We start from the raw sequence: 144,179 nt of genomic DNA on the forward strand, positions 1-144,179 counted from the left end.
GCCTGGACCACCGAACAACCTATGTGACCACTCTTGCACCTGTGCTGATCCCTGGTAAGCTGAATTCGGACTGGAAGACGGACCCCCATTTGGCACTTTTTTCCCCCTATTTTCCTTTTGAAAATTTGGGGTGCATCTTATGGTCCAAAAAATACAGTAATAATTTTTTCTTCACTGCCCAATGGTATAATTTTCTATGGAACAGCTGTGGTGTCAGTATGCTCACTGCACCACTAGAATTCATTCAGGGAAGTATTTGGTAAAATGCAGTCACTTTTGGGGGCTTATGCTGTTCTGGCGCCTCAGGGGCTCTGACAATGTGACATGTCACCAACAAACAATTCCAGCAAAATCTGCTCTCCAATACGGCGCTCCTTCCTTTCCAAGCTCTGCCATGCGCCCAAACAGTGGTTTCCCTTTTTATTTCCACGGCTCTACATTATGAACTTCTGTGAAGCACCTGTGGGTTCAAAATGCTCAATACACATCTGGATAAGATCTCTAAGGGGTCTAGTTTCCAAATTGGGGTCACTTGTTGGGAGTTTCCACTGTTTAGGCACATCAGGGGCTCTGCAAATGCGACATGGCAATCGCTAATTATTCCAGCATATTTTACATTACAAAAAATGAGAATTTGCAAAACAAAATGTATCGTCCATTTTCTCCTGTTACCCCTGCGAAAGTAAAAAAAAAAATTAGGTGTAAAGGAAAATTTTTGTGAAAGAAAAGTAAATGATTATTTTTTCCTTCCACTTCCATTCATTCCTGTGAAGCACCTGAAGGGTTAATAAACTTCTTGAATGTGGTTTTGAGCACCTGGAGGGGTGCAGTTTTTAGAATGGTGTCACTTTTGGGTATTTTCTATCATATAGACCCCTCAAAGTGACTTCAAATGTGATGTGGTCAGTAAAAATAAAATGGTGTTGTGAAAATGAGAAATTGCTGATCAACTTTTAACCCTTATAACTTCCTAACAAAAAAAATTGATATAGTTGATATAGAGGCTACTGTGCAGGCGCCGCCATCACCGGTGACATTTTAATGGATGTAATTTTTTTCTAAGCCTCCCAATAGCCACAATATTATAGGCATTATCACCAATAATATCAATGCTATTATATGCATTATGTAATAATGGGGGCAGGTCAGTGAGGGATCAGCGACCTGTCATGAGCCAATACAGAGGAATATGTAATCAGAGCACCACATAAAGCCCCGCCCACAGCCCCGCCCCAGAGCACGAGAATCTCATTAACTGAAAACTACAAATACAGATTACACAACAGTAAACCAGAGTTGCCCTCATTTATGGTGGATCATTGGAGCTACTATGGATCCTGAGCAGAAGATCAGAGAAAATAATATTGCTCCCCATTTCAGGAGAGATTGTGCAGTAATCTGAATTCCTTAGGATCAAAAACAATGTAATTGGTTGTAAGTTCTATAGAAAAGGGATTTCACTGCCCAAAGTTATTTGAACAGTTTAGGGTGGAGGAGAATGTTTTGGTCTAGAGGCAAAATGGTGATCATGGTAATACGGCCGGACTACACCACCGATAAAGCAGCCACAGCCGGTGACTGAGAGGAATCTGTGACTTCTCTGCTTTCAGTGGTTACTACTCACCTGGGTAGTCATATGTGGGAATCTCCTCTTTACACCGCTCATCATCTCTCACATATGTCTCTGTAGTATTAATATGGGTCAGATCTTCACCCTGAAACAAATATTGTAAAAGTCACCGACAGATGGAGAAGTCCCATCTATGATCAGCTCTAATCCTGCCATCTCCACCGCTCTCATTACACAAGTACAAAACATATAATACTGGTGGATAAAACAAGACTGAGCACAAGACCTTCACAGCCGTCTACACATCACAGGGGAGATCTCCTGACACCTTCTCTCCATCTACCTGATGATCCTGAGGAGCACTGGGATCTTCTTGCTTACAGTCCTGTGGAAGAAGAGGACGGGGACATCTCTCTGGTGTTGTCCTCTTAGTGGATAGATCTGGAGGAAACACATACAGGGACTGAATTCATTCTCTACATACAGATAATTATAGGCCGTGTGTATTTAGTCCTGTCTATTACCTGGAGATGTGAGGGGCTGGGGAACCTCCATTATGACGTCCTTGTACAGATCTCTGTGTCCTTCTAAATACTCCCACTCCTCCATGGAGAAATAGACAGCGACATCCTGACACCTTATAGGAACCTGACACATACAATGATACAGTCATCCCCCCGATCCCTTCATAGTGTTACTGTATAATGTCCCAGCATTCCCAGCAGTGTCACCTCTCCAGTCAGCAGCTCAATCATCTTGTAGGTGACTTCTAGGATCTTCTGGTCATTGATGTCCTCATGGATCAGGGGGTGAGGTGGAGGCCCCGTGATCGGGCTCAGGGGTCTTCCACATCCCTGAGACATAGGGTCCTGACAGCGATCACTAGAGGTCTTCTTTACCACTGTGTAATCCTGGTTATGGAGAGACACATTAATAAATCTCACTACAGACATTTCCAGAGTCCTCACCTCTCCAGTTCTGTCCATCTGTTATTCCCATAGATAAGAATGATGGAATGTGACGTCATCAGAATCTCTCACCTCTCCAGTGAGACGGAAGAGGATCTCTAGGGTGAGGTGTAATATCCTCTCCGCCATCTTGTCTCTGTCCATATCCATCCTTGATGGGTAAATCAGGAAAATTCTCTTCTGTAGAAGATCTTCACTGAGAGGATCCGATATTGTAGAGACCTGAATGAGAAGATGATCCGATGTAACATCATAAGAATCCTGTGTAATAATACAATTACTGGAGATAATAAGGGAAACATATGAGATTTATTATCTTACAGGGTTTAGTTTTCTCCCCTGACATCTACTAATAAAACCTATATATTTAGGCCACAGACAACAAGCAGTTTCCTCCTCGGAGTCGGCAGCTGAACACGTTCCTCATAGACTCATCTTCCATAACGCTAATTCTCGTCTCATTACCGACACTGGAATCGGCATTAGCAATACTGCAGGAGATATTCATTACACGCGACAGGAGAAATAACTCCTTCATGATGAGAACGACATCTTCATCTCCTACTGCGGCTCTAGAGACAGATTTGGCCAGAGTCGGTCACTGACTCCATCCCCACCGGCCGTCTATATGAAGGTTTCCTGTCTTCCCCGCACTGGAATCTTCTATCACGTTAGATCTCAGCTCTGAGTCACACACAGTTTGAGGCTTTTAGAAAAGATTTTTAGTTTCCACAATCACAACGGACAGAAATGATCTGATCCCAAAGTCTCCATGTACAGTGATTTATGGGGTTTATTTCTGGCCTTAGGCTTTCCTATATTACAAGAAAAACTCCAGAAAAAGTCGATATTAAAATGTTTCTAAAGAAAATTGGCGCCAACAATTCTTGTAAAAATAAAAAATAAACAAAAGCAAAAAAGCAGAAGACACCAGGGCTGTGGAGTCGGAGTCGTGGAGTCGGAGTTAGTTTTGGTTGGAGTCGGAGTCGGTAGAAATGTACCGACTCCAGCTTTAAAAAAAATGTATTAATATTTCATAATTGAACTTTCATATGAATTTTATAAATGTTACTCAAATATATATGTTCTATCAAACTATGAACAACAGTGATAAGCAGTTCTGCTGGAGATAGAGACATTTCTTACTTCTTGTGTGTCACTGTTCTCCACTGCCCTTATCTAATCTTATACTTGGTTAACCTCATGCTGCCCCAACCCCCCTACTTACAATGTATGAAACTGAAAGTGAAAATGTGTTGCAAATTCTTAGTAGTAAAGCTCCTCCTCTAGACTAGATCATACTAGGTGTGCGTCTTCCAAGCATCTCACAGCTGCCTGCTACTCAGAAGAGGAAGACTGTAAGAAGTATTATCCTTTCAACAAACTTTGCATCAGTTAACTGTGAGTACATGAGGAATAATAACAGTATTACTGACCACTATATCAGTTGTACGACCTGGCAATAATTTTGTACAATTGTTTTTAGGAAAAACAATTGTCATTTGGATTGTGAATGCAGAATTAAAAACCTGAGAATGTCAAAGAAGCATCACATTAAATCAGCTGTATTTGAACATTTCACCATCACTCAAGATAGAAAACATTATGTCTGTCAGTGTATGACAAATGATCCAGACGAAAACAAATGCTGTGAAGCCAAGATGAGTGCATATTCAGGCAAAGCTAAAAATGCTCCTACCAGAGCTTCTAATCTAAAAAGACATTTACAGCGCTTTCATCCAGAAGTACTGAAAGCAGTGGATGAGAAAGACTGCATCCAAACCAATGCACCAGTGCCCAGCTCTTCCAGCCAAACAAAGGAGCAGAGAACTTTACAGCCATCAGTTGCAAGATATTTTGTCAGTGACAAAGTTACTGTGACAATGACAGTAGATACATTTAAAAAACAGATCATAGAGCTTGTTGTAAAGGATAGTGTGCCTATTTCATTATTTTCACGACCAGCTTTTATTTGTCTGAATGGGGAAATGGCCCGCAAGCTTGGTGTTTCTCTGGAGAGAGAGACTATTAGAAAATTAGTAATCGAAGAAGCTTTTAAACAAAAGGAAGAACTTAAAAAAACTCTCAAGGGACGCTTTCTGTTTCTTAAAATGGATGCCTGCACATGTCACAGAGTGAACTATTTTGCCATCAATGTCCGATTTGTTTGTGACAAAAATGAAATAGTTACCAAGACATTGGCAGTAAAAGACACCAAAGCTCATCACACCAGTGAGTTTCTCCAGGTCTTGGTGGAAAAGGTTCTGCAAGACTATGAGCTTAAAAAAGAGCAAGTTCTTTCTGTCGTAACTGACAATGCTTCAAATATGATAAGTACTATTAAGCTATTGAATGAGTGTAATGATGGTGACCAGCAGCTAGAAGAACATTCTGGGTCCACAGACACAGAAATGTTTGAAATAGAGGAACACAGTATTGTAACTGAGGAGCAAACTGAAGTTGCTTCAGATGAACAGCAACATGATAGTTTAGATGATCTTGTTGAAACTGTGTCAATACGTTCTTTCATTCATCTCATGCGCTGTGTTGTGCATACTCTACAGATGGCTATAAGAGACAGTCTGCAAGAAGGACATGCTGCTGCACTGATTGGCAAGGTGAGAAAATTGGATACTGTTGCCAGAACCCCTAAAGTTGACTCAATTTTGAAGAGACGTGCTGGAAAAGGGGCAATTATTGATCAAGCCACACGATGGGGCAGTACTTACTTAATGATTCAGCGCTTGGTTGAACTGAAAACCTTTCTTGTAGACATGGCTAACCCTCAACTGACGCTAAATGAAAGTCAGTGGAATCAGGTGACTGAGCTGGAAAAATTGCTACAGCACCCATTTACAGTGACTAAAAAATTACAAGCAGAGGACTTAACTCCAGGTATTTTCTTAATGGAGTGGAAGAACCTGATGTTTCGCCTGCCCCAAAGAGGAGGGTTAATTGCAAGTGGCATTGCTACATCAATGAAACGGAGAGAGGAGCTACTATTACAAAATAACATTCTTTTGGCAGCTGTTTATGTAGACCCAATGCATCGGATTCTTCTAGATGATCAACAGCTAAGCAAAGGAAAAGAAGCTCTGTTTGAAATAGCAGTAAGGATGAAAGGGTTGCAGAACAGTCAGGAGGAACAAGAAGAATTTGGTCGTCCTGCCACATCTTCACCCTCATCATCAACTGATGAAGAATTTAATTTCGAAAAATATTTGGATCACAAGGACCGTGCAAAGCGTTCCTGCATAGAAGAAGAGTCATCCCCATCAAGGAACACAGCCAGTACATTTCAGCAGAATTTTTCATGTGCACTAAAAGAAATTGAGAAATTTGACCGTTCATCAAAAATAACAGTGCAACAAGCGATTCCTCTGTATCCTGACATTGTCAGAGATGTTGCCCGAGTGGTTACTGCTTTGCCACCAACACAAGTTAGTGTAGAGAGGTTGTTCTCTGCTCTCAAAATAATTAGATCAGATTTGAGGGCATCCATGAAGGAGGATCTGACAGAGGCAATACTTTTTCTGAGGACAAATTTATAGATTTCTTCTTATTAACTGCATAAAAGTGTTTATTGCATATTTACTTACAGTTTAGAAAAGTTTATAAAAGTTATTTGCTATATTCTAATTGTATTCTAATAAATGTAGTTTTTGCTCTAAGTGGTCTGATTACTTATATGATGGTGAGAAACTGAATAAGCACGATGTTTAATATTTTACAACAGTAAATTTGTTGTTATGAATTGGCCATTTATGAAGGAGTCGGAGTCGGAGCCGGAGTCGGAGTCGGAGCCTGATAAAATCCAGGAGTCTGAGTCGGAGTCGCAACTGTGGCTTACCGACTCCACAGCCCTGGTAAAGGTACAAAAAACACAACACTTGGTAAAGTACACAGGTGGTATAAAGGTAAAAAAACACAACACTGTTATTACCCTCAATTGGTGTAAAGGTATCAAAACTAAAAGAGGAAAAATTGCTAAAGTTTTTCAAAGGAACCTTGGTAAAAAAAAAAAAAAAATTATACCTTGTCATCTTGCCAGTCGACTCTTCCTTCTGGTGACAGAAAATAATCCACAAATGTGTCCCTCATTCTTGCCACTGAGCCAGTACTCCGAACACTTGTCTGCTGATAATCCCACAAGGTGGTTTGGCAAACATTTTCTTCCATGGAAACAGGTTCCTTTGAATGTACAAATTTGTGCAGGATGACACACGCCTTCACCACCTCATCCACAGTCTCAGTTTTAATTTTTATGGCCGTAAACAGCACTCTCCATTTTGCAGTTAAAATCCCAAAAGCGCACTCCACCACTCTGCGCGCTCTTGTCAATCGATAGTGAAATATTTTTTTGCGGTGTGTCAATCCACGACTACCATATGGCTTGAGAAGATGTTTGGAGAGTTGAAATGCGTCATCACCAACACACACAAATGGCATTGGTGGGCCTGTTGTTCCAGGGAGTGGTCTTGGAGGTGGGAAATCAAAATTGTCTCCATACAAACGACGGCCCATTGCGGACATCTTGAATCAAATCAAATCAATCAAATCAAATTTATTATCGCCAAGTACATATTACATATATACAAGGAATTCTTTGTGGCAAAGAGGCAACATAATATATAACAACAGATACAACAAGTAACATCTAACAAGACAGATACAGTATATAGTCTACACATGACGATTTAATTGTTGAACAGAGAGTGGATAGAAGCTGTTCATATGGCGGTTGGTGCTGCATTTGGGGACTCTGAAGCGACCTCCTGAAGGGAGTAGTTGGAATGAGGAGTGTCCCGGGTGAGAGGGATCGGATGAAATTTTCAATGCGTGGGATCGAATACTCTTATGATAAAAATCCTGGATTTTAGGCAGGGGGGAACCTATAATTCTCTCTGCTGTTCTGAAAGTCCTTTGTAAGCGGAGTTTGTCATGCGCAGTGGCTCCCCCATACCAGACTATCAGAGAGGAACAAATCACAGATCTGATGACAGCATTAAAGAATAAGATCAGCAGATTCTTAGACAAACCATATCTTTTCAGCTGACGCAGGAAGAACATCCTCTGTTGTGCTTTTCTTATAACAGCATCCACGTTTTTCCCCCATTTAAGATCATGAGAGATGATAACACCAAGGAATTTGGTCTCTGTGACCCTAAGAACCACTTCGTCATGGATGTAGATTGGAAGTATCTCATGTTGATCTTTCCTAAAATCCACAACCATCTCAGCAGTTTTTTTAGTGTTGAGTACAAGATTATTGGCTTTACACCAGTCACATATTCTTTCCACCTCACTCCGATACAAGTCTTCAGCATTTCCCCTGATGAGACCAATCAGTGTCATATCATCGGAAAATTTCAAGACTTTTACCGAGTCTGCTGAAGAGATGCAATCATTCGTATAGAGAGAAAACAGTAACGGGGACAAAACACACCCCTGAGGTGCCCCGATGTTTGTGACCAAGGTGTCCGAAGTGAATGGTCCAACTTTTACACTCTGTATCCTGGCTGTCAGGAAGTTATAAATTCACAAGCATAAGTTAAGAGGGACTCCAAGAGCTACCATTTTCTTATGAAGTAAATTCGGATCAATGGTATTGAACGCTGAGCTAAAGTCCATGAAAAGAATCCGGACATATGAGTGCCGTTCATCTGTATGATCCAAAATGTACTTCAGTGCCAGATTGACAGTGTCGTTTGCTGAACGATTCTCCTTATAGGCAAACTGAAGCGGGTCCCATGGCTTCTGCGTGAATTTTATCAGGTGGGACATCATAATTCTTTCGAAGACTTTCATAGCTACAGATGTGAGTGCTACTGGTCTATAGTCGTTCAACTCAGAGGATCCCACTTTCTTGGGGACAGGGATAATTGTGGAATTTTTCCAACACTGAGGTACAACGCACTCTTTCAGTGACATATTGTATATATTTGTCAGTATAGGGGCAAGCTGGGTAGCACATACTTTCAGACACATTGGAGATACACCATCAGGGCCAGGTGCCTTTTTGACCTTAAGTCCCTTCAGGATGCGTATCACCTCTGCCTCGGAGATCACTACTTGGGTGTTGCACAATGAATGATCACCTGAGAATCATTTGATCGACCATACGCACCAATGTCCACAGCAATAAATTTGCATTTGGAGTCTGCAATGGCCATCAGTACAATGGAGAAGAATTTCTTGTAGTTGAAAAATTCTGATCCAGATCCAATGGGTTTCACAATCCTGATATGCTTCCCATCCACGGCACCAACGCAAATTGGAAACTGGCAGATTTCTTGAAAGCTGTCCGCAATCTCCAGCCACCTCTCCTGTGTTGGCTCTGGGATGTACTCCTGGTGTAGACAATCCCACAAAGCCCGGCAGGTCTGTTGGGTAATTCCAGATATTGGTGAAATCCCAAGGCGGAACTGGTAATGGAGGGAGGTGAAGGATTCTCCAGTTGCCAGGAATCTGGTAAAAAAAGGGAAAAAAGTAAAATTAATACAAACTACAAGCCATAACATAACAATAAAAGCCTGCAGAATCTGAAAACATGTAAAAAATAGATCACTTACCGAAGGGTCACCATCAAACGCTCCGCTCTGCGTCTCTTTTGCGTTGGAGATGCAGGATTCGCAGTCTTCTTTTCTCCCTCTGGAGAGCAATAATTGCCAACCGATTGCAGTGAAAATCAAATTCCACACAGAAGCTGTTAATATTCGCAATAACTCCTTCCATCGCTGCCACTAGCTCTAAAACCTTTCAAAGATATTGTATTACAACACCATAGATATATTTCTCCCTAGTTTCCAGGAGCCAATCACATTTGGGAGCATTTTCCAAGAGCCAATCATATCTGGGAGCATCCCATTTTGGAGGTGTGGAAAAACGGATCCATCAGAAAACGGATCCAACGGATGCCAGCGGATGGTACGGATCCGTACAAAAATCAGTCTAGTGGATCCGTCAAAAAACGGATGCGTACCATCCGCTTGCATCAGTTTTGACACATTTTTAGCGGATCCGCCATTTTCACTTTTTGGCGGATTTTGACTGATCTGGAAAAACTGATGCGTGAAACAGGCCTTAGGGATCGTGACACTGTGGAAGAGGTGATAAAAATCTTGGAGGATATGCATGGTGACGCCACGGAGCTAAGGCACCTCAGCATGCCTTTTTTCTAGCGGGTCCAAGGGAAAAGTGAGACCATAGCTTAGTATGTTACTTCATGCTATGCACTGACGGTCCATATCACCAAAAATACCCAAGATGGGAACTGAAGGCTGGGTCCCTTGGACGAAGTGATGCGGGACCAACTTGTTGCTGGACTGAAGGATCCCTCTCTGAAGCAGACTGTAATGCAGCTGCTCTGCATGTATGTACAGACTCCACTAGGGGGTGTTGGTGAGAGAAGAGAGGTCGCACCTGCAGCACAGTGCAGCTGCACAGCGCCACCAGGTGGCGATAGAGAGTGGTCAAAACGAGCCAAGTCAGTAAAGGTCAGTAAGGGTGGTGTTTAAAGGGGAAAACAGAACTCATGGTCAAATACAAGCTGAGGGTCTAAACTAGATGGAAGCAGAAGTACCAGAGATGTGAGACAGAGAGCGATGTCAGAGTTCAAGCTGAGTCATACACAGAGGGGAATACACCCCAGAATAACACTAAGTCTGGTATAGAGAACAGTCAGGCACAAGTAAGGGAAGGCAGAGGTAATAAGAACACTGGGGTATAACTGGAAGGCTGCTCAAGCCAAGGATCAAAGCTATCACTGACACGAGCTTCCTGCAAGAACACCACAAAATAGCCACCCCCAAACCAAAGAGAGGCAGAAATAGTTATCCCCGCCATGAAGAGGAAAAGAAGAAAGCAAAACCCGACCTGGGTCAGTACAAAGATCTTAAAGGAGCACCCATGCCTGAATTCCGGTCTGGGCTTTATTGAGGTCGGGGCCAAAGTTAGAGTCTTGGAGAGAAAGGCTCCAGTTCTCACCCTCGTGGTCTGGAGTCATGAAGGGGTCATGTCTGAGTCAACACGTACTGAGTCCGACTGGGTACGGGAGATATGTTAAGAGATTTGGGACATTCGAGGTGAGCTGTGCAGCAACAAGGGGACCCTTGCCGCCAATCCTCTAGCTGATAACCAGACCTCACGTGAGGGGAGGTCAGAGCGGGAAAGTCGCTCCTTTCAGAACACATCATGTCGCGTACGTAGCCCATCGGCGGAACGCAAGCGCGAGTGTTGAACCTGTGGTGGAAGGGGACACATTTCAAGACACTGTCCGAATCAAGAAAGGAGGAGATGGGGTGTCCATTAAACTAATGCAACCCACGGTTGTGGAGAATATTGTGGGGTTTCGAGACTCAGAGGGAGAAAAGAATTCTGAGGATATTGTCTCTGAGAGACCCATTGTCTGGGCTGAATTCAATGGGCAACGCATTCACTGTTTGATGGACACGGAGGCATATTTCTCGAAGTTGCTTGCTCCAGAAAAGAACACGGCATCCGAATGGTGGCATCTAATCAACTGCCTATCCCAGGAGCAGGAGTAGTGTGGATGTCTGTCCGGGTGTGCGGGAAGGATCTGGGCTGAGAAGGAATAGTGTTGACAAAGGGGTCCGGAGGCGGAGGACCCACTATTACCCTGGGCATGAATGTGCTAAAAGAAGTGGGCAATTCTTAGCTGAGGGCCCAGATAAACAATTGGACCCGTGCCACACATGACCTGGCAAGAAAGAAGGTGTTCCAGCAACTAGTGCGAGTCAGCAAAATTCAGAAGTTACCTGTTGCCTCCCATTTTGATACAGGAAAGATCTGAATATTTTTCTGCTGCCTCCTAGTATCTCGGCGAAGTACTGATACCAACAGAATCCACAGTGACACTATCAGTGGGACAGACTGTACTCACTATGCTATTACAGGCCCATGTATCCTTAGAGGATGTGGACATCCATATTGAGCCTATAGAGGGAGCCTATAGAGGGAGAAGAAGCGATCTCTGGATTATTGGTTGCCTGCACCCTGGCCAACGTGCAACAGTGACGAGTACCTGTGCGCTGTAAAAATTTAAGAGGAGCTATTCTACAGTTGGTGCCCTGATAAGAAGTGGCCCAAGTCTGTATAATGCTGGAAGATCTCCCCAGAGCTGAAGCTATAGGTCTGACACCTGTGGGAAGAGACCCATGGACCTTTGCGGTGTCGCATGATAGTCAGGAAAACCGAAGCGAACCACTGGCTGGACTTAACCCCTTGGAACAGATGGAGGCCAGCCTCACAGAGTTAGATAAGTTGTGCAGGCTGAACAGTTATTACAGAGATATTGAGATGTGTTGGCACAGCATCAAGATGCCTTAGGGTGCATCCATGCTATTCCTCATGCGATCCCTACAATTACCACTGCTCCCATTCAAGAGAGGTATCGGCAGGTCCCACCTCAGATGTACCAGGAGGAGAAAGAACTGTTGGCCCACATGCTGTGCAATGGTGTGATCTGTGAGAGTCAGAGTCCCTCCGCGGCCCCCCATTGTGTTCGTTCGGAAAAAGAATGGTAGCCTGCATGAGCCTCTGCATGGACTACTGGAGGCTGAAAGATTGTACTTCTAACCCTTGCCCAGAATTGAGGAGTCCCTATCTGTGTTAGGAAAAGCCAAATATTTTTCCTCACTTTATTTAGCCAGTGGCTACTGGCAAGTCCTGGTGGCTGAGAAGAACTGCCAGAAAACAGCATTTGTCCTCCCTATGGGCCTGTTCGAGTACAACCTGATGCCTTTCGGACTGACGAATGTACTAGGAACCTTTCAGCGGTTTATGGAAAAATGCTCGGCAGGAAATTTGAAGCCACATTGATCTGTCTGGATGACAATCATTTATTCTGCCACGTTTGAAGAGCATCTTCACCGGCTGGAGTAGCTTAGCAAATTGGCCCACGCCTACCGACCTGAGAGAACTGTGAGCATTCCTAGTGCTGGCCGGCTACTACTGCAGGTTCATAAGGGACTTCGCCAAGATTGCGGTACCACTCAATGAATTGTTGCGGGGCATGGCTGGGGGAGCCAAATGTCAATCCATTCAATGGGGACCATGACAAGAGGAATCATTTCAGGCATTAACTTCTCACAGCTCTTCATGCTGTACACCGATGGAAGTCTATAAGGACTGGGGGCACTATTGGCAGAGTTACAATAAGGAAGAGAGCAGGTGATTATGTATGCCAGAAGGTAACAGAGACAAATAAGAATCCGGACAATTACAATTCGTTCAAACTGAAGATGCTGGCGCTGGTATGGACCATGACTGAGAAATTCACAGTATAAATACAGTATTTGTTGTGGTTAGAAATACACGTGTGGATGGACAACAACCCACTGGCCCACCTAGAAAATGAGAAGCTGGGAGCGCTAGAACAGCGTTCGGCCGCTAGGATGTCTAAATACCAGTACAAGATGTCCTAGCAGTCCCAGAATACTCAAGCAGACCACTTGTCCCGAATCACCCAAGCCGGACTGAAGACAGACATAGATGAAGAGCTTGAGGCACATCCTGGATTTTAGGCAGTTTGCTGCGACTGTAGTAACCACTCAGGAGTCTAGAGCAGAGCCCAGACCCATTCAAATTCTTGTCCGTTCAAGGGACTAAAGGATAGTCCGATTCGGAGCTGACAAGGCTGAAGAAGTGGGTCGCTCTGGTGCAAAGGCCTGATCAGGAAGCTAGCGCTGCTTCAGCCTCAAGTACCCTGCAGATCTTGGGCCAGTGGGAAAGGCTCTGCCTGAAAGATGGCCTGCTGTGTGGAAAGATTCAACTCCCTTGAGAATTTGATGTTACCTGGCAAGTAGTGGCCTCCAGAAGCGCTGATAGTACAGCTGGCTAAAGATGCTCATGAGAGGGGTGCCCACTTCAGTGTAGAGAAGACCCTTTAGGGCCCTGCAACAACTGGTCTATGGCCTCAACTGCGGCAGAAGGTCGAAGGAGTTTGACAAATATGTCACTGTTGTAAGCTGAACAAACCCCGGAACAGAGGGCTAATATTCAGGCAATCTGAACCTCTGCACCTTTAGAGGTCCTGATGATCGACTATCTGATGATTGGAACTTCATACAATGGCTACGGGTATTGATTGGTGAGGACTGATCACTTCATCTAGTTCATAGTGGTGACTCCCACCCTGGATCAGACAGCCGAAGTTAGAGCCATAGCCATCTGTCAGAACTTCATTGCATATATGGATGCCAGAAGCGAATTCATTCCAACCAAGGGACCTGCTTCCAGGGGCGAGTGATGGCTGAACTATATTCTAAGGAAATGACAAATCCAGAACCTGGTTGACCAGAAGTTTTGGGAAGTTGAATATTCAAATCGATCCCCAGTGTCAGGAGGACAACTTCAGCCAGGGGACTGTGTATTGGTGGAGGCCAAACGACCTGGGAACAAGTTGGATCATCGTTGGGAGGCGCTACCCTACCGAGTGGTGAGGAAGACTCACCCGAATAACTCAGTCTACAAGATTTTTCCTGAAGGAGATGATGTCGTAGCACCTCAGGTGTTGCACAGGAATAAGCTGCGACCCTGCTCTTCTGAAACAGAAGACAATAACGAGGCATGGCTCCCAACAGAAGTGACTGAGGTCACGCAAAGCGGAGTCTTAGAGGAAGAGAAAGAATGACTTGCATGGCCAATGAGTTCACTAGAGATGTCATTGCTGCTCTCGAGTGGGAGAGAAAACTAACTTGGAGTCAGTTTGCCACCTCCAGCGGCTGAGTCTCCAGGTACCCCAGACGCACCTCTACAGGAAGAGTTCAGGTGGACTGATCTGGCCAATGACGGAATTCCCCGTCTGGTCTCACATACATCAGAATACCAAGGAGTTCAACTGTTGGCCGAACTCGGCCTACCTGTGGGGAAACTCCGAACTCGAAGGAATTAGGCTATGTACACACGTTTCGGAATTGCCACAGAAATTTCCGCGGGAATTCCATTCCACTGGAAATATGCGAGAAAACCGCATTTTAATTCCCGCCTATTTCCCACAGAAAAACTAGCGATTAGCAAGCGTAATTAGCTTGCAAAATGTTTGCGTTTTCCAAGCGATCTGTAGCATCGCTTGGAAAACTGATTGACAGGTTGGTCACACTCTTCAAACATAGTGTTTGACTACTGTGACCAACTTTTTACTATTGAGGCTGCCTATGCGGCATCAGTAGTAGAAAGATCTAATGTTTAAAATAATTTAAAAAAAATCAATCGTGTTTTTCTCACCTTCCGATGTCCCGCGAAGCGTCCCGGTCATCGCGATGCTCCCGGCAGGTCCCGTTCCCAGTGATGCATTGCGCCAATGACCTTTGATGATGTCGCTGTCTCGCAAGACCGCTACGGAATCGTAAGACCGCGACGTCAAAGGTCATTGGCGCAATGCATTACTGGGAACGGGACCTGCCGGGAGCATCACTGAGGCCTGCTGAAGCTGCGAGGGACAGCAGAAGGTGAGCATGTGACGATCTTTTTATTTTAATTCTATTTTTTACAGGGACATGGTATCCAGTGCCTGGAGGAGAATCTCCTCTCCTCCAGACCATGGGTACCATCCGCAAATGTTCTGCTTACTTTTCGCATGGTGGGCACAGCCACATGCAGAACAATGCATTCCTATGTGTGAGGATTTTCCCGCGATTCCGAACAAAGAATGAGCATGCTGCATATTTTTCCACGATGCAATTCCACCGCGGAAAAAACCACAGCATTAGCACAGCATGTGTGGAATGCCATAGGATTGCATGGGATGCTCTTTTTTGCGTTTTAGCGTCAAAATCGCGCTTTTAAAATCACCACAAAAAGGCAAAAAAAACGCTACATGTGAACACAGCCTTACACTCACCCGAGGACTGGCAAGCAAAAAGGGGGAGGAATGTAACAAGAAGCCACAACATATCTGGAGACTCTTGCAGGAGGTGCCATTGATGAGAACAGGCTGCCATCTGCTGGTCATCTGAAATCAAGTGGAACCAAAGTATGCTAGAAGGTTTGCAAGTGGAGTGACCTCATATGCTGGACTGGATCAGGTGACCCACAGGAAAAACTTCTCTGCTATAAAAGCTCTGCGCACCCATACATGAGGAGATTTGGCACCAGGGAAGAGAGTGGGGCAGACATGCTGCAGAAACACCGCTGAGACCAGCGTTGCAGACCTCAGGGGGAGTCTACGCCACCCAGGTGTTGTTCACCACATGGCAAGGTCTGGATTCCCCAGAAGATATCCCCAAGAATGGCTTACACTGGTCAGATACAGAAGCTGCGCCCTGCGCTGGTCAATTCTGAGGCTCGACTATGCCTGTCAAGAGCTGAAGCCCAGTCCTCTTCGCCTTGAGCCTGAGAGACTTCCGCCGATGGTCAAGCCGAGGAGAGCCGTGTGGAGAATGCGACAGGAGAGTCACGGCTGGGATTGAAGAGGAACGGTGCAAGTAAGCAGGGCCATCACTTCCAGTTATCGACAATGGTCAGCTGGGATTAGGAGTACAGGTTGGGAGGGGGACGGTTGGTGCGTGGGAGGCTCAATGGGCTTTAATAGACTGCATCAGGAAGAGACTTGCAACCTAGCGGGAAAACCCGGGGACCCCCACTAGGGCCAGAGCTTTGAGTGAGAACACACGTGGTGACTCCCAAGTCTAGGTGCACCACCTTTGTGAAAAGGACACAAGTGTTAAATAGTAAAAGACTTTCTTGTTTATTCTAATCCTGTTATTCCTTCTACTGAAAAATTGCACAGCTACTAACACTAACTGATAGTTACTGCTGTATATAAATAGCATTATATCACCCCCTGGCTGTTTCCACCTCGTGATCTCTGCTCGTTGCATCCAGACACCTGCATTACAATGTCATTTGACATCATCAGAATCTCTCACCTCTCCAGTGAGACGGAAGAGGATCTCTAGGGTGAGGTGTAACATCCTCTCTGCCATCTTGTCTCTGTCCATATCCATCCTTGATGGGTCAAGGCAGATTGTGTTGTAGATGTCAATGTGAAAGATAATATTTATCAGGGACCTGAATGGAAGGATGGTGAGATTATGTAAAATCATACAAAATACTATGGAAAAAAACCCCAACAACTTACTGCGTTGATGATGCTAGCTGACAGCAATAACCTTATATGTAAAGTTCAGACTGTAACATCATTACAGGCGCCTCTTCATGGTCTTCCCTCTTCTTCCATGCAAGGACACCGGTTTGCTCTCCCTCCATGCAGGGACGCCGGCATATTCACCACCCCAGTCACGCAGAGTGGTCCCCGGCATGTTCCCTGTTTCCTGGCCTGTGTCTGCGCACCGCACCTCTCAGTGCGCGCTCCCCTGTTCTTAAGGGGGCAGCTGTTCCACATAGTAAAATGCCTCCAGACAACAGCTGGGAGGCATTTAGTTTAAGACTACACCTGCAAGAAGGATCCCAACCAATAGCTGGGAGACATCTTGTTTTAAAGGCACCTTCCCCAATAGGGTGATGTCAAGCACTACAGTGAATTATTAGTAAGCGAGGGGGTCTCTGAGGGAAATTGTGAGTTCCCCTGGTACTGATGTGGCCAATGTCCTGAACCCGTAGTCCCTGGTCCTGGTGAGGCCAGTTCCTGAACCTTGTCCTTGGTCCTAGTGCAGCCAGTGCCTGAACCTTGTCCACATCCTGTGAATGGCCAGTTCCTGAATCAGTATCCGAGACCTGTGTGTCTGAATGTGTGATATTAGAGTACCCCGTATACCCAGACTGCTACAACCAGTCTCCGAATTAGGCCGGGGAGTGTGATGTGAGAAACTCGCACGAGGCTCTCGCATCAATACCCGGCACTGCCACTGGCACTTGCGACTGGAGTGTACGGCTGTATGTATTTCTATGCAGCCGCACATTCCGGTTCCGAGTGCCGGCAGCAGTGTCGGGTATTGATGTGAGACTCATGCAAATTTCTCACATCACACTCGCTAGTGTAACTCCAGCCTTAGTCTGTGTCAGTAACCGTTCTATAGAGGATCCAGAACTTACTAGTCTGAAAGGAGCCCTAGTCCTATCCGTGTCTGCACATCTGACCCTTGGGGTAAGCAGCTGCAGTACCGTGGTACCTGGTGGCTACCTGCAGCCAAGACTTACTCCACCATCAGGAGCTCCAGTGAACACCTGGTATACCGCTACACCCCTCCTAGATAAGCCCGGCACAGTGGGCCCACGAACCACGTGCACCATCTGCGTGCATAACACAGACATTAAGTATCTTTCTCATTTCAGTTGGGATCACAAAAAAAGTTAAAAATGATTATAGAGTAAGGGAATATTGAACAATACAATTCAATACACGGCCTATTGGTTTCTGCTGGAAATCCAAAGAGAAAGCGGGACAAACTATGTATAGCCGCCACGGCAAAATTCCTGACATGCCTGTTGTGAGTTCATTTTCCCCTTTACCACTGAGGCCCGATGAACTCCCTCTTCTAGTAAAGAAAGATAGTGAGCCTGATTATCAGGCATCTGGGTCTAATGATGATGATTGGCTGAGTGGAGTTTCTGACTGGATATAAGGCTGTCCACGCCCGTCTGCTCTGCGGGTGATTTCTCTGTGGATCCTTGGATACCAGTCTGAATTCCTGCTCTCCAAGAGCTAAGTTTTCTGCTCTGCCGTTTGCATTTGTACGTTGTTTTTGTTTTGCTGGATTTCTGTCATTCCCTGCTGCGGTGATCTGAATTCCTTTAGCTCTGTCTTCAGAAAATACCTGAGTGCTGATATAGTTTTTGAAGCCTAGCTGCTTCAGGGCCTTTTTCCATATCAGCCTGTTGGCTTATGTCTTTTCAGGGTTTTTGCAGATTGCAGACAGCAGCTGTCCTATCCTGTCCTATTTTAGTGAGTTTGGGCCCCATTGTTTGCTCAGCCTATCTTTCTATCTGTGTGTGTGTTTTTTCATCTTGCTTCACCGTCATTATATGTTGGGGGCTGCCTTTTACTTTGGGGTCTGCTCTGGGGCAGTTTAGTTTTCCTTTTCTGTCTTTAGGCTATTTAGTTTCTCCGGCTGTGATCGAGGGGTCTAGGGCACCGTAGGAACCCCCCACGGCTACTGCTAGTTGTTGTTAGGTTCAGGGGTCTGCAATCTGATAGTTGCTAACTTCTCCGGTTTTCTGGACTTAGCTGCTATTTTTGTGTCTGCCTCCTACGGTGACTCATTCATAACAGAATCACCCGCCGAACCGCAGATCCTAGGGTACTCAATAGCAGGAAAGAATTGTAAAAAAAAAAAAAGTGTGTATATTTTTTCCTCTATATCTCTGAGGCCGTAGGAGGGGGGGGATTTTTTTTTCTCTCAATGGAGATAAAGCAATTGTCTGATCGTGTGGAGCAGCTCGCTGCGGAAGTGCGGGGAATTTCCGCCTACCTTGCTCATTCTCATACTGCTGAACCAAAGATTCCTACACCTGATGTATTTTTTGGGGATCGGTCTAAATTTTTGAATTTCAAAAATAATTGTAAATTATTTTTTGCCTTGAAGCCTAACTCGTCAGGGAGCTCCGCGCAGCAGGTTAAAATTGTCATCTCTTTGCTGCGTGACGATCCCCAGGATTGGGCGTTTTCTTTGAAACCTGATGATCCTATTCTGACTAATGTGAATGCATTTTTTCAAGCCTTGGGGTTGTTGTATGACGAACCTAATGCCATTGATCAGGCTGAAAAGACCCTGCTGGCATTGAACCAGGGTCAAGATTCTGCAGAATCGTACTGTCAAAAATTCCGAAAGTGGGCGGTACTTACTACCTGGAATGATAATGCCTTGGCTGCTCTCTTTCGGAAGGGTTTGTCAGAAGCCGTAAAAGATACTATGGTGGGATTTCCTGTTCCCTCTGGTCTTGACGATTCTATGTCATTAGCCATTCAGATTGATCGGCGTTTGCGCGAACGCAAAACTGCACGAGTGGTGTTGCCACTTGTTGAACGAGTGTCTGAGCCTATGCAATGTGAGTTTTGTCCAGAGAGCAGCGTCAGGAGTTCAGAAGGCGTAATAAGTTGTGTTTTTTATGTGGAGATGCCTCGCATATTATTTCTGTCTGTCCTAAACGAGAGAAACGCTTTGCACACACGTTTTCTGTTGGTGGTGTTCAACCTAAGTTTCTTCTGGCTATTACTCTGATCTGCTCCCTGTCCACATTTTCCGCCAAGGCTTTTGTGGATTCGGGAGCAGCTCTAAACCTAATGGACTTGGATTTTGCTAAACGTTGTGGATTTCCGATGACACCTCTGCAGACGCCTATTCCTTTGAGGGGGATTGATGCTACTCCTTTGGCAAAAAATAAACCTCAGTTTTGGACCCAGGTGGTAATGCGGGTCGCCCCAGACCATCAAGAAAATTGCAGATTTTTGGTGTTGCATAATCTGCATGATACCATTGTTCTGGGGTTTCCCTGGTTGCAAATTCATAATCCAGTTTTGGATTGGAAATATGTGTCTGTGGTGAGTTGGGGTTGTCGGTGTGCCTTTAGTGAGGCTCTGGTGTTTTCCACCTCTCCTCAGTCGCATGATGTTCCTGATTATTTGGTGGACTTTTATGATGTATTTAGTGAGAATGAGTCTGCGTCTCTGCCTCCTCATAGAAGTTATGACTGTGCAATTGAACTGAGCCCGGGGTGTAAATTCCCCAAGGGTCGGCTCTTCAATTTATCTGTACCCGAGCACGAGGCTATGCGATCCTATATTAAGGAGGCGTTGGAGAAGGGTCATATTAGACCATCCTCGTCACCCTTAGGTGCCGGTTATTTTTTTGTAGCCAAAAAAGATGGATCATTAAGACCTTGTATTGATTATCGTGCCCTCAACAAAATTACTGTTAAATATCAGTATCCGTTACCCCTGATTTCGTATCTATTCTCTAGAGTTAAAGGTGCTTGTTGGTTTACCAAGCTTGACCTCAGGGGGGCGTATAATCTTATTCGCATTAAGCATGGGGATGAATGGAAGACGGCGTTTAATACTCCGGAGGGACATTTTGAGTACCTGGTGATGCCTTTTGGGCTCACTAATGCCCCTTCTGTCTTCCAGTGCTTCATGAACGATATTTTCCGAGATTTTGTCGATAAATTTTTGATTATCTAGCTGGATGATATTTTGATCTTCTCCAAGGATTGGGATTCTCATGTGGAACATATTCGGACTGTGTTCCGGATCTTGAGGGAGAATTCCCTGTATGTCAAAGGATCTAAATGCCTTTTTGGAGTACAGAGGATTTCTTTTTTGGGATTTATTTTGTCTCCGTCAACTATTGAAATGGACCCGCGCAAGGTACAGGCCATTCACGATTGGGTTCAGCCCACTTCTTTGAAGGCCCTTCAGAAGTTTTTGGGTTTTGCTAATTTTTATTGGAAATTTATAGCAAAATGTTCTAGTATTGCCAAGCCATTGACTGATTTGACTAAGAAGGGTGCTGATGTGTTAAATTGGTCTCCAGAGGCTGTTTCTTCCTTTCAGGAGCTGAAGCGAAGATTCACCTCCGCCCCGGTTTTGCGGCAACCTGATGTCTCACTTCCGTTCCAGGTAGAGGTGGATGCTTCTGAGATTGGTGCAGGAGCTGTTTTGTCCCAAAAGGATCCTGTAACATCTAAAATGAATCCCTGTGCTTTCTTTTCCCGAAAGTTCTCTCCATCTGAACGTAACTATGATGTGGGGAATCGGGAACTGTTGGCCATGAAATGGGCATTTGAGGAGTGGAGACATTGGTTGGAGGGAGCTAAGCATCAAGTCGTGGTCCTCACTGACCACAAGAATTTGATTTACCTAGAGTCGGCTAAGCGCTTGAACCCTAGACAGGTGGGCCTTGTTTTTTACATGTTTTGATTTTGTGGTTTCTTTTCTTCCTGGAACTAAGAATGTCAAGGCAGACACCCTCTCTAGGAGCTTCTTTGCTGATTCTCCTGTGGTGACCAAACCTGCTACCATCTTAGGCGAAGGGGTAGTTCTTTCTGCCATCTCGCCCGATTTGAGACGTGCTCTAGAAGAGTTCCAGGAGGACAAACCTGAGCGTTGTCCCAGTGGAAAGTTGTATGTTCCTGACCAGTGGAAGAGGAGAGTGATGTCTGAAGTTCATTGCTCTGCTTTGGCTGGTCATCCAGGTATTTTTGGTACTAGAGATTTGGTGAGTCGGTCTTTTTGGTGGCCCTCCTTGTCTCGTGATGTCAGGAATTTTGTGCAGTCCTGTGGGACTTGCTCCCGGTCTAAATCGTCTTCACGCTCTGGTGGGTTGTTGATGCCTTTGCCTGTCCCCAAGAGGCCATGGACCCATATTTCAATGGATTTTATCTCCGATATGCCTGTCTCTCAGAGAATGACTGTTATTTGGGTGATTTGTGATAGATTCTCTAAGATCGTCCATCTTGTACCACTCCCTAAGTTGCCGTCTTCCTCTGAGTTGGTACCCCTGTTTTTGCAACAGGTGGTTCGCTTGCACGGGATTCCTGAGAACATTGTATCTGACAGAGGGGTTCAGTTTGTGTCTAGATTTTGGAGAACTTTCTGTTCCAAGCTGGGAATTCAGTTGTCCTTCTCCTCTGCTTTTCACCCTCAAACCAATGGGCAGACAGAGAGAACAAACCAGACCTTGGAGTCATATTTGAGATGTTTTATTTCCGCTGATCAGGATGATTGGGTTTCATTTTTGCCCTTGGCCGAATTTGCTTTAATTAATAGAGCTAGTTCTGCCACTTTGATGTCACCTTTTTTTTGTAACTTTGGGTTTCATCCTCGATTTTCTTCAGGGCAGGTGGAGCCCTCTGCCTGCCCAGGTGTTGACACTGTGGTGGAGAGAATGCACCAGATCTGGGACCAAGTGGTAGATAAGTTATCTCTCTCCCAGGAAAAGGCCCAGCGGTTTTCCAACCGACATAGGACCATTGGTCCCCAGTTTAAGGTTGGTGATATGGTGTGGTTATCATCAAAAAATATTGCTATGAAGGTGGCTTCTCCTAAGTTTAAGCCTAGATTTATTGGACCTTACAAGATTTTGGAGATTATTAATCCAGTCTCTTTTCGTTTGGCTCTTCCTGTCACATTTAAAATCCATAATGTGTTCCATAAGCCTTTGTTGAAGAGGTTTGTTGAACCTGTTGTTCCTGGGGTGGCACCTCCAGACCTTGTATTGGTTGAAGGTAACATGGAATATGAGGTAGAGAAGGTACTGGATTCCCGTCTGGCTAGACGGAGACTCCAGTATTTGGTTAAGTGGAAGGGTTATGGTCAGGAGGATAATTCCTGGGTCTCTGCCTCTGATATTCATGCCAAAAGATTGGTGCGTGCCTTTCATCGGGCTCACCCTGATCGCCCTGGTGGCGTGGTTGAGGGTTCGGTGACCCCTCCTCAAGGGGGAGGTACTGTTGTGAGTTCATTTTCCCCTTTACCACTGAGGCCCGATGAACTCCCTCTTCTAGTAAAGAAAGATAGTGAGCCTGATTATCAGGCATCTGGGTCTAATGATGATGATTGGCTGAGTGGAGTTTCTGACTGGATATAAGGCTGTCCACGCCCGTCTGCCCTGCGGGTGATTTCTCTGTGGATCCTTGGATACCAGTCTGAATTCCTGCTCTCCAAAAGCTAAGTTTTCTACTCTGCCGTTTGCATTTGTACGTTGTTTTTGTTTTGCTGGATTTCTGTCATTCCCTGCTGGGGTGATCTGAATTCCTTTAGCTCTGTCTTCAGAAAATACCTTAGTGCTGATATAGTTTTTGAAGCCTAGCTGCTTCAGGGCCTTTTTCCATATCAGCCTGTTGGCTTATGTCTTTTCAGGGTTTTTGCAGATTGCAGACAGCAGCTGTCCTATCCTGTCCTGTTTAGTTAGTTTGGGCCCCATTGTTTGCTCAGCCTATCTTTCTATCTGTGTGTGTGTTTTTTCATCTTGCTTCACCGTCATTATATGTTGGGGGCTGCCTTTTACTTTGGGGTCTGCTCTGGGGCAGTTTAGTTTTCCTTTTCCGTCTTTAGGCTATTTAGTTTCTCCGGCTGTGATCGAGGGGTCTAGGGCACCGTAGGAACCCCCCACGGCTACTGCTAGTTGTGTTGTTAGGTTCAGGGGTCTGCAATCTGATAGTTGCCAACTTCTCCGGTTTTCTGGACTTAGCTGCTATTTTTGTGTCTGCCTCCTACGGTGACTCAATCATAACAGTGAGCCTGATTATCAGGCATCTGGGTCTAATGATGATGATTGGCTGAGTGGAGTTTCTGACTGGATATAAGGCTGTCCACGCCCGTCTGCTCTGTGGGTGATTTCTCTGTGGATCCTTGGATACCAGTCTGAATTCCTGCTCTCCAAGAGCTAAGTTTTCTGCTCTGCCGTTTGCATTTGTACGTTGTTTTTGTTTTGCTGGATTTCTGTCATTCCCTGCTGGGGTGATCTGAATTCCTTTAGCTCTGTCTTCAGAAAATACCTGAGTGCTGATATAGTTTTTGAAGCCTAGCTGCTTCAGGGCCTTTTTCCATATCAGCCTGTTGGCTTATGTCTTTTCAGGGTTTTTGCAGATTGCAGACAGCAGCTGTCCTATCCTGTCCTATTTTAGTGAGTTTGGGCCCCATTGTTTGCTCAGCCTATCTTTCTATCTGTGTGTGTTTTTTCATCTTGCTTCACCGTCATTATATGTTGGGGGCTGCCTTTTACTTTGGGGTCTGCTCTGGGGCAGTTTAGTTTTCCTTTTCTGTCTTTAGGCTATTTAGTTTCTCCGGCTGTGATCGAGGGGTCTAGGGCACCGTAGGAACCCCCCATGGCTACTGCTAGTTGTTGTTAGGTTCAGGGGTCTGCAATCTGATAGTTGCTAACTTCTCTGGTTTTCTGGACTTAGCTGCTATTTTTGTGTCTGCCTCCTACGGTGACTCATTCATAACACATGCCCATAACTGCACCCCAGACTCATTTACCATTTTTTCCTACCCTGCCAGGAGCATATGTGAGAAGGAGGCATGAAGGCAGAGACATTCAGCAGACTGCCCAGGATGACAGGACATAGACCTAAATCTGTGACTGTTCTGCTGTATTCGGGATGGTTGGGACTTATGGATTTATTGTTCATTCCTTCATAGTTGGAGCAGCCAGAAATTTTTCATTTTTACATAAGGTTCACTATATGAGGTTTTGCCTTTTGAGTGAGACGAGCTATAGTTTATTTTTTAAAGGCCATTGTGCTAAACACGTCTGTTAGGCTGTGTTCACACATAACCTGCAACGTTTAGGCTTTCACGCACTTCTTCTATATGGATGTAAGAATTCCCTGGACTTTCCTTTGTGCTTGTTTGCCCTGATCCAAGATGGAGTCTTGTATCTCGCCCTGTCATGGTACTTCCTGGTTATTATTAGCGGTCTTACCCCACTCTTCGGTCACTTAGAACATTTCCATATTGTGCTGAATTTTCCTTAATATTGCAGAAAGTGTACTGCCAGTTCTGCTTTACCTGCATTATTCCATATTGTGCTGTGTTACTGTGGCAGGAAGGGCTCTGTCTAGTTTTGTCACTCTTGTGCAATATACTAATTTACATCAACTTTGGTCTCAGTCTCATTGTCCCACGCAATCAGATTCCGTAGTACCCATATAATTATTACAATGGACGTGGGAAGGATGCCTAAGCTAAATGTTATTTTTTTTACTATTTTGTGCTGTGTGACTACCTGGATTAAAAGTATAATTATTCAAAAATTGAAAATTGTTAATTTTTTTTTACATTTTAGTCAAAATGGCTAATTTTTTTTCATAAATAAAAGCAAAACATATTAACCTAAATTTAACGTTAAAAAAATGCAATGATTCATGAAAAAACAATCTTAAAACCACGGAAATCTGTGGAAACGTTTCCGTGTTTTGCCACATTCTGTAAATTGACATGTTAGATTTGAAAATTTTGGCTTGGTCAAAAAGCGGAAAAAGAAACTGCAATAAATCATTATTCTAATTGTTCTTTGTTATTTTATAGAAAGAAAAAAATCTCTGACTTTAATTTCAACTCTAGAATGCAAGTACATAGGAATACACTGGTATATAGAAATGTATCTCTGTGTACCAGTACAAGAAGTTGTGTGTTTGAATCACCAGGGCCCAGACTTGAAGAAAAGTGAAGAATGAGCTAATTACAGCACAGACATACCGGTATCCCCCAGAGTCATAGAAGGAACTACTGAGCACTAACCACAGTGAGCTGGAAGGAGGAGGCGGCAACTTACAGACACAGAGTGAAAGGCGGGACGTTACCCTGAACACCCGGGACAGCGCCCCCAAATTGGGACTGTGCTGATAGATGGTTGGAAGTAACGAATAATGGGGAATCTCCAGCACCGACTTCCACCCGCAGAGCCGCACTCCACATAGAGAATAATGGAGCCTCCAGCACCGGCCTCCACCCGCAGAGCCGCACTCCACATAGAGAATAATGGAGCGTCCAGCACCGACCTCCACCCACAGAGCCACACTCCACATAGAGAATAATGGAGCCTCCGGCACCGACCTCCACCCGCAGAGCCGCACTCCACATAGAGAATAATGGAGCCTCCAACACCGACCTCCACCTGCAGAGCCGCACTCCACATAGAGAATAATGGAGCCTCCAGCACCGACCTCCACCTGCAGAGCCGCACTCCACATACAAAATAATGGAGCCTCCGGCACCGACCTCCACCCGCAGAGCCGCACTCCACATAGAGAATAATGGAGCCTCCAACACCGACCTCCAACCGCAGAGCCACACTCCACATAGAGAATAATGGAGCCTCCAGCACCGACCTCCACCTGCAGAGCCGCACTCCACATAGAGAATAATGGAGCCTCCAGCACCGACCTCCACCCGCAGCCCGCACTACACAGAGAATAATGGAGCCTCCAACACCGACCTCCACCCGCGGAGCCACACTCCACATAGAGAATAATGGAGCCTCCAGCACCGGCCTCCACCTGCAGAGCCGCACTCCACATACAAAATAATGGAGCCTCCAGCACCGACCTCCACCCGCAGAGCCGCACTCCACATAGAGAATAATGGGGTCTCCAGCACTGACCTCCACCCGCAGAGCCGCACTCCACATAGAGAATAATGGGGCCTCCAGCACTGACCTCCACCTGCAGAGCCGCACTCCACATAGAGAATAATGGAGCCTCCGGCACCAACTTCCAGTCGCAGAGCCACACTCCACATAGAGAATAATGGAGCCTCCAGCACCAACCTCCACCCGCAGAGCCGCACTCCACATAGAGAATAATGGAGCCTCCAGCACCGACCTCCACCCGCAGAGCCGCACTCCACATAGAGAATAATGGAGCCTCCAGCACCGACCTCCACACACAGAGCCGCACTCCACATAGAGAATAATGGAGCCTCCAGCACCGACCTCCACCCACAGAGCCGCACTCCACATAGAGAATAATGGAGCTTCCGACACCGACCTCCACCCGCAGAGCCACACTCCACAAAGAGAATAATGGAGCCTCCAGCACCGACCTCCACCCACAGAGCCTCACTCCAGATAGAGAATATTGGAGCCTCCGGCACCGACCTCCACCCGCAGAGCCACACTCCACATAGAGAATAATGGAGCCTCCAGCACCGACCTCCACCCGCAGAGCCGCACTCCACATAGAGAAAGGAGCCTCCAGCACCGGCCTCCACCCGCAGAGCCGCACTCCACATGGAGAATAATGGAGCCTCCAGCACCGACCTCCACCCGCAGAGCCGCACTCCACATGGAGAATAATGGAGCCTCCAGCACCGACCTCCACCCGCAGAGCCACACTCCACATAGAGAATAATGGAGCCTCCAGCACCGACCTCCACCCGCAGAGCCGCACTCCACATAGAGATTAATGGGGCCTCCAGCACCGACCTCCACCCGCAGAGCCGCACTCCACATAGAGAATAATGGAGCCTCCAGCACCGACCTCCACCCGCAGAGCCGCACTCCACATAGAGAATAATGGAGCCTCCAGCACCGACCTCCACCCGCAGAGCCGCACTCCACATAGAGAATAATGGAGCCTCCAGCACCGACCTCCACCCGCAGAGCCGCACTCCACATAGAGAATAATGGAGCCTCCGGCACCGACCTCCACCCGCAGAGCCGCACTCCACATAGAGAATAATGGAGCCTCCGGCACCGACCTCCACCCGCAGAGCCGCACTCCACATAGAGAATAATGGAGCCTCCAGCACCGACCTCCACCCGCAGAGCCGCACTCCACATAGAGAATAATGGAGCCTCCAGCACCGACCTCCACCCGCAGAGCCGCACTCCACATAGAGAATAATGGAGCCTCCAGCACCGACCTCCACCCGCAGAGCCGCACTCCACATAGAGAATAATGGAGCCTCCGGCACCGACCTCCACCCGCAGAGCCGCACTCCACATAGAGAATAATGGAGCCTCCGGCACCGACCTCCACCCGCAGAGCCGCACTCCACATAGAGAATAATGGAGCCTCCGGCACCGACCTCCACCCGCAGAGCCGCACTCCACATAGAGAATAATGGAGCCTCCAGCACCGTCCTCCACCCGCAGAGCCGCACTCCACATAGAGAATAATGGAGCCTCCAGCACCGTCCTCCACCCGCAGAGCCGCACTCCACATAGAGAATAATGGAGCCTCCAGCACCGACCTCCACCCGCAGAGCCGCACTCCACATAGAGAATAATGGAGCCTCCGGCACCGACCTCCACCCGCAGAGCCGCACTCCACATAGAGAATAATGGAGCCTCCGGCACCGACCTCCACCCGCAGAGCCGCACTCCACATAGAGAATAATGGAGCCTCCGGCACCGACCTCCACCCGCAGAGCCGCACTCCACATAGAGAATAATGGAGCCTCCAGCACCGACCTCCACCCGCAGAGCCGCACTCCACATAGAGAATAATGGGGTCTCCAGCACCGACCTCCACCCGCAGAGCCGCACTCCACATAGAGAATAATGGGGCCTCCAGCACCGACCTCCACCCGCAGAGCCGCACTCCACATAGAGAATAATGGAGCCTCCAGCACCGACCTCCACCCGCAGAGCCGCACTCCACATAGAGAATAATGGAGCCTCCGGCACCGACCTCCACCCGCAGAGCCGCACTCCACATAGAGAATAATGGAGCCTCCGGCACCGACCTCCACCCGCAGAGCCGCACTCCACATAGAGAATAATGGAGCCTCCAGCACCGTCCTCTAGCATCCGCCGTCTATCCCAGCCACAATGGCGCCCCTTCCCTCCCGAGCCTGTGGGGTATCGGCACTCAGGAGACACGGCGCACTGTGCGGCCTCAGCGCTCCTGTCACCTTTAGGACAATGATACATTGGGGGGAAAGTCACATTTCTGTGAGGAAAACAGTAAAATTGTCATTTCTTCCTTCCACATTGCTGAAATTCCTGTCACACTGTCCGAATTCAGATATTGTCCTGTCAGAAAGGAGAAGACAGGGAGTGAAAGGGTTAATGGGACTCACAGGAGGAACCGGCCCAGAAAGCAGAAGGTGCAGGAGGGTCCGCCACATATATGACTGCTCTGTGCACACAGGACCTGTGATGAGGTCACAGGAGGGGAGGAGTCAGGGGTCACATGATCAGGGGCCTCAGTGTGTGCAGGACTCTGCTGTGCTGGTTGTCATGGTGCTGGATGAGGGGAAGTTTCTGTGTGGGGTCAGGAGGGGTTTACAGGGTGGATGTAGCAGAGCCGCGTGTGTACGAGGTGTACGGAGCGGAGCTGCGTGTGTACGAGGTGTACGGAGCGGAGCCGCGTGTGTACGAGGTGTACGGAGGGGAGTTGTGTGTGTACGGAGCGGAGCCGCGTGTGTACGAGGTGTACGGAGCGGAGCCGCGTGTGTACAAGGTGTACGGAGCGGAGCCGCGTGTGTACGAGGTGTACGAGGTGTACGGAGCGGAGCCGCGTGTGTACGAGGTGTACGAGGTGTACGGAGCGGAGCCGCGTGTGTACGAGGTGTACGGAGGGGAGTTGTGTGTGTACGGAGCGGAGCCGCGTGTGTACGAGGTGTACGGAGCGGAGCCGCGTGTGTACGAGGTGTACGGAGCGGAGCCGCGTGTGTACGAGGTGTACGGAGCGGAGCCGCATGTGTACAAGGTGTACGGAGCGGAGCCGCGTGTGTACGAGGTGTACGAGGTGTACGGAGCGGAGCCACGTGTGTACGAGGTGTACGGAGCGGAGCCGCGTGTGTACGAGGTGTACGGAGCGGAGCCGCGTGTGTACGAGGTGTACGGAGCGGAGCCGCGTGTGTACGAGGTGTACGGAGCGGAGCCGCGTGTGTACGAGGTGTACGGAGCGGAGCCGCGTGTGTACGAGGTGTACGGAGCGGAGCCGCGTGTGTACGAGGTGTACGGAGCGGAGCCGCGTGTGTACGAGGTGTACGGAGTGGAGCCGCGTGTGTACGAGGTGTACGGAGCGGAGCCATGTGTGTACTGAATGGAGCCACGTGTGCTTTCATATGACAGCATGAGCTAGCAGCTGTGATTGGATGTAATAAGTTTACCTCCGGTCACTGGCGTCAGCTGATGGGACTACTGCTCCCATCAGCCCAAACCTGCTGCCGTTAACAGTATTCTTCCGCTGGCTCCTTTGCTGTAAATAAATATTTTAAAATAAAGAATGGCGTGGGTTCCCCTGTATTTTTGATAACCAGCCAGGCAAAACTGACAGCTGGGGACTGCAACCCTTTAGCAAGGCTGGTTATTGAGAATAGAGGGGTCCCCATGCTGTTTTTTTTAATTATTTAAATAAATAATTGTAAAAAGCTGTGTGGGGTCCCGCCATTTTTGACAAGCAGCCTTGCTAAAGCTCACAGCTAGGAGCTGGTATTCTCAGGCATGTAAGGAGACATGAATATTGCCCCCCTAGACTAAAAATAGCAGCCTGCAGCCACCCAGAAAAGGCACATCTATTACATGCGCCAATTCTAGATGCTTTGCCCAGCTCTTTCCAGCCCTGTAGCGTTGGCTAGAAGGGTAATATTTGTGGGGTTGATGTCCCTTTGCATTGTCCAGTGACATCAAGCCCAGAGGTTAGTAATGGAGATGGTTAGTAATGGACACCCTATCCAGTACTGATCCTGGAAACAAGAAACCAGGTTGCATACTCATTGTGGTTACCGCGGGTCACTGAGGCTGCATTCCCAGCCAGGCCAATGAACTGCGGTGACCTCCCTCCGGTGAGATCACCGCTAGCACAGTGAAAAAAAGTCTCATTGTCAGAGGCGAGTTCACCTCTGCACTTGCGATTGAACAGCGGGCGGGGAGGGGGTGGGTTATGCATGCGCACCAATAGAGAGCTCGTAAGTGCCATCTTGGAAGTTGGCAATATTACAGAAAACCCAATGAAGTTCATGTATTAAGAAATCATTTACATATATCTGTTTATATCTACACCCCTCTATAATGCTATTTGTCCTAGTATTTATGCCTTCTTAAAGTAGAGTGTTATATGCTTCTTATTTGGTTGTAAATCGCCATCTTGTAGATCTGTGCTACAGCCATTATAAGGTATAACAAGTACAGTGCATAATAAACCATCATTTGTGGTCAGGCCCCACAAGAGCCACATGAATAACAGCCCCAGGAATATTAGATAGAAAGGTCTGTGAAGATGGCGGCACAAAGTGACTCCACACTAGCAGATCGCTGAGAGGTTTTGACCTTTTTGGTGTTATGGAAGAATTGGGAGGTAAAATATTACTCAGCGCGGTATCAGAAAGTGAAACTGGCCGGTACCGTGTGAAGATGTCCGTCATTTCTCTGCAGGGTGCAGGGTAAGGTGTAATTAGTCTTACCTGCCTGTTAGTATTTCGCTGGGCTGGTATTAGGAGCCGCTCTCGTGGCTTTTGCCTGTTCAAGGCCTCGCTGATGTCATTTTTGTAGTGACAATCCACAATCTTCAATTCTAATGCTTGATGGTCAAAGAGTTTGTCTGTTGAGCAAATGTGATGTCACCTGTCCCTCGCATGTTGCCCCCTCATTTACAAACATTAACGCACTCCCCCCGCAGTGACATCACTGGAATTAATTATATGCGAACACATGTAGTGGATCAATAAATTAGAATTTCAAAATATTCACAACATTCCAAAATGTAAACATTGTTTCACATAGCAAACAGAAGAATGACATAAAGGCAAGAAGAAAAAATAATATAATATCATAATAAATAATGTAAAACAATAATCTAACATTAACCCCTTCACCACCCCTTGAGTTTTTTGTTTTCCGTCTTCCCAGAGCCATCACTTTTTTACTTTTCCATAAATATCGCCATGTGAGGGCTTGCTTTTTTGTGGGACAAGTTGTACTTTTGAAGGGCACCATTGGTGTTACCATATCATGTACTGGAAAATGGGGAAAAATTCAAAGTGTGACGAAATTGCAAAAAAAAAGTGCAACTTCACAATAGCTTTTTTTTTTACCGTGTTCTCTAAATGACCTGCCAATATGATTCTCCAGGTCATTACGAGTTTGTAGACACCAAACATGGATAAGTTCTTTTTTATTTAAGTGGTGAAAAGAATTCCAAAGTTCGTAAAAAAAATAAATAAATTGTCCCCATTTTCCCAGACCCATAGCGCCTCCATTTCTCGTGACCTTGGGCTGGGTGAGGGCTCAGTGTTTGTGTGCCGAGCTGACGTTTTCATTGATACCATTTTGGTGTAGATCCGATCTTTTTATCGTCAGTTATTGCATTTAATTCAATGTTGTGGAGACTAAAAAAATGTAATTCTGGTATTATGATCTTTCTTCTCACCACACCGTTTACAGATCAGATTCATTCTTTTTATATATTGATGGATCGGGCGATTCTGAATGTGTCGTTACCAAATATGTGTAATTTTTAATTGGTGTATTTTGAATGGATCAAAGGAGCGGGGATTTGAATTATATTTCTTACATTTTTTATATTTGTAAAACCCTTTCTCTTTACTGGCTCAGTAATCTGCGTGAGACACTAGAAGCTGCGATCATCCAATCGCCTCTGCTGCACATAGCGGCGCTCCAGCCTGCCGTGTGTAGCCACAACGCTCATCTGATCGGTTTTGTTTTATTCTTTTGCTTGCTGTGTGAAACAATGTTTACATTTTGGAATATTGTGGATATTTTGATATTCAAATTTATTGATCCACTTCATGTGTTTGCATATAATTAATCCTAGTGATGTCACTGCGGGGGGAGTGAGGTTTTTTTTATTAGATGATTTGACAATAATATGCAATCCAACATACACAGAAACCATACATTCTATGCATATATCCAGACAATACAATGTTACTCTCATCCACTTTCACTTTAACCCTTTGAATGTTAAAATACTTCATTTGAACCATATACAGAACTAGCGATGAAACTATAAACAGATATTAAGACCTCAAGATCCCCAAGTTACAAGCTACCTCCTCAACCTTGTGCCATATTGTACCTTTACATGCCACCATTAATTGCCTGATCTCTGCTTGTGGATAGCTACATTCAATAAAAGTCCTCCATTTTTGAAAAATGTTTCCATATTCTTTTCTTTTTGGGATTCTGTATCTATTTTGTCCATCACCATTAGGGATTTTATAGCATCTATCAGTTCTGAAACACTCGGTGGTGTCTTCTCCAGCCAGTGTCTCAAGATACATTTCATAGCTGCCAGCAGAACAATATGTACGGCATCGGGAGCAGAACAATATGTACGTGTAGAAAAATATATATATATATATCTTCTTGCACGGTTGAGAATCAAAAGTAAAGGCAATGTTGAATTGAGGATAAAATAAATCTTGTTTTTAATTATTCATTTCAAAAAGTGATTACAAAAATGAAGAAAAGTAAGTTCATGACATGCAGTAATTATTTGAAGAGAAAACGAGCATTGTTCTTACATATAGTCTTGAGCAGCTGTCCGGGTGTTCGAGAGTCTCAAGGGATATGAGATCTCCTGAACAAGAGTTAGACTGGCTTTATATACTATTCTGACCTATAAACTACAACCACATATGGTGGCTTGCCACTATGTTCAGAAGTTCTTCCATATTAAGTGAACCCTAGTTATTTTAATAATATGCATACAGTTATTTATGCATTACCTTAGTCTGAGATATTTAAGCCTAAAGTCTGAGATCTTTAGAACCATTCATTATCTCTAAATAGTCACATTTTGACAGCTTTGACTATTTTGACCTATACATTTGACAAGAGAGACAGCTGTGTGAGCCAAGGAATCCAGAATAACTCAGTCACTCTCTAACCAGAGCCTCTGCTAGCTGGACTAGACTCTGTATATTTTTTATTATAGAAATACTGATATTTTACAATCCCCCCTGATTATGATTTGAGAAATATCATAATCAATCCTAACTCATTCTCTCACCATTCGTATCACATTCATTCTTTATTCTGAAAACCTTGTATCACCATCTGCCCTGAATGTCATCTGAATTTTCAAACCTATTGTAAAAACAAAAATTAGATCAGAGAGTTATATTTTTTTCGTTTTAACATCTCTTTTAAAATATCATCTTCCTTTTTCATTTCTATCTTTATATTCTTATAAATACTCCTAATTTTACACATAATAATTATTTGATATATTATACACAGCAAAACTATGATAAATAGAATAACAATCGGATTAGACAATACATTCCCTGCTGCCATTTTCGCTGAAGACTGTGACCAACTAGTTACAGATTTTCCTAAATTCCTCCACCAAGATGAGCCTGACATACTCGTCCATTCATGTTCAATATCATTTAGATTACCTTGTTCATGTCTAAATACAATTTCAGCTTCTTTTAATTGTTTTGTCAGCAGATTTAATAAACCCTTGTCTTTCTTTATTTCATTTGTCCACAAATCCCAAGGGAATTTATTGACTTGTGACAAATTGAACTGGATCGGAAGGATTTTCAGACGTCTTGAGCCTATTGACGTAATATTAATACTTCCTTCCTTCTTTGTGAGAGTTTTAACATTTCCCTCAATACAATATAAACCCATTGTCAGATTTTCGACATGTACACAAGATGAGAAGAATGCAGAAACTGCTTCTCTTCCTGACATGACTTGGAAACAAATCCTGTTAGCGCTTACTGGTGTCACCGGGTCATGTATCGTGTGGACATTCTCAACTCTGGCATGACAAGAAGTATGATTATGGAAACATGAATGATAAATGACTTTATCCTGTCCAGGTAGACACATTACCTTGGAAACAAAATTTAAGCATGACGAAATGTCTAATTGTTCAATGTTTGTACCATCAAATGCAAACTCTGTGTAGTGTAATTGATAATATAACAATTGTGTAGGGCTGACAGGAATTCCCAGAACACCTATAGGAACCAGGGTTTCTTCTCTTCCTGACACTGGAATCAGTGATGTTCCTACACAAATGTTCTGTTCACATCCTAACCACTTATTTACCCACAAATCTGTATGGTTTAACGCAGTTATATTCTATGGGCAAATTTCTTATTAGCCCTAAAGGGGTAATTCCACTTTGTAAGGCTTGTGCAATCATTTTCAGATTGGTGGAATATTCAATCTGAATTTCTAGACATGTTTTGGCCACTTGAGATTCCTGTTCACTTTCCATTAAAGCTAAAGTAGCATCCTGAAGATGTGATACAGAAAATCCCAATACAGTAGCAGTGTTCAAAACCATCTTTTCAAGGACTTGATTCAAGCTTTTCTGAATCTTTACCCCTTTTCCTCCAATATACCCAATATTTTCCAGATCTGATTTAAGTGTATGAATGTCCATAGTGTTAATTAAAACTTCCTACTGTTCCTAATCCCCCCAAAATACCTTCAAACACTCCCCTCTTACTTCTAACCTGTGTTGAAGTTCTTTTCCCAAACCATTGTTCTATTCCCATCTCCATGTTAGTGAGATGTGGTTGACACTGGGGATATCTAGAAGAGATTTTCCAGTTAGACATGTTAAAGGTCCATACCATGGTCAGAAACACTCCATCTCGTAACAGAGGTTTAGTTTGGAACTGATTGATCTGAAAAGGAGTAGATGGTTGAAATCTTGCCTGTGTGCATACATTATCTACTGCTGACCATATATTTACCTTTACATCTCTACATTGTTTGTAGTTATATTTCGTTACAACATTGGTAAAGTCCAGAATCCTTAGGAGATGGATTATCTACAGAAAAAATAAAATCCTTATTTAACCATCTCACGTTACCGGATTGACCTCTGTGTATAACATTTGTTGGACCATTTGAAAAACTTCCCAAAAATGATTTATCTTTGGTCCATATTAACAAAGATTCTGAAGGTAGCTCTAACCTCGTGCTGCATTTTAGTAATAAAGGAGACATATTTTCTTGACTATATACTGCTTGTGGTGTAACCCTTACTTCTGGAGCTATAGTATTTGAAACTGTAAAAACTACAGATACCTGTACTTGTACTGGTTCTCTGGTTATCTGAAAATTCCATGTTTTTACCCAATCCTCGTCTCCTTCTGTAATAGAAAGAAATGAAGGATCTAAAACTTTCCCAAAAAGTTGTGTCCTTAACCAAGCATCTGTTTTGGATGTTTCAACTTTCCCTTTTGCGATCACATCATTTGTAATGTCGCCTGACCACACAGCTCTCTCTTCACCTCTTATCTCTATATTCCAGAATAACACATCTGTAGGACTACATTCCCATGTGCCTGTCTTATTATTGTGTATATAATCTCCTTGTAACTGTGTGAACTTCGTCTTAGGTCCTGTGGCTGCGTGTAATATTATGTTAGTGTCATGTATGAAGTGTAGCTCAATACAGCATTTTGCACCAAAACCCATGCAAATGTTTCCAGTAATATCTACTGAATCGTCCGGTATGTCCTCATCTATTAAGCTTTGTAGATTCGTTCCTCTTGGTTTCCTTGGATGTAAAGTTCCTTTGAAAAGTTCCTTCACTTCACTAGTATTTGTTCCATGGTGTGAAATATCTTCAGCGTAGATCACAGTTGAAACAGTACAAAACAGCAGAAATGTGATTCCCATCAGATAGTAGCTTTTCCTGGGAAATGTCTTTTTCTCCTGAAGGATTGGTGTTGAATCCCTTCCATCAAGGACGTGGAGTTTCGTATTCCAGTTCTTATTGGAATCCATTTCTTCCTAAAAGAAATGCAGTATCATTATTTTGCAATATACAGTTTGCATTGATCAACATGTACCCACAATTTTTGTTGTCTGCGGGTATTTTTAACCACCTTAGATGCTCGTTGCACAAGTATCATCACTTGTCCCATGGTTTCGATAATTTCAAAGGGACCTTCCCAATTACTTTCCCAAGGTCCATTCTTCCTGAAAGTTTTAATCATCACTAGAGCCCCTTTCTTGAATTTGGATACATATGGTGGCTCCATTCTCTGCATTCTTGATGCAGCATGTGGAAGAATCGTTTTCAAATTTTCCTGTAACAATTGCAACCATTTGGACCTTGCAACAGCATCTTTTTGTGGTGTAGACAAAAATGGTTCATGAGGAAAAATCAATGGCATTTTTCTTCCTGTCATCAGTTCAAAAGGAGTAAACTGAGTTGTGGCAGAGGTTGTTCCTCTTACACTCAACAGTACAAAAGGTACTGCATCAACCCAAGTATTGCCTTTGTCCAATAACATCTTGGCAATTCTGGATTTTATTGTTCTATTCATCCTTTCCACAATACCAGCAGACTGTGGATGGTAGGGTACATGAAACTGCTGTCGTACCCCTAGAATAGCACAAACGGCTTGCATGATTTTTCCTGTAAAGTGACTTCCTCGATCAGAGGTGATCATTCTTGGGATCCCCAAGTACAAAAGACATGATTAACTAATGCTCTAGCTGTAGACAAAGCATCATCTTTCCTGACAGGTAAAATTTCAACCCACTTAGAAAAAACATCTACTACAACCAATGCATACCTGAGACCATTTTTACCTGATGGTAACGGTCCAATGTAGTCGATTTGCAACGTAGACCATGGACCATCTGCAGGTGCGATTCGGAGTAGTGGCGGTTTCTGTCCTTTTGGTCTTGGATTAATTTGGGCACAAATGAGACATGATTGAACAACACTTTGCACTGTCTCTTCCATCTTTTCCCAGTAAAATTTCTCTCTGAGAATGCCTAACAATTTTTGTTGGCCCAAATGACCCAAACTTTCATGATTGTATTTTGTGAACTCAACCTGTAGATGTCTTGGGACAACAGGACGCAACTCCCCGTTTAAGTCATGACACAAAACCCCATTTTCACAAACAAAGGGAGGTTTTGGATCAACCCGGGAAGCAACAAGAGATGAGTCTTTTTCTTGTTCTTCCGCAAAAGAAGGGATATGCGTGTCTGTTCTTTGAACTGCTGAAACCTCGAGAGGTTCAGGTTCAAACACCTCTTCTCCTGTCAGGGCTGCCTCTTTGGCTAGCATATCTGCGGTTGCATTTCCAACAGATAATTCATCATCAGATTTTTTATGGGCCGGAACCTTGACAATAGCAAAACCATTAGGGTTTTTTGATGCTATCCTGAAAATTGTCTTCAGTGTGTCACTGTGAACAAGAGTCTTATTAGATGAATCTACATAGCCTCTTTTTTCCCAAACTGACAAGTAATCTGTCAGTGATCTTACAACATAAGAGCTATCACTGTAGATCACAATGGGACACTGATCATCTGCTTCATTCAGCTGTAGTACCATTTTTACTGCTTCTAGCTCTGCTCTTTGAGCTGAAAAATGACTCGGTAATTTGTGCTTCACAACCTGTCCTCTTTTGGGATAAAAAATGGCATATCCTGAATAATAGTGCCCATCTGAATAGAATCTGGAACCATCTACAAAAATTGGTTTGTCTGTTACCTCTGCTTTCCGTCTGAAAAGTGATGGACTTGGATCCTGAAAAGACTGTAAACAATCATGAGTTTGTCCTTCATATTGCATCAGCTGAGGAAGAACATATTTGGCCTTGTAATCTACCTCAATTTGTTTGGGAGACAATGACAATAACCAATGAGCAAATCTCTGATGTGACACACCTGGGATATTATTCTCAAAGAGAAGTTTTAGTGTAGAATGAGGAGTTTGCAAAATGATTTTGTTGAACCCGACAATATGTTCGGTTGCTTTGACTGCAAAGTACACACCTACCAAGTGTCTTGCACAGGTCTCAAAACCTTTTTCAACAGGTGAGAGAAGTTTTGAAAAATAGCCCAAAATTCTCCACTCTTCCCCATGTAATTGCAGCAATACAGCAGAAACAGATGTTCCTGATGTATGCACTTGCAAAGCAAATGGAGCCGAAGGATCTACTGTGGACAAAGCAGGTGCATTTTGTAAATTCATTTTCAATTGTTCAAATGAGGTTTGCTGTTCATCACCCCAAGGACCAAAGTAATCACTGTTTTCACCTTTCAAAAGATCATATAAAGGTCTGGCCTTATCTGCAAAATTCTCAATGAAATCCCTTGAATAATTCATAAGACCTAAAAAATGTCTCAATGCCTTGTGTGATGTCGGAATTGGTAGGGAAGCAATTGCCTCAATTCTTTCCTGCAGTGGCTGCCTTTTTCCTGGACTCAACAGCACCCCTAAAAATCTGACCTCAGTCTGCATTAATTTGACCTTTTTGGTGTTCAATTTCAACCCTGCATCATGCAGCAACTCAAACAATTCTGTCAGAAGAGAAACATGTGTCTCTTTATCCTCTGTAGACAATAAAATATCATCCACATATTGCAGAATGCAATCAGGCCTCGAAAATCTGGATAATACCTTTGCCAATGCCTGATGAAAAACACTAGGTGACAAATGTGCTCCTTGAGGTAACCTGCAAAACAGATATTGCTCGTCCAAGAAAGTAAATGCAAACTTATACTGACAACTCTTTTCAAGAGGTATACTGAAAAAACCATTGCTAATGTCCAGTACAGAGAAGTATTTGGCCTTTGCATTTAACCTTGCCATCATGTCATGAGTATCTGCCACAATTGGTGCGACATTGGGTGTATGCTTATTGAACATCCGTAAATCCAATATCATTCGATAAGAACCATCAGATTTCAAAACACACCACAAAGGATTGTTACTTACAGAATTAGCCTTTCGGATAACACCTTGATCTAACAATTCCTGTATGATCTTTGACATAGAATCAATTGATTCTGGAGGCAATTTATACTGACGCTGTGGCGGGGGATCACGCCCCTCCACATTCACGATAACGTCCTTCATTGTTCCAACCTCATTCCTGAACTGAGCCCAAAGAGAAGGAAAAAGCTGTACAATTTCTGTCAATACCTCGTCATCATTAGTGTCAGGCCACAAATGGTCAGATGACACCACATCATTCAAGCAAATACTTCCAACATGGCTATAATCATTAGGATCAATGACTACCGGTTTACAACCATTGGAATCTTTCCAGATCACTTGATTTCCTAGGTCAACTACCCATCCGAATTTCTGCATAAAATCTGTGCCAAGTATATTTTCAGAATCACGACAATACCAGATGTCAATTTCTGTTTTGAAAGAACTAGGTATTTCCAAAATCACATTGGGAACTAAGGTCGCTTTAGTTCCACCTTTTCCACTGAAACCGACAATTGTACAAACTGGTGAATCTGGGTTTAGCTTCAAATCAAGGTTTGTAACACTTAACTGAGCTCCTGTGTCAATAAGAAATACAACATTCTGGCCTGCTAAACTTACTTTGATAAATGGTCTTCCACAGTCATCCAATGTAACTCGAGTCACAAATTCCAATGGATGTGGCACAGGAATAGTCTGTGATTGTCAGAAAGATGAAGGAGATGGGAGAAGACCAGTGTCCTTTTTAAAAGACCTTGGAATTCTATCCCTTGACTCTGTTTCCTTCACTGTCATTTCTCTGATCTGTCTGATTAATGGTGCATATGGTGACTGTGTTTGTCTGTTGGCAGTATGAGCAGGTGCAGATAATTGTAATGCAGGTGCGGAAGGTGTGGTGTATGATTTTGGCATGAGTCCGTTTTCCCTTCCAAGCTTACCTGTTCCTTGTGTACCCATCTCTGATTCTGCTCTCAAAAATTTCCTGCACTGCCACTTCAAGTGTCCAGGTATACCACAAAAATAACAATGGATATTGTTCCTTTGTGTAGTATTTTTACCTCTATGCTCAATGTGATCCCTGCTCTTGGAGATTACTGTGGCTCTAGGTTTCAGTTGACTGTCTTCCTTCTCATGAACTACCGCTATTTTAGCCTTGACCTGGTTTTGTTTCATGGATCTCCTTATTCTGTCAATAAAAACTGTTGCTTCTTGCAATGATGGCTGAGTGTTAGCCAATTGCACTGGGGCAGGATCTAAGTACTTGAACTTCTTTACAAAAAATTTGATCATGGATGCTGGCTCTTCGTGAGGCCCGAGATCCATTACCATCCTATAGGCCTGTTCAAACTTTACCAAAAAAGAGAATGGGTCTTCAGAAATATTTGTTTGTAAACTCCCTAAAATATCAACTGTAGGCATGTCTTCTCCAGTTGTAAACAATACTAATTGTCTAAGTCTGTCTTCTTTCGTACTATGTGCCATTTCATTCTCATCATTTAATCTGGGTGTGGTCTGTAATCTTTTTCCCATATGTGAAGGTAACCAAACTTTGAATATTTTATTCTTTTGCTCATCATTCAGATTGTATTTGTCTGTGTTTGATTCAAAAGTGTCCGCATTATAAAAGGCATCCATCTTATCATTGTAATTTGGAATGTCTTTTACAATTTTCATTAGCTGATCGTGTATTTTCAAATTAATGCGTGCTGCTCTGTCATGTAATTTTTTCCGTTGTAATTCTACTGCCTCTAATTCCTCTACTGAAGCATCTGGATCTTGCATATTTGGTACAAATGAAGAGGCAACAGCACTGTCCTCCTGTTTACCTGTTGATCTTGTGTTAGCAGAAACCCTTTTTATATCTTGTCGTAATTTAGACAATAACTCTGTCCTGGTATCTATTTGATCCTCCAATTGCTCTATGTGCTCTGACAAAATCAAACAATTTGGACAATCAAAGTAATCCCCGTCAGACTCTTGTGTGTCACCTGGTGTGTCAGTGTGATTAATGTCTTGTGTGACAATGCATGTTTTATAGGTGTTAGGTTCAGTTTTCTCAAAGACTAGGCTATTATACACATGAACTAGCTGCATAACATTCTGAAGTTTCCTTTGTAATTTTCTTACTGAGAAAAACCTTTTGTCAATTTTAACATTTTCTGCCTCACATTGATTATACAAACTAGACCATAATTGGGCATCCGTATGATTATGAACAAACTTGAAATCTATGTTACTTTTCTTAGCATAATCATGTATAAAATCCATTATATATTTTTTTTTCTCACCTATTGAGAGTCTTTCCCGTCAATGGATGGTCCTCTGTGTCCTTATGCAATCCTCAGATCTCCGTCTGGATGAGACGCATGCAGCTCTTTACGATCCTCACCCGTCGTCTCCAGGTTCAGTGTGATCCTTGTGCCGTGAAATAGTGGAATTCCTGAGTAGGCTTGTACAACAGGTGGTTTTTAGCAGAGTTCGTGCTCCCCCCTTGCACAATCGAGGAAGGAATGCCAACCAAAATTAGCACAAAAGATCAGGCTGGCTCAGGCTCGCCAAAATGTAGAAAAATATATATATATATATATATCTTCTTGCACGGTTGAGAATCAAAAGTAAAAGCAATGTTGAATTGAGGATAAAATAAATCTTGTTTTTAATTGTTCATTTCAAAAAGTGATTACAAAAATGAAGAAAAGTAAGTTCATGACATGCAATAATTATTTGAAGAGAAAACGAGCATTGTTCTTACATATAGTCTTGAGCAGCTGTGTTGTCCGGGTGTTCGAGAGTCTCAAGGGATATGAGATCTCCTGAACAAGAGTTAGGCCGGCTTTATATACTATTCTGACCTATAAACTACAACCACATATGGTGGCTTGCCACTATGTTCATAACTTCTTCCATATTAAGTGAACCCTAGTTATTTTAAACAATATGCATACAGTTATTTATGCATTACCTTAGTCTGAGATATTTAAGCCTAAAGTCTGAGATCTTTAGAACCATTCATTATCTCTAAATAGTCACATTTTGACAGCTTTGACTATTTTGACCTATACATTTGACAAGAGAGACAGCTGTGTGAGCCAAGGAATCCAGAATAGCTCAGTCACACTCTAACCAGAGCCTCTTAACTATTCTGTATGAGAGAATTAATACATATTATAGAAATACTGATATTTTACACCCCTAAACTTATAAAGTGCCTCCAATTGTTATATGATAGCCCTATCGCTTATGTAAAACTCCCGTCACCACATCCCCCTCCAATTAATATTCAGAGGGTACCAGGCAGGGCTGTCCTCTATCTCCGGATCTTTTTGCACTTGCAATGGAACCCATTGTTGAAGCAATAAGGAGAGATCAGAATATCCTGGGCCCTGAGAATAAGGGAGACCAATATAAAGTCAGCCTCTTTGCGGATGATCTCCTGCTAACATTAATAAGTCCCCACACTACACTCCCTCACTTGTTTTCCCTCCTTCACGAATTTGAGAAGATCTCAGGGTTAAAGATTAACATTGATAAATCCGAAGCATTATTTGTAAATTTTCCTAAGAGCAAACTAATATAGCCTCCCATTTTGGGTTTATACACAAAGAACATTATCTAACATATCTGGGTATCAACTTAACAGCCAACAGGTCACCTGTTTAGGTGGAATTACACTCCACTGATCCAAAACTTCCAGAGGGACCTGGATAGATGGGCTTCCTCAAAGTTATCCTGGCTCGGCAGAACACATGCACTAAAAATGGTGTCACTGCCTCGCTTCTTATATCTATTTAGGTCCCTCCCAATTATGGTACCAGCCAGAATGTTCACTCATTCACACTCTATGATGTCTAAGTTTCTTTGGCTCGGAAAACAACCCAGAATTGTGCAAAAACTTATGTTCCCTCACAGAAAAGAAGGGGGTTTATCCCTCCCTAATTTTACACTTTATTACAAGTCGGCACAGATTGCTCCATTAATAAGTGCGTGTTCATATCCCAATAGTCCGAGATGGGTTATTCTGGAATCATTTCTCTCCAAACCATTCTCTTTATCAGGCCTAATGTGGACCACAGACCGACTTCCACGGGGGTTAATGAATGTGGCTCTTTTTACTGTCCACTCGTTGCTTCTTTGGAGGAAAGTTTAAATATAACTTACAATCAAGCCCTTCTCCCCTGACTGCTATATTACAAAACCCCATGTTCCCGCCAGGCCTTGAGACACAAATTTTTTCTTGGTGGAAGCTGAAAGGTATTCATATACTTCAACATTTGTGTTCCCCATTTAATATCTTACTTGACAGACAGGAATTTGTTCAAAAATTTGAACCTCCAGCTAGGGAGGTAATACGACTGAACCAGATCTTCCACTTTGCAAAGCAGATCCTCCCGAGCGGTACTACTCTCAGGGCAATGAGTTTTGAAAATAAATGTCTAAATGACCCTTTGGGCAGGGGAACGATCTCATTGATCTACTATGCTAGAAATTCTCCACAAAATGATAAAAAATTGAAGTATATGTTACAGTGGGAGGAGGATTTGGGGTTTGAACAGTCAATTGATGAATGGTATCGTAGCTGTGACACCCTATCAGAAGGTAGTCACCAGACTTCCCTTGTGGAGACCTCCTTAAAACTATTGCACAGAGTCTATTATGTACAGGAAAAAATTCACAGCATTTTTCCTAAAATCTCGGGAGACTGTTTTGGGGCTGTGGAATATCTGGTGACATGAGACATATTTGATGGTCTTGTACGGTGGTTTCTGAGCTTTGGGAGAAGGTGAAGTGTCTGATAGCACAGATGTATGGTGGACCGGTTCTTCTGGAATCTTCTACCCTTTTACTGGGAACCAGGCCTTCCCGGCTTCCAGAAAGCTTTCAGAACCTGGTAAACTACTTATGTAGTAGTTTACTCTGTTCCCTCCTTCCAAATATTATTCTGAATCTGCACCCTACTATTCATTTGTCTCCACATCCTTCATGCACATGATAACTGTACTTGATACTTGTCTATTGCACTTAAACACACGGGCGGATGACCGGATCATGCAGCTTTATATGAAAATCCCTATTATAATTGCCAGACCTGAATTAACAAGCACTTCTCACCTACTGTGTCCCCCCATTTCCTTGTAGATTGTAAGCTTGCGAGCAGGGACCTCACTCCTAATGTCACTGTTTGAATTGTCTTAACTTGTATTGAATTTTTTGTCTGTACATGTCCCCGCTTAATTGTAAAGTGCTGCGTAATATGTTGGTGCTATATAAATAAAAATTATTATTATTATTATTATTATTATATGTATGGCCACTAAAATCCACATTGCGGCAAAGTGGAAGTTGCCCTCACTGTCAATATCTATGGTGAAAGAGAAGATGAACGACATTATGTTATTCTCATTTGTGGCTCCAGCGTTTCTTGTAGAATAAATCCCTTTCTCACACAGTCCTGTAGTAATGACTTTGTTCTCACGTTTTGTAGGAGGGTTCGTCTGACTCCATCTTATGTTATCAGTATAAGTGCGAGAGATGAGAAGACCGACGACCGCAGTTTTACCGTGTGTGTCCGGCGTCAGTTCTACAGGGTGAGATATGTGGGGTCTGTGACCGAAGCTGGGGGTATACGGATGTATACAGCATACACAGAGGGGTCTGTGACAGAAGCTGGGGTTATACGGGTGTATACAGCATACACAGGGGGGTCTGTGACCGAAGCTGGGGGTATACGGGTGTATACAGCATACACAGAGGGGTCTGCGACCAAAGCTGGGAGTACACAGAGGGGTCCACACAAACGCGGCTCCGCTCCGTACACCTCGTACACACACAGCGCTGCTCGGTACATCTCGTACACACACGGCTCCACAACTCCGTACACCTCGCGCACACGCAGCTCCACCACTCCGTACACCTCGCGCACACGCGGCTCCGGTCCGTACACCACGCGCACACGCGGCTCCGCTCCGTACACCTCGCACACACAGAGCTCCGCTCCGTACACCTCGCACACACAGAGCTCCGCTCCATATACCTCGCACACACAGAGCTCCGCTCCGTACACCTCGTACACACAGAGCTCCGCTCCGTTCACCTCGCACACACGCGGCTCCGCTCCGTTCACCTCGTACACACGCGGCTCCGCTCCGTTCACCTCGTACACACGCGGCTCCGCTCGGTACACCTCGTACACACGCGGCTTCGCTCCGTACACCTCGTACACACGCGACTCCGCTCCGTACACCTCGTACACACGCGGCTCCGCTCCGTACACCTCGTACACACGCGGCTCCGCTCCGTACACCTCGTACACACGCGGCTCTGCTCCGTACACCTCGTACACACGCGACTCCGCTCCGTACACCTCGTACACACGCGGCTCTGCTCCGTACACCTCGTACACACGCGACTCCGCTCCGTACACCTCGTACACACGCGGCTCTGCTCCGTACACCTCGTACACACGCGGCTCCGCTCCGTACACCTCGAACACACGCGGCTCCGCTCCGTACACCTCGTACACACGCGGCTCCGCTCCGTACACCTCGTACACACATGGCTCCGCTCCGTACACCTCGTACACACACGGCTCCGCTCCATACACCCTGTAAACCCCTCCTGACCCCACACAGAAACTTCCACTCATCCGGCACCATGACAACCAGCACAGCAGAGTCCTGCACACACTGAGGCCCCTGATCATGTGACCCCTGACTCCTCCCCTCCTGTGACCTCATCACAGGTCCTGTGCGCACAGAGCAGCCATATATGTGGCAGACCCTCCTGGACCTTCTGCTTTCTGGGATGGTTCCTCCTGTGAGTCCTATTAACCCTTTCGCCCCTGTGTTATTCTTTCCTTAGTTTCCCTGTCTCTGTGTTTCGGGTCGTTGTTCTGTTCGAAGACCCAGCCTCAACCCATCTTCAATGCTGTTACTGAGAGAAGGAGGTTGTTGGCCAAAATCTCCCGGTACATGACCCCATCCATCCTTCCTTCAATACGTTGCAGTTGTCCTGTCCCCTTTACAGAAACCCCCCCCCCAAAGTATGATGTTTCCCCCACTGTGTTCTTGGGGTTGTACCCATATATTACATATAGATAGAAGATTCCAGTGCGGGGAAGACGGGAAACCTTCATATAGACGGCCGGTGGGGATGGAGGCAGTGACCGACTCTGGCCACATCTGTCTCTAGAGCCGCAGTAGAAGATGAAGATGTCGTCCTCATCATGAAGGAGTTATTTCTCATGTCGCGTGTAATGAATATCTCCTGCAGTATTGCTAATGCCGATTCCAGTGTCGGTAATGAGACGAGAATTAGCGTTATGGAAGATGAGTCTATGAGGAACGTGTTCAGCTGCCGACTCCGAGGAGGAAACTGCTTGTTGTCTGTGGCCTAAATATATAGGTTTTATTAGTAGATGTCAGGGAAGAAAACTAAACCCTGTAAGATAATAAATCTCCTCATATGTTTCCCTTATTATCTCCAGTAATTGTATTATTACACAGGATTCTTATGATGTTACATCGGATCATCTTCTTCTCATTCAGGTCTCTACAATATCGGATCCTCTCAGTGAAGATCTTCTACAGAAGAGAATTTTCCTGATTTACCAATCAAAGATGGATATGGACAGAGACAAGATGGCGGAGAGGATGTTACACCTCACCCTAGAGATCCTCTTCCGTCTCACTGGAGAGGTGAGAGATTCTGATGACGTCACATTACATCATTCTTATCTATGGGAATAACAGATGGACAGAACTGGAGAGGTGAGGACTCTGGGAATGTCTGGAGTGAGATTTATTAATGTGTCTCTCCATAACCAGGATTACACAGTGGTGAAGAAGACCTCTAGTGATCGCTGTCAGGACCCTGTGTCTGAGGGATGGGGAAGACCCCTGAGCCCAATCACGGGGCCTCCACCTCACCCCCTGATCCATGAGGACATCAATGACCAGAAGATCCTAGAACTCATCTACAAGATGATTGAGCTGCTGACTGGAGAGGTGACACTGCTGGGAATGCTGGGACATTATACAGTAACGCTATGAAGGGATCGGGGGGATGACGGTATCATTGTATGTGTCAGGTTCCTATAAGGTGTCAGGATGTCACTGTCTATTTCTCCATGGAGGAGTGGGAGTATGTAGAAGGACACAGAGAGCTGTACAAGAACGTCATAATGGAGGTTCCCCAGCCCCTCACATCACCAGGTAATAGACAGGACTAAATACACCCGGCCTATAATTATCTGTATGTAGAGAATGAATTCAGTCCCTGTATGTGTTTCCTCCAGATCTATCCAGTAAGAGGACAACACCAGAGAGATGTCCCCGTCCTCTTCTTCTACAGGACTGTAACCAAGAAGATCCCAGTGCTCCTCAGGATCTTCAGGTAGATGGAGAGAAGGTGTCAGGAGATCTCCCCTATGATGTGTAGACGGCTGTGAAGGTCTTGTGCTCAGTCTTGTTTTATCCACCAGTATTCTATGTTTTATACTTGTGTAATGAGAGCGGTGGAGATGTCAGGATTAGAGCTGATCATAGATGGGACTTCTCCATCTGTCTGTGACTTTTACAATATTTGATTCAGGGTGAAGATCTGACCCATATTAATACTACAGAGACATATGTGAGGGGTGATGAGCGGTGTAAAGAGGAGATTCCCACATATGACTACCCAGGTGAGTAGTAACCACTGAATGCAGAGAAGTCACAGATTCCTCTCAGTCACCGGCTGTGGCTGCTTTATCGGTGGTGTAGTCCGGCCGTATTACCATGTTCACCATTTTGCCTCTAGATCACAACATTCTCCTCCACCCAAAACTGTTCAAATGACTTTGGGCATTGAAAGCCCTTTTCTATAGAACTTACAACTTGGAGGATCCACCTACCCCCTGGGATTAGTGTGAGGGTGATCCCTTAAAGCAAGATCTATATGATTGTTTGTACCTGACCCAATATAGGCTAAGTGCACACTTAAAGAGTCACACGGAACACAGAGTTAGATGTCTACTCCTTTCTCAGTAAAGGCTTGCACACAACTGAAGTTTATTCTCAAGACAAAGAGACAGGAAATGGGTGTCACACAATCTTCTGAGTAGCCAGTGTCAGTCTATGATAGGTCCATTTCAGCTTCACTTCCATATATGGTATCCAGTATCTCTGCTTCTGCATTCCAAGGATTCCTTCCAGGGTGTTGCCTGAAGACACGGACGCCATCTTGGTATAGAACTGACTTAGGCTAGTTTCACACTAGCGTTTCACTGACCTGCGTCGGTCTGCGCACGGCCGCCGCTAAGCTCCAACCCAGGCAGCACCTCCTCCCGGCCGCTCCACCTATGGGAGCAAGACGCTGCATGTGACCTGCGTACCCTATCTTTAGCATTGGGTACGCAGGCCGTGCGCAGGTATGCGTTTGCTGGCGCATGCGTCCTTTTAAGGGTGCGCCGCGCGCACCAAAATGCCACATGATCCAGGATAGGGCCAAGTCTGTGATGCCAAGAAATGAGAGAATCTGTAGCAGAAGGGACTGGTCCATGGTGTCGAAGGCAGAGGACAGAGTAGTGTCGCTTGCTCTTGGCAGTTAGTAAGTCGTAAGTGACTTTAGTTAGGGTAGTTTCAGTTGAGTGATGCGGTCGGAAGCCAGATTGTAACCGGTCAAAGAGGGAAAAGGAGGAGAGGTGGGAAGACAGTTCAAGATATACATGCTGTTCCAGTAGTTTTGAGGCGTAAGGGAGGAGAGATGTTGGGCGATAGTTAGACACAGAGGATGGGTCAAGGAGGGGCTTTTTGAGGATGGGTGTGATTGAGGCATGTTTGAAGGATGAGGGAAAGACACCATTTCTGTCCAATAACAGCAGAGTTTCCCTTTATCCTGACTTTTCAATTTGTATTAAAACCAACTAACTTCAAGGAGGATTGTGATAATCTCCAGGACAAACATTCCACCTGTGCCCTGATAGATCTCTAAGCTGTGCGTGGCTGAGGGCTGTAATATACATTTATTCCCGCCTGCAGGAGATGTGTTGGCTCCAGCCCTGGTGTCATGGATTCACGCCACGTCATGAATTACATTGTTTCTGATCCTAAGGAATTCAGATTACTGCACAATCTCTCCTGAAATGGGGAGCAATATTATTATCTCTAATCTTCTGCTCAGGATCCATAGTAGCTCCAATGGTCCACCATAAATGAGGGCAACTCTGGTTTACTGTTGTGTAATCTGTATTTGTAGTTTTCAGTTAATGAGATTCTCGTGCTCTGGGGCGGGGCTGTGGGCGGGGCTTTATGTGGTGCTCTGATTACATATTCATCTGTATTGGCTTATGACAGGTCGCTGACCCCTCACTGACCTACCCCCATTATTACATAATGCATATAATAGCATTGATATTATTGGTGATAATGCCTATAATATTGTGGCTATTGTGAGGCTTAGAAAAAAAATCACATCCAGCAAAATGTCACCAGCGGCCCCTGTGCAGTAGCCTCTGTCTCTTACTTATAGATGCTACTGTGCAGGAGCCGCCATCGCCGGTGACATTTTGCTGGATTTCATTTTTTTCTAAATCTCAAAATAGCCACGAGTCTAAACAGTGGAAATCCCCCAACAAGTGACCCCATTTTGAAATCTAACCCCCCCCAAGGAAATGTGTGGTGGGCACTTTGAACAACCAAGTTCTTCACAGAAGTTAATTACGTAGAGCCATGAAAATAAAAAATCATATTTTTTCCACAAAAAATGATCTTTTTGCCCTCCATTTTTTTTCAAAGTGTATCAGGAGAAATTGGATCCCAAAAGTTGTTGTGAAATTCAGCCTGAGTATGCTGACACCCCATATGTGGGGGTAAACCACTGTTTGGGTGCATGGCAGAGCTCCGAAGGGAATGAGAGCAATATTGGAGGCAGATTTTGCTGGAAGTGTTTGTGACATGTCACATTGTCAGAGCCCCTGAGGAGCCAGAACAGCATAAGCCCCAAAAGTGACTGCATTTTACCAAATACTTCCCTGAATGAATTCTTCTCGTGGTACAGTGAGCATACTGACACCACTGCTGTTCCATAGAAAATTATACCATTGGGCAGTGAAGAAGAAATAATTACATTTTTACCACTAAAATGTTGTTTTACCCCAGATTTTACATTGGAAAATAGGTAGATAGGTAAATGGTCACTACACCCATAGATGAATTCACAGAGGGGGGTCATTTCCCAAATGGGGTCACTTCAGGGGGGATTCTGCTGTTATGGTACTTTGGAGAGCCGCTAAGTGCCAGAACAACAGAATCCCCCCTAAAGTGACCCCGTTTTGGAAATGACACCCCTCTGGGAATTCATCTATGGACAGGGGGCGGCACGGTGGCTCACCAAGGACAACATCTGTAAGGAGTTTGTATGTTCTCCCCGTGTTTGCGTGGGTTTCCTCCTGGTCTCCGGTTTCCTCCCACATTCTAAAGACATACTGATAGGGAATTTAGATTGTGAGCCCCATCGGGGACAGTGATGATAATGTGTGCAAACTGTAAAGCGCTGCGGAATATGTTAGCACTATATAAAAATAAAGATTATTATTATAGTGACCACTTTCACTACATGGATGATTTCCAGAAACACATAGTGGAAGTTTCAGAGCAAAAATTGCAAAAATGTCATTGTAGTGCCCAATATATTGTGCCCAGCTTGTGTCTCTGGAGACCTCCCCCCACCTACCCCCGGAAATTGTTAAGTCAGCTCTACTCAAATGTGTCTGTCACTAAATAATCCAAATGCTTGAATGTCAAAACAGTTCAAAAACGTGGTTCTGTGTGGAAGATTGTAAAGCCGTCATGAAGGCATAATGCTGGCAATGATGGGCATTGTGGGTAATAATAGCGGGTATCATGCCTCATTCCTCTCTAGGAGCATACACGACATCTTCTCTGGGGGTTCTTTCTTGTTTCAGTTACTGGGATGAGTGCAATAAAATGTCGCTCAGTGAGTCTTCTGACATCTTCACATTCTAAAGGATTGGCGGGGACAAAATTATCAAAAACAAGATTTTCAGTGACCTTTTCCTGATAATCAAGGAAAGTATCTGCATTTCCGGCTTTTTTGTATAACACAAAAGAATTATATGTGGCCACCTGAAACAAATACATGACTAACTTGTTATACCAGATATATGATTTTCTTGACACCTGGTATGGCTGTAGAACCTGATCTGCAAGGTCCACACCCCCATATATTTGTTGTAGTCAGTGACAGACACAGGTTTTGGAGTAGTGGATCCCTGTTGGTCTGCAGTGGCCCTTGTGGCATCTGTGGGGATCGAGCTCAGGATAAAAATACTAAAGCCCTCGAAATCCACATCTCCATCTGACCCTGCACTTTCTTCGCTGTCAGAACATAAAAGTGCATAAGGCTACTTTCACACTTGCGTTTTTTTGCTGCGCGTTTTTTGCACACACAAACGCATGAAAAAATGCATCATGCGTTTGAGTGCGTTTTTTTGCAGGTTTTGGTGCATTTTATAGAAAAAAATGCATGAGTTTTTTTGCGCATAAGTGCGCATTGCAATGAGCACATATACGCACCCATAGACTTTAATAGATGTTTTGCTGTAAAAAAGCGCATTGCGTGCGTATGCGTTTTTTGGGGGCAAGTCGGACGCACAAAAAAATGTAACAGGATGCATTTTGTGCGCCCGAGCGCACACTGCAAAAAAACGCGTGCGCATATGTATGCACACCCATGTTAAAGTATAGGGGAAAAAACGCATGCGGTTTTTTTTGGGCTAAAAAGCAACGCAAAAAAATGCAAGTGTGAAACCAGCCTGAGCCTCCTCTGCACTATAATACTGACGGGCCATTTTATTCATTTTTATTTTTTTACCGGAAATAGAAAACTACGACGTGATTGACGTGACCAAATTATTGGGGAAGCAATTGAGAAAAGCCTAATTCTTTAGCCCCAACACTGACCCTAACTATAGCACTAACCCTAACCTGCCTTATCTGTATTGTTACTTTATAGCACAATCGCTGACTGACACAGCTGTTCCCAGCAGCACTTGTAACACTGTTTCTCCTCTAATCTCTCACTGACAGGAGATCTGAGGAGAAGCAGCGGTTTTTATGGGGTAGATCACCCGGGAAAGTTCACTGCTACAACAAACTCTCCAATGATTTGTCTCATTGGCTGGTGTGACGCTGACATCATCAGGACCTGAACCAATCAGGTCTCGATGAGGTCAGGGGTCACAGGAAGCGTTGTGCGCCAGAATCCCCTCTTTATAAGCAGGGCCAGTTTTAGGCAAAGTGGGGCCCTAGGCAAAGTGTAAAATGGGGCCCAAATGCTGACAGATGGCACATCACAGAGAAGCATTTTGGTTGTAGTTACATTCGCTGAGTTCAGGACGCTAAATGAGTGTGATCGTCAATATAGAAATCGTTCCACACTTGTTTCCCAGCCTCTTTCCACCATCTGAGAAAGAATGATGGGGACAGAACAATCACTATTAGATCAATCTGTCCCCAGACAGTATCATGTATGGCATCAGGCCGCACATCTACAGTTTACACCGGCGATTTGCTGCTGAGAACAATGGTTTTTGTTCCGGCTTAAACAATCCAATCACTCGATGAATATGCAGCATTTTGCTTGTTTAGTATAATACACCCCATAGTCCGCCATATATTATAATGTGCACCACAGTCTTCCATATTGTAAAATGCACACCCCATAGTCCTCCATATAGTATAATACACTCCCCATAGTCCTCCATATAGTATAATACACTCCCCATAGTCCTCCATATAGTATAATACACTCCCCATAGTCCTCCATATAGTATAATACACTCCTCATAGTCCTCCATATAGTATAATACACTCCTCATAGTCCTCCATATAGTATAATACACTCCCCATAGTCCTCCATATAGTATAATACACTCCCCATAGTCCTCCATATAGTATAATACACTCCCCATAGTCCTCCATATAGTATAATACACTCCCCATAGTCCTCCATATAGTATAATACACTCCCCATAGTCCTCCATATAGTATAATTCACTCCTCATAGTCCTCCATATAGTATAATACACTCCTCATAGTCCTCCATATAGTATAATACACTCCTCATAGTCCTCCATATAGTATAATACACTGCTCAGTCCTCCTCAGTCCTCATAGTGCCCCATATAGTATAATACACCACCATAGTCATCTATGTAGTACAATTCACTTCCATAGTATAATGCACCCCATAGTTCTTCATATAGCATAATGTATTCCCCATAGTCCTTGATACAGTGTAATGCAGCCCACATATAGTATAATGCAGCCACCCCATAGAGCATAATGCAGCCACCCCACAGAGTATAATGTAACCCCCCATAGAAAAAAAATGCAATCACCCCTCATAGAATATAAATATAATACAGCACCCCATAGAATATAATGTAGCCCCAAATAGAATATAATACAGCCCACCTCCCCATAGAATATAATGTAGGTCCTTCAAAGAGTATGATGCCATCCTCCCTCATAAAATCTAATACAACCCCAATAGAATATAATGTAGCCCCCCATAGAATATAAAACAGCCCTCCTCCATATAGTATATAATGTAGCCCCCCATAGTATATAACACAGCTTCCCCATAGATTAAAATATACCGCCCATAGTATATAACACAGCCTCCCCCCACAGAATATAATATACCCCCAATAATATATAACCCAGCCCACATATATAACCCAGCCCACATATATAACCCAGCCCACATAGTGTATAGCATAGGCCTCATAGTATATAGCACAGCCCGCATAGTATATAGCACAGCCCGCATAGTATATAGCACTGCCCATATAGCACAGCCCTCATAGTATATAGAACAGCCTGCATAGTATATAGCAAAGCCCCCATAGTATATAGCACAGCCAGCATAGTATATAGCACAGCCCGCATAGTATGTAACACAGCACGCACAGTATGTAACACAGCCCGCATAGTATATAGCACAGCCCACATCTTCCCCTCCCGAGAATGGCCCCAAAGTCCAGTAGTCACTGTTATAGTAAAAAAACACTATCCTCACCTCTCATGCCTGCGCTGCTCCTGGCTCTTGTCTCACCAGCTGCCGATGCACTGCCTGGCACACAGTGAGTGCGCGATGACATCATCGCGCACCCGCAGTGTCAGAGGCAGAGCGGGGAATGATGGGAGAGGGAGCATCAGCTAACACTCTCTCCTCCAGCATTGCTTAGAACTGTACCAACAGATGCCGGTATAGTTCAGTGTGGTGGTGGAGGGGGGTCAGTGCTGGCAGCTGGCGGGCTCCCCTGCCTCACAGGCCCCATTGCATCTGTGTGATGTGCTGCTAGCTGGGGGCCCCTGGGGGAACGGGGGCCCTAGGCAGATGCCTGGTCTGCCTGCCCCTAACGCCAGCCCTGGCTATAAGGTGCGTGGGGTTCCCGATCAGCACGATAGGCAACTGTTAGGTGGATTCATAACTGGCTTAGTGATCGGACCCAAAGAGTGGTCCTAAATGACTGCACATCCAGTTGGAAGAATGTCTCAAGTGGGGTACCACAGGGCTCTGTCCTGGGCCCTGTATTGTTCAACATCTTTATCAACTATTTAGATGAAGGAATTGAGGGTAAACTGATTAAATTTGCTGATGACACAAAGCTAGGAGGGATAGCTAATACTAGAGAAGAGAGAGAGAGGATTCAAAAAAATATAAATAAATTGGAGCAGTGGGCAGCAACTAACAGAATGGTTTTTAACAGGGAAAAATGCAAAGTACTACATCTGGGCAATAAAAATAAAAAAAGCATATACAGAATGGGAGGAATAGGGCTAAGCAACAGCTCATGTGAAAAAGTCTTGGGTATACTAATAGATCACAGACTGAATATGAGTCAACAGTGTGATGCAGCAGCAAAAAAGGCAAATGCAATTCTAGGATGTATTAACAGAAGCATACAGTCTAGATCACGTGAAGTCATTATTTCCCTCTACTCCTCTTTGGTCAGACCTCATCTGGAATATTGTGTCCAGTTTTGGGCACCACATTTTAAAAAAGACATCAACAAACTGGAGCAAGTTCAGAAAAGAGCGACCAGAATGGTGACCGGTCTGCAAACCCTGTCTTATGAGGAAAGGTTGCAGGATTTGGGAATGTTTAGCTTGCAAAAGAGAAGACTGAGAGGAGACTTAATAACTCTACAAATATCTCAAGGGCTGTCACATTGTAGAAGGATCAACTTTATTCTCATTTGCACAAGGAAAGACTAAAAGCAATGGGATGAAACTGAATGGGAGGAGACACAGATTAGATATTAGAAAAAACTTTTTGACAGAGTGATCAATGAGTGGAACAGGCTGCCACGAGAGGTGGTGGATCTAATCCTTATAAACAGGGAGGAAATGGTTGAGGAGGTAAAAGTGGCTGGAACCCTAGGAGGTAGCGACCATGCTATTTTAGAATTTTGGATAACTAGAGGAGGAAGACCTGTGAAGACTCAGACGTCAAGGTTAGATTTCAGAAAGGCAGATTTTAAGGGATTCAGAAAGATAATTGGAGGGATCCAATGACTGGATATCCTTAAAGACAAAAATGTCCAGGAAGGATGGGAAATCTTGAAAAATGAAATTCTCAAAGCACAGTTGTTAACAATTCCGAAAAGAGGGAAAAATAGGAAGCATTTAAGGAAACCAGGATGGATGAACACAGAACTTAAGCACATGCTAAAAAGGAAGAAAAAAATGTTTATAAAATGGAAAGAGGGAGGCATATCTAAAGAAGAATATAATGCTGTCTGCAGAACCTGCAGGGCACAAATCAGATTATTTAAAGCTGACAATGAATTGAGGCTTGCAAGAGATGTCAAAAGCAATAATAAAGGATTTTGGGGATATGTCAAAAGTAAAAGAAAAGTCAAAGATGCTATAGGATTTTTACAGGATGAAAATGATGAAATGGTAAGACAGGATGTTGAGAAGGCTGAACTTTTAAATTCCTATTTTGCATCTGTTTTCTCTCAGAAAGGAAATGTAACACCAACTGTTATTCACTGTCCTATTAAGGGAATAGAAGAATCCAGGATATCTATAAACAGAAAGATAGTGAGGAAACACTTAGCTAACCTAAATGAATTCAAGTCTCCAGGTCCAGATGAATTACACCCCAGAGTACTGAAGGAGATAGCACAAGAAATTTTTGAACCCCTCTCCATAATCTTTGAAAATTCTTGGAGAACAGGAGAAGTGCCAGAAGACTGGAGAAGAGCAAATGTTGTTCCTATCTTCAAAAAGGGGAAGAAGGTGAACCCAGGCAACTATAGGCCGGTGAGTCTGACTTCTATACCAGGAAAGATCTTTGAACAAATTATTAAACAACATGTATGTCAATACCTGGATAAGAATGAAGTGATTAAACAGAGTCAGCATGGGTTTGTAACTAATAAGTCATGTCAGACTAACTTAATTTCCTTCTATGATGGTATCACTGATTGGGTGGATCAAGGAAATGCTGTAGATATAGTATATCTTGACTTCAGCAAAGCATTTGACAAAGTCTCTCATACAATCCTTATTGAAAAAATGACTAAGTATGGAATGGACAAGGCAACTGTTAGGTGGATTCATAACTGGCTTAGTGATCGGACCCAAAGAGTGGTCGTAAATGGCTGCACATCCAGTTGGAAGAATGTCTCAAGTGGGGTACCACAGGGCTCTGTCCTGGGCCCTGTATTGTTCAACATCTTTATCAACGATTTAGATGAAGGAATTGAGGGTAAACTGATTAAATTTGCTGATGACACAAAGCTAGGAGGGATAGCTAATACTAGAGAAGAGAGAGAGAGGATTCAAAAAGATTTAAATAAACTGGAGAAGTGGGCAGCAACTAACAGAATGGTTTTTAACAGGGAGAAATGCAAAGTACTACATCTGGGCAATAAAAATGAAAAAAGCATATATAGAATGGGAGGAATAGGGCTAAGTGACAGCACATGTGAAAAAGACTTGGGTATACTAATAGATCACAGACTGAATATGAGTCAACAGTGTGATGCAGCAGCAAAAAAGGCAAATGCAATTCTAGGATGTATTAACAGAAGCATACAGTCTAGATCACGTGAAGTCATTATTTCCCTCTACTCCTCTTTGGTCAGACCTCATCTGGAATATTGTGTCCAGTTTTGGTCACCACATTTTAAAAAAGACATCAACAAACTGGAGCAAGTTCAGAAAAGAGCGACCAGAATGGTGACCGGTCTGCAAACCCTGTCTTATGAGGAAAGGTTGCAGGATTTGGGAATGTTTAGTTTGCAAAAGAGAAGACTGAGAGGAGACTTAATAGCTGTCTACAAATATCTAAAGGGCTGTCACATTGTAGAAGGATCAACTTTATTCTCATTTGCACAAGGAAAGACTAGAAGCAATGGGATGAAACTGAATGGGAGGAGACACAGATTAGATATTAGAAAAAACTTTTTGACAGTTAGAGTGATCAATGAGTGGAACAGGCTGCCACGAGAAGTTGTGAGTTCTCCTTCAATGGAAGTCTTCAAACAGAGGCTGGACAGACATCTGACTGGGATGATTTAGCGAATCCTGCTTTGAGCAGGGGGTTGGACCAGATGGCCCAGGAGGTCCCTTCCAACTCTACGATTCTATGATTCTATGATTCTATGAGTTCTCCTTCAATAGAAGTCTTTAAACAGAGGCTGGACAGACATCTGTCTGGAATGATTTAGCGAATCCTGCTTTGAGCAGGGGGTTGGACCAGATGGCCCAGGAGGTCACTTCCAACTCTACGATTCTATGATTCTATGAAACCTCCGACCATAGGCAAATGTCGGCTCTGCACAAAGCCCTGCTAGTGCTGACGTTTATCTACCGTTGGCAGTCATGAAGCGGTTAAGTTAAGGGTACCATCATTTCTGTCCAGGCCTATTTCATGAGTTTAATTTTTTTCATTCTGTGGAAGCAATGTCTGACTTTCATTTGTTCATTTTCATAGATTTTTGATTTATTATTACTTTTGTAAGATTCAAGTTATTTCTGTGACCATTGTGGGTTTTTCTGTAACTAAATGAGGGGTACCAGCAATTTAGACCACGTGTGTAGGAGGAGTGAATATTTTGACTCCACAGCCACTTCCCGGAAATTAACACGCAGTGGATGTTGGAGAGGGAAAATTACACATTTGCCATTTTATTACCCAGCACATAATGCCCAGATTGTGCTCCAGGAGACACCGCAAATTAAGTGGATTCTTCTCACTATAATATTGCTAAATACAGGGATCCTAAATGTTGTTTGCGCACACTGCAAGACTCCGAAGTGAGAGCGGATTTTGCCGGATTGGGTTATAGAAACCTTGTTGGTTTTCAACAGCCTTTGAGCCACTAATAGTGCGGGAACCTCTGTTTTTCCTTTGATAGATGATGGACCTGAGTGGGGACTTGTTTTTTGTGAGATGAGAATTGGTATTATTTTCGCCTACATAACATTGATTGGATTCTTTTTATTCGATATTTGGGAGGCAGAATGAACCAACAGTTGAACACCGCACACTACTGGTTCATCCAACAAGGTTTTCTATTAGACTGTGAACTGTCATTGTCTTGGTAAATAATTAAAGTTTTTTACATAAACTGTCTGTAAAAATGGCAAGCTAAGTAGAAATGTTCAAAAATATAAAACTCAAGGATATTTTATTAGAAAATAATAATTGTTTTTTATCTTAGCAGATGACTGTACCAGGAGATCAGAGGGACAGCTGACATCTTCAATTTTCAAATCTGATGATCTTGAGATCCTACAAGATACAACTGAAGTGATTGCTGTTACTCCAGATATACCATCATCCATTCACAGGAAAGATCTCTTATCTGATCCTATGAAACAGGTCCCATCTTCTGATTCATTACTGACTACTAAGGAAAATCAAAGTCACAAAAGAGGCATTAAAAAACAAACTGCTCCTAAAGCAAAGAAGTCATTTTCATGTTCAGAATGTGGGAAATGTTTTACATGGAAATCACATTTTGTTAGGCACCAGAGAACTCACACAGGGGAGAAGCCTTTTTACTGTTCAGAATGTGGGAAATGTTTTACACATAAATCATATTTTGTGAACCATCAGAGAGCTCACACAGGAGACAAGCCTTTTTCATGTTCAGAATGTGGGAAATGTTTTACATGGAAATCACATTTTGTTAGGCACCAAAGAACTCACACAGGGGAGAAGCCTTTTTACTGTTCAGAATGTGGGAAATGTTTTACACATAAATCATATTTTGTGAACCATCAGAGAACCCACACAGGGGAAAAGCCTTTTTCATGTTCAGAATGTGGGAAATGTTTTAACTATAAGAGGGATCTTGAGCAACATCAAAGAATTCACACAGGGGAGAAGCCTTTTTTATGTTCAGTATGTGGGAAATGTTTTAGGCGGAAAGTGCTTCTTGTTACACACCAGAGAATTCACACAGGGGAAAAGCCTTTTTCATGTTCAGAATGTGGGAAATGTTTTAACTATAAGAGGGATCTTGAGCAACATCAAAGAATTCACACAGGGGAGAAGCCTTTTTTATGTTCAGTATGTGGGAAATGTTTTAGGCGGAAAGTGCTTCTTGTTACACACCAGAGAATTCACACAGGGGAAAAGCATTTTTCATGTTCAGAATGTGGGAAATGTTTTAACTATAAGAGGGATCTTGAGCAACATCAAAGAAATCACACAGGGGAGAAGCCTTTTTTATGTTCAGTATGTGGGAAATGTTTTAGCCGGAAAGTGCTTCTTGTTACACACCAGAGAATTCACACAGGGGAGAAGCCTTTTTCATGTTCAGAATGTGGGAAATGTTTTAACCAGAAATCACATTTGGTTAAGCACCAGAGAACCCACACAGGGGAAAAGCCTTTTTCATGTTCAGAATGTGGGAAATATTTTAACCGGAAAGCGCTTCTTGTTAGACATCAGAGCAGTCACATAGAGGAGAAGCCTTTTTCATTTTCTTAATGTGGGAAATATTTTACTTGGAAATCAGTTGTTAATAAACATCAGAGACGTCACATAGGGGAGAAGCCTTTTTTATGTTCATAGTGTTGGAATAGTTTTAACCAAAACTGAATCTTCTTAAATGGGTTGTCTCTTGTCATTCCTCATGTTTGCTGACAAAAGGATAAAACTAAACTTTATTAATTCCAAATGTAAAACTACACCCATAATTCACCCCCTGAAAGTTAATCAGTAGGTGACTAAGAGAAAAAATATGTACCCCACAGTTCAGTGTATAGGGTGAGGTGACGTATACACACTCACTCTCCAAGCCTCTCATCTCTGAGGGTTTCATCGTCCTCTCCAAAGGCGACTCATCAGGAGACTCTTTAATATTGACCTATATTCAAGCGAGACTAGACAAAAAACCCCTGAAACTATATACTGTGTAAGTTGATAAGCCCCTCCAGTGTCAGGAATAGATAGTATGTGACAATACAGTATAATTCTTGTGTTTTCTCCTATAGGGACTGCCCTAGTTTGGTAATGTAACTGCTGATAATTAGTAGTGCAGACAAATTGTCCTAGACTAAACTCAGTCTTCAGACGGCCCAATATGGACCACTCAGGGAAAACTTACCTGCTCCAAAGATCATTAGCAGCTTCTAACTAATGGCCATGCTGCGGTCTGTCAGGGAATGAGTGCAATATCGTTATAAAGACTAGGGATATGTGCAATCATAATGTCTGGGAGATCTGTGCCATTATTTAGTGTGAATATGGAAATTATCCCTGACAGTTAAGTGTTCCCTGAGCGGTATATACTGTATTTTCATATACTATCTATTCCTGACACTGGAGGGGCTTATAAACTTACACAGTATATAGTCTGAGGTCTGGGGTCGCCCAATCTGGGGCTAGTTTTCTGACTGTTTCGGATAACATGATTCATGATTTCAGGGCTTTCTTCGTCTAGTCCCGCTTGAATATAGTTCAATATTAAATAGTCTCCTGATGAATGAATGAATCCAGTGAATATTCATGCCAGCAGGAAGCCGGTGGCTGACACTGCGCGCTACTGAAGAGCAATGAATGCTCACTGCTCTCTGTGCGCACAGTCCCGGTGAGTACTCCGGCAGCTGCGCTCTGCTTGAGAACAACGCATGACGTCCCTGCCATGTGCTGCTTACAGGCATAAAGCAGTTGCTGGCATTGGAGCAGACGCTGTGAGGGAGCGCAAGGATAGGTAAGTGTAATGGGTTTTTTTTAATGTCTTCTGATGGGGCCATGCATGCCCGGATGGGGGTGGTGGCCAATTATAAGGATTGGGCCATACATACCAGGACCACAATGGGGGCCAATCATACCATAATAGGGATGGGGCCCTGCATATCAGGATAGGGATGGGGCCATGCATAATAGTATAGGGATGAGGGCGATAATTACTGCCAGGATAGGGATGAGGAGGCATGCATAATAGGATGGGAATGAGGAGTCATGCATACCAGGGTAGGGATGAGGGGGCCATGCATACCAGGATAGGGATGAGGGGGTCATGTATACCAGGATAGGGAAGAGGGGGTCATGCATACCAGGGTAGAGATGAGGGGGCCATGCATACCAGGGTAGGGATGAGGGGGCCATGCATACCAGGATAGGGAAGAGGGGGTCATGCATACCAGGGTAGGGATGAGGGGGCAATGCATACCAGGATAGAGATGAGGGGGCCATGCATACCAGGATAGGGAAGAGGGGGTCATGCATACCAGGGTAGGGATGAGGGGGCAATGCATACCAGGATAGGGATGAGGGGGCCATGCATACCAGGATAGGGATGAGGGGGCCATGCATACCAGGATAGGGATGAGGGGTCCATGCATACCAGGATAGAGATGAGGGGGCCATGCATAGCATACCAGGATAGGGAAGAGGGGGTCATGCATACCAGGGTAGGGATGAGGGGGCAATGCATACCAGGATAGAGATGAGGGGGCCATGCATACCAGGATAGAGATGAGGGGGCCATGCATACCAGGGTAGAGATGAGGGGGCCATGCATACCACAGTAGGGATGAGGGATCCATGCATGCCAGGATAGGGATGAGGGGGCATGCATGCCAGGGTAGGGATGAGGGGGCCATGCATACCACAGTAGGGATGAGGGATCCATGCATGCCAGGATAGGGATGAGGGGGCATGCATGCCAGGGTAGGGATGAGTGAGGGATCCATGCATACCAGGGTAGGGATGAGGGGGCCATGCATGCCAGGATAGGGATGAGGGGGCCACGCATGCCAGGATAGGGATGAGGGGGCATGTATGCCAGGATAGGGATGAGGGGGGATGTATGCCAGGTTAGGGATGAGGGGGCATGCATGCCAGGGTAGGGATGAGTGAGGGATCCATGCATGCCAGGGTAGGGATGAGGGATCCATGCATACCAGGATAGTGATGAGGGGGCATGCATGCCAGGATAGGGATGAGGGATCCATGCATACCAGGGTAGGGATGAAGGGGCCATGCATGCCAGGATAGGGATGAGGGATCCATGCATACCAGGATAGGGATGAGGGGGCATGTATACCAGGGTAGGGAAGAGGGGACCGTATATACCAGGATAGGGGATATTAAGTAAAGAATTTACTACATTTTTTACCTAATTTCCTCCTCTAAAACCTAGGTGCATCCTATAGTCCAAAAAATACAGTATATATATTTTTTTTTTCTCAGTGAGCTCATTCCTCATGTTTGGCCTCAATAAAATAAAAACACACATACTCCACTGGCGTGCCAGTGGCTGACACTGCGTGCTACTGAAGAGCAATGAATACTTACTGCTCTCTGCAATGAACCGTCCCGGTGAGTACTCTGGCAGCTGTGCTCTGCTTGTGAGCAACGCATGACGTCCCTGCCATGTGATGCTTACAAGCATAAAGCAGTTGCTGGCACCGCAGCAGACGCTGTGAGGGAGCGCAGGATAGGTAAGTGTAATATTTTGTTTTTTTTAATGTTTTCTGATGGGGCCATGCATACCAGGATGGGGGTGGTGGCCAATTATAAGGATTAGGCCATGCATGCCAGAACCGAGATGGGTGCCAATCATACCAGAATAGGGATGGGGGCCCTGCGTACCAGGACGAGATGAGGGCCCTGTATACCAGGATAGGGATGGGGCCATGCATACTAGTATAGGATGAGAGTGATAATTCCAGCCAGGATAGGGATGAGGGATCCATGCATACCTGGGTAGGGATGAGGGGGCCATGCATACCAGGGTAGGGATGAGGGGGCCATGAATACCAGGGTAGGGATGAGGGGGCCATGCATACCAGGATACGGGATATTAAGTACAGAATTAACATTTTTTGCTTCAATTTTTTTCCTAATCTCCTCTAAAACCTAGGTGCGTCCTATAGTCCCAAAAATACGGTATATATATCTTTTTTTCTCAGTGAGCTCAGTCCTCATGTTTGGCCTCATTAAAATAAAAACACTCATACTCCGCTGGTATGCCGGCTCCACTTCAGTGATGTTGAGACTCACTGTCCCGGGGCTTATGTGAGGTTGTTACATCACACGAACCCTGCACCCAATCAGCGGCAGTATTCTGACTCTTCCTGCTGGCTGTGAATCCCAAGGGTTCTAACTATCAGCTTCTTAGATAATTGTATAACTCGTACTCACACCACCAGGCGTTTTCAGGTCGTTTTAACTCCACCGGCAATGCAACTGTAGAAAGACCAAGAATACCTCTTTGTGGCGTTTTGACTTTTTTTTCTCATTACGCCGTTTAGCAATCAGGTTAATTTTTTTTTTATATTGATAGATCAAGAAATTCTGAACGTGTTGATACCAAATATGTGCATGTTTTTTTTAATTGTTTTATTTTGAATGGGGCGAAATGGGGGTAATTTGAACTTTTATATTTTTTTATTATTTTTAAAAACATTTTTTACTTTTGGCATTGTGAAGATATACAGCATTGTATCTTAATTAACCAGATGACTATTTTTATCAAACGAAGAATAATAGAATGTTATCTGTATGTTGGCTTTAAATTAAGTGTTGATTTCTGGTTGGTCAAGAAAACAGACTTTTGTTTGTGTAAGCCGGTAATATTGACTTTATTGTGCGCTTATCCTTGATCACTAGTGATGATTGCTGATACGCTAATTATACATTGCATTATGGAGCCAGTTTGATGACTTCTAAAGCAGAGAGGGAAAAACTAAGTAATGCTATAATAATCTCATCTCCATTCTTACCCTTTATGTAAATACTGAATGAGGGACACTTGTTAAGTCTAAAAATAGGTGACATGCCTCTGTATAAAGAGACAGAGAGAGAGACAGCCAGAGAGATTCTGCCAAGACATCTATACATCTCAAAAGGACCAGAGACAGGACAGCAGCCTTTTTAGATCATGGCACCATTACGAGGGACACAGATCTATGATTCTACAGGAAACAACCTAGGGATTTTCAGCCTCGGTTGGAAAAATACAGATCTGCTGCATTGACCATCGCTGAACCATAGATACGTTTGGAGAAGTCAGGTTGTGATTCTCGGATCAACTGGTCTTGCATGGACTGTCGTCTTCTTACGCTTATCATTACCTCCTCTATGTGCATGCCATAGGTGCGGTAGTGACTCTGGAAGATCTGAAGTCACAGCTGCTATTATCCCGGCAGGTCAGTGGAAGGGCGAGACTCTGTAATGTGCCCCATCTTGGGTACTGTGCTGGGACTGTTCTATGTGTTATCTGCCTGTTTTGTGGCTCAGTAAAGCATTACCCACACTGTTTTACCCTCACCCTGTGTTGCCTGAGTAGCATTTTCCCCATGTTAAAAGGAGAGCGGGAGTTTGGCCGGACGATCCCTGGTCCATGCATTTTCGGCTAGCGGGCAGCGCTCATAGAAATAGACTTCTGCTGGAGACCTCTGGTTGTCATGCTAACCCATCAGTGACCCACAATCATGACGGGGTCACTGAAGGGCGGGATTTCTGGCGCACTTGCTGACATGTGCCAGAAAAGATGTGGACTCAGCGCTGGAGCCGACATCAAAAGGAGGGAGCCCGACATCGGCATACATTTACACCTGATGTTGGAAAGGGGTTAAAGGGGGTTGTTTTTACAGAGACAGAAGTGGTAATCAATCATGTATACATACAAATAATTACAGAAATACACAGCTTCTAATGGTAAATAGTATAGAGTTACCACAAGAAAACATAATTTGTGTAAATCATGTGTAGATATAAAAATTCAGGCAAATGTCAAATGTAGCGCCATCTAGTGGCCATGTGCAGAAGTGCCATCATAGAGTAACATGTATCCTAAGAGAGTGTCACTATCGAGGTGGAAATGAGATGAAAGGGAAGGTGCCGTGATTTTTGATAATTTATTGTAAAAATGAAAATGATCTAAGAATATGATTTCATCTAAGCTTGACTCTGTTATGTTTATTTTTTACTCTTTTAGTGCAGCCACTGGGCGCTGCCATTTTACCTTGCAGGTCTGTAATGGCTGCTGAATGACACTTTCCATCCTCAAATACGGCAGTCCCTGGGCATAGGAGACATCAGTCGGACACCGACCCTATCTCTAACATTGCAGCCGCATCAGCTGTGACCTGGGTACGCCTCTGTGGGCTGCTCAATTCACAGCTGTAGTTGTGGCCAGACGCCATTTTATTAGAGACCAGCGCTATCCGCTAAGCTCCATTTACACTCTATCACAAGCCCTATTATTCCGGATGCTGTACTGTTCACTTCCGGCATAACAGGTCTTGGATGGTCACGTTGCGCTTACCGGAAGAGCTGCAGGAGATCAGGACAGGATACTGGACGAGTTCCTGGAATCCTGATGAGCTGCTGCCTGCTGTAGACCCGACGAGCTGCTGCCTGCTGTAGACCCGACAAGCTGCTGCCTGCTGGAGACCAGACGAGCTGCTGCCTGCTGTAGACCCGACGAGCTGCTGCCTGCTGTAGACCCGACGAGCTGCTGCCTGCTGTAGACCCGACGAGCTGCTGCCTGCTGTAGACCCGACGAGCTGCTGCCTACTGAAGACCCGACAAGCTGCTGGAGACAAGATGACCTGCTGTATACCAGGTGTGTTGCAGCAAGGAAGGGAGTGGGGTGGTGACATCATCCATTGGTAACTATCAGGGCTGCAGAGGTGAAGGGCCAGGAAAACTGCTTTTTGTACAGAGGCAAAAATATGAGAGGTGGTTGATGGTATATGTCAGGGGGGAAGTAGCATATGGAGGTTGTGCGTGACATATACAGGGGGAGCTGGCATATGGAGGTTGTGCATGGCATATACAGGGTGATCTGGCATATGGAGGTTGTGTGTGGCATATACAGGGGTGAGCAGGCATATGGAGGTTGTGCGTGGCATGTACAGGGTGAGCTGGCATATGGAGGTTGTGTGTGGCATATACAGGGGGAGCTGGCATATGGAGGTTGTGCGTGGCATATACAGGGGTGAGCTGGCATATGGAGGTTGTCTGTGGCATATACAGGGGTGAGCTGGCGTATGGAGGTTGTGCGTGGCATATACAGGGGTGAGCAGGCATATGGAGGTTGTGCGTGGCATGTACAGGGTGAGCTGGCATATGGAGGTTGTGTGTGGCATATACAGGGGGAGCTGGCATATGGAGGTTGTGTGTGGCATATACAGGGGTGAGCTGGCATATGGAGGTTGTCTGTGGCATATACAGGGGTGAGCTGGCGTATGGAGGTTGTGTGTGGCATATACAGGGGTGAGCAGGCATATGGAGGTTGTGCGTGGCATGTACAGGGTGAGCTGGCATATGGAGGTTGTGTGTGGCATATACAGGGGGAGCTGGCATATGGAGGTTGTCTGTGGCATATACAGGGGTGAGCTGGCGTATGGAGGTTGTGCGTGGCATATACAGGGGTGAGCTGGGATATGGTGGTTGTGTGTGGCATATACAGGGGGGAGCTGGGATATGGTGGATGTGTGTGGCATATACAGGGGGGAGTTGGCTTATGGAGTTTGTGCATGGCATATACAGGGGTGATCTGGCATATGGAGGTTGTGCGTGGCATATACAGGGGGGAGTTGGCTTATGGAGTTTGTGCATGGCATATACAGGGGTGATCTGGCATATGGAGGTTGTGCGTGGCATATACAGGGGTGAGCTGGGATATGGTGGTTGTGTGTGGCATATACAGGGGTGTGCTGGGATATGGTGGTTGTGTGGCATATACAGGGGGGAGCTGGCATATGAAGGTTGTGCGTGGCATATACAGGGGTGAGCTGGCATATGGAGTTTGTGCATGGCATGTAAAGGGGTGATCTGGCATATGGAGGTTGTGTGTGGCATATACAGGGGTGAGCTGGCATATGGAGTTTGTGCATGGCATATACAGGGGTGATCTGGCATATGGAGGCTGTGCATGGCATATACAGGGGGGAGCTGGCATATGGAGGTTGTGTGTGGCATATACTCCTCACACAATGTGCCCATACAATACCCAACACGTGCACAGTAGGATGACTCTACAGTGTCCCTAGCGCGGTATGATGCAGCAACCGTGTCCACACCATAGTATCATGTCCCCACAACCACTAACACAGTATAATGCTGCAACCGTGTCCACAACATAGTATCATGCCCCCACAACCACTAACACAGTATGATGCTGCAACCGTGTCCACAACATAGTATCATGCCCCCACAACCACTAACGCAGTATGATGCTGCAACCGTGTCCACAACATAGTATCATGCCCCCACAACCACTAACGCAGTATGATGCTGCAACCGTGTCCACAACATAGTATCATGCCCCCACAACCACTAACACAGTATGAGGCAGCAACTGTGTCCACAACATAGTGTCATGCCCCCACAACCACTAATGCAGTATGATGCTGCAACCGTGTCCACAACATAGTATCATGCCCCCTCAACCATTAGCGCAGTATGATGCAGCAACCGTGTCCACAACATAGTATCATGCTCCCACAACCACTAATGCAGTATGAGGCAGCAACTGTGTCCACAACATAGTATCATGCCCCCACAACCATTAGCGCAGTATGATGCAGCAACCGTGTCCACAACATAGTATCATGCCCCCTCAACCATTAGCGCAGTATGATGCAGCAACCGTGTCCACAACATAGTATCATGCTCCCACAACCACTAATGCAGTATGAGGCAGCAACTGTGTCCACAACATAGTATCATGCCCCCTCAACCATTAGCGCAGTATGATGCAGCAACCGTGTCCACAACATAGTATCATGCTCCCACAACCACTAATGCAGTATGATGCTGCAACCGTGTCCACAACATCGTATCATGCCCCCACAACCACTAACACAGTATGATGCAGCAACATTGTCCACAACATAGTATCATGCCCCCACAACCATTAGCGCAGTATGATGCTGCAACCGTGTCCACACCATGTTATGATGCCCCCAGAACCATTAGCGCAGTATGATGCAGCAACCGTGTCCACAACATAGTATCATGCTCCCACAACCACTAATGCAGTATGATGCTGCAACCGTGTCCACAACATAGTATCATGCCCCCACTAACACAGTATGATGCAGCAACAATGTCCACAACAGAGTATCATGCCCCCACAACCATTAGCACAGTATGATGCAGCAACAATGTCCATAACATAGTATCATGCTCCCACAACCATTAGCACAGTATGATGCAGCAACTGTGTCCACAGCATAGTATCATGCCCACACAACCATTAGCACAGTATGATGCAGCAACCATGTCCACAACATAGTATCATGCCCCCACAACCACTAACACAGTATGATGCTGCAACAATGTCCATAACATAGTATCATGCCCCCACAACCATTAGCACAGTATGATGCAGCAACAATGTCCACAACATAGTATCATGCCCCACAACCATTAGCACAGTATGATGCTGCAACAATGTCCACAACATAGTATCATGCCCCCACAACCATTAGCACAGTATGATGCAGCAACCGTGTCCACACCATATTATGATGCCCCCAGAACCATTAGCGCAGTACGATGCAGCAACCGTGTCCACAACATAGTATCATGCCCCCACAACCACTAATGCAGTATGATGCTGCAACCGTGTCCACAACATAGTATCATGCCCCCACAACCATTAGCGTAGTATGAGGCAGCAACCGTGTCCACACCATATTATGATGCCCCCAGAACCATTAGCACAGTATGATGCTGCAATCGTGTATACAGCATAGTATCATGCCCCCACAACCACTAACATAGTATGATGTGACCATTGCACACCCCATTCATTATGATACTGCAACAGCCCCCTCCAATGCAGTATGTTGTCCCCACAGTGCCCCCAACACCGTATGATGCCAACAGTCTTCCCCCACATACATTATGAGGCCCCTACACTGTAAGAATCTTCTACATCCCCCCACACAGTATGATGCCTCCACAGCCCCACAAAACAGTATGATGGCCCCACAGTACCCCATACACAATGTGATGGCCCCCAAAGTCTCACACACCGTATGATGGTCCCAGCTGCCTCCAATATAAAGTATGATTTCCCCCACAGTTCCCTACATAGTTTGATTACCCATACAGTCCCCTCACACAAAATTGAAGCCCCCACACATAGCATGATGTCCTCATAACTATGTCCAAGAAGTATCATTTCTCCTTGCGGAGAATGACATGCTAAGCATGTCGAGGTGAGGAGACTTAAAGCCGCAATGCTCCTCTGGGAAATATGCTAATTATGCAAATTGTCTCTTCAGAGAGGAAGAGGACTAGAACTCTAGTGCCACCTATTGGAGGTAGCAATCCTAAAAGTCAATGTTGACCCTTTAACGAGCCTAGTTACATGACTTAGGATAAAAGCCAAGCCAGAATCTCCATTTGCAGACACTGTGTTTCAGGGTACTTCCCCTCATCAGTGCAAAGTGGGAGAAGATCTGGTTTGGCTGTGAGAGAGGCATCTGACCGATATCCAAGAAGTATCATTTCTCCTTGCGGAGAATGACATGCTAAGCATGTACCCCGAAGCACAGTGTCTGCAAATGGAGATTCTGGCTTGGCTTTTATCCTAAGTCATGTAACTAGGCTCGTTAAAGGGTCAACATTGCCTTTTAGGATTGCTACCTCCAATAGGTGGCACTAGAGTTCTAGTCCCATAACTATGTACACAGTATGGTGACCCCCACAATTCCATCCACAGCACACACAGTATGATTGCTCCTACTCAGCATGCTGGCTCCATTCCAAAAGAATTGACTGACAAAATTGTTTAAAAATGTTCTCACGCAGCCCAATTCCTCCAGTGCCCTTCACCCGTCTGTGCAGGCTCGATCTAGTCTCATCATTGTGCCTTCTGGCTGACACTCAGATCTACAGACTGAATATAGTTCTACCATTGAATTCCACTGTATTGGCCTCGGAAGCAGATACTGGTGAAATGTAGCCACCAGCACAGGGAGGGCAATGTTGCTTGACACCACCCCCACACACTCACGGCTCCCATCATGGCTGCATGGTTTGCCGCTGTTAGCTTGAAGCGGGTGGCATACTGCTATCATTTAGACACTTTTGTCTATGAATGATTACTTTGTGATCGGTGGGGGTCCAACTACTAAAAGCAGGGTTCTGCAATGAGCCATCAGAATGGAGCGGTGGCGGCACATGCGTTCCACCGCTTCTTGTATTGTCTATAGGATTGCTAGAGAGAATCAAGTAGAGCTGTACGCATGTGACGGCCATCCAGGCAAAAAATTGAGTGATGGAGGCCACAACTGTTTCATCGTCCTGTTCTCTGGATCTATGGGGATCCAATCTGTCCGACTCCCACCAATCACAATGACCAATCCTGTGGAAAATGTGAAGCTAAAGACTGTTTATAGATGGACGGTAGTTTGCTGCGAGGTCAGGTGGATCTTCTGCATTGTCTCTAATGGGCCATCCAGTTGTTAGCGAAGGTAGAAATGACCATTCTCGACCAATAGAAACTTTACAGCATACTAGACTTCTATTGTAGAAAAATAAAAGTCTAGTTGTTATGCGTCTCCATTGCTTTTCTGTACAAGTTAAAAGAAAGTATACCAATGCGTATACATCAAACGTGATGATAACACAGCCCTAAACCTGAACTCCAATGCAGTTTCACATTGAAGAGCAGTTTTATAGTTACACGTAGCTAGAATTTACAGGAAACATTGGAAATTTATTGAGGCTTTTGTTTCAGTTTTCGCGCATAAAAAAAAATCACAAAGTTTGTACCGTTTCGTGCAGCACTGAAAATTTGGTGCAAAGTACAATAATGCAGCCCGAAAAGCAACTGACTTCAAGCTTCAATTCATCTCATTAATATTATTATTATTATTATTATACATTTTATAGCGCCATTTATTCCATGGCACTTTACATGTGAAATGGGCAAATATGGACAAGTATAATAAACATGAGCAAAACAAGGTGCACACAAGTACAGAAGGAGAGAGGACCCTGCCCGCGAGGGCTCCCCATCTACAGGACACGGGTGAGGGTACAGTAGGAGAGAGTAGAGCTGGTCGTGTGGCGGTTCAGTAGACTGAGGATCACCGCAGGTTGCAGGCTTGTCGGAAGAGGTGGGTCTTCAGGTTCTTTTTGAAGGTTTCCGTCGTAGGGGAAAGTCTGATGTGTTGAGGTAGAAAGTTCCAGAGTATGGGGGAAGCACGGGAGAAGTCTTGTATGCGGTTGTGCGTAGAAGAGATAAGAGGGGAGTAGAGAAGGAGATCTTGAGAGGATCGAAGGTTGTGTGTGGGTAAGTACCGGGAGACCATGTCACAGATGTATAGAGGAGACAGGTTGTGGATGGCTTTGTATGTCATAGTTAGGGTTTTGAACTGGAGCCTCTGGTCTATAGGAAACCAGTGAAAGGCTTGGCATAGAGGAGAGGCTAAAGAATAACAGGGAGATAGGTGGATTAGTTGGGCAGCAGAGTGTAGGATGGATTAGATTGGTGCTAGAGGGGAGGCCAGAGAGTAGGAGGTAGCAGTAGTCGAGGCGGGAGATGGTAAGGGCATGCGCTAGTGGTTTTGTGGCTTCATAGTCAAGGATTGTATGGATCCGGGAAATATTTTTGAGTTTGTGTCAGTAGGAGAAGGCAAGGACTTGGATATGTGGCTTGAAAGAGAGGGCAGAGTCGAGGATCACCCCGAGGCATTGAGCATGCGGGACTGGGGAAAGTTTATCTCATGATAAATTCCCTCTTGTAAGTCACTTTGTAAGGACATTATTTTGTCATGTGCATATCTTATATATACTCTCCTCTCCGTAGCTCAGATTTGCTTGTCTTGTGTCAAAAGCGAGCTCCTTCTGATAAGTTTTATATATGTCCTAGTTTAGTCTTTATCCTGTGACATAATCTCTCCCAGAATGCAGAGCAGAAGACATTAGATTAGCCCACCCAAGGACCAAGGGATGTGTCTGTCTACAGATGGTAAGCTGTTTTAGGGGCAATCAGCAGAAATGTACTACAAGCAGACTTTCTGTAGTTCAGGATCATTAGACCCTTAATTACTGCTGTAGAAACCTTATGGGTTCTTCTAATGAGTGCACCAGTGTTACAGGACGATGCTTCAGAAGAAGACTACAGCGCTGTGTCCTGCACTGTACAGATGCTCAGGCTGATGCTTGCAGCCTTGAGCATTAACAATGATCGGAGTCCAAATTGGTCTAGGATCATGTAACCCCTTAGATGCCAAAATGAATGGTGACTGCCAAAAAGTATAATAAAAAAACACAAGTTCTCATAAAGCTATGTTGAAAGAAAGATGAAAAAATTGTGGATCTTGACATGCAATGATAAAAAATGGAGAAAATGGTTGGTTCTTGGAGACATATTCTTGGTATCAGAAGGCACAGATCCTACTGACAGCTGTCAGTGACGGTAATTCATACATGTCTATGAGGGAGACAGAGAAGCTGCATAATGTGCCGTGTAGAGGACAGGCAGTCACCTGCGTCCTCCAAGTTTGTGAAGTCGACTCATTTGTATTGATGTCAGAGGAGAATGCAACGTTTGTTTTATTTCATTTTGGCAGTGATCCCACCGGCTTTGTCTTTTTGGTGGTAATGGCTATTTTCTGAGGCTTCAAATGCTTTGGCTTCCTATTTAAAAAAAACACTTAAGTGTGAACAGCAATGTATAAATTATGTCATGTCTAAGCTCCAGTAACAGAGGCGTATCTAGGCTTTCTGGCACCCGGGGCAAGAATTTGGTTCGGCGCCCCCCCCAGTACATATGCGACTTGCAAGTACCCACAAGCCGCTCTCCCTAATGCTCTCAATGTTCAGTAAAAAACTGAGAGAAGCAGGAAGAGAAGCTCGTTGTCACAGGACCATAACTATGAAAATCGCATATGAGTGAAGTGTCCATATGATGACTACTGGAACCTGCAGAGCTGAATCCTGACATTTCAGCTTCTGAATTCTCACAACGAATGCACTGCACACTTTTAGGATCCTCCCTTGCCGATGTACAGTCATGTCAGCACAAGTATGCGAGTTATATACTTCTGGCCACATTCCGACTAGACGTGCCCGGCCTCGCTCTGTTCATTTTCATTGAGTGAGGCCACACATGTCTAGTCAGCATGTGACCGTATGTATGTAAATTACCGGCACGAGAGAATCCTGACAGTGTTCAGTGAGCAATGTGAGAATTCAGAAGTCTGCAGTCACATAGAATGACTGCAGACTCAGCACAAACCTGGACAGCCCCTGTAATGCTCCTAACAAATAAAAACACGAGAATAAGTCAGTATCACAGATAATATATACATCCAGGTACCTTATAGATGACGGCGTCTCTGGAGTCGTTCTCCTTCTTTTCTTCTTCTTGTCCAGACCCCATGATGAGTTTTCTCATCCACAGCTGTCTCTGTAGACTTCCATCTTCTCCGTTCTTCTGCACCAATTCTCCACGCGATGCCTTAAAGATTGAAGTGTCATTATAATGCCCCTAAATACAAATATCTGCAATATACTGTCGCCTCACACTATTCCCCTCCCTCCTCATACTGTCTCCTCTATCATCCTCCTGTTCACCATACTGTCTCCTCATATATTTACCCCCTCACTCTCTATACTGTCTGCTCACACATACCCCTGACTCCCCATACTGTGTCTGCACACATCCCATCACCCTCACTCCCCATACTGTGTCCACATACATTTTTCCCATCACTCCCCATACTGTGTCCACATACATTCACCCGTTCACACCCCTTACTGTCTGCACCCATCCCCCATACTGTTTCCTCATACATGCCTCGGCACACAAAATTTATGAAATATAATGCTCAACTTTATAAGACTAAAGCAATTCTGATAAAGTTATTTCAATACATATACTGTATGCTGATACAAAGAAAGTACCTCAGATTACCACCACCGAGATAAGCAATACTGTGGTAATCTGAGGTACTTTCTTTGTATCAGCATATATGTATTGAAATAACTTTATCAGAATTGCTTTAGTCTTATAAACTTGAGCATTATATTTCATAAATTTTGTGTGCCGAAGTTTTTCTACTGTACAATATATGTCTTTTAACTCTGAGCACCTAAATTGGCAGTGAGCACCCCATTCTCTACAGTATTCCTCATAAATACTCTTCATTTTGTGTCCTCAAATCACCCCACACACATTAAATCCCATCCCCACTCCAAATCCCCCCACATTAAGTATTCCCCATCCCCACTCAATAACCCCCGTCCCAACACCCAAATCCCCACACACACTCATTATGTAGCCCCCACTCATTATGTACCCCCACTCATTATGTACCCCCACACATTAACCCCCATCCCCACTCATTAACCCCCCCACACATTAACCCCCATCCCCACTCATTAACCCCCCACACATTAACCCCCATCCCCACTCATTAACCCCCCACACATTAACCCCCATCCCCACTCATTAACCCCCCTCACATATTAACCCTCATCCCCACTCATTAACCCCCCCACACAATAACCCCCATCCCCACTCATTAACGCTCCACACATAAACCCCCATCCCCACTCATTAACCCCCCACACATTAACCCCATCCCCACTCATTAACCCCCCACACATTAACCCCCATCTCCACTCATTAACCCCCACACATTAACCCCCATCTCCACTCATTAACCCCTCAACTCATTTACCCCCATCCCCACTCATTAACCCCCATCTCCACTTATTAACCCCCATCCCCACTCATTAACCCCCATCCCCACTCATTAACCCCCCACTCATTAAACCCCATCCCCACATTAACCCCCATCTCCACTCATTAACCCCAAACATTAACCCCCATCCCCACTCATTAACCCCCCACTCATTAAACCCCATCAAAGGTTAGAAGGGGTACCGTATCCCCGGATAACATGTATGGATAGCGTACACATTCAAAATATATGTCTATACAGCATGAGGCAGGCTCAGACGGTGTTAGGCCCAGTATGGATTGCACGTCATTGCACAAAGGTTAGAAAGGGTACCGTATCCCCGGATAACATGTATGGATAGCGTACACATTCAAAATATATGTCTCAGGAGGCAGGCTCAGACGGTGTCAGGCACAGTATGGATTTGACGGCCCAGATTACACAGTGGAGGAGCAGGGAGAGGTAAAGATTGCAAATGCTGGGGCCCTGGCCAAGCAAGGGGGGCCCACTCGTGGGCGTCGGTACTGGCACTGGGCCCCTCATAGTACAGCGGTGTGTCTGACGGCGGGTGTGCACCACCACCGTCAGAGACACTTGATTGCACTATGAGGGACCCTGTGCCAGTGCCCGCGCCCAAGAGTCGGCCTACCCACCTGTCCAGGGCAACGGCACTCGCACGGTGTCGTGCGCTAGGTGGTGACCCCGGCCATGGGGGGGGAGGCAGCACAGTTAGGGAGTTTTAGAAAGTGGCATATGTTGATGTTGGACATTCAACTGATGCAAAAGGCGAAATAGGTGAAGTACCAGGAAGAGGTGGACCAAAGCAAGCCATTTTTCTGTCACCCTATGTGTCATCAGGGGAAGGTGGGACAAAATCCTTGGAAACCCATGCATGGTTCATTTTAATGAAGGTTAGATCATCCACATTTTGGGTTGACAGACGGGTCCTTTTTTCTGTCAGGATTGATCCAGCTGCACTGAAGACTCTTTCCGATAGCACACTTGCAGCTGGGCAAGCGAGCTCCTGTAAGGCATATTGGGCCAATTCAGGCCAGGTGTCCAGTTTAGCGGCCCAATAGTCAAAGGGGAATGACCTGTGTGGGAGAACATCGATATGGGAGGAAAAGTAGTTTGTAACCATAGTTGACAACTGCTGTCTCCTGTCACTTTCCATCGATGCAGTATTACCAGTTGTGTGAGCGGTATTTGAAAAATCAGTCCACAACATTGTCATGAAACCCCTGTCTCCAACACCACTTCTGCTGTGTGCACCACGAACACCTCTGCCAAGCTGCCCCCGGCCCGTACGGCTCGTGTGAGAACCATCACCGCTGCTGTGTGCTGGGAATGCCTCAAGCAACCGATTTACCAGAGTTGCTTGTTTATTAGCCAATAGTAGGTCAAGGTTCTCCTGTGGCATGATGTTTTGTAATTTGCCTTTATAGCGTGGATCCAGGATGCTGGCCAACCAGTAGTCGTCATCGTTCATCATTTTGGCAATGCGGGGGTCCCTTTTTAGGATCCGCAAGGCATAATCTGACATGTGGGCCAATGTTCCCGGTGTCAATGATGCACTGCGAGTGCTGGGTGGAGGAGCACTTTCTGGCAAATCCACATCCCTCCAGTCACGCACAAACCCTGTACCAGACCTTGCCACGCCAACATTTTCACTTGCCCCACGAGATGCATCCTCCTCCCCTAAGTAATCATCCCCATCATCCTCCTCCTCCTCCTCCTCTTCTTCCTCCACCTCGTCCAGGAGAGGTCCCTGAGCAGACAATGGCTGAATGTCATTAAGGATTCCCTCCTCCTCTTCCTCCTCATCAACATTGGCTGCAGACGCCTGCTCCTTAAGGTGCGTCAAAGTTTGCATGAGCAGACGCATAAGTGGGATGCTCATGCTTAGGATGGCGTCGTCTGCGCTTACCAGCCGTGTGCATTCCTCAAAACACTGAAGGACTTTACAAAGGTCTTTCAGCTTCTACCACTGCACGCCTGTCAACTCCATGTCTGCTCTCAAAGTGCCTGGCCGTGTATCCTCCCACAAATGCATTATGGCCTGCCTCTGCTCGCACAGCCGCTCCACCATGTGCAGGGTGGAGTTCCACCTTGTTGCAATGTCGATAATGAGGCGGTGGTTGGGAAGGTGGAGCAATCGCTGCAGCTTCTGCATACGAACGGAGTGTACAGGCGACCGGCGGATGTGCGCGCACAGTCTTCGCACCTTCTGGAGCAGGGCTGTTAACTCCGGATAATTTTTGAGGAAGCACTGCACCACCAGGTTCAAGGTGTGAGCCAAGCAAGGTATGTGGCTGAGTTTTGAAAGGGCTATGGCTGCCACAAAATTACGGCCGTTATCACTAACTACCTTGCCTGCCTCAAGATGTACACTGCCCAGCCATGACTCAGTTTGTCGCTTCAAGTACTCGGCCAGCACCTCGGCGGTGTGTCTGTCGCCCAAACACATCATCTGCAACACAGCCTGCTGACGCTTTCCACTAGCTGCTCGATAGGGGGACACATCGTGTGCAACAGTGGCAGCTGCAGATGGAGTGCTCGTACGACTGCGCTCTGTGGACGAGCTGTCGCTTCTGGAGGAGGAGGAGGGTCGAACGCCTACAGCCAACTGTTTCCTATACCGTGGGCTAGGCAGCACTGTCCCACCACCGCTGTCCCCTGTGGACCCTGCATCCACCACATTAACCCAGTGCGCAGTGATGGACACGTAACGGCCCTGGCCATGCCGACTGGACCATGCATCAGTTGTGAGGTGCACCTTTCCGCTCACTGACTGTTTGAGTGCATGGACAATGCGGTCTTTCACATGATGGTGGAGGGCTGGGATGGCTTTGCGAGAGAAGTGGCGACTGGGTAGGTCATAGCGTGGTACTGCATAGGCCATGAGTTCGCGGAAAGCTGTGCTTTCCACCAACCGAAAGGGCATCATCTCAAACGAGATTAGTTTGGCAATGTGGGTGTTCAAACCCAGTGTACGCGGATGAGAGACTGAGTACTTTCTTGACCTACTCATAGTGTCTGGGAGGGTGAGCTGGACTTGAGAGCTGCATATGGTGGAAGTAGCGGTGGACAGGGCGGACTGAGAGAGGGTTGATGAAGGTGATGGAGTTGGTGTTCTTTCTGATGGCCTAGAATCAGTCTTTCATTGATATAACAGTGGGATTCCCTGACTGCTGTGGCCTTGCAACGACACCTCAACATTTGCTGCTGTGCTAACCGGTGGGCTTACAGTGGGGGAAACAATGTAGCGTTGCTGACTACCTTCGTTGTGATCAGTTGCACATGTGGCACTTGAGGTTTGGTGTTGTGTCCACGCTTGCAAGTGCATGCTGGTTAAATGTCTAAGCATGCAACTGGTATTCAAATTTTTCAGATTTTTCCCTCGGCTAAAGGTCTTTGCGCACTTCTTACAGATAACCTTGGCCTGATCATGAGGATTTTGTTCAAAAAAGTGCCACACTGCACTCTTCCTACTTTGGCAGACATTTTGCGGCCTAGCACGCTGTGATCTTTTGACCCTCTGGACAAGCTGTCCAGCAACTCTTTTGATGTTTGGAACCTGTCTTTGGAGTGCTCCGGGCCTGCCAGATAACAGCTGTTGCGATGTCGATGTCTGCTGTGGATGCTCCTCATCTGAGCTATTGGAAGCAGCACCCTCTTCCCCCAATGGATGCCAATCTGGGTCAACAACTGGGTCATCCATCACCTCCTCTTCTATGTCATGTGCACCTTTCTCTGTGTCACCGTGTATGGTGGTATAGTGTGCGGGAAGGGGCACCTGAGTCTCATCAGGGTCAAAATCTGGCTCTGTACACTGCGAGGACAATGTAGTGCTCTGAGTGAATGTACCAGCAGAATCATCCATCAGCGGCTGTGCATCAGTGCACTCCATGTCAGATTCATCTTGGCCTGGGTAATTCACCATTTGACTTGATAATCCAGGCATGGTATGTGAAAACAGCTCCATGGAGTAATCAGTAGTATGGCCTGCGTCATCCTTCAATCTTGGTTGGGGTGAAGGACACAAGGAAAGGTGTGGTTCATGAACATGAGCCTCCAATGACGACTCAGTGCTTTTACTTTTTACAACTGAAGAAGAGGAGGCGATAGAGCTGGAGGCTGAGTCAGCAATGTAAGACAAAACTTTTTCCTGATGCTCTGCCTTTAAAAGCGGTTTGCCAACTCCTAGAAAACTAAGCGTTCGAGTCCTTATGTAGCCAGACGATGACGCAGGGTCAGCACCTCCTGCATTCGGTCCTATTTTGCTCTTGCCACTACCATCAGATCCACCACCAACACCATCATTACCAGCTGCCAACCCCCGCCCAATTCCACGGCCTCTTCCACCAGCCTTCCTCATTTTTGGTAGAAATGTAGACAAAATCCAACAAACTATATAGTAATGTAAAACAAGGTACAAGGTGTCTATAGGACAGGGGAGTTTTAGAATTTCTGCACACACTTGTGGACAGTGGACACTTGTGGATTGTGTGCGGCCCACTGATATCTGAGCGCTATGTGACACGCTCGATGGCACAGCTGCCTGTGACCAAAGTGACGAGAGGATAATGGAGATTTTGAATCTCTGCGTACACTTTTGGACAGTGGACACTTGTGGATTGTGTGCGGCCCACTGATATCTGAGCGCTATGTGACACGCTCGATGGCACAGCTGCCTGTGACCAAAGTGACGAGAGGATAATGAAGATTTTGAATCTCTGCGTACACTTGTGGACAGTGGACACTTGTGGATTGTGTGCGGCCCACTGATATCTGAGCGCTATGTGACACGCTCGATGGCACAGCTGCCTGTGACCAAAGTGACGAGAGGATAATGGAGATTTTGAATCTCTGCGTACACTTGTGGACAGTGGACACTTGTGGATTGTGTGCGGCCCACTGATATCTGAGCGCTATGTGACACGCTCGATGGCACAGCTGCCTGTGACCAAAGTGACGAGAGGATAATGGAGATTTTGAATCTCTGCGTACACTTGTGGACAGTGGACACTTGTGGATTGTGTGCGGCCCACTGATATCTGAGCGCTATGTGACACGATCGATGGCACAGCTGCCTGTGACCAAAGTGACGAGAGGATAATGGAGATTTTGAATCTCTGCGTACACTTTTGGACACTGGACACTTGTGGATTGTGTGCGGCCCACTGATATCTGAGCGCTATGTGACACGCTCGATGGCACAGCTGCCTGTGACCAAAGTGACGAGAGGATAACGGAGATTTTGAATCTCTGCGTACACTTTTGGACAGTGGACACTTGTGGATTGTGTGCGGCCCACTGATATCTGAGTGCTATGTGACACGCTCGATGGCACAGCTGCCTGTGACCAAAGTGACGAGAGGATAATGGAGATTTTGAATCTCTGCGTACACTTTTGGACAGTGGACACTTGTGGATTGTGTGCGGCCCACTGCTATCTGAGCGCTATGTGACACGCTCGATGGCACAGCTGCCTGTGACCAAAGTGACGAGAGGATAATGGAGATTTTGAATCTCTGCGTACACTTGTGGACAGTGGACACTTGTGGATTGTGTGAGGCCCACTGATATCTGAGCGCTATGTGACACGCTCGATGGCACAGCTGCCTGTGACCAAAGTGACGAGAGGATAATGGAGATTTTGAATCTCTGCGTACACTTGTGGACAGTGGACACTTGTGGATTGTGTGCGGCCCACTGATATCTGAGCGCTATGTGACACGCTCGATGGCACAGCTGCCTGTGACCAAAGTGACGAGAGGATAATGGAGATTTTGAATCTCTGCGTACACTTGTGGACAGTGGACACTTGTGGATTGTGTGCGGCCCACTGATATCTGAGCGCTATGTGACACGCTCGATGGCACAGCTGCCTGTGACCAAAGTGACGAGAGGATAATGGAGATTTTGAATCTCTGCGTACACTTGTGGACAGTGGACACTTGTGGATTGTGTGCGGCCCACTGATATCTGAGCGCTATGTGACACGCTCGATGGCACAGCTGCCTGTGACCAAAGTGACGAGAGGATAATGGAGATTTTGAATCTCTGCGTACACTTTTGGACACTGGACACTTGTGGATTGTGTGCGGCCCACTGATATCTGAGCGCTATGTGACACGCTCGATGGCACAGCTGCCTGTGACCAAAGTGACGAGAGGATAATGGAGATTTTGAATCTCTGCGTACACTTTTGGACACTGGACACTTGTGGATTGTGTGCGGCCCACTGATATCTGAGCGCTATGTGACACGCTCGATGGCACAGCTGCCTGTGACCAAAGTGACGAGAGGATAATGGAGATTTTGAATCTCTGCGTACACTTGTGGACAGTGGACACTTGTGGATTGTGTGCGGCCCACTGATATCTGAGCGCTATGTGACACGCTCGATGGCACAGCTGCCTGTGACCAAAGTGACGAGAGGATAATGGAGATTTTGAATCTCTGCGTACACTTTTGGACACTGGACACTTGTGGATTGTGTGCGGCCCACTGATATCTGAGCGCTATGTGACACGCTCGATGGCACAGCTGCCTGTGACCAAAGTGACGAGAGGATAATGGAGATTTTGAATCTCTGCGTACACTTGTGGACAGTGGACACTTGTGGATTGTGTGCGGCCCACTGATATCTGAGCGCTATGTGACACGCTCGATGGCACAGCTGCCTGTGACCAAAGTGACGAGAGGATAATGGAGATTTTGAATCTCTGCGTACACTTTTGGACACTGGACACTTGTGGATTGTGTGCGGCCCACTGATATCTGAGCGCTATGTGACACGCTCGATGGCACAGCTGCCTGTGACCAAAGTGACGAGAGGATAATGGAGATTTTGAATCTCTGCGTACACTTGTGGACACTGGACACTTGTGGATTGTGTGTGGCCCACTGATATCTGAGCGCTATGTGACACGCTCGATGGCACAGCTGCCTGTGACCAAAGTGACGAGAGGATAATGGAGATTTTGAATCTCTGCGCACACTTTTGGACACTGGACACTTGTGGATTGTGTGCGGCCCACTGATATCTGAGCGCTATGTGACACGCTCGATGGCACAGCTGCCTGTGACCAAAGTGACGAGAGGATAATGGAGATTTTGAATCTCTGCGTACACTTGTGGACAGTGGACACTTGTGGATTGTGTGCGGCCCACTGATATCTGAGCGCTATGTGACACGCTCGATGGCACAGCTGCCTGTGACCAAAGTGACGAGAGGATAATGGAGATTTTGAATCTCTGCGTACACTTTTGGACACTGGACACTTGTGGATTGTGTGCGGCCCACTGATATCTGAGCGCTATGTGACACGCTCGATGGCACAGCTGCCTGTGACCAAAGTGACGAGAGGATAATGGAGATTTTGAATCTCTGCGTACACTTTTGGACACTGGACACTTGTGGATTGTGTGCGGCCCACTGATATCTGAGCGCTATGTGACACGCTCGATGGCACAGCTGCCTGTGACCAAAGTGACGAGAGGATAATGGAGATTTTGAATCTCTGCGTACACTTGTGGACAGTGGACACTTGTGGATTGTGTGCGGCCCACTGATATCTGAGCGCTATGTGACACGCTCGATGGCACAGCTGCCTGTGACCAAAGTGACGAGAGGATAATGGAGATTTTGAATCTCTGCGTACACTTTTGGACACTGGACACTTGTGGATTGTGTGCGGCCCACTGATATCTGAGCGCTATGTGACATGCTCGATGGCACAGCTGCCTGTGACCAAAGTGACAAGAGGATAATGGAGATTTTGAATCTCTGCGTACACTTGTGGACAGTGGACACTTGTGGATTGTGTGCGGCCCACTGATATCTGAGCGCTATGTGACACGCTCGATGGCACAGCTGCCTGTGACCAAAGTGACGAGAGGATAATGGAGATTTTGAATCTCTGCGCACACTTTTGGACACTGGACACTTGTGGATTGTGTGCGGCCCACTGATATCTGAGCGCTATGTGACACGCTCGATGGCACAGCTGCCTGTGACCAAAGTGACGAGAGGATAATGGAGATTTTGAATCTCTGCGTACACTTGTGGACAGTGGACACTTGTGGATTGTGTGCGGCCCACTGATATCTGAGCGCTATGTGACACGCTCGATGGCACAGCTGCCTGTGACCAAAGTGACGAGAGGATAATGGAGATTTTGAATCTCTGCGTACACTTTTGGACACTGGACACTTGTGGATTGTGTGCGGCCCACTGATATCTGAGCGCTATGTGACACGCTCGATGGCACAGCTGCCTGTGACCAAAGTGACGAGAGGATAATGGAGATTTTGAATCTCTGCGTACACTTTTGGACACTGGACACTTGTGGATTGTGTGCGGCCCACTGATATCTGAGCGCTATGTGACACGCTCGATGGCACAGCTGCCTGTGACCAAAGTGACGAGAGGATAATGGAGATTTTGAATCTCTGCGTACACTTGTGGACAGTGGACACTTGTGGATTGTGTGCGGCCCACTGATATCTGAGCGCTATGTGACACGCTCGATGGCACAGCTGCCTGTGACCAAAGTGACGAGAGGATAATGGAGATTTTGAATCTCTGCGTACACTTGTGGACAGTGGACACTTGTGGATTGTGTGCGGCCCACTGATATCTGAGCGCTATGTGACACGATCGATGGCACAGCTGCCTGTGACCAAAGTGACGAGAGGATAATGGAGATTTTGAATCTCTGCGTACACTTTTGGACACTGGACACTTGTGGATTGTGTGCGGCCCACTGATATCTGAGCGCTATGTGACACGCTCGATGGCACAGCTGCCTGTGACCAAAGTGACGAGAGGATAATGGAGATTTTGAATCTCTGCGTACACTTTTGGACAGTGGACACTTGTGGATTGTGTGCGGCCCACTGATATCTGAGTGCTATGTGACACGCTCGATGGCACAGCTGCCTGTGACCAAAGTGACGAGAGGATAATGGAGATTTTGAATCTCTGCGTACACTTTTGGACAGTGGACACTTGTGGATTGTGTGCGGCCCACTGCTATCTGAGCGCTATGTGACACGCTCGATGGCACAGCTGCCTGTGACCAAAGTGACGAGAGGATAATGGAGATTTTGAATCTCTGCGTACACTTGTGGACAGTGGACACTTGTGGATTGTGTGAGGCCCACTGATATCTGAGCGCTATGTGACACGCTCGATGGCACAGCTGCCTGTGACCAAAGTGACGAGAGGATAATGGAGATTTTGAATCTCTGCGTACACTTGTGGACAGTGGACACTTGTGGATTGTGTGCGGCCCACTGATATCTGAGCGCTATGTGACACGCTCGATGGCACAGCTGCCTGTGACCAAAGTGACGAGAGGATAATGGAGATTTTGAATCTCTGCGTACACTTGTGGACAGTGGACACTTGTGGATTGTGTGCGGCCCACTGATATCTGAGCGCTATGTGACACGCTCGATGGCACAGCTGCCTGTGGCCAAAGTGACGAGAGGATAATGGAGATTTTGAATCTCTGCGTACACTTGTGGACAGTGGACACTTGTGGATTGTGTGCGGCCCACTGATATCTGAGCGCTATGTGACACGCTCGATGGCACAGCTGCCTGTGACCAAAGTGACGAGAGGATAATGGAGATTTTGAATCTCTGCGTACACTTTTGGACACTGGACACTTGTGGATTGTGTGCGGCCCACTGATATCTGAGCGCTATGTGACACGCTCGATGGCACAGCTGCCTGTGACCAAAGTGACGAGAGGATAATGGAGATTTTGAATCTCTGCGTACACTTTTGGACACTGGACACTTGTGGATTGTGTGCGGCCCACTGATATCTGAGCGCTATGTGACACGCTCGATGGCACAGCTGCCTGTGACCAAAGTGACGAGAGGATAATGGAGATTTTGAATCTCTGCGTACACTTGTGGACAGTGGACACTTGTGGATTGTGTGCGGCCCACTGATATCTGAGCGCTATGTGACACGCTCGATGGCACAGCTGCCTGTGACCAAAGTGACGAGAGGATAATGGAGATTTTGAATCTCTGCGTACACTTTTGGACACTGGACACTTGTGGATTGTGTGCGGCCCACTGATATCTGAGCGCTATGTGACACGCTCGATGGCACAGCTGCCTGTGACCAAAGTGACGAGAGGATAATGGAGATTTTGAATCTCTGCGTACACTTGTGGACAGTGGACACTTGTGGATTGTGTGCGGCCCACTGATATCTGAGCGCTATGTGACACGCTCGATGGCACAGCTGCCTGTGACCAAAGTGACGAGAGGATAATGGAGATTTTGAATCTCTGCGTACACTTTTGGACACTGGACACTTGTGGATTGTGTGCGGCCCACTGATATCTGAGCGCTATGTGACACGCTCGATGGCACAGCTGCCTGTGACCAAAGTGACGAGAGGATAATGGAGATTTTGAATCTCTGCGTACACTTGTGGACACTGGACACTTGTGGATTGTGTGTGGCCCACTGATATCTGAGCGCTATGTGACACGCTCGATGGCACAGCTGCCTGTGACCAAAGTGACGAGAGGATAATGGAGATTTTGAATCTCTGCGCACACTTTTGGACACTGGACACTTGTGGATTGTGTGCGGCCCACTGATATCTGAGCGCTATGTGACACGCTCGATGGCACAGCTGCCTGTGACCAAAGTGACGAGAGGATAATGGAGATTTTGAATCTCTGCGTACACTTGTGGACAGTGGACACTTGTGGATTGTGTGCGGCCCACTGATATCTGAGCGCTATGTGACACGCTCGATGGCACAGCTGCCTGTGACCAAAGTGACGAGAGGATAATGGAGATTTTGAATCTCTGCGTACACTTTTGGACACTGGACACTTGTGGATTGTGTGCGGCCCACTGATATCTGAGCGCTATGTGACACGCTCGATGGCACAGCTGCCTGTGACCAAAGTGACGAGAGGATAATGGAGATTTTGAATCTCTGCGTACACTTTTGGACACTGGACACTTGTGGATTGTGTGCGGCCCACTGATATCTGAGCGCTATGTGACACGCTCGATGGCACAGCTGCCTGTGACCAAAGTGACGAGAGGATAATGGAGATTTTGAATCTCTGCGTACACTTGTGGACAGTGGACACTTGTGGATTGTGTGCGGCCCACTGATATCTGAGCGCTATGTGACACGCTCGATGGCACAGCTGCCTGTGACCAAAGTGACGAGAGGATAATGGAGATTTTGAATCTCTGCGTACACTTTTGGACACTGGACACTTGTGGATTGTGTGCGGCCCACTGATATCTGAGCGCTATGTGACATGCTCGATGGCACAGCTGCCTGTGACCAAAGTGACAAGAGGATAATGGAGATTTTGAATCTCTGCGTACACTTGTGGACAGTGGACACTTGTGGATTGTGTGCGGCCCACTGATATCTGAGCGCTATGTGACACGCTCGATGGCACAGCTGCCTGTGACCAAAGTGACGAGAGGATAATGGAGATTTTGAATCTCTGCGCACACTTTTGGACACTGGACACTTGTGGATTGTGTGCGGCCCACTGATATCTGAGCGCTATGTGACACGCTCGATGGCACAGCTGCCTGTGACCAAAGTGACGAGAGGATAATGGAGATTTTGAATCTCTGCGTACACTTGTGGACAGTGGACACTTGTGGATTGTGTGCGGCCCACTGATATCTGAGCGCTATGTGACACGCTCGATGGCACAGCTGCCTGTGACCAAAGTGACGAGAGGATAATGGAGATTTTGAATCTCTGCGTACACTTTTGGACACTGGACACTTGTGGATTGTGTGCGGCCCACTGATATCTGAGCGCTATGTGACACGCTCGATGGCACAGCTGCCTGTGACCAAAGTGACGAGAGGATAATGGAGATTTTGAATCTCTGCGTACACTTTTGGACACTGGACACTTGTGGATTGTGTGCGGCCCACTGATATCTGAGCGCTATGTGACACGCTCGATGGCACAGCTGCCTGTGACCAAAGTGACGAGAGGATAATGGAGATTTTGAATCTCTGCGTACACTTGTGGACAGTGGACACTTGTGGATTGTGTGCGGCCCACTGATATCTGAGCGCTATGTGACACGCTCGATGGCACAGCTGCCTGTGACCAAAGTGACGAGAGGATAATGGAGATTTTGAATCTCTGCGTACACTTTTGGACACTGGACACTTGTGGATTGTGTGCGGCCCACTGATATCTGAGCGCTATGTGACATGCTCGATGGCACAGCTGCCTGTGACCAAAATGACAAGAGGATAATGGAGATTTTGAATCTCTGCGTACACTTGTGGACAGTGGACACTTGTGGATTGTGTGCGGCCCACTGATATCTGAGCGCTATGTGACACGCTCGATGGCACAGCTGCCTGTGACCAAAGTGACGAGAGGATAAGGGAGATTGGATTGCTTTTAAAAAAGCAGTTTGCGGAGCAGTGGGTAAACAGCAATGCCAGCGTGTCAGGAAGCCTTAAAAGGCAGCCCAACAACCAACACCACTGATACACCACAATATAGCCTCCCCTTGCACTGCACACACAGTGACTTGTGTGTTGTGCAGGCCAAATCGCTAGCAGCAGAAGCAGTTTTTTTGTCTTCTTCCCTGCCTAACGCTCTCCCTACAGAATCAGCAGCATCCTCTCCCTATACTAAGATCGGCAGAAGTAAGATGGCGGTCGGCGTGCACGCCCTTTTATACCCCCTGTGACGCCCACCAAAGCAAGCCAATCACTTGCATGCCCTTCTGAAAGATGGTGGTGACCCGTGCCTATGTCATCACGTTGCCCACAGTGTCCGTGGATCCTGATTGGCTGAAAAAGAGCGCAAAACAAACTTTTGAAACGCGACTTTGGCGCGTAAGTCGCCGACCTCGTGGCCGACCTCATCCTAGGGTCGGGTTTCGTTTCATGAAACCCGACTTTGCCAAAAGTCGGCGACTTTTGAATTTTTTCGACCCGTTTCGCTCAACTCTACTCACCATACATATTCATTCACATTACTAAAAAGGACCCTTCACCGGATCAAAAGCAGACAGTTTTGCTCTTATTTTATTGAATGGTCCATTTTTTTGGTTTTGCTTAAATCTGCCATACGGTTCCAAATGGAGGGGCCTCTTCATTTACTGCTAATTTTTGTATCTTTCCCAAGGGTGCGTGTCTCACAGGATTCTCTAGGGACGTGTCTTTAGGCTGCTATGGAATGTTACCCTGTGAGCCATACCCATTTGATAAAGACCATATTTTGCACTGAATAAAAACACCAAAATCTCTGGAACCATTTTGGCGAATTAAAAAAATAAAAATAAAAAACCCTGCATATTCAAGGGAGCAGCGGAAGTAAAATAGGAGCAAAAACTGTCCACCTTTGACCTGGTGGAGGTCTTCTGTAATTAGTCTAGTACTCAGCTATGGAGAAACATTCAGCATTTCTGTGAGTTCTCTGAAGACGTATGTATCTAAATGTCTGAGTTCTCGTACAACTCACAAGGTTGGTGCGGCATACATGGCCCCTTCTGTGCATTATTCTAGTAGAAGATCTGGATCATATTTATGGGTGAGGAGCTTTGGTAAGATGGTTTTGATTTTTGACAGTGGGATATGTTAATAGGTATGATGCTTATGTAATACCATGGCCGCCGGGGGATAGCTTCTGCGGCCGCTCCAGTACTTACTGTGCTGGAGGCTGTTACATCACCCATATGCTGTTCACTTTGGGGACCCGATTGACTGCAGACAGAGGCTGGAAGCAACTTTAACAACTCAGCTTTATTCTCTTCAGGGCACAGCATATCCACTATGGCTACAGGACTCTTTACTCGGTAACAGCAATACATCTTCATCTACAGCAGTACGTCACTTCTTCCTTCACTTCACACATAAGCACCACACAGGCAAGCTGACACGTCACATGGAGCACGATGAACACGGAACTCTTCCCTTCTTCCAGAGCCCGACTTCAGCCCACAAAGGTACCCGACTTTTCTGTTACAGCTCACACCCTAAAGGCACTGTTGCTCCTGTTCGTGTCCTAGATTCACAGCTCACTAAACTCTCCACAAAGCTCCCGTACTCCAGCTGCTACTCCCACAGACCTCCCTGGCTTGCAATTCTCCAGACAGGGCTGGACTCAGTAGACTGGCTTGGGTTGTCACTTCAGCTCTTCCTTGCTAGCTGACTTGACCGACGAGACTCCTTCTTCTGTCTCGCTAGCCTTACAGTCCCCAGTCCCTGACTGCAAGGCCTCCAACACCACAACGTGCCAGGTAATGCTGTAGGCACTCTGCTGTTCTTCACTCTCCTCCTGTCCTGTTCGCTACCCCCAGCTCAACTAACTCTTGGAGGGAAATCTATCTCCTTTCCTCCTGTCTAGCCACTCCTCTAAGTTAACCCCTAAGCAGTCTTCTCACTAGTTGAGCTCAGTGCCCCATCTAGTGGCCCTTTTCTAATATAACACCTATCTAACTATTGTTGTGTGGACGCAAACACACACACACAACATACATACATACAGATAATACACATTAGGCGGGGGTCACACTGGCGAGGAATACGGCCGAGTGAGAGGCGCTAAAAGCACGCATTACACACGGACCAATGATTCTCTATGGGGTTCCTCGCACCAGCCGTATATTTCTCATCCGTATTCTACGCTCCGTGCCACTCGCAGCATGCTGCGATTGTCAGCGTACTACGCCTGTAATACGCCAATGCAAGTCTATGGGCGCGCAAAAAATACGGATTACACATGGACCACACATGTGACTTGTGAGAAATACGCACCCGGTGTCTTTTAGCAAAGCCGGCAATTCAGTGCGCGATACAGTAAACTGACACTGACAGGTTTAATAAAGAAACCAAAGAATAGATATAGACACATAGAATACATATATATATATATACATACATTCTATGTGTATATATCTATTCTTTGGTTTATGTTATAAACCCTGTCATAGGGCTCCATTATATGTCCATTTTGCAAGGCGGCGAGAAAATCTCACCATACGGATGCCATACGGATTACATACGGATGCTGACATGCGCAAAATACGCGACCACACCTTGATTACGGATGACATACGGAGCACTATTTAGGGGTCATTCATCCGTATTACGCCTGTAAACTACTGACCGTATTTTGCTTCGGTTAGTGTTACCCCGGCCTTAATGTTACTATTTACAGGGCGAGGCCCTTGACCTCATTACAATTAATGCATCAACCCCCATGCACATTAGAGCAAAATCGGCCAAAACCATCTTTTTTTTTTTTTTTTACGGTCCTGACCTGAGGCCCACTGACATCCTCAAATAGATAGTGTACGGAGAAAGAAGGATCGGGCATGTTGTGTCTTAACACCTGATCTATTTGCTCTTAGAAAAGTTAGTCCACCAGTGGCCAAACTACGTATATATGTGTAAGGGAGGTCAGTAGGAATAAAGGTATATGGCAACCTTTAGCCATAAATGAAGGATGGACCAAATAAGTGGTCATAAACTTGTAAATAACTCATGAAAGAATAAAGTTACATTAAAACCAAGCACACCATTGTTTTTCTTGTGAAATTCTCAATAAGTTTGATGTGTCACATGACCCTCTTCCCATTGGAAAAAATAAAGTTGGATCCAAAATGACCGACTTCAAAATTGCCGCCATGGTCAACACCCATCTTGAAAAGTTTCCCCCTTCCCATATACTAATGTGCCCCAGAAAGGAAGTTGATATCACCAACCATTCCCATTTTATTTAGGTGTATCCATATCAATGGCCCACCCTGTACAAGCCAGGAGAACAGATGGTTCCAAAATGGCATTCTGTCTATCTGCAGTCACCACTAGAGGGAGCTTAGGAGCTCACGGCATCAATACTATACAGTGAGCTCCTTCCAGTGGTGGCGGCAGGGGATTTGGAACTTTGCATCAGGTAAAAAAAGAAGCCACCTAAAAAGGCGCAACTATATACAAGAAAGTTTGTGATGCATTCCAAGTTCATGATCACTGCAGTTCAATTTTTCATAATAAATGCTGCCAACGCAACTAGGCAAACTGAAGAAAACTGGAAGAAAACATGATGAACAAAACAAACAGGCACAATGGTGCTAATACCCTCCTGGGTAACAGTTATTTATCTGGGGACTGTTCTTTAATGTGGGTCTCCTCCTGGGATGGTGGAAGCTGGTTTCTTGGGCTGCTTCCAGGGGAGAACTTCTGATTTTCCTGTTCCTGCTGGTTGTTCACAAATTGCATGTATTCCTTCTCCCAAGGAGTGAGGTTAGTGGTTGCCTGTGTAGATGGAGTGGCAGCTGATGTAACCGCTGAAACTGTTGCCTGAGGTTCTGCAGGGGTTGCAGGCGATACCAGTGACTGGTGCACTTCAACTTCTACAATAACTAGCGGTACTGCTACCTGTCGTTGCTGGCATGGTGCAACTTGAATGTTGCCACTTGGGTTCGGAACAAGCATAGGACTATTTCTGTCCACAGGCACAGTTCCTAGCACCAGGATCATGGCAGGAGCGGTGATCATACTTGGCGCCTCCCAGTGATATTCTGGCTCCGGTGTAGGTACAGGTTGGCGAACAGTGGCAGCTGCAACCTCCGAGGCTGCCTGGTGAGCTGGCGGCAGCTGGGTCCGAGCTGGTACAGGATTGGGGCACGCCGGTAGGAGCCTGCGCTGCCACGTCAGGTCCAGGCTGGGACTCAGCCCCGGTCCCACTGTCTGCTCCAGGACTCTCATGTACCTTCTCCAGACAGGTCGCATCCAGTGACAGTACCGGCTTGGAGGTGGTGGCGGGCGCTGTAAAGGGTATCTCAGCGGCCGTATGCTCCGCAGGTGCTGTCTGGGGGAGAGTGGTTTCTCCCCACTGTTTTCTCCTGGCCTCTGTCTTTCTTCCATCATGGCGTTCTGGCGTTCTCTCTCCTTCCCGGGCTCCTTTCCCGTCACAGGATCTCGCTCCTCCTTCCTACTCCATACAAAGCCAGTATACGAACCCCTCTGGGGGTGGGCCATGTTGCTGTAGCATAGAAGTTTAGGCAGGGGAGGCCCAGGACAGTTTGCGCTCTTTTCTTAGGTCCACCTATGTTGTCACGCCCTTCTTCACCGCTCCGGCAGCTATTTTGAGAGTCCATTTTACAGTCTATCAATTTGGTTATTCTGCACATTCTCAGCATTGTTTAAGTCCAATAAATCTTCGGCACACAGAACCCGGTGGCACCGGGCTTCGTCATTCTGTTCGTGACGCCAAAAATGGAACACTTGCCAGGGCCGGTGGGGGTTCTCGGTACCGGGTCCATCAATCTCAATGGGAGTTGTCACGGCAGCCGTGGCCCTGGGCATCCATTGTAAAAGGGGAATGTTAAGTGTGCTAGTAATGATGATTAAAGTTTATGAGTGAATGATTCGTGACGCCACCTGTGGTGTTCGGCAAGGGAGGTGTTAAGCCGACGCTGCAAGCAGATCCTCTGGGACAGATGGTGTGGTGCAGCAATGATGTTGTGGCCCTCCACAGGTAGGGCTCTAGTCCCAGGGCAGTGTAGATGAAGAGATAGTCAAGCGATAGGGGAGAGATATAGATGGTGCAGTGCCAGGCACAGAGATGTAGCAGTGCTGAGCATGTTGGCGCAGGAATAACTGGAGGACGCCAGGGCATGTAGTTCCAAAGCTTTACTCACAGTCTGTTGGGCATACAGGTACCCGCATCCATGACGTGTCCTCCGGGTCAGGGGCTCAGTCAACCTCCAAGATAGGTGAAGCACTCCGTTCCAACACTCCACCAACATGTGCCTTTTCTGAACGTCCCCCTCTTAGGGCCTAGGTGAAGTACTCACAGTACTGAGTTACACTGGAGTTCCTCCTTTCAGATGTTCCTATGAACTCTACTTGTACGGCAGACAGCTGTAGCCTGCTTCAGGGACTCCTGGCTACTAAGTCCCGGCTCACTCACGATGCTGTTGTGCCCCCAAGTCTTGTGTGGGAATAAAGTGGTCACTACTTCTATTCCTCCGGTGTCTGCTGCAGGACCATTAGTATCCATACAACCTCGGGGACCGGACCCCGGCCTTGCGCTCAGAACTTGGGGAAGGTTTCTCTTCTAACCCTAATCCTTAGTCCTCTCCTTCCGTTCAAAACTATCTTTCTTATGGAGAATCAGGCTTTCTGAATATGCCTCTTTCCACAGTTTCTTCCTCAAACGTGGATTCACACTTTATTCAGGTGCAAGGCATAACAGGGAATCAGGTGCAGGGCACAAACAGTGAAACACGGCAGGATGCGTGCAAGGGGACGCCAAATGTTCCAGGCATAACACGTGCACGAAAACATACCAGGGTCCAGGACAGGATACGTGATAGGGATCACACAAGAGTTCCTAGAAGGGATGCATGCTAGGACACGCCAGGATCCAAGACGGGGTGCGATGGCATCGGACTCCGGACTACTGGCAACGACCGACAGGGTCCAGGCATCGGGCTGCGGACATCAGCTCGCAGTCATCTGGTTCCGGACCTCTGGCAACGGTCGGCAGGTTACGGGAATCCGGCAGGCAAGCCAAGGTTCAAGGCAGGGTGCGTGCTTGGAGCCACGACAGGATTCAAGGCAGGGTGCGTGCTTGGAGACACGCCAGGGTTCAAGGCAGGGTGCGTGCTTGGAGACACGCCAGGGTTCAAGGCAGGGTGCGTGCTTGGAGACACGCCAGGGTACAAGGCAGTGTGTAGAGACACGCCAAGGCACGAGGCTCAAGACAGAGTGCGTGTGTAGAGACACGCCAAGGTCAGGGTTCCAGGACAGGGTTAGGGCCTGTGCGTACAAGAGGGCACGACAGGGAACATGGCAAAGCCTGCGCGTACTTTTACAAAAGCACGGGGAGGTATGCCATGGATAGGCGAGGGCCTGCGCGTGCTTTAGAGAGCACGCAGAGCACAGTGCGGAAACAGCGTGAAGTGCAAGGGAGCACAGAGGGCACGGCTGGGGCACTGGCTAGCTGATCGGGCTGCGGCACTGACAGACGGGTAAGACTCCAGCGAACCCGGCTGAGGCATGGCAGGTGACACAGCTGTCACTGACCAATGAGCACGGCTGAGGAACAAGCAGGCGGGCACGGCTAGGGCAGGCGCATGCAAAGAGCATACGAAGAAACAGAGCAAGGGAAGACAAGAAGAGAAAAAAGGCAGGGCTTAAGCAGAGTACAGAACCAGGAAAGTAAGCATAGGCAGAAACACAGAACAAGAACAGAACAAGAACAGAGCAAGAACAGAGCAAGAACAGAGCAAGAACAGAGCTAGCAGCGGAGCGTAGGCAGAAGCCCAGAGCCGGGCCAAGACAGAGCCTTGGGACTAGACATGGAAAAGAGCACAAACGGAAAGAGAGGAGGAATGGTGCGTGTGCCAGGGAGCACTACAGAGCACCATAGGAGAGAGCGAGGCAGAGCAAGCAAAGACAGAGACCATAGGGAGGAACAAGGCAAGGTACGAAACAAGGCATAGCGAAAACAGGCAAGGCAGAGAATAACAGAAGGACTACAAGTCCAAGCAGGACAAGGACAAACATGGCACAACGGACAAACATAAGACAAAGCACGGAACAAGAGATGGAGTACGAGCACAGAGCGTGTGCAGAGATGCACCACAGAGCAGAGTGCAAGGGCACAGAATAGAGGGAGCGCCCCACAGACCAAGCAGCCATGCAGAGACGCAACACAATACTCAGGCCCTGAGCATAGGAAGGGGCGGTCTAATAGAGGGCATAGCACCTCCTCTTCCGGGTCAGGACCAGGGGAGAACTTCCTAGTTCAGATGCTCCAGGATCACAGAGTGCAGTCACATGATCAAGGTTTCAGACATGACGAGGTGATTGCAGAACCAGACAGTGCAGGATCCTAGGAAACGTCACATGATGAAGGTTTCAGACATGACGAGATGATTGCAGAACCAGACAGTGCAGGATCCTAGGAAAGGTCACATGATCAGAGTTTCAGACATGACGAGATGATTGCAGGACCAGACAGTGCAGGATCTTATGAAAGGTCACATGATCAAGGCTTCAGACAAGACGAGATGATTGCAGAACCAGACAGTGCAGGATCCTAGGAAAGACATGATCAGGGATTCTAGACATGACGAGAAGATCACAGAAGGCAAAGCAGAAACGCAGGCATCTTGCAGCTCAGCAGACATAAGGTGAGTGTGCACACTGCTCTAGGGTCATGAGGTAAAACAGACATGGCAGACATAACAGACATGGCGAGCATGACAGATGGAGGATATGTATGATGGGTATATGGGCACTGGACTATGGGATAGAGGATATAATGGGTATATGGGCACTGGACTATGGGATGGAGGATATGTATGACGGGTATATGGGCACTGGACTATGGGATGGAGGATATGTGCTGGGTATATGGGCACTGGACTATGGGATGGAGGATATGTATGACGGGTATATGGGCACGGGACTATGGGATGGAGGATATAATGGGTATATGGGCACTGGACTATGGGATGGAGGATATGTATGACGGGTATATGGGCACGGGACTATGGGATGGAGGATATAATGGGTATATGGGCACTGGACTATGGGATGGAGGATATGTGATGGGTATATGGGCACTGGACTATGGGATAGAGGATATAATGGGTATATGGGCACTGGACTATGGGATGGAGGATATGTATGATGGGTATATGGGCACGGGACTATAGGATGGAGGATGTATGATGGGTATATGGGCACTGGACTATGGGATGGAGGATATGTATGACGGGTATATGGGCACTGGACTATGGGATGGAGGATATGTATGACGGGTATATGGGCACGGGACTATGGGATGGAGGATGTGTATGAATATTGTGTCCAGTTTTGGGCACCACATTTTAAAAAAGACATCAACAAACTGGAGCAAGTTCAGAAAAGAGCGACCAGAATGGTGACCGGTCTGCAAACCCTGTCTTATGAGGAAAGGTTGCAGGATTTGGGAATGTTTAGTTTGCAAAAGAGAAGACTGAGAGGAGACTTAATAGCTGTCTACAAATATCTAAAGGGCTGTCACATTGTAGAAGGATCAACTTTATTCTCATTTGCACAAGGAAAGACTAGAAGCAATGGGATGAAACTGAATGGGAGGAGACACAGATTAGATATTAGAAAAAACTTTTTGACAGTTAGAGTGATCAATGAGTGGAACAGGCTGCCACGAGAAGTTGTGAGTTCTCCTTCAATGGAAGTCTTCAAACAGAGGCTGGACAGACATCTGACTGGGATGATTTAGCGAATCCTGCTTTGGCAGGGGGTTGGACCAGATGGCCCAGGAGGTCCCTTCCAACTCTACGATTCTATGATTCTATGATTCTATGATGGGTATATGGGCACTGGACTATGGGATGGAGGATATGTATGATGGGTATATGGGCACTGGACTAAGGGATGGAGGATATGTATGATGGGTATATGGGCACTGGACTATGGGATGGAGGATGCGTGATGGGTATATGGGCACTGGACTATTGGATGGAGGATACTGTATATATGATGGGTATATGGGCACAGGACTTTGGGATGGAAGATATGTATGATGGGTATATGGGCACAGGACTATGGGATGGAGGATATGTATGATGGATATATGGGCACTGAACTATTGGATGGAGGATATATACGATGGGTATATGGGCACAGGAGTATGGGATGGAGGATATGTATGATGGATATATGGGCACTGGACTATGGGATGGAGGATATGTATGATGGGTATATGGGCACGGACTATGGGATGGAGGATATGTATGATGGGTATATGGGCACGGGACTATGGGATGGAGGATATATACGATGGGTATATGGGCACAGGACTATGGGATGGAGGATATGTATGATGGATATATGGGCACTGGACTATGGGATGGCAGATATGTATGGTGGGTATATGGGCACTGGACTATGGGATGGAGGATATGTATGATGGGTATATGGGCACTGGACTATGGGATGGAGGATATGTATGATGGGTATATGGGCACTGGATTATGGGATGGAGGATAATCATTACAATTTGTTATAACTAACCACAGTTAGTTACTATGCCTGGGCAACGCCGGGCTCTTCAGCTAGTGACATGATAATGAGGGGCAGGGCTTGATACACACACATACACACACACATACATACATTTGTTTTTATATATATATGGATTAACCATTGGGTTACGTATTTGTCTTCTAGTTCAATGGTTTCTTTTCCAATAATCCTATGTTTTCAGTCCGATGCTGATCCATCAAGCTCACTAGTGGTGCACAGCTTTACACCACTATACCTGTGACTTCAGAAACTTACAGAACACCAGCTCACATCTCATATAGGAAACTACTGACACAACTAAATAACACCATTAATAAATGATTTATTTACGGGCAAGAACTTATTCATTCATTTCACATTCATGTTTATTCATTCTTTTACGTGACCTCACTTAATACTTAGTGCTTTTTAATATAATTAATGTATGTAAATGTTTTTTGTTTTTTCATGAACCATAATTTATCTTTGTGTGACAAACTTTCTCATGAACTTTGACATATCGTGCTTTGTTGGAGTGTTTTTTTTTTTTCAAAAAGACTGTATATAAAACGCTCCAAGCTTGACATGTTTATCCGCTATCAGGTTTCGTCCTGAGGAAGACGTCCTGCGTGACTGTGAAACGCGTTGACTTTGAAAACCTATTTGAATAAATGTTTTTAAGGAAAATCTCCATCTTCGATCATCTCCATCAGCAGCGCAGGTACAGATACATTATACCCGGATCAGCTCTTCTGCTCGGTCTTTGGCCCCGGGTCCTGCAGCAGCTGATTTATGCATTGAGCATGGTGTAAAGGTGCCGCTCCATCAGGTGAGTGTAATACTCCCCTACTCTCATTACAACTGGTTATCAGGTAAGACCCTATTTTTCGCTTGTTTGTTCCTCAGTATCACGACTAAAAGAAATCTCTTTAACACTTTCAGGTCACTTGGATAAAACCAATGAAGGGACTGCTGGGACCGTAACGGGGTCCATCTGAGACCCCAATGCAGAAGCCACATGTCCTGAGAACTGGACCTGCTGGACCATAAATTGTAATTTCTCCAGGGTACCAAATAAATAGTTGTCACGTAGAACCTGGAGAACCTGTCTGACATGCTCAGCATGCTCCTCCAGAGGACGGGAGTAACTCACTATATCATCCAGGAAAATTACCACAAATCTACCAATCAGTGAGAAAAATATAATTACTGACATTGTCACAGACTGCCGGAGCATTGGTTACCCCGAATGGCAGCATCAGGTTTTATATCTGCCCCTCAGGTATATTGAATGTGGTCTTCCATTCGTCCCCCTGACGTACACTTATAAAGTTATATTCCCCTCTCACGTTAAATTTGTAAAACCATTTAACTCCAGATAATTGGATAAACAGGTCGGGTATAAGGGGTAAAGGATAGGGAAGGTGAACCGTGACTCACAGGCCCAACCCTGCATCCTTCTACCAAACCCCCCACGGTGACTGGAGAGGAGCATGGCCGTATATGAGCCTCAGCCGGACTCTGGAAGGGAGGAAATAAATGAGATTTGGGCATTTTAGCTCCTGGTGTGGAGTCGACAGCACAATCATATGCCGCCATATAGTAGACGGCCGGTAACCGGTGAGAATTCCCTCCTGTGTGGGGTCTATTTGTCTCCAGAGAAATCACACGTTACATTCCACACATAACACTGAGTAGAAAAGGCGGCGCGGGGTAATTGTGCCAGTAGTGAGGGGCGAATAATGGCGGGAATGTCACTGACTGAGAAGTCTCCATGGAGCCTCTTCACTCCGGAGATCATGTGACCCCTGACTCCTCCCCTCCTGTGGCCTCATCACAGGTCCTGTGCACAGAGCAGCCATATATGTGGAGTGCGGCTCTGCAGGTGGAGGTATGTGGAGATTCCCCCCCATTACTGAGCGCTTTAATGCTAGAAATATATTGCACAGGGGATATCACAGCCAATTCCCACAAGAAGAATCCTGGAAACATCGGCTCATCTTCTTCTCATTCAGGTCTCTACAATATCGGATCCTCTCAGTGAAGATCATCCACAAAAGAGAATTTTCCTGATTTACCCATCAAGGATGGATATGGACAGAGACAAGATGGCGGAGAGGATACTACACCTCACCCTAGAGATCCTCTTCCGTCTCACTGGAGAGGTGAGAGATTCTGATGACGTCACATTACATCATTCTTATCTATGGGAATAACAGATGGACAGAACTGGAGAGGTGAGGACTCTGGAAATGTCTGTAGTGAGAGTTATTAATGTGTCTCTCCATAACCAGGATTACACAGTGGTGAAGAAGACCTCTAGTGATCGCTGTCAGGACCCTGTGTCTGAGGGATGTGGGAGACCCCTGAGCCCAAACATGGGGCCTCCACCTCACCCCCTGTTCCATGAGGACATCAATGACCAGAAGATCCTAGAACTTATCTACAAGATGATTGAGCTGCTGACTGGAGAGGTGACACTGCTGGGAATGCTGGGACATTATACAGTAACACTATGAAGGGATCGGGGGGATGACGGTATCATTGTATGTGTCAGGTTCCTATAAGGTGTCAGGATGTCGCCGTCTATTTCTCCATGGAGGAATGGGAGTATTTAGAAGGACACAGGGATCTGTACAAGGACGTCATAATGGAGGTTCCCCAGCCCCTCACATCACCAGGTAATAGACAGGACTAAATACACACGGCCTATAATTATCTGTATGTAGAGAATGAATTCAGTCCCTGTATGTATTTCCTCCAGATCTATCCAGTAAGAGGACAACACCAGAGAGATGTCCCCGTCCTCTTCTTCCACAGGACTGTAACCAAGAAGATCCCAGTGCTCCTCAGGATCATCAGGTAGATGGAGAGAAGGTGTCAGGAGATCTCCCCTATGATGTGTAGACGGCTGTGAAGGTCTTGTGCTCAGTCTTGTTTTATCCACCAGTATTATATGTTTTATACTTGTGTAATGAGAGCGGTGGAGATGGCAGGATTAGAGCTGATCATAGACGGGACTTCTCCATCTGTCTGTGACTTTTACAATATTTGTTTCAGGGTGAAGATCTGACCCATATTAATACTACAGAGACATATGTGAGAGATGATGAGTGGTGTAAAGAGGAGATTCCCACATATGACTGCCCAGGTGAGTAGTAACCACTGAATGCAGAGAAGTCACAGATTCCTCTCAGTCACCGGCTGTGGCTGCTTTATCGGTGGTGTAGTCCGGCCGTATTGCCATGATCATCATTTTGCCTCTAGACCACAACATTCTCCTCCACCCAAAACTGTTGAAATGACTTTGGGCATTGAAAGCCCTTTTCTATAGTACTTACAACCTGGAGGATCCACTTACTCCCTGGGTTGAGGAGACGCTGACCATTACCTGCCCAGATCTGTAACTATAAAGCCAATTGACAGTGTACATAGAATGTGCTGACAGGTTAGAAAATCAGTTGAAGAAAAATCTTATGCTGGGCCTGTAAGAGAAAGCGGAGGGTAATGATGCTGTTCGCTTCCTAGAACCCTGAGATCTTATCGGATGAATCTTCTCTCCCTTCTGTACTGCTGAATGTCTCATGGTCCCTACAAGACCAGGTCCAGTCTTTCTGGCCAAACTTCACTTATATGATCGACAACATTAAATGTACAGTGACACCTGCGCTGACTGGGCGCTGGGCATCACTTGTCATTCCACCGCATCGCAGTCTCAATGCAGCGAGTGCCAACATCGCTGGAAGGGAGCCAGATGGGCAGGTGAGTATAAGCTTTATCATTTTATCGGGGACGAACATTTAGTTTAAGAAATGCTTGTCCTAGTACTGGACAACCTCTTTAACCCCTTTACCCCCAAGGGTTATTTGCAGTTAGTGACAGGGATAATTTTACAATTCTGACCACTGTCCCTTTATGAGGAGGTAACTCTGGAGCTTCCATGGATCCCGGTGATTCTGACATTGTTTTCTCGTGACATATTGTACTTCATGTTAGTGGTAAAATTTAATTCATATAACTTGCGTTTATTTGTGAAAAATGGAAATTTGACGAAAATTTAGAAAATTTCACAATTTTCCAACTTTGAATTTTCGCGCCCTTAAATCACAGATATGTCACACAAAATACTTAAGAAGTAACATTTCCCACATGTTTACTTTACATCAGCACAATTTTGGAACCAATATTTTTTTTTGTTAGGAAGTTATAAGGGTTAAAAGTTGATCAGCGATTTCTCATTATTACAACACCATTTTTTTTCAGGGGCCACATCACATTTGAAGTCACTTTGAGGGGTCTATATGATAGAAAATACCCAAAAGTGACACCATTCTAAAAACTGCACCCATGAAGGTGCTCAAAACCACATTCAAGAAGTTTATTAACCCTTCAGGTGCTTCACAGGAATTATTTTGAATCTTTAAAAAATGAACATTTAACTTTTTTCACAATAAAATTACTTCAGGTCCATTTTTTTTATTTTAACAAGGGTAACAAGGAGAAATTGGACCATAAAAGTTATTGTGCAATTTGTCTTGAGTAGGCTGTTACCTGATATGTTGGGTGGAACCACTGTTTCGGCGCATGGCAGCGCTCAGAAGGGAAGGAGCGCCGTTTAACTTTTTCAGAGCAAAATTGGCTGGAATTGAGATCAGACGCCATGTTGCGTTTGGAGAGCCCCTGATGTGCCCAAACAGTGGAAACCCCCCATAAGTGACCCCATTTTGGAAACTAGACCCCCAAGGGACTTATCTAGATGCGTGGTGAGATCTTTGAACCCCCAAGCGCTTCACAGAAGTGTATAACGTACAGCCGTAAAATTATAAAATCATATTTTTTCCACAAAAATGATCTTTTCACCCCAATATTTATCTTCCTAAGGGAAACAGGACCACAATAGTTATTGTGTAATTTGTCCTGAGTACGCAGATACCCCATATGTGGGGGTAAACCACTGTGTGGGTGCATGGCAGAGCTCAGAAGGGAAGGAGCGCCGTTTGACTTTTTCAACGCGAAATTGGCTGGAATTGAAATCATACGCCATGTTGCATTTGGAGAGCCCCTGATGTGCCTGAACAGTGGAAACCCCCCACAAGTGACCCCATTTTGGAAACTAGACCCCCCAAGGAACTTATCTAGATGTTTAGTGAGCATTTTGAACCCCCAAGTGCTTCACAGAAGCTTATAACGCCCTGGCGTGAAAATAAAAAAATCATATTTTTTCAACAAACATGATCTTTTAGTCCCCAATTATTTTATTTTTCCAAGGGTAAGAGGAGAAATTGGACCCCAAAAGTTGTCCAATTTGTCCTGAGTACGCTGGTACCCCATATGTGGTAGAAAACAATTGTATGGGCACACGTCATGGCTCGGAAGGGAAGTAGTGACATTTTTTACTGCAGACTTTGATGGAATGGTCTGCGGTTGTCATGTCCCGTTTGGAGAGCCCCTGATGTGCCTAAACAGTGGAACCCCCCACAAGTGACCCCATTTTGGAAACTAGACCCCCCAAGGAACTTATCTAGATGTGTGGTGAGCACTTTGAACCCACAAGTGCTACACAAAATTTCATAACGTAGAGCCATAAAAATAAATAAATCATATTTTTTTTTCCACAAAAATGATTTTTCACCCCCAATTTTTTATTTTTGCAAGGGTAACAGGAGAAATTGGACCCCAAAAGTTGTTGTGCAATTTGTCCTGAGTAGGCTGATACCCTATATGTGGGGGTAGTCACTGTTTGGGCACATGGCAGAGCTTGTAAGGGAAGGAGCACCGTTTGACTTTTTCAACGCAGAATTGGCTGGAATTGAGATCAGACGCCATGTCACGTTTGGAGAGCACCTGATGTGCCCAAACAGTGGAAACCCCCCAATTCTACCTACAACACTAACCCCAACACACCCCTAACCCTAATGGGAAAATGGAAATAAATACATTTTTTTATTTTATTATTTTTCCCTAACTAAGGGGGTGATAACGGGGGGGTTTGATTTACTATTTATGGCGGTTTTTATGTTTGGCGGCTGTCACACGCTAAAAAATGCTTTTTATTGTAAAAATAGATTTTGCATCACCACATTTTGAGAGCTATAACTTTTCCGTATTTTGACCCACTAAGTCATGTGATGTCTTATTTTTTGCGGGACGAGTTGACATTTTTATTGGTACCATTTACAGGCACGTGACATTTTTTGATCGCTTTTTATTCCAATTTTTGGGAAGCAGAATGAACAAAAACCAGCATTTCATTAATTTCTTTTGGGGGGGGCGTTTATACCGTTCCGTGTGTGGTAAAATTGATAAAGCGGTTTTATTCTTTGGATCAGTACAATTACAGCAATACCTGATTTATTTTTTGTTATGTTTTGGCGCTTTTATACAATAAAAACAATTTTATATAAATAATTGTTTCTGCATCTGCGAGCTATAACTTTTTACTTTTTTCGCTGATGATGCTGTATGGTGGCTCATTTTTTGCGGAACAAGATGACTTTTCAGCGGTACCATTTTTATTTATATCCGTCTTTTTGATTGCGCGTTATTGCACTTTTTGTTCGGTGGTATGATGATAAAGCATTGTTTTTTGCCTTTTTTTGAAGGGGTTCACTAAAGGGGTTAACTAGTGGGACAATTTTATAGGGCGGGTCGTTACGGACACGGCAATACTAAATATATGTACTTTTGTTTTTTGTTATTTACAAAAAAAAGAAATTATTAGGAAATTTTTTTAAAATTTATTTAGGAATTTTCTAAAAATTATTTTTACGCGTTTTTTTTTCTTTATTACGTTGTCCCAGGGGGGGACATCACTATACAGTGTCAGATCGCTGATCTGACATTTTGCAATGCACTGTGTCATCAGCGATCTGACAGGCAGTGCAGGTGGCTTCTCAGCACCTGCTCTGAGCAGGCACTGAGAAGCCACCTCCCTTCAGGACCCAGAACGTCCCCGTGGCCATCTTGGATCCAGGGGCCTGAAGTGAGGAGGCCCTCAGAACAACACAAGCACATTGCTTTGTTCTGAGGGTCTCAGGGAAGCGCACAGGGAGCCCGCTCCCTGCACGATTCTCCCTGATGCTCCGGGAAAATCTGCGATCATATTTGATCGCAGTGTGATGGGGGTTATTGTGCTGGGAGCGGTCTGTGACCGCTCCTGGCACTTAGTGCCGGTTGACATCTGTGATAATCGCCCCGTGGGCGCAGCTGATCGTAATGGCGTACTATCCCAATCGGTCATACGGGTCCGGGTTACCTGGATGGGATAGTACGTCATATGTCAGGAAGGGGTTAAGAAATACTATAGATATGTGCTAAATACACTAAATGACACTGATATATGCATTACTAAACGTCTATGTGTATGGCTGGGCAGAGTAGTCAGGGGCACCCATACACTTAAGGAGATGATTAAATCGATAATGAAGCCATACTGTGTCATGGATATATACTGTGTAGGATGATGCCGAGTCAGCAGCGTTCAGGCCGGCTGCGCTGATCCTAACACCTGCTTGAAAAGGAAAGAGCTGCCGCCCTATGTCTGCGTGATGTCACTACACTGCCGGCTCTCTTCTATTGCAGAAAAGAGTGATATTATCCAATGCGTTTCTGAGGCTTCGGTGTCCTTCATCAGGGATCCCTTCTTTTTTGCAATAGACGAGCCGGCAGTGTAGTGACATCACGCAGACATAGGGCGGCAGCTTTTTCCTTTTCAAGCAGGTGGCAGGAACATAGTGTAAATCCAGGACACAGTACGGCTTCATAATCATGATCACCTCCTTAAGTGTACGTGTGCCCCAGCCTGCTCTACCCAGCCATACATGTAGACGTTCAGTAATTCATAGATCAGGGTCATCTGTGTATGTAGGGCATATCTGCTGTATATATTTACTGCATTTCTACACGTTAAGCCATAGAGCAGGCAGGTGCTGTATGCAGATTCTTGACCCTGTCACGCAGTGGTAATGCCAGTGCATTCATCAAATTTACGTCCCTGTAATATACATTTATTCCCGCCTGCAGGAGATGTGTTCAATAGAAAAAATAAAGACGCGCACTCGTGCTGTAGGAGGAGGTGCTGACTGAACGTGGATATACCACAGGTAAAAGTCAACGGGTAGACAGTCGCACTCAAAATTGAATGTCACTTGCATCAGAGTCATTAAAGGAATTATTATGATTTTTATTAATTTTTTGTCAATAAATCAAGAAAAGTGAAAAAACACCGCAAACAGAGATCAGATTCCCAACAGGAGTATTACACGGTTACGTTTCGACCTATACCTAGGTCTTTCTCAAACCATACTGCAAGATAAACATGCAAAGAAAAATTATTTACCACACTAAACAAAGTGATCAAGATAATGTACAAAAGGCTAGAGACATAGTGGACATAAATATATACAAAATTAATAAAATTTAAAAAGGGTGTATGCTGAAAAACCCTATAGATACAAAATATATAAACGTCTATATGTGCACACATAGGACTACACATGGATCTGCGCAATAACAGGAATGCAGAGTAAGACAAGAAGATGGTCATAGGAGATATTGCAGACTATTGGCAAACAAATATACAGTACTAATCATAATGTGCTTGGATAAATGGAAAACGAAGCTGGGTGGTGGAGAAAGGAAAGTATAGCAAACATGAGATACTAACCTCAATAGGAGTGTCAAGGTATATGGAAAGAGGACAATTTTTCAGAGTCCCAAAGTAAGGGCTGTGGGGAAAAAAAAAGAAAAGGAGAGATCATAAGAAAAAAGGAACAGAGGGTAAGCAAGGCGCCAGGGGGTGCTGCTGTACTGACCTGTGGCAAGAGAGCGGCAGGGATCTGCAGTGTTGTGGGTGGAGGCAAGAATGCCTCGGTTTATATATGTTGAGAGTCACTATGAGGCTGGGAGGAGGCCGCTCTCTTGCCACAGGTCAGTACAGCAGCACCCCCTGGCGCCTTGCTTACCCTCTGATCCTTTTTTCTTATGATCTCTCCTTTTTTTTTTCCCCACAGCCCTTACTTTGGGACTCTGAAAAATTGTCCTCTTTCCATATACCTTGACACTCCTATTGAGGTTAGTATCTCATGTTTGCTATACTTTCCTTTCTCCACCACCCAGCTTCGTTTTCCATTTATCCAAGCACATTATGATTAGTACTGTATATTTGTTTGCCAATAGTCTGCAATATCTCCTATGACCATCTTCTTGTCTTACACTGCATTCCTGTTATTGCGCAGATCCATGTGTAGTCCTATGTGTGCACATATAGATGTTTATATATTTTGTATCTATAGGGTTTTTCAGCATACACCCTTTTTAAATTTTATTAATTTTGTATATATTTATGTCCACTATGTCTCTAGCCTTTTGTACATTATCTTGATCACTTTGTTTAGTGTGGTAAATAATTTTTCTTTGCATGTTTATCTTGCAGTATGGTTTGAGAAAGACCTAGGTATAGGTCGAAACGTAACCGTGTAATACTCATGTTTGGAATCTGATCTCTGTTTGCGGTGTTTTTTCACTTTTCTTGATTTATTGAAAAAAAATTAATAAAAATCATAATAATTCCTTTAATGACTCTGATGCAAGTGACATTCAATTTTGAGTGCGACTGTCTACCCGTTGACTTTCACCTGTAGGAAATGTCTTGGCATGGCTCCAGCCCTGGTGTCATGGAGTCACTCCACGTCATAAATTACATTATTTTTGATCCTAAGGAATTCAGATTACTGCACAATCTCTCCTGAAATGGGGAGCAATATTATTTTCTGTAATCTTCTGGTCAGGATCCATAGTAGCTCCAATGGTCCACCATAAATGAGGGCAACTCTGGTTTACTGTTGTTGGGGATGCAAATTTTTTTTTATTCTTTGCTGATTGGGTTACAGTTCTTCGCTTTGTATGATTTGTGGAGGGATCGGCCTGTCTCACTTATGTGAGTCTGTAACTCCCTCATAGTCTTTAACATAAGCTCTCCATTACCTCTTCCAAATGCCCGAGATCTAAATTCAAGACCTCTCAGCTCTGCACTATTATACACAGTTCTCTATAAATGTGTAATATTTCTTCTTGAAACTCATCTGACAGAAAATATTGGAGCTTACGATAGTTTAGATTGTGACGTCACCGAGCCCCATACTCTAATTACCCCAGAGAGGTTTCACCACTAGCTGCTCATTTATTACTGATGGAGACTGTGGAGTTAGGCAATAATACATCTACTGAAATGATCAATCTTCAGTTTTCGACTACAGTAGTTAGTGCCCAAAATGCTGATTTAACCACTTCTCGCAGCCAGTTTTGTCTTCCTAATCAGACCCCAATTTTCAAATCTGACATGTATCAATTTATGTGGTGATAACTGTGAAATTCTTCACAAAGGATAATAGGAAACAAATTGACATTACAAGTTATTTTCCAACTTCTCTTGAATGCGACAAAACCCTATATACGGTTGTACACTACTGTCTTGGCACATGGCAGGGTTAAGAAGGGAAAGAGCGCCATTAAGCTGTATGAAGGCAAATTTTGCAGGAATAGTTTGCCGACAAAATTTATTGGGGGCATTGTACGTGGTCAATTGGCAGCTCAAAAGATGTCCACCATGAAGAGGCTTGGCGCTATCTACTCCATTTTCCAGATCCAAGAGATTGTCTTGCTCATCACCCTTTAACCCTTCTACATGGATCTGGACTTACACAAAGACTCCTAGGCTTGGGCGATGGTGTTACCTGCTGTTTTGTGGTGAGAAATAGCAAGAAGAATAGATAGTCGAGTCAGGACCAGGAGAGGAGAGAAAATAAAAAGTTATACGATGCAAGAGTAGTCCGTAAACAGAGCGGGTTCATAACAGGAAGCAAATACACAAGCCGGGAGCTGACCCCCGAGGACTGAACCGGAGCAGGCCAAGGCTGTACCTGACAGCCTTCGGTAATATGCTTCAAGCTTTAGTACGGTGCGGTGCTTTCCAATTGGCTGAAGCAGCGAGCAGATAACTTCACCTGGACAGCACCCACACATACTGCCAGACTGGCCGGTACTACTGGTCCCAGGCACCCTCATCTTAGTGGCTGAACAGTGCCTGTGCCGCCTACAGCTTCTGTTTCTAATGTCGCCTCCATCACCGCTGCTGCCTGCAGAATGAATAAGATGGCACCTGGTGACAGAAGCAGACATCACAGGAGCAGATCCTGGAGAAAATGGGACATACCGTTTGCGGAAGTCTCAATATGACAAAATGTCAGAAATCCAGAGCAGTAGAAATCCTCATAAAGTGACTACATTTTGGAAATTATAACCCTCGGTCAAGTAATCTATAAGAGTAGTGACTATTTTGACTTCACAGGGACTTTGCGGAAATTAGCACACAGGGGATGTTGGAGAGTGAAGATTAGAAATATGCCATATTATTGCCCAGCACATAATGCCCGGATTGTGCTCCACTAGACACGCACATAGAAAACTAAGTGGGTCCTTCTCATTACAGTGATGCCAAATACAGGGATGGTAAATGTGGTTTAGGTACACTGCAAAGCTCAGAAGCGAGGGGGAGATTTGACTTGGAAAGAGTGCATTTTGCTGGCTTTGTTTATGGAAGCCATGTTGCTTTTCAAGAGTCTTTGAGCCATTAATAATGTGGACATCTGTTTTTTCAATGACAGATGATGGACCTGAGTGGGAACTTGTTTTATGTGAGATGAGTAGGAGTTGTTATTGGTGGTATTTTCGCCTACATATCATTGATGGGTTACTTTTTATTTATTATATTTGGGAGGCAGAATGAACAAACAGTTGAACACCACACACTACTGGTTCATCCTCTAACTTTTTGTATTAGACTGTGAACTGTCATTGACTTAGACAGTCATTCAATAATTTTACATAACTTGCCATTTTTACAGACAGTTTAAGTAGCCATTTTCAAAAATATAAAATTCTAGGATATTATATTCAAAATAATTGTTTTTTTCTTAGCAGATGACTCTACCAGGAGATCAGGACAGCTGATATCTTCAATTTTTAAATCAGATGATCGCAAAATCCCACAGGATGCAACTGAAGTCATTGCCATTGCTCCAGATATACCAGCATCCCTTTACAGTAAAGATCTGTCATCTGATCCTATGAAACAGGTCCCATCTTCTGATTCATTACTGACTACTAAGGAAAATCAAAGTCACAAAAGAGGCATTAAAAAACAAACTGCTCCTAAAGCAAAGAAGTCATTTTCACATTCAGAATATAGAAATAGTTTTCCCCTCAAAAAGTCGTTTCTTAAACATCAACAAAATCACACAACGGAGAAGAGATTTTCTTGCTCCAAGTGTGGGAAATGCTTTAACTGGAATTCAGAACTTGTTAGGCATGAGAGAACTCACACAGAGGAGAAACATTTTTCCTGTTCAGAATGTGAGAAATATTTTAAACATAAACCTAATCTTGTTAGACACCAGAGAACTCACACAGGGGAGAAGCCTTTTTCCTGTTCAGAATGTGGGAAGTATTTTAACCAGAGATCATCTTTGGTTAAGCACCAGAGAATTCACACAGGGGAGAAGCCTTTTTCCTGTTCTGAATGTGGGAAATGTTTTATACAGAAATCAGATTTTGTTAATCACCAGAGAAGTCACACACGGGAGAAGCCTTTTTGCTGTTCAGAATGTGGGATGTGTTTTCACCAGAAATCAAGTCTAGTTATTCACCAGCGAACCCACATAGGGGAGATGCCTTTTTCCTGTTCAGAATGTGGGAAGTGTTTTAACCAGAATTCAGATTTGGTTAATCACCATAGAACTCACACAGGGGAGAAGCCGTTTTCCTGTTCAGAATGTGGGAAGTGTTTTATCCAGAATTCAGATTTGGTTAATCACCATAGAACTCACACAGGGGAGAAGCCTTTTTCCTGTTCAGAATGTGGGAAATGGTTTACACATAAATCAAATGTTGTTAGGCACCAGAGAACTCACACAAGGGAGTAGCCATTTTCCTGTTCATAATAATAATAATAATCGTTATTTATATAGCGCCAACATATTCCACAGCGTTGACAGTTTAACAGTTTCAAACACAACAGTCGTAACAACGTTAACAATAATACAATAATTACCGTATTTTTCGCTTTATAAGACGCTCCGGATTATAAGACGCACCCCAAATTTTGAGGAGAAAAATAGGAAAAAAACTTTATTTTTAATAAAATGGTGGTGCATCTTATAATCCATGCGTCTTATTGCTTACCAGGGGTGGTGATGGAGGAGGCCGGAGTGGAACATTGCTGCTGGGATGAGGGGGTGTTTTGATGTGCAGCGTGCCGCTGCCGGTGTCTGTTACTGCCGCCGCCCTCTGTCCCCTGATGCTTGCCACCACCGCCACGCTCTGTCCCCCGGTGCCTGCTTGCCACCACCGCCGCACTCTGTCCCCCAGTGCTTGCCACCACTGCCACGCTGTCCCCCGGTGCCTGCTTGCCACCACCGCCGCGCTCTCCCCCGGTTCTTACCGCCACCACCACGCTCTGTCCCCCGGTTCTTACCGCCACGCTCCTATCCCCCGGTGTTTGCCGCCATCGCCGCGCTCTGTCCCGTTCTGAGGGTACTTGCCGTGGCACTCTGTGCCCTGATGCTGCCGCTGCGCTGTCTGCCACCGCCGCGCTCCTGTCCCCCGGTGGTTTCTTCCGCCGCGCTCCTGTCCCCCGGTGGTTTCTTCCGCCCCACCGCCGCCGCCGCGCTCTGTCCCGTTCAGCGTGGGGGGGTCTCTGTCGCTCCATGCCTGCTTTCTTCCTGGAAAATGGCCGCCGCGCATGCGCAGACGGACATCTCGGCACTGAAATCTCGGGAGATGAGATTTCAGCGCTGAAATCTCATCTCCCGAGATTTCAGTGCCAAGATGTCCGTCTGCGCATGCACGGCGGCCATTTTCCAGGAAGAAAGCAGGCATGGAGCGACAGAGACCCCCCCACGCTGAACGGGACAGAGCGCGGCGGCGGCGGTGGGGCGGAAGAAACCACCGGGGGACAGGAGCGCGGCGGTGGCGGACAGCGCAGCGGCAACATCAGGGCACAGAGTGCCGCGGCAAGTACCCTCAGTGGCAGCGCAAATGTATATCCTCTTTGTAAGACGCACCCCCTTTTTCCCCTCAATTTTGGGGGAAAAAAAGTGCGTCTTACAAAGCGGAAAATACGGTAAAGCAAAATAAAACGACCCTGCTCATGAGAGCTTACAATCTACAGGGTGGGCCATTTATATGGATACACCTAAATAAAATGGGAATGCTTGGTGACCCAGAGCGGCTCACTGAATTTGCAGAATGGGCAAAGCAAAAATTGGAACAGGACCCTCAGTTTACACAGAACATTATGTTCAGTGATGAGGCAAACTTTTTTGGGTGGGCCATTTATATGGATACACCTAAATAAAACAGGAATGGTGACAGTTTTCTTGCTTATGGTGTCTTGCATTGAAATCTGCTGCAGTGACCCCGGTAAGGCGTTCAACAGACATCAACACAATTTCTATCAGCTCCTCACGTGTTAACCTTTGCAACATGTCAATGGCTGTAAACAAAGAGAAACTTGAAAATAACTCATGAAAGAATAAAGTTATGTTAAAACCAAGAACACTATTGTTTTTCTTGTGAAATTCTCAATAAGATTGATGTGTCACATGACCCTCTTCCCATTGAAAAAAATAAAGTTGGATCCAAAATGGCCACCATGGTCACCACCCATCTTGAAAAGTTTTCCACCTCCCATATACTAATGTGCCACAAGCAGGAAGCTGATATCACCAACCATTCCCATTTTATTTAGGTGTATCCATATAAATGGCCCACCCTGTACAATGAGGTGAGGGAGATACAAAGTACAGGTGTATATTTACAATGATAGTCCAGTCATCTTGAGGGAGTGGCGGTTAGATAGAGATAGTGAATTGGCTACATATGCACACTTACAAATAAAATGGTTTTTGATTAGGGAATGTGATAGGCTGCTCTGAACAAATGTGGTTTGAGGGAATGCCTAAAACTGGGCAAGTTGTGGCTGGTCCAAATTTCTTGTGGTAGAGCATTCTAGAGGATTGGCGCAACAAGGGAGAAATCTTGGAGTCGGGAGTGGGAGGTACGGATTAGTGCAGAGGTTAGTCAAAAGTCATTTAAAGAGCACAGCAATCGGCTAGGCCGATAGACAGAAATGAAGCAGGAGATGTAAGGGGGTGCCGCACTGTGGAGAGCTTTGTGGGTGAGAACAAGTATTTTGAATTGGATCCTATAATGAATGGGCAGCCAGTATAACGACTGGCGAAGAGCGGACGCGTCCGAGTACCTATTAGCCAGATGGACAACCCTGGCTTCTGCATTAAGGATGGATTGGAGAGGGGAAAGTCAAGTGAGGGGGAGGCCAATTAATAGAACATTACAGTAGACCAGGCGGGAGTGTATCAGGGCGACAGTGAGGGTTTCTATTGTTTCCATGTTGAGAAAAGTGCGGATTCTAGAGATGCTCTTTAGGTGTAAGCGGCAAGAGCGGGCAAGAGATTGTATATGGGAGGTGACGGAGAGATTGGTGTCAAACATAACACCCAGACAGCACGCCTGCTGCTGGGGTATAATTATAGTGCCACCCACGGAGAGGGAAATGTCAGATTTAAGGAGTTTAGTAGACAGTGGGAGCGGAAGAGTTCAGTTTTGGAAAGGTTGAGTTTCAGATAGAGAGCGGACATGATGTTGGAGACTGTGGACAGACAGTCACTGGCGTTCTGTAGTACAGCGGGGGTAAGGTCAGGGGATGACATGTATAGTTGTGTGTCATCAGCATAAAGATGGTACTGAAACCCAAATCTGCTTATAGTCTATCCAATTGGGGCCGTGTAGAGAGAGAAGCAAAGGGGGCCAAGTACTGAGCCCTGAGGTACCCCAACAGTGAGAGGAAGAGGAGATAAAGTGGAGCCAGCGAACAAAACACTGAAGGAGCGGTCAGAGAGATAGGAAGAGAACCAGGAGAGAGCAGTGTCATTAATGCCTTGTGACTGGAGTCTAGAGAGTAGGAGATGGTGGTCAACAGTGTCGAAAGTTGCAGAAAGGTAAAGAAAAATGAGCAGAGAGTGGTCACCGTTACATTTTGCCATCAGAAGGTCATTGGTCACTTTAATGAGTGCAGTTTCAGTCGAATGTAGGGGGCAGAAGCCGGACTGTGAAGGGTCTAGAAGGGAGTGAATGGAGAGGTAACAGGTTAGGTGGGAGTAGACCATGCGCTTCAAGAGTTTAGAGATGAAGGGGAGATTGGAGACTGGTCTGTAGTTGTTTGTGGAGGATGGGTCGAGAGCGGGTTTCTTTAATAATGGAATAATGATAGTGTGTTTGAAAGAGGAAGGGAAAATGTCCGAGGAGAGGGAGAGATTAAAGATTGTAGTTGGGTGGCTTGTGACGTCTAGAGAGAGAGACTGGAGTAGATGTGAGGGAATGGGGTCAGTAGTTCACGTAGTTGCACAAGAAGAGAGGAGCCTGGAGACGACTTCTTCTGTGATGGGATCAAATGTGGAGAGTGAGCCAGGGGAAATGCAGGGAGGGATGAGACTCACAGCACCTGGTGTCTGGGAGCGGATTTCCTGATGTATTATCTATTTTCTCTGTAAAGTGGGAGGCCAGGTCATCAGCACAAATGTCTGTGATAAGGGCTTGTGCTTTCGGCCTGAGGAGGGAGTGAAAGGGGTCAAAAAGTTTCTTGGGGTTGTCGGATAGTGAGGAGATCTGGGTGGTGAAGTAGGGCTGATTGGCGAGGTGAAGGTCAGAGCTATAGGTTCTTAACATAAATTTGAAGTGGATGAAGTCTTCTGGTGGGAGAGTTTTCCTCCATAAGGGATGGTGGACCAGGGTTGGAGAAGATGTCCCCTAAAATCAGTAGGAGTAGGAAGATAAAGAGCAAGTAGTTATTGGAATTGTCAGAAGTTTTTTTGTGCGATGTGTTTAGGCAAGATGGGCTGAGGTTTTTCAGGAAGTTGAGAATTGCATGGGAGCTGTACATGCAGTGGCGGATTATAATGAGGTCAATTTGGGCAGTTGCCCCGGGCCCAGTGGGGTTAAGGGGCCCACAGCCCAGGCCAGTAAATTGCCCCATTATAATCCGCCACCGGGCAGGGCCAGATTATAGGCAGGGCAGGCGGGGCTTCAGCCCCGGGGCCCCCACCACAAGAGCTTCTAAGGGGGCCCCCACCACATTCCTGCTGGCTGCTGCAATGGCACTCCATCTTCTCCCCACCTAAAAGTGAGTGACCGTGGGGGCGGCATTATGTGCTCTGCTACCAGCAGCATCTACAAGTAGCGTGAACGCTGATGCTGCTGGTAGCGTGCAAAGGCTTGTGATGAGATCACAGGAGGGAAGGTGTCAGGGCCCCCGATCATGTGACCCCTGTCTCCTCCCCTCCTGTGACCTCATCACAGGTCCTGTGCGCACAGCACAGAGCACTGAGAGCAGCCATGTATGTGGAGTGTGGCTCTGCGGGTGGAGGTCGGTGCTGGAGGCCCCATTATTCTCTATGTGGAGTGCGGCTCTGCGGGTGGAGGTCGGTGCTGGAGGCTCCATTATTCTCTATGTGGAGTGTGGCTCTGCGGGTGGAGGTCGGTGCTGGAGGCTCCATTATTCTCTATGTGGAGTGTGGCTCTGCGGGTGGAGGTCGGTGCTGGAGGCTCCATTATTCTCTATGTGGAGTGCGGCTCTGCGGGTGGAGGTCGGTGCTGGAGGCCCCATTATTCTCTATGTGGAGTGTGGCTCTGCGGGTGGAGGTCGGTGCTGGAGGCTCCATTATTCTCTATGTGGAGTGTGGCTCTGCGGGTGGAGGTCGGTGCTGGAGGCCCCATTATTCTCTATGTGGAGTGCGGCTCTGCGGGTGGAGGTCGGTGCTGGAGGCTCCATTATTCTCTATGTGGAGTGTGGCTCTGCGGGTGGAGGTCGGTGCTGGAGGCTCCATTATTCTCTATGTGGAGTGTGGCTCTGCGGGTGGAGGTCGGTGCCGGAGGCTCCATTATTCTCTATGTGGAGTGAGGCTCTGCGGGTGGAGGTCGGTGCTGGAGGCTCCATTATTCTCTATGTGGAGTGCGGCTCTGCGGGTGGAGGTCGGTGCTGGAGGCTCCATTCTCTATGTGGAGTGCGGCTCTGCGGGTGGAGGTCGGTGCTAGAGGCTCCATTATTCTCTATGTGGAGTGCGGCTCTGCGGGTGGAGGTCGGTGCTGGAGGCTCCATTATTCTCTATGTGGAGTGCGGCTCTGCGGGTGGAGGTCGGTGCTGGAGGCTCCATTATTCTCTATGTGGAGTGCGGCTCTGCGGGTGGAGGTCGGTGCTGGAGGCCCCATTATTCTCTATGTGGAGTGTGGCTCTGCGGGTGGAGGTCGGTGCTGGAGGCTCCATTATTCTCTATGTGGAGTGCGGCTCTGCGGGTGGAGGTCGGTGCTGGAGGCTCCATTATTCTCTATGTGGAGTGCGGCTCTGCGGGTGGAGGTCGGTGCTGGAGGCCCCATTATTCTCTATGTGGAGTGTGGCTCTGCGGGTGGAGGTCGGTGCTGGAGGCTCCATTATTCTCTATGTGGAGTGTGGCTCTGCGGGTGGAGGTCGGTGCTGGAGGCCCCATTATTCTCTATGTGGAGTGCGGCTCTGCGGGTGGAGGTCGGTGCTGGAGGCTCCATTATTCTCTATGTGGAGTGTGGCTCTGCGGGTGGAGGTCGGTGCTGGAGGCTCCATTATTCTCTATGTGGAGTGTGGCTCTGCGGGTGGAGGTCGGTGCCGGAGGCTCCATTATTCTCTATGTGGAGTGAGGCTCTGCGGGTGGAGGTCGGTGCTGGAGGCTCCATTATTCTCTATGTGGAGTGCGGCTCTGCGGGTGGAGGTCGGTGCTGGAGGCTCCATTCTCTATGTGGAGTGCGGCTCTGCGGGTGGAGGTCGGTGCTAGAGGCTCCATTATTCTCTATGTGGAGTGCGGCTCTGCGGGTGGAGGTCGGTGCTGGAGGCTCCATTATTCTCTATGTGGAGTGCGGCTCTGCGGGTGGAGGTCGGTGCTGGAGGCTCCATTATTCTCTATGTGGAGTGCGGCTCTGCGGGTGGAGGTCGGTGCTGGAGGCCCCATTATTCTCTATGTGGAGTGTGGCTCTGCGGGTGGAGGTCGGTGCTGGAGGCTCCATTATTCTCTATGTGGAGTGTGGCTCTGCGGGTGGAGGTCGGTGCTGGAGGCCCCATTATTCTCTATGTGGAGTGCGGCTCTGCGGGTGGAGGTCGGTGCTGGAGGCTCCATTATTCTCTATGTGGAGTGTGGCTCTGCGGGTGGAGGTCGGTGCTGGAGGCTCCATTATTCTCTATGTGGAGTGTGGCTCTGCGGGTGGAGGTCGGTGCCGGAGGCTCCATTATTCTCTATGTGGAGTGCGGCTCTGCGGGTGGAGGTCGGTGCTGGAGGCTCCATTATTCTCTATGTGGAGTGCAGCTCTGCGGGTGGAGGTCAGTGCCGGAGGCTCCATTATTCTCTATGTGGAGTGTGGCTCTGCGGGTGGAGGTCGGTGCTGGAGGCTCCATTATTCTCTATATGGAGTGCGGCTCTGCGGGTGGAGGTCGGTGCTGGAGGCCCCATTATTCTCTATGTGGAGTGCGGCTCTGCGGGTGGAGGTCGGTGCTGGAGGCTCCATTATTCTCTATGTGGAGTGCGGCTCTGCGGGTGGAGGTCGGTGCTGGAGGCTCCATTATTCTCTATGTGGAGTGCGGCTCTGCGGGTGGAGGTCGGTGCTGGAGGCTCCATTCTCTATGTGGAGTGCGGCTCTGCGGGTGGAGGTCGGTGCTAGAGGCTCCATTATTCTCTATGTGGAGTGCGGCTCTGCGGGTGGAGGTCGGTGCTGGAGGCTCCATTATTCTCTATGTGGAGTGCGGCTCTGCGGGTGGAGGTCGGTGCTGGAGGCTCCATTCTCTATGTGGAGTGCGGCTCTGCGGGTGGAGGTCGGTGCTAGAGGCTCCATTATTCTCTATGTGGAGTGGGGCTCTGCAGGTGGAGGTCGGTGCTGGAGGCTCCATTATTCTCTATGTGGAGTGCGGCTCTGCGGGTGGAGGTCGGTGCTGGAGGCCCCATTATCCTCTATGTGGAGTGTGGCTCTGCGGGTGGAGGTCGGTGCTGGAGGCTCCATTATTCTCTATGTGGAGTGCGGCTCTGCGGGTGGAGGTCGGTGCTGGAGGCCCCATTATCCTCTATGTGGAGTGTGGCTCTGCGGGTGGAGGTCGGTGCTGGAGGCTCCATTATTCTCTATGTGGAGTGGGGCTCTGCGGGTGGAGGTCGGTGCTGGAGGCTCCATTATTCTCTATGTGGAGTGTGGCTCTGCGGGTGGAGGTCGGTGCTGGAGGCCCCATTATTCTCTATGTGGAGTGGGGCTCTGCAGGTGGAGGTCGATGCTGGAGGCTCCATTATTCTCTATGTGGAGTGCGGCTCTGTGGGTGGAGGTCGGTGCTGGAGGCTCCATTATTCTCTATGTGGAGTGCGGCTCTGCGGGTGGAGGTCGGTGCTGGAGGCCCCATTATTCTCTATGTAGAGTGTGGCTCTGCGGGTGGAGGTCGGTGCTGGAGGCCCCATTATTCTCTATGTAGAGTGTGGCTCTACGATTCGTGACCCCCGTCACGTGACGAGGGGGGCCCACAGAGTCTGAACTGCCCCGGGCCCTGGCTACCCTTAATCCACCCCTGTGTACATGGGAGAGGGAAGTATATAGGGGCTGATGTGTATGAGTCTTGATGGAGGGGGATGGGGCAATGAATGTGGATGGCAAGGGAACACAGGGGGATAGAAATAAAGCACATGGCTAAAAGGGAGAGCAAAGTGTGAGTTACCTGGCTCCTGCCCTGACTAACTGCCATGGATTAACTGCTTCATCTAGAGGCTTAGCTGCTGGGATGCTTTGCTGAGGAGATGCGTGCACCCCACACTGCGTGCACACCTTAGAATGCTTCTAAATTTATAGGCCACACTACAGGGTCAGGAGAGAGGGATTGTGGGAGCTCATTTGGGATAATTTAGCAGCTGTTTCAACACCAGGGGGTGGAGAGATGATAAAAACACTTGTCCTGGCACCATCTCTATGCTATAACACCTTTCCCAAGATAATATCTACAATGACCCCAGCCATGGATGTACAGCAGTGAGTATTGAGTACAATGTAACAGATGAATTATAGAAATAATTCAGCAAGCAAAGTTCTATGTTATATGCCATTAAAGTTGTTACAGGATAACTTGGCAGTAATTGATAGCAGAGTTCTATGTTCTATACCATTAAAAGAAATGTTGCAGGATGATAAACAGCAGAGGACAGCAAGCAGAGGTTGTACCATTAAAAGAAATGTTGCAGGATGATAAACAGCAGAGGACAGCAAGCAGAGGTTGTACCTGTGTGAAGAGAGAAGATGGATGTTAATTCCCTACCATGGATTAATTGCTTCTTCTAGATGTTTAGCTGCTGGAATGCTTTGCTGAGGGAATGCGTGCACCCACAGAATGTGGGAAATGTTTTACACAGAAATTAAATTTTGTTAAGCACCAGAGAACTCACACAGGGGAGAAGCCATTTTTCCTGTTTAGAATGCGGGAAATGTTTTAGCCAAAAACCAGATTTTGTTATGCAGCAGAGAACCCACACAGGATAGAAGCCTTTTTCATGTTCAGAATGTGGGAAATGTTTTAACCGGAAAGCGCATCTGGATGGCCACTAGAGAACTCACACAGGGGAGAAGCCTTTTTCATGTTCAGAATGTGGGAAATTTTTCTTTTATTTTTTATATGTATTTAACTGTTTTTATTGATTTGGAAGTTTTAATAAGGGGAGGAGTGAGGAGAGAAATGTAAGGTTTTAGGAAAAGGGGGAGGGGGTACAATAAGGAGAGGGGGAGGAAAGGGAAGGGAAATGGGGTGACAATAAAAGCTAGAAAACTCCAAATATACATTTCCATAGCTTTGCATATGAAATTTATGCAGATGTAAACTGTATAAGCTTTATCTAACATAAGTTTATATCATGAAAAGACTGTTGGCACTTAATGATCAGTATAAAAAAAAAAAAAGGTTATATGTTGACCAGATCTGTTGGAGTATTCCATCAGCCGTACCGTAGCGCAGATGTTTATTATTTGGACAATAAAGTATATCTTTGGTTTAAGCCGTAACAGGAATTGATTTCCATTTGTCCCATTTCTTTGCGTGCTTCTTTAAGTTATCATTAATAATAGCGAAGCGTAGTTCCAAAGAGTAGTGCGAAGAGATTTTCTCCAAAATGTCTGAAAACTTTGGCACATCCACTCTTTTCCAGTACAATGCCCGGGAATTCCTAACCACCAGGAAAATATGTATTATAACAAACCTTATTGAAGGGTCGAACTCTTCAAGGTCAATAGAGAGAAAAGCGGCCTTTGGAGTTAACGGGTAATGCCTCTTGAGAAGGGAGTCCATATATCGATACCTGTTCCACAGGCTTTTAACTTTAGAAGATTACCGTGTAGTCCGCGATTTCTCCAACATAAGGGTGAGTTCTTTTGGTCAATATGAGCTAGGTGAGAAGGGGTGTAACGCCATCTAACGAGGGTTTTATAGGAAGCCTCGTGAAGGATCATAGAAATATTGGACGAATATGAGTTTCTGATAGCATTTTCCCATTGTTCGTGGTTAATAGAATATTTAGTTCTGATTCCCACTTTACCATATACGAGTTTTTATGGAAGGTATTATCTTTATTTAAAAAACTATAAAGATTTTTGGTGCTCCATAAAAATGTATTATTAGATTTTCTAATAATATGGCAATAATTTCTGCCTTCGGATTTTTGTTGCTTATAAATTTACCATTGCTATCTTTTAAAGTTAAAAAGAACAGAAAGGGACACTTATAAATCACAAGACTCACCGCGTGCAGAGAAACACAGGGGAAGAGCTCGGAGCTGGGGGGCAACAGGGTGAAGACACTGACAACAGATCAGCAGGCAAGGCTGAGATACAAAGGAAACCATTGCCACCCGCTCTCCAGACACTAGTCTAAAGGCACGGAGCTGCAGCAGCTATAACAGAAGGAATGAAGTGCACGGCAGTCCTGTACTCGAGCTGTCCTCGCTGAGACAGTAAGACAACAAACGCTGTGCTATCTGAATAATCGCACATTGGCCTTAAGAGAAATACAGCATCAAACATAATCCCCTCAAGCTATTAACCAAAACCCATCTCTAGTTGTATAACTTTCATGTAATTCTCGTTACTTTTACTGAACTCTCGATATATAATTTTGCTGAAATCTCGTCACATAATTCTTTATATAACCCTTACTGATCGCCCGGACATTTAAAGGGCAGGTGTCTGTTAAGTAAAACTTGACTCTCGGGGCCTTCGGGAGGCGGAGCTTGAAGATGGCCGCATTTTAATAGAGCTCCCTGACAGCAGATTGAATCCGCTGCCATCACACCGCAGCACTGAGCGGGGCAGCAGGGATAAGGCCCGGGCAAGGTTCCCCTGATAGCGGGACCAGCTCTCCGGGAATCCCAGAGGTCCTAGGCGCAGGCGTCGCTGACATCCACGCGAAACGTGGATTCCAACACATGGGGCACACGCTGGAGTGCTCACCGCAGCATCACCGGACTGCAAGGTAACCGGGGCAGTTACAAGTGAGGCAGATATTCAATAGCGACGCCACTGCCAAACCTACACAAGCTCATCAGGTCTCTTTTTCACTATGGAAAAATTCATAGCCAAATCTGGAAAATCCAATAGATCCTCGACTAGGGACCAGAATACTACCTCCCCACCTAAGATGACCGCTGATGCAAAAAGAAGGTGTTTGCTATAATTTAGTAAATATTTATGCACCTAATGGTCCAGACTCGCAGTTTCAGACTCAGTTACTCTCTAAGTTGGCAGGTTGGGACACAACCAATTTGATAATTGGGGGGGACTTTAATGAAGCACATGATATGTCTATAGATAGATCAGGATTACACAACCATGGAGCTACAATACATGAAGGTTCCACCCGTTGTTGGAACTAGTTAAAGCTAAGTTTGCGTCTTGGAGTAGGCTCCCATTATCTGTGGCTGGACGCATTAACCTGACTAAAATGATATTACTCCCTAAATTTAGCTACTCCCTTCAGCACAGTGCGGTAGCCGTGCCCAAGTCCTTTTTTGTTACTCTTAATTCTCTAGTCACGTCCTTTGTTTGGGGGAAAACTAGGCCCAAACTTAAATTGTCAACTCTACAAAGACCAAAGAGGGGAGGTGGGGCGGCGTTACCAGATTTTTTCCTATACTACGTAGCTGGGCAGGCTAAAGCTTTAAATAACTGGATGCTGGGTAATTGCCTCTCTAACTCTGAAAGCCACCTGCTTCACGCTGCATAAGCGGATTGCCTATTAGGTGTCCTTGAGTTGGAAAAAACTAATGCCCCACGTCTATTACCCCTGCTCCGGCTGGCTCGATTGATATGGAGACAAATCAAGAATGTAATAGGGTTTAAAGATGTTATAGCTGAAATGCCCCTGTGGAGTAATAACTATTTTCCAGGGCTACTGAATCACCCATCCGCCATTTTTTGGACCCAGTGTGGCGTCTCTTCAGTGGGAGACTTGTATGACCAGGGGACCTTAAAGTCTTTTGAACAATTGCAGGCTACACATGATATTCCGAGGTCTCAATGTTTTCGCTATCTGCAGCTGAGATCTGCTCTTTAGTCACACATGAGGGATGGGGGTGTGGACCGTACTATTTCATCGTTACCTCTAATAGGAATTCTTAAGTCACAGGGTCCCCAGGGTCTCATATCCTCCTTGTACACATATATGCTGTCAGTAGGGGCAGATTCGGCCATAAGCTCTTTAAAGATGACGTGGGAACGACTCATTCCTGAAGTGCAAGGAGAGGAGTTGGAGGAGATTCTGAAATCTCCGATTGGAGTATCACCATCTGTTAACAACAGAATGATACAACTGTATATAATTAATCAATCATATTTAACGCCGTTGCGACTTTTTAGGATGGGTCGGCTTCAATCATCAGAATGTTTGCAATGTCACTCGCCAGATGCTGATTTTATCCATATGGTATGGCAATGTCCCACTATCCTACATTACTGGAAAGAGGTGACTACACTACTGACATCCCCGGTGCAAGCCCCTGTCCCTCTAGAGCCATTGGTCTGCTTGTTTGGGGTGTGGGAGGAGATTTGGGATCGCTATACTGGGGTCTTCCTGCGCGAGACACTGTTTATGGCATGAAAGGTGTTGGCACTGCGGTGGATGGGGGGCTCATGTCCTTCCCTTAGGTTTTGGATCGAGCTGGTGAACTCAATTGTCCCATATGAGCGCTCGTTATACCAAAACAGGGGATTCCCGGGTAAATTTGAAAAGATCTGGGAGAGGTGGAATTCCTCTCACCTCACGTTGCAAGACTGAGACATCACATGCGACACAATATGATATAGGAAACCAGGCTGCGGAAATAGTAGATATTAGTTGATGTAGTGGTAGTTGTAGTTTAGGAGTTTTAGTTAATTCCTACGGTTGCATGATATGACAAGGTTTGTGAAATTGGATTGATACACATGTGGGAAAATACATAAAGCATTGTCCTTTACATATGCTAGAAGGAAATATACATGTTACCTTGTTTATCTATAAGAATGTGCAATTTCTTTGTATTACATTTTATTATGGACGGAGACGTGTGCTTTATATAATGCCTGTTATCATTAGTCATTGTGTATGTTGTACATTCTTTGTATCCTGGTGCTTAACAAACAAATTTTAAAATAAAACAATACATGAAGGTCTCATCCAGAGGCTGATGGATCATTTGGGGTTGACGTATATTTGGAGGTGGCAGCATCCCACTGATAAAGATTTCTCGCACTGCACTCATGTTCATAATACACATGCAAGATTAGACTATTGGTTATTGGGATTATTGATGGTGTCCCTTGTTCTATCGACAGATATCTTGGATGTTCAGATATCTGATCATGCCCCGGTGGTTTTCAAATCTAGATTGGTAAATCTGGCATGCAAGGAAAAGAGGTGGAGGTTTCCCTCTTAACTATACTCGTCTGATGAGTTTAAGGCTTATTTGCAGATGTCGTGGAACACATACAAAGAAGACAATAGGGAGCACTGTGCTGATCCTCATTTATTTTGGGCCGCCTCTAAGGCAGTTTTAAGGGGACAAGTCATCTCTTATGTTGGGAATAAATGGAAAAAATTATTAGAGGCCATGTTGGCAGCTCAGGAAGAATTAACCCAGGCTTATAAAAATTTAAAATGTTCTAATACCCCCACAAATAAACAAAAATTCATAGAGGCTAAAGAGACTGCCGAAAATATTGAGCACGAGAGAGCGCTGTACAGTCTAGATTATCAAAAACACAAATACTTTAAATGGGGGAACAGGCCGGGAAGGTTACTGGCCTCTCACTAAACCTTTTAGACAAGCAACTAGGATTGCCAGAATTCGTAATCAAAGTGGCACGGTCACAGCGGACAATGAACAAATAATAGAGGAATCTAGATTTTTTTTTTATCTTTGTATGCAGGAGGGGGAGAGGAGATTTTGGAGGCATCATGTTTCTTTGGGGATGGGGTGGCTCCTAGTATTACGGAGGATCAGAGAAACCTCCTTAATTCACCCATTACCATTACGGAAGTTCTGTCGGCCATCTCTACTCTTAAGATTTCTAAGGCACTGGGTCCAGATGGGTTTAGTAGAGAATATTATAAGATCTTAGGCCCATGGGTAGGTCCATACCTAGGTGAGTTATTTAATGGAATCATAGAAAAGGGTTATATTCCAGATAGATTTAATGAGGCTTGCATCAATATGCTTCCTAAGCCTGGGAAGGATCCACTGCAAGTGGAGGGATACCGCCCAATCTCACTGCTCAATGCAGATTTTAAACTCTTGACAAAAATATTGGCAACCAGGGTTCAGCAGATTATTCCCAAGTTAATTTCACCACATTAGATGGAGTTTGTACATGGGAAATCGATAACCTATAAGAACAGCAATAGGTACTATATCTAGTTGTAGAGTCAATAAGGGCAAAAGGAACATAGTGGTGGGTCTTGATGCATATAAGGCCTTTGACAGGGTCTACTGGAATTATTTACATAAGTTGTTGGAGCTCAGAGGGTTTGGGTCATGGTTCTGCAATGCTATTAAATTGTTATATAGGGACCCCACATCTAGGCTTTTTATAAACAACACCCTGTCGGTGCCCTTTGCCATTTGGAGGGGCACGAGGCAGGGATGCCCATTGTCTCCATTATTGTTTAATTTAGCATTAGATCCCTTGTTGATAACTCTTCAAAATATGCCAGATTTTCATGGGATTCCTACAGGGAACACGGAAACAAAATTATTGGCACTCTGCGGAAGGAATGGTCTTGGGATGCTAAAACCTCGGGTCCGGCGAGATGGATAAAGGATATGGAGGGGTTGGAAGTTGGAGATATATTAGAAGCTACTGAGACACAAAGGAAAGTTATTCCATATAATAGTTATACCAATATGGCCATATTATTACTACATAGAGCTTATATTACCCAGTACGTCCAATCCAGAATGTCTCCTACAAATTCTTATCAATGTGTTAAATGTGGTTTACATAATACTGACATCTACCATCATATGTGGGGTTGCCCCAAAATTCAAAAGTTATGGCGTGATATTCATTCTGAGTTACAACAATTGAGTGGTTTTGAGTTCCCTCTTACCCCGCAATGGGATATTTTTAATATTCTAGCAGAGATCCCAAGAGTATTACCAAAGCACACCACTGTTGTGAGTTCATTTTTCCCTTCACCATTGAGGTCTGATGAACTCCCTCCTCTGGTGAAGGAAGGTAGTGAGGCTGATTACCAAACACCTGGGCAGCTAGATGATGACTGGGTGGCTGGAATTGAGGACTGGATATAAGGCTGCCGACACCCTTCTTCCTGGCTGGTGATTTTCCTGCTGGATTCTTGGAGACCAGTCTGATTCCTGCATCTCAAAGCTAAGTTTTTCTGCTCTGCTTTGCACTCTTCAGTTTTGTTTTTGTTTTGCCTTGTTTTTTGGGAGTTCTGCCATCCCCGGCGGGGGTGAGCTGAATTCCATTTTTGTCTCTGATCTGTTGATCTTTTGCTCTGTCTTCAGAATATACCTGAGTGCTGATATAGTCTTTTGAAGCCTAGCGACTTCAGGGCCTGTTTTTCCTATCAGTCGGTTGGCTCATTTTGATAGTGTTTTTGCGGATGGCAGACAGCAGCTTTCCTATCCTGTCCTGTGTAGTTAGCTTGGGCCCCATCATTTGCTCAGCCTATCTTTCTATCTGTGTTGGTGTTTTCATCTTGCTTCACCGTCATTATATGTTGGGGGCTGCCTATTGCTTTGGGGTCTGCTCTGGGGCAGTTTAGTTTTTCCCTCTTTCTGTCTTTAGGCTATGTAGCTCTCCGGCTGTGATCGAGGGGTCTAGGGCACCGTAGGAACCCCCCACGGCTACTGCTAGTTGTTGTGGATAGGTTCAGGGGTCTGCAATCTGATAGCTGCCAACCTCTCTGGTTTTTCTGGACTTTTTTTTTTGGGGAATTTTTCTCTCAATGGAGATGAAGCAATTGTCTGATCGTGTGGAGCAGCTCGCTGCTGAAGTGCGGGGAATTTCCGCCTATCTTGCTCATTCACATGCTGCTGAACCAAAGATTCCTACTCCTGATGTGTTTTTGGGGATCGGTCTAAATTCTTGAATTTCAAGAATAATTGTAAATTATTTTTTGCCTTGAAGCCTAACTCGTCGGGGAACTCCACGCAGCAGGTTAAAATTGTCATCTCTTTGCTGCGCGGCGATCCCCAGGATTGGGCGTTTTCTTTGAAACCTGATGATCCTATTCTGAATAATGTGAACGCATTTTTTCAAGCCTTGGGGTTGTTGTACGATGAACCTAATGCTATTGATCAGGCTGAAAAGACCCTGTTGGCATTAAGCCAGGGTCGGGATTCGGCAGAGTTGTACTGTCAAAAATTCCGAAAGTGGGCAGTCCTTACTACCTGGAATGATGGTGCCTTGGCAGCCCTCTTTCGGAAGGGTTTGTCAGAAACTGTAAAAGATACTATGGTGGGATTTCCTGTTCCCTCTGGTCTTGACGATTCTATGTCATTAGCCATTCAGGTGGATCTGCGTTTACGTGAACGCAAAACTACACGAGAGATGTTGCCACCTGTTGAACAAATGTCTGAACCTATGCAATGTGATAGAGTTTTATCTAGGGTACAACGTCAGGAGTTCAGAAGGCGTAATAAGCTGTGTTTTTTTTGTGGAGATGCCTCGCATATTATTTCTGTCTGCCCTAAACGAGAGAAACGTAGTGCACACACGTTTTCTGTGGGTGGTGTTCAACCTAAGTTTCTTCTGGCAATTACTCTGATCTGCTCCCTGTCCACATTTTCCGCCAAGGCTTTTGTGGATTCAGGAGCAGCTCTGAACCTGATGGACTTGGATTTTGCTAAACGCTGTGGATTTCCTGTGACACCTCTGCGGACGCCTATCCCTTTGAGGGGTATTGATGCTACTCCTTTGGCGAAGAATAAACCTCAGCTTTGGACCCAGGTGGTAATGTGGGTTGCCCCAGACCATCAAGAAAATTGCATATTTTTGGTGTTGCATAATTTGAATGATACCATTGTTCTGGGGTTTCCCTGGTTGCAAATCCATAATCCAGTTCTGGATTGGAAATCTTTCTCTGGGGTGAGTTGGGGTTGTCGGTGTGCCCTTAGTGATGCTCCTGTTTTCTCCACCTCTCCCCAGTCGCATGATGTTCCTGACTATTTGGCTGACTTTTATGATGTATTTAGTGAGAATGAGTCTGCGTCTTTGCCTCCTCATAGGAGTTATGACTGTGCAATTGAGCTGAACCCGGGGTGCAAATTCCCCAAGGGTCGGCTTTTCAATTTATCTGTACCCGAGCACGAGGCTATGCGATCCTATATTAAGGAGGCATTGGAGAAGGGTCATATTAGACCATCCTCTTCACCCTTAGGTGCTGGGTTTTTTTCGTGGCTAAAAAGGATGGTTCATTAAGGCCTTGTATTGACTATCGTGCCCTCAACAAAATTGCTGTTAAATATCAGTATCCGTTACCCCTGATTTCTGATCTATTCTCCAGAGTTAAAGGTGCTTGCTGGTTTACCAAGCTTGACCTCAGGGGGCGTATAATCTTATTCGCATTAAGCATGGGGATGAATGGAAGACGGTGTTTAATGCTCCGGAGGGACATTTTGAGTACCTGGTGATGCCTTTTGGGCTCACTAATGCCCCTTCTGTCTTCCAGTGCTTCATGAACGATATATTCCGAGACTTTGTGGATAAATTTTTGATTATCTATCTGGATGATATTTTGATCTTCTCCAAGAATTGGGACTCTCATGTGGAACATGTTCGGACTGTGTTCCGGATTTTGAGGGAGAATTCCCTGTATGTCAAGGGATCGAAATGCCTTTTTGGGGTACAGAGGGTTTCATTTTTGGGATTTATTTTGTCTCCGTCAACTATTGAAATGGACCCGGCCAAGGTACAGGCCATTTATGATTGGGTTCAGCCCACTTCTTTGAAGGCCCTCCAGAAGTTTTTGGGTTTTGCTAATTTTTATCGGAAATTTATAGCTATTTTTTCTGGTATTGCCAAGCCATTGACGGATTTGACTAGGAAGGGTGCTGATGTGCTGAATTGGTCTCCGGAGACTGTTTCTTCCTTTCAGGAGCTGAAGCGAAGATTCACTTCTGCTCCGGTTTTGCGGCAACCTGATGACTCACTCCCGTTTCAGGTGGAGGTGGATGCTTCTGAGATTGGTGCAGGAGCGGTGTTGTCCCAAAACGATCCTGTGACATCTAAAATGAATCCTTGTGCTTTCTTTTCCCGAAAGTTCTCCCCATCCGAACGTAACTATGATGTGGGGAATCGGGAACTGTTGGCCATGAAATGGGCATTTGAGGAGTGGAGACATTGGTTGGAGGGAGCCAAACACCAAGTCGTGGTCCTTACTGACTACAAGAATTTGATTTACCTGGAGTCGGCCAAGCGCTTGAATCCTAGACAGGCTAGGTGGGCCTTGTTTTTCACACGTTTTGATTTTGTGGTCTCTTTTCTTCCGGGCACTAAGAATGTCAAGGCAGACGCCCTCTCTAGGAGTTTCCTTGCTGATTCTCCTGTTGTGACTAAGCCTGCTACCATTGCTACCATCTTAGGCGAGGGGGTAGTTCTTTCTGCCATCTCGCCCGATTTGAGACGTGCTCTGGAAGAGTTTCAGGAGGACAAACCTAAGCGTTGTCCCAGTGGAAAGTTGTATGTTCCTGACCAGTGGAGGAAGAGAGTGATGTCTGAAGTTCATTGCTCTATATTGGCTGGTCATCCAGGTATTTTAGGTACAAGAGATCTGGTGAGTCGGTCTTTTTGGTGGCCCGCCTTGTCTCATGATGTCAGGAATTTTGTGCAGTCCTGTGGGACTTGCTCCCGGTCTAAACCTTGTTCTCGCTCTAGTGGCTTGTTGATGCCTTTGCCGGTGCCCAGGAGGCCATGGACCCATATTTCAATGGATTTTATCTCTGATATGCCTGTCTCTCAGAGAATGACTGTTATTTGGGTGATTTGTGATAGATTCTCTAAGATGGTCCATCTTGTACCACTCCCTAAGTTGCCATCTTCCTCTGAGTTGGTGCCCTTGTTTTTGCAACAGGTGGTTCGCTTGCACGGGATTCCTGAGAACATTGTATCTGACAGAGGAGTTCAGTTTGTGTCTAGATTTTGGAGGACTTTCTGTTCTAAGCTGGGAATTCAGTTGTCCTTCTCCTCTGCATTTCACCCTCAGACCAATGGGCAGACGGAGAGAACAAGCCAGACTTTGGAGTCGTATTTGAGATGTTTTATTTCTGCCGATCAGGATGATTGGGTTTCATTTTTGCCCTTGGCCGAATTTGCTTTAAATAATAGAGCTAGTTCTGCCACTTTGATGTCACCTTTTTTTGTAACTTTGGTTTTCACCCTCGATTTTCTTCAGGGCAGGTGGAGCTTTCTGCCTGCCCAGGTGTTGACACTGTGGTGGAGAGAATGCACCTGATCTGGGACCAAGTAGTGGATAAGTTGTTTCTCTCCCAGGAAAAGGCCCAGCGGTTTTCCAACCGGCGTAGGACCGTTGGTCTCCTGTTTAAGGTGGGTGATATGGTTTGGTTGTCATCAAAAAATATCGCTATGAAGGTGGCTTCTCCTAAATTTAAGCCTAGATTTATTGGACCTTACAAGATTTTGGAGATTATTAATCCAGTCTCTTTTCGGTTGGCTCTTCCTGTCACATTTAAAATTCATAATGTGTTTCATAAGTCCTTGTTGAAGAGGTTTGTTGAACCAGTAGTTCCTGTGGTGGCACCTCCTGACCCTATATTGGTTGAAGGTAACATGGAATATGAGGTAGAGAAGATACTGGATTCCCGTCTGGCTAGACAAAGACTCCAGTATTTGGTTAAGTGGAAGGGTTATGGTCAGGAGGATAATTCCTGGGTCTCTGCCTCTGATATTCATGCCGAAAGATTGGTGCGTGCCTTTCATCGGGCTCACCCGGATCGCCCTGGTGGCATGGATGAGGGTTCGGTGACCCCTCCTCAAGGGGGAGGTACTGTTGTGAGTTCATTTTTCCCTTCACCATTGAGGTCTGATGAACTCCCTCCTCTGGTGAAGGAAGGTAGTGAGACTGATTACCAAACACCTGGGTAGCTAGATGATAACTGGGTGGCTGGAATTTAGGACTGGATATAAGGCTGCCGACGCCCTTCTTCCTGGCTGGTGATTTTCCTGCTGGATTCTTGGAGACCAGTCTGATTCCTGCGTCTCAAAGCTAAGTTTTTCTGCTCTGCTTTGTAATCTTCAGTTTTGTTTTTGTTTTGCCTTGTTTTTTGGGAGTTCTGCCATCCCCGGCCGGGGGTGAGCTGAATTCCATTTTTGTCTCTGATCTGTTGATCTTTTGCTCTGTCTTCAGAATATACCTGAGTTCTGATATAGTCTTTTGAAGCCTAGCGACTTCAGGGCCTGTTTTTCCTATCAGTCGGTTGGCTCATTTTGATAGGGTTTTTGCGGATGGCAGACAGCAGCTTTCCTATCCTGTCCTGTGTAGTTAGCTTGGGCCCCATCATTTGCTCAGCCTATCTTTCTATCTGTGTTGGTGTTTTCATCTTGCTTCACCGTCATTGTATGTTGGGGGCTGCCTATTGCTTTGGGGTCTGCTCTGGGGCAGTTTAGTTTTTCCCTCTTTCTGTCTTTAGGCTATGTAGCTCTCCGGCTGTGATCAAGGGGTCTAGGGCAGCGTAGGAACCCCCCACGGCTACTGCTAGTTGTTGTGGATAGGTTCAGGGGTCTGCAATCCGATAGCTGCCAACCTCTCTGGTTTTTCTGGACTTCGCTGGTATTTTGTTTTTTCCTCCTTCGGTGACTCATCATAACACACCAAGGCCATGTTAGTGATTTGGGCCTCAGCAGTAAGAAAAAGTATAGTACATCAATGGTTAAACTCAAATGTTCCTTTGAAATCATTATTGACAAAAATTCATTTTCTGTTTAAAATGGACTGGTTGGAAACCTTGACTAACAAAGAAAAGTTAACATAGAAGTTTTTCACCAGATGGTCGTTTCTTATTACCTCCTTGGATCCAGAGTCTAGGAACAGACTTAGGAAACAATTCGAGAGCACAAAATGGTACTTGCTACAAAGCATTGGAGGACATGCACCAATCCTTACATAACTTGTTTCCAACAGAATCAGAACAGGAAGCAGTAAGAATCTTGGGAGAATTAGCTCATGGTAATAATACAGAGGAAGGATGTGAGATTCCATCCAGTATTGCCACTAGATCAAAAAAAGTCTACCTCCATCTACCTGTCCTAATGAGGGTTTATTCCTTCCGTTGGTCAGCGCAGGCTTCGAAAAATTTCTTATACAATTAAGGACAATTTAAGCAGAGTTGAACGTAACAGTCTAAATAATGTCAAAATATTAGACATTGCTATTTTTTAAACCTGCGAACAAAGGCGGCAAAATGGTGATATTGCCAAAAACTCTGTATGAGTCTGAGGCATTCCATCATCTAAGAATAAGGATTGTTATAGAAAGCAGACATATAATCCCCAGCGTTCATATTCAACAAAATTTTGTCATATGATAAAAGGAGCCAAAGATAATGGAATCATTACAAAATAATTGGTATTGGCCCTGCAATATGACAAGCCAACTTATACAGTCCCTACTTTTTACCAAAAATCTATAAAAATGAGATAACACCACTTGGAAGACCAATCATTTCTGGTAGCGGTAATAATTTGGAGACCACAAGTAAATTCATTGATGCCAAACTACAGCCTCTACTTGAATGTTACCATCTTTTATTCGTGAGACTGGTGACTCATTCAAAAAAATTGATGAACTTCACATTGAAGCAAATACAAGGAGAAAAAGTATTTTGGCGCACCGCATTATATAAATAAAAATATGTATGATATAGGGATGCAACCAAGTTGTCATCTAAGACTGTAACTAAAGAAGAAAAAAAAAGGCACTACCGGAATAATGCACAACACAAACAACTATATATGAAAAATATAAATCACAACAATTTTATTGGCACACAATTACAATTAAAACACACTTAAAAACCATAGAGCTGTGTCCACAGAGACAAATTAATTCAATAATGACTCCCATATGTGGCGCCCCTGAGGCTTCAGTCGCCACAGAGGTATTGCACCTTCTCCTAAGGTGTGGTGCCCCACCATCCAGGTAGGGTGGGAACTCCCTTTCACATTCCACACCTGCACCCCACACACAGGATAGTTCAGCAGGGACCCATCCATGTTTTATGCTGGAAAGGTCATGGGATGCCTTTTGTGGTCCCTGGCTTCGTAACACGGGAGGTGCTGGGGAGGCGGGTGGAGTTAGATATAAAAGAGAGGGAAGGTGTAGGATTTCAGGGCAGTCTGACAGAGGGTGAGGGAGAAAGGAAGTCACTCAGATAGGAGTGGGGATCCCTGGAAGAGGGATGGAGGAAGGAGTGCTGCAGCTGCCTCAGTGACCTGAGCCAGCTGGCATGGGAAAGGAACAGAAGGAAGGAGACGTAGACTGGAGACTACAGATTCCATAAGAGAGACAGAACGGATCGGAACGAAGGAGAATAGAAGGACGGTGGGAAGCAGGTTGAGAAAGAGAGAGAACCCTTCCAGTCCAGAGCACAAAGGCCAGGGCCCGGTCCCCGAGGTTGATTGGATCTTTATGTCCAGCAACAGACACCGGAGGAGTAGTGAGCCACTAACGCCTTACTCCCATCATAGACTTGGGACACAACAGCAACTGGATAGTGAGCCGGGACGCAGAGAGGAGTCCCTGAAGCAGGCTACAGCTGTCTGTCATACAAGTAGAGACTAGGAACACCTAGAGAGAGGCATTCCAGGGTAACTAAGTACTGGAGTGCTTCGCACCTAAAGGCGCATTGGAGGAGTCGTTCAGTAAGGTACATATTGGCGGAGTGTGGAGGGGAGAATCCTATCCTGCCTGAAGGTTGGCTGGGGCCCTGACCTGAAGAACACAGTGCGGAGGCAGGCATTTGTGTGAGCTGCAAACAGTGAGTAAAGCTTTGGAACCGCATACTCTGGTGTCCTCCAGTTATTCCAGCACCGCTACACCTTGGTACCAGCATCTATACCATTCTGCGCCTCTCCTCATCTATTGCACCTACACTGCCCTGGGACTACAGCTCCACCTGTGGGGAACTACACCATCTTTGCTGCACCACACTATCAGTGCCAGTGGATCTGCATGCAGTGTTGGCTAAACATCTCACTTGCCAAACACCACGGGTGGCATCACGAACTATCCAAATAAACTATTACACCATTAACATCACTGCCATTGATATTGGGCGCCCATGGCCACGGACCAGGTCACTGCTGCTGTGACACATATTCCCCCTGACACCGGCCCGGTACCGAGTACCCCACTGCCCTGGGTGTGAGGGGCAACCCAATATTGGCATCACGAACAGGATGACTAGACCCGATGCCATCGGGTTCTTTGTGCCTTGGATTTACAACTTTTGAAAATGTGCAAAAGACCAAATTTAATAGACTGTGACATGAATCTAAAAAATGGCCGCTGGCACGGAGAAGAAGGGCGTGAAGAGATGGGAGGTCCTAAGAAAAGACCGCGAAAAGTATTGGGCCTTCCCTGCCTGAATTACTATGTGACAGATGCATGGACCAACCCCCGAGGGGTTCGTATACTGGCTTGGTATGGAGGCGCTGGAAGAAGACTCCGCCCCGGAAGGAGGGGCAGAGGAAGCCAGTGGCGAGCAGAAGGGCAGAGCAAGAAGGAGAACGCGAGAACGCCATTTTGGAGAGTGAGGGAAGGAGGCCTGAGGAGCGAGGGGAAACGAATCTCCCTGGCGCCATGGCTGACGGCTCCAACCCGAACTCCGGAATGAACCGCCAGCAACTAGAAGCTGAAATAGCTGAATTGACAGCCAGTCTGCAGCTGAGAAAGGAAGCTTTGGAGAAGCTGAGAAGGCAGCGCGCCCCGGCGGGGCCTACACCAGCGGTACCCCCTCCAACGGTACCTGCCGCTACCACACCGGACTGTCCCCGGGCAGCGCTGATCTATACTTCCACCCTGACTTTAAGGCTAGGTGCCGCCTGCCCGAAGGAGTTACCGGAGGACCCGGGAGTGGAAGCGGAGCTCCCGCCCGGCCCTGTCGCGGCTGCGCAGGTCCCCGCAGAGACCCCTGCGTATCCGGAGCCACCATCTGCTCCATCACCGCCTGCACCGGAGCAGAGGCCGCACCGCCAGGAGGCCCCAGGTATGTCGGATGTTTCTTCACCTGGGAAGGCCCTGGGTTGTACCGCAGTTGCAGCGGCTGGCCCGGTCGTCCTGGATCTGGTCTGGGACCGGGATGCTGGTGCCATGGGTGAGAGCAGGTCCCGGGAAGAGCGGGAGAAAGAAGAGAGTTGGGCAGGATGTCGGGACACCATTCGACAGCTGGCAGCGGAATATCGGGAGAGGGAGCAGAGAAAGCAGGCTGTGCTGGGCCCGGATCTGGCCCGGAAGGAGAGGGCCCGTGCTGGGCATCATGGTCCCCAGGATGCAGCTGGATGGGGGCAGGTGCTGAATGTAAACCAAGAGAGGGGTTCGGATTTATTGCAGGCCCCAAAAGAATCAGCGACCTGTTCTTCAACCGGCGGGACGTGGAGTCCCATCTGAGGAGGGGGCATCCTGATAGAGACCTGCAGCATGGGGAGTATGTGACCTTCACCCGGCATGAAGGACTACGGGGATGGTACGCCCTGAATGTACGACGTATCCCTACAGAGTTCATTGAGAGGTACCTGCCATCGATACTAGTCAACGCTCCTCCACCTACGGTCAACACCCAAGATACCCAGGTACCTGCTACCAGGATTTCAGCTACGCCAAAGTCGACTCAAACCCAGCAGCCTAAGAAGATCTCTGGTCTGACACCGTGGGAAGAGGAGTACTTACGGATTGCCAATGACTACCTTGAATCTGGTAGCCGCTAAATATTTAAATCTCGTTACCCAGGAGGGTTTGTTTGCATCAGTTGTGCCTTTTTCTGCTTTTTTTGCTATCATGCTTTGTTTTGCTGGTAGCACTTTTGTTGCCTAGTTTTTGCAATGGCAGCGTTTTCACAATTTGAACTAGCGATCATGAACTTGGAGTGATCCAAAAACTTTTATTGTAAATAGTTGCACCTCTTTAGGTGCCCTTTCTTGGTTTTACATATAGGACCCTTTTGTGAAGATAATGGTTACACAAAGACACTTTGCAAAGATGATGTTTTTGAATGGACACTTTTCGAAGAATGATGTCTACCTCAAGGGACACTGCAAGAAATCCCGGCTGGGAGCAGTGTTCAGCACTTTGCAAGAATCTTTGAATGTTTTACGATGCTGTGTCTTATGAAAAGTAAATGTCTTTTATAGCATGTTTGACACAGAAAATTAGAAAAGTTTTGAGATAGAATGTGAGAATTGAATAAAGAATGAAGAATTGAACGTGACAGGTGACAGGCCAAGCACAGATGGTCAGTGTCTTGCGTCCAGTAGAAAGAGAGAGAAAGAATAATTGCACTTTGAACTAGGAATTGCACTTAAAGAAATTTTTGATACTAAGATAGGAAGTTAGCCTGTTTGTAACGTTTAAGAAATGTGCCTCCTACATTAGGAAGATTAGATAAGTATTGTTAAACAGCATTTAAAATTTTTGTGTTTCTGTATTGTACTTTTGTTGTCTTGCAGCCCGCGGACGCGCTGTGTTTAACGGGGGGTATGTGGCGCCCCTATGGCTTCAGTCGCCACAGAGGTACTGCACCTTCTCCTAAGGTGTGGTGCTCCACCATCCAGGTAGGGTGGGAACTCCCTTTCACATTCCAACACCTGCACCCCACACACAGGATAGTTCAGCAGGGACCCATCCATGCTTTATGCCTTTTGTGGTCCCTGGCTTCGTAACACGGGAGGTGCTGGGGAGGCAGGTGGAGTTAGATATAAAAGAAAGGGAAGGTGTAGGATTTCAGGGCAGTCTGACAGAGGGTGAGGGAGAAAGGAAGTCACTCAGACAGGAGTGAGGATCCCTGGAAGAGGGATGGAGGAAGGAGTGCTGCAGCTGCCTCAGTGACCTGTGCCAGCTGGCACGGGAAAGGAACAGAAGGAAGGAGACGTAGACTGGAGACTACAGATTCCATAAGAGAGATAGAACAGATCGGAACGAAGGAGAATAGAAGGACGGTGGGAAGCAGGTTGAGAAAGAAAGAGAACCCTTCCAGTCTAGCGCGCAAAGGCCGGGGCCCGATCCCCGAGGTTGATTGGATCTTTATGTCCGGCAACAGACACCGGAGGAGTAGTGAGCCACTAACTCCTTACTCCCATCATAGACTTGGGACACAACAGCAACTGGATAGTGAGCCGGGACACAGAGAGGAGTCCCTGAAGCAGGCTACAGCTGTCTGTCATACAAGTAGAGACTAGGAACACCTAGAGAGAGGCATTCCAGGGTAACTAAGTACTGGAGTGCTTCGCACCTAAAGGCGCATTGGAGGAGTCGTTCAGTAAGGTACATATTGGTGGAGTGTGGAGGGGAGAATCCTATCCTGCCTGGAGGTTGGCTGGGGCCCTGACCTGAAGAACACAGTGCGGAGGCAGGCATTTGTGTGAACTGCAAACAGTGAGTAAAGCTTTGGAACCACATACTCTGGTGTCCTCCAGTTATTCCAGCACCGCTACACCTGGGTACCAGCATCTATACCATTCTGCGCCTCTCCTCATCCATTGCACCTACACTGCCCTGGGACTACAGCTCCACCTGTGAGGAGCTACACGATCTTTGCTGCATCACACCATCAGTCCCAGTGGATCTGCATGCAGCGTTGGCTCAACGTCTCACTTGCCAAACACCACGGGTGGCGTCACGAACTATCCAAATAAACTATTACACCATTAACATCACCCCCATTGATATTGGGCGCCCAGGGCCACGGACCAGGTCACCGCTGCTGTGACACACAGAACAACTGCCCATAATTATATATGCTATTCACAATAAATGCTGGACGTGAAGCACCATGTATCTTATCAATGGTATCTAGTGGAGCAGAAGCTATCCTCCAGGAACACAGACCAATATAGTATATCATTAATCTGCACAGGGGCGGACCTACCACCCGTGCAGACCGAGCATTGCACGGGGCCCCGGGGGAGAGGGGGCCCCTCCAGCCTCCAGCACCGCATGGCTAATTATGTCAAAATTCAAATTAGCCATGTGTAGTGCAATGAGGAGAGCAGCGCTGCGGGAGGCAAAGGGGCCCCCGTGAGGCAGGGGGGCCCACCTGCCCCCAGCACCGACTTCACCCCACCCCCCAAAATTGAAGAAGGCAATGATGGAGCCTGGAGGAGAGAGCACCAGCTGACGCTCCCTCTCCCATCATTCCCCGCTCTGCCTCTGACACAGCGGGTGCGCGATGATGTCATCGCGCTCTCACTGTGTACCAGGCAGAGCAGGAGAGGAGACAGGAGCCGGGAGCAACACAGGCACGAGGAGAAGGTGAGGCGTGGGTTTTTTTTTTTTTCTTTAAATAAGTGTGAATACTGGACTGTGGGGCCATGATGGGGGGGCTATATACCATGCTTGGGGGCTATATACCATGCTGGGGGCTATATACCATGCTGGGGGGACTATAGACCATGCTGGGGGGACTATAGACCATGCTGGGCTGTATTATACCATGCTGGGGGGGCTATATACCATGCTGGGCTGTATCATACTATGCTGGGGGGGCTATATACCATGCTGGGGGAGCTATATACCATGCTGGGGGGAGCTATATACCATGCTGGGGGGACTATAGACCATGTTGGGGGGCTATATACCATGCTGGGGGGCTATATACCATGCTGGGGTGACTATATACCATGCTGGGGGGCTATATACCATGCTGGGCTGTATCATAATATGCTGGGGGGGCTATATACCATGCTGGGCTGTGTCATACCATGCTGGGGGGGGGCTATATACCATACTGGGGGGCTATATACCATGCTGGGCTGTATTATACCATGCTGGGGGGGCTGTATACCATGCTGGGCTGTATTATACCATGCTGGGGCGCTATATACCATGCTGGGCTGTATTATACCATGCTGGGGGGCTATATACAATGCTGGGCTGTATCATACCATGCTGGGGGGGCTATATACCATTCTGGGCTGTATTATACCATGCTGGGGGGGCTATATACCATGCTGGGCTGTATCATACCATGCTGGGGGGGCTATATACCATTCTGGGCTGTATTATACCATGCTGGGTGGGGCTATATACCATGCTGGGCTGTATCATACCATGCTGGGGGGGCTATATACCATGCTGGGGGGCTATATACCATGCTGGGCTGTATCATACCATGCTGGGGGGCTATATACCATGCTGGGGGGCTATATACCATGCTGGGCTGTATTATACCATGCTGGGTGGGCTATATACCATGCTGGGCTGTATCATACCATGCTGGGGGGGCTATATACCCTGCTGGGCTGTATTATACCATGCTGGGGGGCTATATACCATGTTGGGCTGTATAATATTCTGGGGGGGCTATATACCATGCTGGGCTGTATTATACCATGCTGGGGGGGCTACATACCATGCTGGGCTGTATTATACCATGCTGGGGGGCTATATACCATGCTGGACCGTATTATACCATGCTGGGGGGCTATATACGATGCTGGGCTGTATCATACCATGCTGGGGGGGCTATATACCATGCTGGGGGCCATATACCATGCTGGGCTGTATCATACCATGCTGGGGGGGCTATTTACCATGCTGGGGGGGCTATATACCATGCTGGGCTGTATCATACCATGCTGGGGGGCTATATACCATGCTGGGGGGCTATATACCATGCTGGGCTGTATTATACCATGCTGGGTGGGCTATATACCATGCTGGGCTGTATCATACCATGCTGGGGGGGCTATATACCCTGCTGGGCTGTATTATACCATGCTGGGGGGGCTATATACCATGCTGGGCTGTATACTATTCTGGGGGGGCTATATACCATGCTGGGCTGTATTATACCATGCTGGGGGGCTATATACGATGCTGGGCTGTATCATACCATGCTGGGGGGGCTATATACCATGCTGGGAGCTATATACCACGCTGGGCTGTATCATACCATGCTGGGGGCCATATACCATGCTGGGCTGTATTATACCATTCTGGGGGGCTATATTTCATGCTGGGCTGTATTATACCATGCTGGGGGGGCTATATACCATGCTGGGGGGCTATATACCATGCTGGGCTGTATCATACCATGCTGGGGGGCTATATACCATGCTGGGCTGTATCATACCATGCTGGGCTGTATTATACCATGCTGGGGGGCTATATACCATGCTGGACCGTATTATACCATGCTGGGGGGATATATACCATGCTGGGCTGTATCATACCATGCTGGGGGGGCTATATACCATGCTGGGGGGGCTATATATCATGCTGGGGGATATATACACCACACTGGGCTGTATCATACCATGCTGGGGGCTATATACCATGCTGGGCTGTATTATACCTTGCTGGGGGGCTATATTTCATGCTGGGCTGTATTATACCATGCTGGGGGGGCTATATACCATGCTGGGGGGCTATATACCATGCTGGGCTGTATCATACCATGCTGGGGGGGCTATATACCATGCTGGGCTGTGTTTTGTACCATGCTGGGGGGGCTATATACCATGTTGGGCTGTATTATACCATGCTGGGGGGGCTATATACCATGCTGGGCTGTATTATACCATGCTGGGGGGCTATATACCATGCTGGGCTGTATTATACCATGCTGGGGGGCTATATGCCATGCTGGGAGGCGGGGCTATATACCATGCTGGGCTGTATACCATGCTGGGCTGTATTGTACCATACTGGCGGGGCTATATACCATGCTGGGGGGGCTATATACCATGCTGGGCTGTATTATACCATGCTGGGGGGCTATATACCATGCTGGGGGGGCTATATACCATGCTGGGAGCTATATACCACGCTGGGCTGTATCATACCATGCTGGGGGCCATATACCATGCTGGGCTGTATTATTATATTCTGGGGGGCTATATTTCATGCTGGGCTGTATTATACCATGCTGGGGGGGCTATATACCATGCTGGGGGGCTATATACCATGCTGGGCTGTATCATACCATGCTGGGGGGCTATATACCATGCTGGGCTGTATCATACCATGCTGGGCTGTATTATACCATGCTGGGGGGCTATATACCATGCTGGACCGTATTATACCATGCTGGGGGGATATATACCATGCTGGGCTGTATCATACCATGCTGGGGGGGCTATATACCATGCTGGGGGGGCTATATATCATGCTGGGGGCTATATACACCACACTGGGCTGTATCATACCATGCTGGGGGCTATATACCATGCTGGGCTGTATTATACCTTGCTGGGGGGCTATATTTCATGCTGGGCTGTATACTATTCTGGGGGGGCTATATACCATGCTGGGCTGTATTATACCATGCTGGGGGGCTATATACGATGCTGGGCTGTATCATACCATGCTGGGGGGGCTATATACCATGCTGGGAGCTATATACCACGCTGGGCTGTATCATACCATGCTGGGGGCCATATACCATGCTGGGCTGTATTATACCATTCTGGGGGGCTATATTTCATGCTGGGCTGTATTATACCATGCTGGGGGGGCTATATACCATGCTGGGGGGCTATATACCATGCTGGGCTGTATCATACCATGCTGGGGGGCTATATACCATGCTGGGCTGTATCATACCATGCTGGGCTGTATTATACCATGCTGGGGGGCTATATACCATGCTGGACCGTATTATACCATGCTGGGGGGATATATACCATGCTGGGCTGTATCATACCATGCTGGGGGGGCTATATACCATGCTGGGGGGGCTATATATCATGCTGGGGGCTATATACACCACACTGGGCTGTATCATACCATGCTGGGGGCTATATACCATGCTGGGCTGTATTATACCTTGCTGGGGGGCTATATTTCATGCTGGGCTGTATTATACCATGCTGGGGGGGCTATATACCATGCTGGGGGGCTATATACCATGCTGGGCTGTATCATACCATGCTGGGGGGGCTATATACCATGCTGGGCTGTATTATACCATGCTGGGGGGGCTATATACCATGTTGGGCTGTATTATACCATGCTGGGGGGGCTATATACCATGCTGGGCTGTATTATACCATGCTGGGGGGCTATATACCATGCTGGGCTGTATTATACCATGCTGGGGGGCTATATGCCATGCTGGGAGGCGGGGCTATATACCATGCTGGGCTGTATACCATGCTGGGCTGTATTGTACCATACTGGCGGGGCTATATACCATGCTGGGGGGGCTATATACCATGCTGGGCTGTATTATACCATGCTGGGGGGCTATATACCATGCTGGGGGGGCTATATACCATGCTGGGAGCTATATACCACGCTGGGCTGTATCATACCATGCTGGGGGCCATATACCATGCTGGGCTGTATTATACCATTCTGGGGGGCTATATTTCATGCTGGGCTGTATTATACCATGCTGGGGGGGCTATATACCATGCTGGGGGGCTATATACCATGCTGGGCTGTATCATACCATGCTGGGGGGCTATATACCATGCTGGGCTGTATCATACCATGCTGGGCTGTATTATACCATGCTGGGGGGCTATATACCATGCTGGACCGTATTATACCATGCTGGGGGGATATATACCATGCTGGGCTGTATCATACCATGCTGGGGGGGCTATATACCATGCTGGGGGGGCTATATATCATGCTGGGGGCTATATACACCACACTGGGCTGTATCATACCATGCTGGGGGCTATATACCATGCTGGGCTGTATTATACCTTGCTGGGGGGCTATATTTCATGCTGGGCTGTATTATACCATGCTGGGGGGGTTATATACCATGCTGGGGGGCTATATACCATGCTGGGCTGTATCATACCATGCTGGGGGGCTATATACCATGCTGGGCTGTATTATACCATGCTGGGGGGGCTATATACCATGTTGGGCTGTATTATACCATGCTGGGGGGGCTATATACCATGCTGGGCTGTATTATACCATGCTGGGGGGCTATATACCATGCTGGGCTGTATTATACCATGCTGGGGGGCTATATGCCATGCTGGGAGGCGGGGCTATATACCATGCTGGGCTGTATACCATGCTGGGCTGTATTGTACCATACTGGCGGGGCTATATACCATGCTGGGGGGGCTATATACCATGCTGGGCTGTATTATACCATGCTGGGGGGCTATATACCATGCTGGGGGGGCTATAAACCATGCTGGGCTGTATTATACCATGCTGGGGGGGCTATATACCATGCTGGGCTGTATTATACCATGCTGTGGGGGCTATATACCATGCTGGGCTGTATTATACCATGCTGGGGGGGCTATATACCATTCTGGGCTGTATTATACCATGCTGGGGGGCTATATACCATGCTGGGCTTTATTATACCATGCTGGGGGGCTATATACCATGATGGGCTGTATTATACCATGCTAGGCTGTATTATACCATGCTGGGCTGTATTATACCATTCTGGGGGGGCTATATACCATGCTGGGCTGTATTATACCATGGTGGGCTATATACCATGGTGGGCTGGGCTATATACCATGTGGTGCTGGGCTATATACCATGCGGCTGTTATATACCATGGGGGACATTTTACATTATATTCTATAAGGGGAAGCTGTGTTATATAATATGGGGGGCTACATTATGTTCTAAGGGGAGGTGGGCTGTATTATATTCTATATGGGGCTACATTATATTCTATAGGGGGGCTGTATCATATTTATTACATTCTATGGAGGCTGCATTATACTATATGAGGTGGGCTACATTGTATTCTATGGAGGGGCTACATTATACTATATAAGGGGCTGCATTATATCTTATGAGGGGGTTGCCATATATTCTATGGAGGGGCTGCATTATACTATATGGGGGACTGCATTATATTCTATGGGGGGTTACAATATGTTCTATACAGATATTATATCCAGCCCTGCATAGCCTCAATATTAGATAACAACAAATAACTTTGTTGCCCTATGAAGGGTTGGGGGGGCCCGAAAAATTTCTTGCACAGGGGCCCACAACAGTCTGTGTCCGCCCCTGAATCTGCAGATAGTTTATCACTATAGTCGGATGGTAGATATATATATCTAGATGGGAAAAGATGACTAGGGGGAAAGGGGGAGGATGGAATTAAGATGGGGAATTGTGGCCGGGGAGAGAGCACAGTAGGTGCTCATCCGCGCTGATTCTACCGGCAAGAATCTTCTTATGGGAGAGAATGAAGGGGGAACTACAATATATTTGATCATATATATTATATTTATACCTAATTTATAACCCACTTGCTGATTGTCTCTCTTAGGCCAGACACATCCACACAATCACAGGGAGTGAGTGTGAGGACAAAATAGTATTGTGACCCGGTCACTGCTTCACATAGAGTCTTCATTGCTAGTGCATAAATCCAGAAGCAGGGGAAAGTGGCGAACCCCACAATGTCCACATACCAAAGAGGCAGACACAAACAAGACCGA

General features: G+C 46.1%; 3 protein-coding genes and 2 long non-coding RNA genes across 5 annotated transcripts in view; 2 read left to right on the top strand and 3 right to left on the bottom strand.

The window, feature by feature from the left end:
* LOC141101535 (uncharacterized) overlaps positions 1–10,751 on the bottom strand; it is a 15,005-nt gene extending 4,254 nt beyond the window's left edge. Inside the window, exons 1-6 of the mRNA XM_073590660.1 lie at positions 10,686–10,751; positions 2,611–2,760; positions 2,302–2,481; positions 2,095–2,218; positions 1,914–2,011; positions 1,625–1,715 (exon numbers count right to left, since the gene is read on the bottom strand). Of these exons, the coding sequence (XP_073446761.1) occupies positions 1,625–1,715; positions 1,914–2,011; positions 2,095–2,218; positions 2,302–2,481; positions 2,611–2,760; positions 10,686–10,751 (709 nt within the window). The remainder of the gene's footprint in view (positions 1–1,624; positions 1,716–1,913; positions 2,012–2,094; positions 2,219–2,301; positions 2,482–2,610; positions 2,761–10,685) is intronic.
* A 22,529-nt stretch (positions 10,752–33,280) lies between these two features.
* Positions 33,281–42,034, bottom strand: LOC141101504 (uncharacterized). The gene is made up of 2 exons (XR_012234988.1): positions 41,889–42,034; positions 33,281–36,647 (listed from the first exon to the last, which is right to left on the bottom strand). It is a non-coding gene; the product is annotated as an uncharacterized lncRNA (long non-coding RNA).
* A 5,347-nt stretch (positions 42,035–47,381) lies between these two features.
* LOC141101536 (oocyte zinc finger protein XlCOF8.4-like) lies at positions 47,382–47,827 on the top strand. Its single transcript, XM_073590661.1, has 2 exons — positions 47,382–47,603; positions 47,687–47,827. Exons 1-2 carry the CDS (start codon positions 47,382–47,384, stop codon positions 47,825–47,827), a joined length of 363 nt encoding a protein of 120 aa, XP_073446762.1.
* Positions 47,828–54,726: 6,899 nt separating this feature from the next.
* On the top strand, positions 54,727–111,545 carry LOC141101537 (uncharacterized). The gene is made up of 4 exons (XM_073590662.1): positions 54,727–54,745; positions 59,348–60,570; positions 96,676–96,680; positions 110,344–111,545. The coding sequence occupies exons 1-4, from the start codon at positions 54,727–54,729 to the stop codon at positions 110,873–110,875; spliced, it is 1,779 nt and encodes a 592-aa protein (XP_073446763.1). The 3' UTR covers positions 110,876–111,545.
* Positions 106,148–106,806, bottom strand: LOC141101520 (uncharacterized). The gene is made up of 3 exons (XR_012234991.1): positions 106,709–106,806; positions 106,561–106,621; positions 106,148–106,199 (listed from the first exon to the last, which is right to left on the bottom strand). It is a non-coding gene; the product is annotated as an uncharacterized lncRNA (long non-coding RNA).
* Positions 111,546–144,179: the final 32,634 nt, after the last annotated feature.

Source organism: Dendrobates tinctorius, unplaced genomic scaffold, assembly GCF_039654945.1.
Source record: "Dendrobates tinctorius isolate UK_male_01 unplaced genomic scaffold, ASM3965494v1 ptg000119l, whole genome shotgun sequence".
NCBI lineage: Eukaryota > Metazoa > Chordata > Amphibia > Anura > Dendrobatidae > Dendrobates > Dendrobates tinctorius.

Excerpts from the sequence above, each read along its gene's own strand:
- LOC141101536 (XM_073590661.1), top strand. The coding sequence starts at position 47,382 with ATGTCTGGAGTGAGATTTATTAATGTGTCTCTCCATAACCAGGATTAC. Across the intron at positions 47,604-47,686 it reads TTGAGCTGCTGACTGGAGAG|GTTCCTATAAGGTGTCAGGA; the intron begins GTGACACTGCTG and ends TGTATGTGTCAG.